The 108785-nt window shown below is 36.4% G+C and overlaps 6 protein-coding genes across 26 annotated transcripts in view; 3 read left to right on the forward strand and 3 right to left on the reverse strand.

The window, feature by feature from the left end:
* The window catches only part of Mhcl (Myosin heavy chain-like), a 186185-nt gene extending 175833 nt beyond the window's left edge, over positions 1-10352 (forward strand). For 16 of the 17 annotated variants that reach the window (XM_017622697.1, XM_017622689.1, XM_017622702.1 and 13 more), the window contains 5 exons: positions 4956-5271; positions 5354-5996; positions 6068-6448; positions 6517-6663; positions 9042-10352. In XM_017622697.1, the coding sequence (XP_017478186.1) occupies positions 4956-5271; positions 5354-5996; positions 6068-6448; positions 6517-6663; positions 9042-9237 (1683 nt within the window). In that variant the 3' untranslated portion in view covers positions 9238-10352. The other variant, XM_017622715.1, reaches the window with a different exon arrangement.
* An 8450-nt stretch (positions 10353-18802) lies between these two features.
* LOC108368060 (NACHT and WD repeat domain-containing protein 2) lies at positions 18803-36171 on the forward strand. The gene is made up of 17 exons (XM_017622817.1): positions 18803-18911; positions 19011-19099; positions 22118-22438; positions 22577-22721; positions 23722-23947; positions 24020-24461; positions 25700-25900; positions 26446-27294; positions 29680-30072; positions 30139-30452; positions 30522-30625; positions 30699-30886; positions 31070-31599; positions 31673-32061; positions 32128-32327; positions 35156-35325; positions 35400-36171. The coding sequence occupies exons 1-17, from the start codon at positions 18809-18811 to the stop codon at positions 35917-35919; spliced, it is 5184 nt and encodes a 1727-aa protein (XP_017478306.1). The 5' UTR covers positions 18803-18808; the 3' UTR covers positions 35920-36171.
* Positions 36172-41055: 4884 nt separating this feature from the next.
* msps (msps cytoskeleton-associated protein 5) lies at positions 41056-77676 on the reverse strand. 3 transcript variants are annotated; one of them, XM_017622856.1, is made up of 18 exons: positions 76992-77676; positions 58279-59110; positions 58096-58206; positions 57945-58018; positions 55228-55544; positions 54221-55099; positions 52480-54152; positions 52053-52290; positions 51416-51978; positions 50669-50752; positions 44212-44640; positions 43728-43917; positions 43385-43638; positions 42969-43299; positions 42720-42896; positions 42411-42573; positions 41725-41993; positions 41056-41640 (listed from the first exon to the last, which is right to left on the reverse strand). In XM_017622856.1, the coding sequence occupies exons 2-18, from the start codon at positions 58854-58856 to the stop codon at positions 41563-41565; spliced, it is 6408 nt and encodes a 2135-aa protein (XP_017478345.1). In that variant the 5' UTR covers positions 58857-59110; positions 76992-77676; the 3' UTR covers positions 41056-41562. The 3 variants fall into 3 exon arrangements, with proteins under 3 accessions (XP_017478345.1, XP_017478336.1, XP_017478352.1); XM_017622847.1 differs by having other exon boundaries at positions 41725-42020; XM_017622863.1 differs by lacking the exon at positions 50669-50752 and having other exon boundaries at positions 41725-42020.
* Positions 77677-82610: 4934 nt separating this feature from the next.
* LOC108368104 (arrestin domain-containing protein 3) lies at positions 82611-92663 on the reverse strand. Its single transcript, XM_017622871.1, has 4 exons — positions 91650-92663; positions 84540-84907; positions 83943-84465; positions 82611-83133 (listed from the first exon to the last, which is right to left on the reverse strand). Exons 1-4 carry the CDS (start codon positions 91762-91764, stop codon positions 82679-82681), a joined length of 1461 nt encoding a protein of 486 aa, XP_017478360.1. The 5' UTR covers positions 91765-92663; the 3' UTR covers positions 82611-82678.
* An 8406-nt stretch (positions 92664-101069) lies between these two features.
* The window catches only part of Leash (leash), a 21828-nt gene continuing 14112 nt past the window's right edge, over positions 101070-108785 (forward strand). The window contains exons 1-2 of one of the 2 annotated variants that reach the window (XM_017622910.1): positions 101070-101198; positions 101270-101912. In XM_017622910.1, coding sequence (XP_017478399.1) covers positions 101798-101912 — 115 coding nt within the window. In that variant the 5' untranslated portion in view covers positions 101070-101198; positions 101270-101797. Of the gene's footprint in view, positions 101913-108785 lie in introns of both variants that reach the window. The other variant, XM_017622905.1, reaches the window with a different exon arrangement.
* Ak3 (Adenylate kinase 3) overlaps positions 105526-108785 on the reverse strand; it is a 6280-nt gene continuing 3020 nt past the window's right edge. For both annotated transcript variants that reach the window (XM_017622929.1, XM_017622920.1), the window contains exon 2: positions 105526-106669. In XM_017622929.1, coding sequence (XP_017478418.1) covers positions 105900-106568 — 669 coding nt within the window. In that variant the 5' untranslated portion in view covers positions 106569-106669 and the 3' untranslated portion in view covers positions 105526-105899. The remainder of the gene's footprint in view (positions 106670-108785) is intronic.

The raw sequence follows: 108785 nt of genomic DNA on the forward strand, positions 1-108785 counted from the left end.
ATAATTTTTTGTATTTCACATGGCACGCTTTGATTTAGAAGAAAAAATTCAGAACAGTTTTTGACACTTTCGATACCAGAAGCAACAACAAAATACACGCAAATGTTGTTTTTGCTCTACTGATACTACCTGTTTAATGTGCCTTGGTTCAGAATGAATTAACTTGAAATACCTTGTCTTCCAAGACGACAAGGCTGGACCACATGCATATGTGCATAAGTACTATAGCTCTAGTCACTCATGACTAGGGCTGGTATTTCTATGACCAGAGAACCAGCAAAAAAATGACCTTAAAAATTAAAAAAGGCTCCTAACTATCCTTAAAAATTACCTAAAAACTGAAAAAAAATGCCCCGAAAAAAGTTTAAATTTCATGATTTCTTTGAAAGAAAGTTTAACTACTTTTGTTCTTTTCCATGTCATCTTCTACAAAAAAATTAAATAAATAGTTACATACGTACGATATGATAAAAACTTAAAAATAAAAAATGGCATAAAATAGCTAAAAATTGCGTAACAACAAAAAAACGTGTTATTCTAAAAATGAAAAATCGAGCTTATCGAACAATTAGGAAACCTACGAATGGAACTTTTTCATATCTAGAAAACGCCTCCGAAGCTTCAAAGATGACATTGCATCAAAATCCGAGCCCTGCTCACAACTTGTCGGACATTTTTTCGTTCCCTAATGAGTTAGCTTTATGGTGTACATAAAGCTCATGAAAGTCACCTGAATTTATTTATTTTTTTCCTGAAATCAAAAATTCTCTAGCAACAAAATTGTGGTCTTACGCCACAACGACAAAGTATTTCTTGGCGTCAATAATGAATTAATTTCTATACAAATGCATACAATTTTTTTTTTTAATTACTACAAAGCTTTTTTACATTTTAAGTAATCTTATCTACGGAAACCACAATCAGCAGTGCGTTTGGTTTCCTGTCTTCAGTTATCAACAATTTATTTTATTCTTGTAAAACGAATTCGCCTTCAACGTTCGTCATCATTGACTGTATAATGACTGCGGGGGAGTTGACTTCCCGTTTAGAGATTTCTCATGGAAATTGAATGCATACATATAACATATACATATGTGTGTATGTTTAACAAGAAAAAACAAATGGCTTATGACATATCGTTTGTTTGTTGTTGTAATCAAAAATTGTGAATATGTTTTTGTTCCAAAAAAGTTTTTTCTGCCGCTTCCTAGAACTGAAGCATGTTTATCAAAATTAATGGCACCCATATTTTCTTGTTTTGAAATCGAGTGTTATTTAACCATGTCGCCGCGGCGTTGAAGTTTTTCATGTATTTTAGGTGGATAAAATACGTTTTTTTTCGAGAATTGCTATAAAATCGTTAAAAATCAATATTTTTTGATCGAATAAGAATATTTCGCTTCCTTTTAATTTAAAAATTTTACCAACTAATTTTTCATAACCAATAATGTTAGCTCTTATATAAAAAATTTTTTAATTTTATTTGTTCCTAACCACATCATGCACGAACAGCTTGACGGATTAAAAAAATTTTTTTAAATATGGTTGCCAGCTATTTGAAAATTTAAAATTATTTAAAGGCTCAATAGAATATTTAAATATATTTCATTAACACTAAAAGCGTTGTAAGAGATTTGAAAAAATATTTTGCAATGGAGTTGCCACCTTTCTAAAAAAATACAATACGGTTATTAACAAATTTAAGCTTATTTAATACCGCAATATGGTTATGAAAAAGAAGGTGTATGCATAAACTTTGGACTTACCTCTTTTAACGTAGGGTTACCACCCATTTATTAACTATGATGAGATAATTAAGTAAACAACTAATTGTTGTTAATATGTATTATTTAAAAAAGTTAACAATTTGCATTTATTCTAACCCTTTCATTAGGCACATAAATAAATGGGTGGCAACCCTACTTAGAAACATATTTGTCCAAATTTTGAATATGCATACACCTTCCGTTTGTTGCCCATATTGCGGTGTTAAATAGGCATAAATTTGTTGATAACATAAGTTGTATTTTTCTTTTAGAAAGGTGCCAACTCCATATCTAAATACTTTTTAAAAGCTCTTGCAGCGCTTTTAGTTTTAATACAAAAATTTAAATATTATGTTGAGTCTTAAAATATTTTTAAATTTTCAAATGGCTGACAACCCAAAATTTCCATTTTTTTTAGCTACATTGGTAAGATATATTATAAGTTGATATTTATTATTTTTTTTATGGAAAACTTCATAGCCCCGGCGACAAGGTTAAATATCAACCGATTTCAAAATTAAAAAAAAAACGCGTTTTTCCTTTTTAATACATATAATTCTGGGAGGTGGCAGCAGTAAAGTTTCAAAAAGTTTATTATCCTTTGTATTTTTGCACCACTCCAATGCACATATTAACATGAGTTTATCTTAATAAAAATTGTAATTATGTGCTTTTGTAACCGAAGCTCATTTGGTGCGGCTCCAGGCTCAGATCGCAGCCCTTTTACTTAAATTGTATTTGGATGTACTTGAATGAATATACGTACATATGTATGTGCGTGTATGGCTCCAATTGCCCAGAGATCACTTCTCTAATTACTCTCTAAAATTCATAATTTATTTAAATACATAATTTTTTCGTTTATTTTCTCGTCTCACATTAAATTAGCTTAACCTTTTTCCATTGAAAATTGCTGCTGTTGCATACTTTCTTCTACACTCGCGCATAGCAAATGGAGGAAGGCGACTATTATTACAGTAATTTTCTTTAAAAGTGTTAAGCGCTATGCGTTAATTCGTTTGTTCCACATTGTCTCTTTTTAAATGGTAAGAGATTCTCTTAATTACTTAAATACTTTGAGCATACGTACGTATGCTTTTAGCTCAACAAGCTAACCAATGACAATTAGGCAAACCGTTAAGCTGCAGTTATGTACATAAATATGTGCTGTGGTAGCGGCCCACTGGCCCACAACTCTAAAGACAAAATACAATTATCGCGTAGCAGAAAGCAGAAAGCGCTACGTTTACAAACCGTAATGTGCAAAATGGAGTTCATGAATGCGCCAGCCAGCCAACCAAGTGGTCAAGGGGACGACCATTGAACTGGAGCGCCAGTAGCAGCAGTAACAGCGGCAGCAGCGGTAGCAGTTATTGCCAACCATGACCATAGTTGGTTGATCGATTACACTATTAGACATGCCGGCAACTGAACGCATGAGTTGTTGCTGCAGCGTAGAGCCACCGAAACCATGACCGAGCGGGGACTGCACGCTTTTCTCTACCTCATCCCACCAAACGTTGATGTTTCGCGTTAGTGGCGTAATGTTGGGCACGTGCGCGCATGCAACTTAAAACCGGTCAACCGGCTCATTTTGTGATGTCTTCTTTTAAGTGGAGTAACGACGTGCCACATGTTTTTTTTTTTGTTAACTCCATTCATTCGTTTATTCTGCTTTGTTTCTTTTATTTACTTGGAAATTTCTTGTTCTAATTATTGCGCAACATTTTCGCAGAATCGTCGCTGTTGACTGATGCGTTTCAACGCCCGTTCCATTTTACGGTTGTTTACGTTTAACGGTGAAATGGAGCTCATTATTAGTGTGTTGTAAAGTTAGTGGCTGATGTGTAAATACTTCTACTGTAATGGTTAGTAAGGCGGAACCGAAGGCCATTAATAATGGCTGGAGTGTCTTAAATGTTGATTTATCAACCGATTAAACCTAAGTATCTCCTGTCATGTCTGCAATAATCTGCTGTTAAAATCTGACGCATTATTTGAGGTTTGATATTTAAGTATTATTGGGAGTTTTTATTTCTACATTATTAGGACGGATCGAAGCTGGACAAAAAAAAGTTGGTGTTAGGGTTTATTCGGAACAGTTAGGCATATCCTTCAGCTTCCGCCTTCCTGATTACTGCAGTGTTTTTCATGCGGTACTGATGGCTATTTCAGAGGCCGCATCACTGGTACAGTCTGATACGATTCTTATTCATGATATCTATATTTTCACTGTGACAGCCAGGCGACAATTAAATTTCTGGGAAAAATGTCGCTAACTTCAAAAGTTAGTGCTCAATGCCGCCGATCTCTCAACGAGATGACTGAGACATTCAGCACCCAAGTTGTCTGGGTGGTACCTGGCCATTGCGACATTCAGAGAAAATGAAAGGCTAACGGACTCGCGCGTCATGGCATCCCTTTCTAACATGCAAATTTCTACTGAATAAAAAATGCATAGCAGTTGTCAATGAAAGCCAGCTACAGATGCCCAACGCGCCAAGTCTCTACTTTATCTAAGGAGGCAGGACATTCTTAGTTTGCAACCATCAGTATACATGTTGATAGCGTTGCGCTTTCGGTGTGGCCTGTTACTCCAGTTCTGTCGAGTTGGTGTGGTAATTTTATTGTTTTTGGTGAATGTATTTGATGGTATGCAGTAGTCAGTGTTTGGAAGTATGGTATGGTATGGGCGCCATCGTCCCTAAGATTTCCGAGTGGCCGGATGTACCATGAGCCCAGGAACCTGCCTCTCTGAGTTTTAATGCTGCAATAGAGGTAGCCACCTCTCGAGCAAAAACGTCAAGCGGGGCAGATGTAGGATCGCATTCAAAGCTTCCGTAGATGAAGACCACAATATTAGCACTAATTTTTGGGGCTTTTGTCCGGAAACTTTTGGTTAATTGAGCCGATGCCAGAGTATTTCAATAGATTTTAAATAATTTAATTAAAACTGGGGACGGCAGTTCGATAAGTTGCAGTCCTTCGTTGCTTTGAGAAATTTCTTTCTGGGAAATAGCTAACATGTCCTAGCTTTCTTTTCCCCAACTACTTATGTGATTGTTTTTCTCCAGGGTAGTAATGAAAGTATTTTTTGTGTTTTATATAATTGTCGTGATCTCTGTCTATAAATCCCACAGTATTCGCTTTTGTGTGTATTAACAAAATTTCCTTCTCTAACTATTTTAGGACACTCGTCTTGAGCTCGAACTCAAGGAAGAGAAGTTGGCGTCGCTACAGCGTGAACTGGAAGAGATGACTTTCGGTGGCAGCACCGAAGAGGAAATCGCACAGCTGCGTCGTTCCAAAAATGAATTGGACCGACGTGTCAAAGAGCAAGAGGAAGAACTGGATGAGATGGCAGGGCAGGTGCAATTGCTTGAACAAGCCAAATTGCGTTTGGAAATGACGCTGGAGACAATGCGAAAGGAAGCACGACGAGAGACGCAACAACGTGACGATGAGTTGGAGGAGGCGCGCAACAGCTCCTATAAGAAGATTAAAGGTGTGCAAGCATTTCTTTTAATCGCAATTTAAAATTTTGTTTTATTCTCCTTTTTTCTCAACTCGGCTACTTTTGCTCACAGCTTTGGAATGCCAACTGGAGACAGAGCATGAAGAACGCACTTTGTTGTTGCGCGAGAAGCACGAACTCGAGCGACGTCTATCTTCGATGGAGGATCAAGATCGCATGGATCGCCAAGCCGAAGAGGCTGCTACACAGAAACTAAAACGCGATCTACGCAAATACAAAGCGCTGTTGAAGGATGCGCAAGCGCAATTGGAACGTTCAAAAGCAGAAACGCCTGGCAAGGCGCTCATACGGCAGTTACGAAATCAACTCGAGGATGCAGAATCGGCGCGCACGCTTGCCATGAAGGCACGTCAAGCAGCCGAAGCGGAACTAGCCGAGGTGCAAGCAATGTTCGAGGAATCACAGCGTGGTCGCAATGATGCCGAAGAACGCGCCAATGCTGCGCATCGTGATCGTGCCGAGTTGCAGGCGCAGATTGAAGAGAATGAAGAGGAATTGGCTGAGTTGATGAAGAAATACAGCGCGGCTGTAAAGCAGTTGAATACCGAACAGATTGCAGCTTCCGAGTATGAGTTCAAACTATCCGAGCTGGAGGCAGAACGCAATAATCTCAAGGAGCAAGTAAGCGAACTGCAGCAGCGGTTGGAGAATCTAGAGAATATGGCTGATCCATCGACAGCAATGCTATCGAAGCGGTAAGTAACGATGTGCGACTGATTACAAGTTTACATTTCATTTGCGTGTATGCATTTATTCCTCCTCCCAGCTTGGAACTCCGCACCAAAGAACTAGAATCCCGCCTCGACCTCGAACAAGCCACACGCACACGTCTCGAGGTGCAAGTGACGCGGCTCAAAGAGACGCTCGATAAGGTACAGAACGATGTGGCGCAGGCGAAGGGGCGTGAAATGCAAGCGCAAGATGCGCTCAAGAAATCACAAAAGAGTTTGCGTGACATGCGCGAAGAGTATCATGTGGTGGCGGGACGTGAACAAGAGTCGGTGACGAAACGCAAAGATCTCGAAAAGAAACTGGAACAAGTGGAATCCGAGTCGTCCGCACTGAAGAATGATTTGCGACTGGCGTTGCAACGAATTGCCGATTTGCAGCAGGCCATGGAGGAAGGCGATGATGATGTGAGCGATAGGTGAGTATTCTATTGGCAGGGAAGAGTGAACTTTTTTTGCACCAACTTCATTTTCATATATTTTGCAGTGAGGATTCACAAAGCACAGATGGTACGTTGAGCGATTTAGAGGAGCGTTTGCGACCCATTAAAGTGAAGCGGACCACGAATGGTGAAATAATGAGTCCGAGCTCGACTAAAACGTTGGTGCATGAAAAGGATGACAATAGTCCGAGGTAAGTGTTTTGTTGTTTTTTTTTTTTTGATAGTGGTGTGTAATATTTTTAGAGTCAAATTATTTTTAAAGGTTAAGGCTAAGGTGAAATGAAAAAAAAATAAGGGCTTAGTTGGTATGACTGTATATTTCTATATTGCACTGTGGAATTTGTACTATAAAATTGAACGCGAAAATTTTGTGCTATCCTTAAATATGTCATATCGAGTCGTAATGTCAAAATGGCTTCAATTTTTAAATCAAAAAAATTTCATTCCGTTTTGGTTTGGTTCGGATATGGTTGGCATTCTTGTTAGACGATCTGTGGCTTGTGTTTAGCTTTATTTGTCTTCAGAATGTATTTGGCCAGGCTCCTTATATGCTTAAGCTTTAGATCAACGTCATCCGCCCTAATGATGCGTGCTATTATGGCTGTATTTAATACATATGGGGAACTTTAATATCGCTTATAACCTTACTTTTCATTCGATCGGCCACAAAAACGTTTCCTAATTTATTACGAATTTCCTCTTTATGATTCCCGATGGAATAATTTCTACTAAGTATTTTGCACTGATTTTTTTATGATATTTAAAAAGTTTTCATGGTAAATTTTATTTCTACAACAAAAACCATGCAAACCAAAAATTTCAAACTTTAGAGAAAATTAAGTAAAATTCAAAAAATTTTTATCAAAATTTCAAACTTTTGAATACGATTTTTTACAAAAAAACGAGTATGCAGTTTTAGAGCATATTTAATTCTAGCATAAAAAGTGTAAGTTTTCAGTGGCTGAAATTTCCGTTTTTGAAAGAAAATGCTTAACACCGTCATCAAAAAAAATTTACAAAATACATATAATTCTAGTATAAAAAGTGCAAGTTTTAAATTGCAAGTTAAAATTTTGTTCAATTTTGAAAGAAAATCCTCAACATCGTCATCAAAAAAAAAAAAGTAATAATTATAAAAAAAATTACCACTTAATAGTTGCATTATTTATACTAAAATTTAATGGGCTATAAAATTGCATTTTGCTAAATTTTCTACAAAGTGTGAAATTTTTATTTGCTTTGTTTTTGTTGTAGAATGATATAAATTATAAAAAGTGTATGAAAAAAGTTTACCATAGATAACCTTTTAAATATCGTAACAAGAAAACCATGTCAAAATAGTCTGAGAGTCACTGTTTGTAATCGTTCACGACTGCCATTCTTTATATGTCCATTTATAACTTCCAAAAATTCTTTTACAGGATCCTTTTTCAGTCATGTTGTTTTTGTTTTAACAGCATTAAAAGTGCCATAAGTAGTTTCAGTATTACAGTTAGAGTGAGTGATATGCTGAGATCGAAATCTGTGTCGTTTTTTTTACGTGTCCTTGATTGTTCGTTACTGTCCAAAAGCTCTGATGTCGTTCCAAAGCCTTTAATACTGCCTGACTATCGGACATATAATTTATTCTTGACACCCGATGAACCATAAAACGCATCAAATTTGTACGCCATCTCAAGGCAGCTATGTTCGATATCGCATGCTGCTTACTTCTTTATGCCCGTCCTATCGCTTATTCTCTGCTGTGACGATTTCAGCTTTATAATTGTATTGGCTTTTTTACTGAGCAGGTCCTAAGTGCATACCACGACCCATGGCTGGGATAGTTTTTTTTTTTAAAGTATGCATTTTAAATAAGCAGCCACTTGCTTCAAAACAAGCTTTCAATTTTTGTACTGAAATTTGTTGTTTGTAATTCGTCGCTGTGACAAAGACATATGGTTTTCATTTGTCTAATTTTTAGCCAATCGCAAATTCAACGTCGGGATTTCGAGACCTCCACTTATCTTAAAGTTAAAAATCGAAAGGAAAGGAGTACAGTTTCGCCAACTAAGTCAACTAATGAAAAAATTCTGTAAAAATTTATATTTTATTAAGCTAAACTTAAGTAAGACAATTTCAAATGTACATATATATTAATTGTACTTATTTTATCTATATTTTTTGATTCTAATCAAGTATTCCACTTATACACCATCACCTCAACACCTAAACAACCCACTCCACTTCACTCCATTCCTGCTACTGTCTTTGCCAATACCACCAACCTCACTACATACTCAATTCGCTTTTTTGCCACATTAACTAAAACATACAAACAATATCATATTGTCAACCGCTCATTCACATCCTGGCACGCTATCTCTCATTCATATTGGCTTTTTTTGCGTTTACGTTATTGGCTTTTTATTGAATGTCATACGTTCGTTTCGTTCAATTTGTTGTTTTCCTTTTTCATTTGACTTTCTTCACAAATCTCACGCTTTCCCCACCCACCACTTTTTTCGTGGTCCACTTTCCGATATACGTTTTGTGTGTATACAAAAACAAAAGCTTTTTCTTATTGTAGAATCACATTGACCTCACCATCATCACCGCATATTCATAAGTTGGCGCGACAGGCGTTGAATGCAGCAGATGCCAAGGCGACAGACAAGGATGCAGCGTCAGGCGATGGCAAGAAGACGACGACCACGGTGAATAGTATTAGCAAGGAGAAGAGCAGTGAAAGCTTGAAGAATGGTGACGCAATGTCGTATGCTTGAGTCGATGGGGGGCATACAAGAGGAAGAGGTAAAGAGAAATAAAACACAGGAAATGTGAGAGAGAGAACACAGGAAGTGAGCGAAAGTGAACGCAAGCAAAGGATGACGACCTGTGCTATGAGCAAAGTTGAGCATTGTGCTGCTGGCAATTAGCAGCTGCTGCTTTTAACATAATTTTAAAACTATTTTAGCTTAAATGAGTGTGAAAGAAAAACTAAAAAAAAAAAAAATAGTAATTGCAATAATTAGCAGAAACGTGTTGGGGGTAAAAGCAAATTGAGTTTTGTGCTCGAAAGTAAGGATTTTAATGCAATGCAGTTTGTGTACTTTTTTTCTACAAAAAGGGGATTAAAGGGAGAAAGGCAATATGGCAATCCATTGACACGCCGAGTCTGAGCAACATTTTGTCACTTTTTTCTAACAACAAGCGTTGGCTAACAGTTTCACTAAAACGAAACGTTAAACATAAAACACCAAAATTTTGCATAAATAAATCACTTACAAAAAAGCGAAATAAGCAAAAACTACAAAAAAAAAAATATTTTAATATTTTGATACATAGAAATTTTGCAAAAAAAAAACAACCACAAAAGCATTACCTACTACTACTATTAATACTACTTAAAAATATTAAAAAATATTTAATGGAAATTTCAATAAACCGCATTAGTCCAACAGAAAATTTAGTCAAAGGAAACACACAAAAACATTTTAAGAAGCATAGCTACACACACAGACATACAAATACTAACGGTTTAGCAATATTGAGTTAGCAAAATGATGGAAGAGAAGGTACGGTACTAGTTTAAACAAAGATTTGATTTCGAGGACTTTGACGGGCAGCTGAAAGAGTTGTAGGAGGGCAATGCAAACAAAAAATTCCCCAATACAAGATCTGTTACTGTGAAAGCTTATACCTGTAAATGGCAATATTCAGAGACTAATTTTAGAAAAATTAAAAATCGCATTTTTGAAAGTTAAATAGGAAGCCGGGAGGTTTTATTTCACATGCTTCCATACTTTCGAGTTATGGAAATTTTATCGGTATTCCTGCACTCATTTGATCTACGCTTTGCACTTTCTTCCTCTTTTCAAACAACAAATTTGAGACTTTAAACTAGAAACGAATATATCATTGCGACATAGGAAAAGTTTCAACGTACAACCGTACAACTTTCCGGTATTCAAAAAATTGACAAACCTTTATTAAAGCCTCTGAAAATTTATTTCCAGTTACTTCCTTTAAAGCAATGTCGTCCACAGAAAGCTTTGATTTTTCTCTTGTCATATAGAAATCATAAACAGAGCTTTTAAAAGCTTGGCACACGTGTCTATGAAGTGGTCAACGGTGTTGTGAAGTCTTACACCTAAAATTCGACGATGCTTACACCATTTCGTATAGAGTCGCAAATAGCTTAACACTTTTTTTCAGTCACCTCAGCAAAGTCCTCTCACTTTGTCTCAATTATTTCGCTTTAAAACAACATATTAAATAAAATAAGAAACAAACAATAAAGCGGAGAAATATTAAAAAAAAAAAAAAAATCTGTAGAAAAAAATTTGCAAATATGTTGTAACAACAACAAAAAACTCTACGTATTTGCATAATTTGTATTTATGTAATAATTTATATTTTAAAACACGCAACGAAATGTTAACTTCATACACATTGTATATTTAAGAAATTAGAAGTGTTGAAGTGGCTGCAGTCTTCGAAAATTGGAAAAAAAAACAAAAACATTTGTGTCCTGCAAACAAAAACTTTATAAATAATTTAAATTCTAACCTCAGCAATGAGCCATTAGTTAATTCAAAGTCGCTTCGACACTTCTTCATGTTAAGTTTTTCTTCTTAATGTTTCACGCTCTTCGCATTATTATTATTCTTTTTTTTCTCTTCATTGTATATGTGTTACATAAATTTTATTTGCTACATATTGTTTATATGAATATATTATTGTATTTAATTATATGCTGTTTTATTAATATTTTTCTATGGTATTTTTTTTATAATTATGTTCAAATATTATTTAAGCATGTTTTAATTATTTAAACGAATACTTTATGTAATTAATTTCTGTACCATTTACATATATTATATAAATTAAATATATGAGAATTATACAATTGAAATATCAAGCTTTTTATTTTTGTTTTTCGACCTGAATTTTTGTTTCTATTTACCTCGAACTCGCCCGAATATTCCATTTGTAATATAACATTAAGACGCACACAAAAAAAATAGGAGATGTTTGGTTTTGTAGCCCATTAAATTTTAGTATAAACAGAGGTGCAAGCTAAAAATTACCGTTGATTTTTGAGATTTTTTTGGCCGCGGGTGTTGCGCATTTTCTTCCATATAAAAATATATTTTGTTCGTTTCTTATATGGAAGAAAATACACCACAGCCTTGACAAAAAAGTTCTCAAAAATTACATACTCAAATTTTTTTAAGAAATCGAGTTGAAAAAATAAAAATTTTCATGCGTTTATTTTTATTTCTTAAATTTTTTCCCCAGTTCCATATGAAATAAAAAATGATTCTTGTGATTATTGCTGTTGAATGAATTATATTTTTATAAAAAAATAAGAAAAATTTGGTATGGAAAATATAAATAAATGAAATCGTCAGTACGTCGGGGTATTCATATTTTTGACGCTGACTGTATTTTGCCTATGGTTATGATGACATATATTTTTAGGCTTATTTTTTTGCAACAAATCCGAGCTCTAATGATGAGGTTCAACTAAAATAATAGAGTTGTACATTTGTCCATTTGAAAATCACAGAGTGGTGTTGTCTAGAAATTTTCATCAAGAATGAGTTCAGACTCAATAAAAAGTTTGTAAACAACACCACTCTGCTACTGTCAAAATGTACAAATCTGTACAAATCTACAAATCTGTACAATTTGTACATTTGTACAAATAGTGTGATCCCTGCCTTAGTAAAACCGAGGAAGAAGTTGAAAGATTCATCAACTCCTTTGGAAGTGGCAGAGCAAATATATGTGAGTGAGCAGATTTTTGTAACATTTCCGTTAACCGAAATCTCGTGTATCTTTCTTACAATTCCAACAATCTTAAAACCAGCAGCGACTTAAAAGCTCTGCGCTCAGTGATCACACCAACCCAGCGGGAAAATGTAATGTATGGTAATCGAAAAAATAATCAGTAAAATTCCGTTTCTTTTCACATTCGAAAATGAATATTTTACCTCACGGCGCACAGTGGTGATATTTGGTCCCCAAATAAACTACCGATTTTGGGGTTTTATTCTTTTGGGTTGGCTAAAATGATGTTTCAGCTATTGAAGTATGTCCAAGATGGGTCCCGATCTTTTGCAACTGTTTGTATGATCAGTGCGAAAGTGATAGTTGACGCAACGCGTTGAGATGTAGAAATATGTTGCAAAAGCTTAAAAGAACGTCAAAATCCATAGGGGCGACCGGTTTTAATTTTGTAAAATAGGGTTCTCTTCTACAGGTGAGTTCCATATAATGTATAATTTTAGAATTTTTTTTATTTGTTCAATTGATTAGTATTTAATGAAATATTCTTGTGAATTTTTACTAAAAGCAGTTTAAAGAAGAATTCGTAAGTCATTTTCTCCATGTTTCTCCAATACAAAATTTATGTTTATGTCAAGAAATTTTTTCTGAAGATGATTTTTTTAATTCATTTTTTTCTCAACAAATTTCGTGTCAGATATGTATATGTAAACATGGTTATATTATAATTAAATAGCATATTTATTATTTACGAATTTTAAATGCAAACATAAAAACCCTAATTAAACATTTAAAAAACAATTTACATACTTCTAATCGACACTCACAAAAGGGGTGAAAATCTTTGTCGAGTTTGGAATATGTCTATGTTTGGGAATATGTCTTACCTGCCATATATGTATGAGGCCATGAGAACAGAAGTGGCCTAGCCCACAATTTTTTATTTTTTTGTATTTAACTTCTTAAAATAGTTTAAAATGTAATAAATTTTGAAGTAAAGGTCGCTTGTTCCTTAATTTAAATACGTTATGCAGCTCTGTACCTTAAAATTAAGAAATAATCGACTTTAATTTTAAAATGGCTCACATTTGAGACTATTTTAAATAGGCAAGTGCAAAAAAAAATACATTTTTGGGTTAGGCCACTTCTGTTCTCAAGGCCTCATATGGCCTGCTGTTTTCACTTAGCACCATAGAAGAATTATTCAAACTTTAAAAAATTTTATGAAATTTCGACAGTCCTCAACCTGACTAAACGTTACATATTTAATACCTTCAATCCTTAAGTTTATTTTTTTTTTGCATTTCGTAGCTAAACCAAAATTTTAAACAAATTGCTTATAGTTAAACGTAATTTGCTAATAAATTGTTAGTTAGTTTAATTTAAATTTAATTGCGCTAACTTCTTAATATAAATAATTCTGTTTTTCTGCGTTATCATTTTATTTACAAGTATGTGTTGCGCAAAATACTAGTTAAAAGAAAAAAGTAAAAAACAACATAAAATAAAACACAAATTATCTGCTTCGTTAGTCCAATTAAAGAAGAAAAAGAACGCAGAAAATACAATTATATTAAATTCCATAAAACAATATTTTAGTAAAATGGTGAATTAAAAAAACACCATTTAAGAACCCATAGAAAATTCACGAAAAAACACAGAAAAATCCATAAATATACATACATACATACATATTTAATAATTCGTTTCACTTGAATAAACCCAAATCTCTCATGTCCAAGCTGAATACTCAAATTTTAATAAAAATGCAAATGTTAATGTAAATCACCTACATACATACCTACTAATAATAAAAAATAGATCCACTGATTAGCCATGAGCAATCTGTGTTTGTAATTTTTGTTTACTTATAAATTAAAAACATTAAAAAAAATTCAAGAAGTTATTAAATGGATGCATAATAATTATAATTATTATAATAAAGAGTTCAACAATTAGTTACATTTAAATACTTTTATATTTATTATAAAAAAAAAATTAAAGAAACTTATTGAATAAAGATCTACTACATTTAGTCTTACATACATAATTATGTATGTATATCCCTATAATTATAAAAATTGAGATGTATAAAAGAGCCAAATAAAAAAATGAATTCAAAATTGCTAAAATAAAATAAAAAATAATGGCTTGTTTACACTAGGCCCTATTTTGATTTATCGACATATTTTAATAAAAATCATAATACAAATTTTTCAATTTTTCCGATCAAATTTAGTAGATATTTTATGATTTTTATTTTATTCAATACATTTTTGATATTTATTTTTTCGATCATATTATAACCATTATTTTCAGTTTTAATTTTTAAGACTTTAAATGTAATAACGGTTAAAAATTATAGAGAAAAATAAAAGTCACAAAATAACTAAATATTAAATTTAACCGAAACAATTAACATCAAAATTTAATGGTTAAATATTCTTGATCGAGAAAATAGAAAAAAAATAAAAAATAAAAAGGCATCTTTTGATTCAGCTAATCGCCTCATGTGAACACCTTTTAAGGGCCAGTTTTTCAGTGCCAGTTTCAACTTAGATTACGTAAACTACGTTTATATTGAACAGCTGGCTGGTATTGGATTGGCTAATCTTAGCCTAAATTAGCCAGCTCGAGCGTTGCAACTAAGTTTAAACCGCGACCGTGCACTGAAAAACTATCCCTAAGATTAAATTTGCGTAACATTATCTACAGTTCGCCCGTTAGGTTTGAAATTATGGTGCAATTATTACATGATACTTAGTTTAAAAAATTTGAAAAAATAGTTCCAAAAATCGCGACAAAATATTTGTTTATATTATTTCCATATAGGCATGCTATGTGATATGAATTCCCGAAGGTAACTTTTTTAATGGTACGTTAATACCATGTTCACACAGTGACAGTTAGTAGTCTTGTTTGAGAACCACATTTTATTTAATTCACTTTAGTTTTGTCCTTCCAGATGATTTCGATAAGTTTAATTCCAAAACGTTTTAGTTCATATTCCGTAATTCGGTTTGAATTGGGTGAGCTATTTAATTATGAGTGCACAGCGGACTATGATGGAACTAAGAAGGCTAGAGATTCTAATCTTTCCATAACAGAGATCTTACAAAAATGCAATCCTAATTAAAATTACGAACAATTTTAAGTAGAAATTTTTTTGTAACTCTTAAGAGCTTAACACTATGTAGTAATGTTTCTCTGCTTGGTTAAAGAAATGCTGCGTTAAAAATATTTTAGAAAAAATAAGGATATATAAATGTGAATTATTTAACCCTCGTATTTTATACGATATATAACACCAAAATATGTTTAAAATTACTACCGCATAATTAATATAATCTAAATTAATATTGATTAAGTACTTTACGGTAATAATTATTATAAAATGTATCTAATGGAAATCATCAAATAAAATATATTGTTATTTAAAGCTGATTCCCGTGTAATTTATTTTTATTACACCGCGCGACAGTAAATTTTAAACACAAAAAAAATCAATATATTCGCAAAACCATGGGTAAAATATAGCAAAACTACGTCCCGATTTTTTTAGGGACTTTGAAATTTCAAAAATATGTTTAATTCAAAAAATTATTTTAAAAAAATTCAGTGCAATGTAGAATAACAACCTGGGTATCAAATAAAAGAGAAAATTCTGTAAAATTAAAGAATATTGAATTTTTTGGTTCATAACGACAAATGGGTATGGAAAATGTCCTTTAAAACTTTTGTCCTTGAATATTCTTGTCAACTTCCGATATTTATTTTTGAAAAGTTATATGTTAAGGACCAATATACACACGACCACATCTCCTAACTTCGTCCTAACTTTATTAGCTTAAAAAAATAAAACTAATTATAAGCGCCTTTTCAATACCTATTCGTCCTTGTAAGTCAAAAGCGGATGGCGCTTACACAATATGTTAGTGTTTGGCCGAAGCTTAAACAGGCGGCAGTGTTGATCCGGACTAACTCGGACTTAATCCGGATCAACTGCAGTTAATTCCCGAGTTAATCCGGATCAACGCTGTCGTCTGTTTATGCTTTAACTGGCATAACTTTTCAAAGCAGAGGCAATTGACAAAGTTTTTCGGTCTCGGCCCAACCAAAGAAGAAGAAGAAGAATTAATTTATTATAATTGCGACGTCAAATATGTCAATCACTTGTCCATTAATAAAGGTAACCAACTATTGAAAAGTGGAGACTTTGTCTGAGTGGGGCCACTTTAGTGCGGTACAGGACGACTATGAGGAAAGCCAGCTTTTAGAGGCAAGGGGTCTAAACATTTCCTATTAAGTATGCGCCAACTTTGTTGTAACTTTCTAATTTCAGGGCATCACAAAAAACACACAGCGAAGCACAGGTGTACTACAACCATGCACTCAGAAAATCCATTAAAGTTGGTGCTTATCTACATACGACTTGAACAAGTGAACATCAAAGCAACACAAACTTTCACTAGCAACAAGCTGACTTTGAAATTTCTGCATCCTTCACTCCTACGACGGTCATCGTGAAGTGATGAATGACGGCACTTTTGTGTAAGGCGTAAAGGATTTGCCAGAAATGGCCAATTTTACTGAATGAATGAATATTTGAAGTGTGTGCGCCAATAAAATGACGCGATGACGTTGAAATAGCAATGAAACTTACAAGCAGCAACAACAAATACAAAAGCATAGCAGTGAAAGGTGCAACGCAGCAAATAATCAGCCACAAACACGCAAGGACAATGAAAGAAAAACGCCCACTAAGGACACGAGCGCGCGCGCGTTGTTAGTGAGTTAGCATAAGGAAATGACTTTCGAAAGTAAACTAAGAGTAAGCAGACAGACAGACAGACAGACAGACGGACGGAAAACCCATAACACACCTGTTGTCTGGCTATGTTAGACATTTAACAATATAAACAAATATTTAATGGGAATATTGACTCGAAGCAACAGGTAGGTCGGTCTGGTGGTGAGGACAAACAAGCGGCAGCGTTAAATTGTCTCGTGACTCGTATTTTGAATTATGAATGCAATAAAATTACATATGTGAGTAGAGGCAAACAAAAAATATGTACATATGTCAACAATGAAGTAACTGCAGGGAAATTTGCATGTACTTAGGTCCCTGCCCCAGCCGATTAAGGTTCATAAATTACTTTGGAAAACTCATAAAATTAATATAGCACGCATTGGCGCAGGCATATTTTACACGAAATGGAGCATAATTATTTATAGAATAATCAGAGCGTTGCAAGTGTCACAACGCTAAGTGATGTTGCATGCCACCAATTACGCGAATTATATGCTGATATGCTAAAATGCTTTATGAATCCCTTAGAAGGAGCTGCCATTTAAAGTTATTTTTATAGCACATGTGTATGTGTGTATATACAGTGGTCCACAAAATAATAGGAGTGCGTTATTTTGGTCAGTTTTTGCTATTTGTCTTTTGTTTATTTAATGTTTATTATTTTTATACAAAAGTCAAGCTGGGTATACAACAAACAACGAAAAAATTCAGATTTCAACCTTTGTACAAAAATTATTAAAATTCTGTAAATTTTCACCAAAATATCAAACTTTTTAATCAGAATCTTCAGAGAAAATTCTGGTATGCAGTTTTATAGCCCATTCAATTCTAGTCTGAAGAAGTGCAAGTTTCAAGCTGCTAAAAAATTCCGTTGATTTTTGAGAATTTTTTCGGTTGAAGGTGTTTCACGTTTTTTCCATACAAAGTATGTTCGACAATTTTCTTTTATATGGGGACAGTGCCAGCAAAAAAAATTGCCAAAAATCAACGGAATTTTTTAGCAGCTTGAAACTTGCACTTCTTCAGACTAGAATTGAATGGGCTACAAAACTGCATACCAACATATTTTTTTTAAAGGTTCTGGTTAAATAGTTTGAAATTTTTGGTGAAAATTTGCAGAATTTTTATAATTTTTGTACAAACTTGAAAATGTAAATTTATATGGTGTTTGTTGTATTACCAGCTAGGCTTTTACAAAAAAATACGAAACATTAAATAAACTAAAGACAAATAGCCAAAACAGGTTAAAATATCCCACTCCTATTATTTTGTGGACAACTGTATGTACATAGGTGTGTATGGACTTATGAACATGCCAACACTTTTATCCTTATTCACACATCAAAACCAGTAGTCGCATGACCTGCACTGCCTTCAGTTTAGTTGCCTCATTCAACGTTCCTTTGCTCTATTAGCCCGCGCCCATATCCCTGCCTGCCTGCACTTATGTACCTAACCTATGTAGCTAGCTGTCTGTCTGCTGCCTTAAAAAATATTATCGATCAAACAAGAAAACTCCATTTCTGATATTTTTGGCCAATTTATGTGGCTGTCAATGCGGATTAAAATGCTTTTCATGAAACAAATTTCACCACAGTCTCGTATCGAATTTCAGCAAAGGCAGTTCGTGAAATATAGTTGTCGCGCTAAAATTGTGTCGCAGGCTTCAAAGCCTAGTTTTTAGTTTTCAATTTTGCAATTGAATTGCTAGAAATATTTGTGCGCGTTAGCATAAGAAATCTGCGAAAATGGATGATCGCACAATTGATTCGATATTTGCGGGCTCCTTGGAGTCTTTGCCGCCAGTCAGCTCGAAAATTGTACGCATTTTCACTAGTTCAACATTCACAGGTGAGCGCCTACTAAGTAACACTCACTGTTTATTTATGTAATGGACATTACGTAAGTTGGCGTATTCGCTTGTTGACCTTGAAATTCAATTACGCTTAGATACGACAATGGAACGCAACACGCTGATGGCTAAATGTTATCCACGCATCAAGGACTATTGTCGAGAGAAACATGGTCTTGAATTTCAGGTAAGTGTGTTGAGTTGAAATGGAAAATAGTAACAATTATTTGAATTTTTTCTCGAGTTGTGCATAGTTTATTTCTATAAATAATATAATTACGTGGATGAAAAAATAATTTCAATAGATCCTATGCAAGCGAAAATATGCACTTGCGAACCAACCAACTGTAAGGAGTAAAATAAAATTTTGAGTATTAAAGTTTTCTATGATATCTACGTACTATTTAAATTTAAAAAAATTAAGAAGTAAAGTTATTGCAGTCTTTTAAGACGCGGTGAATTAATTTTTTTATTGCACTTATTTACCGTTAATTCATTAAAATTTATAGTACTGCCACTGCCTTACATAATTCTTTAGTTAGTTTTTCTCTGTGTCAGGATTTTGTTTAATAAAAGAACTCTGAAATTTAAAAAGATATGATAAATTCAGAAAATTATTTTAAAAATTTAGTGCAATGTAGCATAACAATGGTGTATCAAATGAAAAAGAAAATTATGTAGAACTAAAAATTATTAAATTTTTTGGTGCATAAGGACGAATGGGTATGGAAAATATCCTTTTAAAATTCTTTCCCTAAATATCCTTGGAAATTTGCAATATTTATTTTTGAAAAAAATATTTGTTATCATCGAATTTCGTCCGCATAACTTTATTAGCTTAAAAAATGTATTAAAAGCGCATTACCACTACTACTCGTCCTTGTAAACCAAAAAAAAAAACGTGAATGCTTTTAAATTTCAGAATTTTCTCTTTCATTTGGTACACATCATTATCTATAGGAGTATTCTCTGAGTTTTGCAAAGCCCTTGCACGGTGCACAGATTGCACGGTAAAAACCGGTTTTCGTATGGGACAGCTTTGCAAACCATGCAATCCGTGCACTGTAGAAGGGCTTTGCAAAACTCAGAGAATACCCCTTATATATTAATATGCTAACGAACTCCCATACAAATCTATTCCTCCCTACTGTTCCTATGAATTATAAAATTATTTAACAGAAAATAATAATAATAGCCGTCATCGATTCGCCAACAGTTAGCAAGTGGCGAAACGAACAAACTCAATGAGGTACACCCAAACTCGCTATTGTCCATATTTGCTAGCTAACTTTGTTGTTGCTTTCACATGGAAAATTTTGCATAAAGCGACCGGAACTCAAACATAGCAAACTGGGAATAGGCGAATCGATGACGGCTAATATTAGTGACTTAGACGATTAAGAGGTATTCATAGACCTTAAAAACGTCACAAACCAAATGAAAATGTGCAAAAAAGTGAGGTGATCGAATTTCGACGTAATTCAATGTAATTTCTTAGACGCCTAACGCTGCCGCGCCGATGTTAAAGCTACCATCTTTTGTAAACTACTAACTGCTACGTCACGCTAAAGCTCAACCATTTCGCGAAAGGTTACAAAATCTCTTTCCAGGCACAATTTACCTGAATAACTATCTATTGTTATAAATGTACATGCCTCTATTTGGTTTATATCTTCTTTGAGCCACGTATCATTAAGGAGCCCCATGAGGTTCATTAGCTGAATTCCAATTAGGTCATGTGCTTCTGGTATGATGGTCGTACCTGTGCCTAGTAAGGGCTTTACAGTGGCACAAGATGTGCTCTGCTGTTACCTGTTCCTCATTACACAGCCTGCCGGAGGGAATAACTCCTAAGATTGACAGGCCCTTCATTAGCCTGCACTGGCCAGGAAGAAAGCCTGTAACCGTTCTTCCATCGTGTCTGGTTAATTTAAAAAGGGCTCTAGTTTCCTTTGTTGATATTTCTGTTACACTCTGAATTTTTCTAGGAATGTTGTGCTTCCTTTTCATCCATAAATGGTAGTTCCACCTAACGCAGACAGATAAACTGATAAAGGATCTTGGGCCTATGAATAACTGTCAAGCTCCTTTCCTAGCGAGAATAATTATCGAGCTCTAACCGCCAAAAAGACGTAAGCAACATTTTTTCCCAAAATTTATTTTTGATGCAGAAATGCTTCTGGATGCTCTGGAAAAGCTTCTTCATCAAAAATAAAATTTTGGAAAAAATGTCGTTTACGCCATTTTGGCGGTTATGGATCGATATCTGTCCCTTCATTGCCCATGACTCCACTGTGTCTCAGTACCCATTTCTTATTAAAAGCTAAAGGCTGTCCCATATCAGCTTTGTGGTGCGAGGGGCGCTGCTCTGCTGTCAGAGTGTATATATGTAATGTTCGGCCGCTGTGGCGGACTGGTTAGAGGTGTGTACTACCACACCGTAGGACCTGGGTTCCTTTCTTTGTCCGAGCAACTTCTAAATTTGAAATAGTAGCCATTCATTGACCCAGCTAGACTCATGTTATGTGGGAAGTTAAATCTCCGAAGGCATATCTCGCAAAGCTAATACGCAATCCTTCCTATTGTTCCGGTAGGGAATGCTTCTTATGCTCCACATTGTCTCCTGAGATGAGTCTTGTCTGGAGGATGTAAAGAACACAGGTCTAGAAGTTTCTCGAGAGCAGCGACTGGTGTGGTTTAATCGCGTCAGTGATGTCCACGCAGGATAGTTGTTAAAGTTTGCTGAGCTTGTCCTGCGTGGTACTTCACTTCTATCTTCTTCCACCAGACGCGAGCAGCACATGTTAGGATGGGTTTGGAGATGGTATTGTATATAAATGCTAGCTGTATCTTAGCGCAAATTCCATGTGTGCTTGCCATTAATGATAACTGAGAGATATTTAACTTCTTTAGAAAAGTATATGTATCCTTTCCCTTAGAGGGCAAAACTTCTGATCGCAAAGCCCATCTATGCCATGAGGGGAGAACAAAAACTTCTCGGAAGGATAGACATGAGTTATATTTAATTTCGTATTCCTTCCTCGCCAATCCGCAGTTATTTTGAACTCAGTAAAGCATTCTAGTCTTTAAAGAAAAATCATCCAGCACGATGCGTGTTCAAAATTCATTTCTTTTCACCTTTCATTGAAAATTCCAAATTTTTTAATCTATGCTCTTCTTTGCTATAAATTAAATCTCTTCCCAGGTTGTCGACATGCGTTGGGGTGTTCGCGATGAGGCCACCGATGATCACATGACTACGGAATTGTGTATGCGTGAAATTCAAAATTGTCAACGTCTTTCGATGGGTCCAAACTTCATTGTATTTTTGGGTCAAAAATATGGTTATCGACCGATACCAACATACATTGTCTCATCGGAATTGCAGTTAATTTGTGAGGAGCTCACATCTATGGGTGTGGATCGGGCTTTGCTCGATTTATGGTACAAAAAAGACAGTAATGCTGTGCCGCCAATGTCAGTGTTGCAACCGATTTCTTCCATTCTGATCAATTTCAATAATAAGGTAAGAAGACAATGCCGATAGAGATTTTTAATACTAACCTTAACTGAATAAATTAACTTAAATAATAAACATTGTATGGTACGAATTTCTTCACTTTTCCGCTTTTTATAACTTTCGTTATACAACTCCGATCTTTAGCGCGTTCCCAAATTGCAAGCCGAAGATCAAGCCGTCTGGTGGGATACGCTCAATAAAATGCAGAAGCTATTGCGAAAAGCGGCAGCTTCCTTGGGTGCTAGTGGAAAAATGGACAAGGAGTGCGTGCACAATTATTTTATGTCAGGTAAGTGGCTACACGAGAATCCTTATCACTTATAAAACGAAATCAAATAATTCATATGCCGAGAGGAGCGGGAACTGAAAATGTTTCAATGTTCATGAAGTAGATTAATGAATGATCTGCTAACGAGGAGGCCTTATCGTTGTTCTGCATGCCTTTTAGCAATAACTTTCCTAAGAATCAAAGTAAATAAAAATATTTATTTTTTTTTAATCAATAAAACCTAAAAATTATAAGAAAATAAAATTTTAATAATTTAAGATAAAAAAAAAAAACAATATAAATAAAATTTTATACTAAGAATTAAGTGAAATGAAAAAAAAATATATTTTTATTTTAATAAAATTTAAAATCTAAAAGAAAATTAACAGTAAAAAAATTAATTTAAGGAAAAAGATAAAATACATACAAAATATTTTTTTAATAAGAAAATCTCAAAATCTAAGCAAATATAAATTTAAAAAAAGGAGAAATAGAATATGTTTCTAATAATTGAATTAAATTTAAAAAAATCCTTTTCAAAACTAAAAGGAATCTAAATTTAAATTAAAGAGGAAAAAGAAAAATAATTAACAAAATTAAGTTCAAAAAATTAAATGAAATTAAAAAAAAATTTAAATTTTAAGAAAATTAAATTTAAAAAATTTAATTCAATTAAAAAAGAAAAAAATTTATAAAAAAATGCAGAAATGCATAGATGCTTTAGGAATATTTCTGCATCAAAAAGAAAATTTTGAAAAAACGTCGGTTGCGTTATTTTGGCGGTTAGGGCTCGATTTATAAAATTAGTTTAACGAAATTAGTAAAAACGAAATGAAATTAAAAAACATATGGTTTTCTTTAAAAAAAAAAAATATATCGTGCCTACTGTCTTTCAAATGACTCACGAAACACTTGCACCTGTCCAAGCCAGAATTGCCCTGTAAAGCTCCTAATTTCTGTGCAATTGAAGTCCACTAATCTATAAGCATATGCAACTAATCTCGTCTCTTTTCCTATTCAGTGACCGAACGCGAGGTCATTAACGGCATACTGGATGTGAAGAACACGAAAAACCATTGTCTAGCCTATGTACGTTACATCAACAATATCAATTTGCAAAATCTCAAGAAGGCCTCGCTCTTTGTGGATATAATAAATCGCAGTTTGGATACCGAATCGGCTAAATTGTTGGGTGATTTGCGCGATGTACGTTTACCAAACAAAATTGAATCGAGTAATATGCAGAAGTAGGTCGAAAGTGGAACATAGCTTGGCTTCAAGGTTTTCATACTTTCTTTTCCTTTCCTGTCTCAACAAAGGTACACAGTCGAATGGATTGGCCGCGAGGGTCTGGACATCGAAACGCACGAGGAGTATCTCAATCACTTTATATCGCATTTCTATAAGAATATCGTCAAGTTGGTGGATCGCGCCATGCGCAAAGAAGACTCCAGTGCACAGGGGCAGATAGTGACTGAAATCCTACAGCATTTGCACGCTTGTAATAATTCGGTTAAAGTATTTTATGGACGTGAAGATAATTTAGAACATATCAAGCGCTATATGCTGGGGGATTCAGATAAACCACTTGTCCTTTATGGCGAAGGAGGTTGCGGCAAGACATCGATGCTGGCCAAAAGTGCCTCGCTGGTGGCGAGCGAATGGTTTGCGAGCAAACGACCAATTAATGTGATACGCTTTCTGGGCACAACACCCGATTCTAGTGCGTTAACGCCGACATTGATTTCAATTTGTCAACAGGTGAGTGGGGGCGTGGGGTGATCTACTGAGCTCTACTGCATAGAGCTTGGGAGGTACTGATGCCGCGCCGATTGTTATGTATATTTTAGAGTGATTGGAGTTCAATTTTTAATTCTGGTATAAATATACTATACATACATACATACATATATACATATATATCGTTACCTTAATATAGAGAAGCCCTGAATTTGTACCAGAATTTCATTCGATTAAACATTGTCAAACATTTGTCTCCCCGTCTAATTGACAAGATCTCTCGATCTGGTGGCATTGCCTAAAAATTATTTCGAAATTTTCGTCGTTATCGTTATTTTTTTGTACGTAGAACAAAATAAAGGCGTATCCAATAAAATATTTCGATGTTGATATTTTAAGAACCGCCCTAGTATACATATATCCAAAAAATATGTATATATCGCACAAATGGATCTAAACAGCGATCAACACAAACAAATTTAGGGCAATTTATTTGCTTAAATGAATTCAGAAATCAAATAATTTTTCTTCATGCCTATAAAAATTACAACTTCCTTTTAATAATAATGAAATTTTTCGATAATTTTCAATAGTGTATGAATGGATGTATGTAACTGTGTTTTAATTTATTATACATTTTTATATTCTTGCAATGATATTCTAATTGTAATATATATGTATATACTAGGGTACTCCAAAAATGCATGTGAAAAAGTAAAGTCGGAATTTTTATGCTCCCCCTAGGATTGGTCTATACCGAAAAAAATATATCCCTATTATTTTATTTTGAAATCAAAAAATATTTAGAGGTCGCTCAAAGCGCTCAAAGTTTTCCATGTATTTTATATGGGGAAAAAACAACCTCTCGTAGAAATGGTACAGGAGATTCCCAATAATAATATCCAATTGTTCATTTAACCATTTTTTCATCGCAACTATAATTTATAGGTCCGCCAAAACCCACAAAAACCCCGAAAAAGCAATGGGGGACCGATAAAAAATCGTTGGTATTAAAAATTGGTTAAATAAACAATTGTGTATTATTATTGAAAGTCTCCTGAAGAGAACCAGTTTTCCGATCGAAAAATATTGATTTTCAAGAATTATTTCAAAATAAAAAAATAGGGTTATACCTTTTTAGATATAGAACAATCCTAGGGGGTAAGAGCATTACATTTCCGACTCTACTGTTTTTGCACCACCCTAGTATATACACATGTACATTTACATTTTGACTGACTAATATGCCTCTAATGCAGATCTCCTACAACTATATGCTTCCTTTCGAGAATATACCCGACGATCTTGTACCTTTAACAGCGCATTTTAAGCAATTACTAACTTATGCAAGCGCGAACCAACCGCTGACTTTGTATCTCGATTCGGTCGATCAGCTGACAGGCACACAAGACTCGAACAAAGTGTCCTGGATACCGACGCGTTTGCCACCGCACTGTAAGGTGAGTGGGCGTGACATGTGCAACAACAAAGCAATGGCATGTCACTTCCCGTACTATGAACTTATTCGCTTTCGTTCTAACTGCGTTGCATGCTTTCTTTATATTCGAAAAAAAAATAAAAAATATTGCATGAGACCTTCTGCTTTATAATAAGTATGCTCTTATATACATATGTACATACTTATATGCATGTTTTATAAATACATAGAAATCTAAAGTTATTGTAAGTAGTGGTGCATGATGAGCATGTGAAATTGGTTCTAATTGTATAAGTTCTCCAAATTGCTTGAGCTGGGCTGCTAAAGCAATACCCAAAGAAATTCAAATACCTAAAATTCTTCAAGTTTGTAAATACACAACAAAGGACAATTTTTGTAAATACACAACAAGAAATTTGACCCAGCACTTTTACATAAGCAAATATCCCTTTCCAAATGCATGGTAAGCACGCACCCAATCATGGCTAACTCAAACTAACGCTAGTTTCTAACTTCCGCTCTCTTCCAAAACTCGCCTTTTCCTTTACCCGTCTTCCCGCACATTAGATCATCATTTCGTGCGCCAACGAGGAATCCAATCCAACCGTCTCACAAGAGTATCATGTGCTCCGCAAAATGATCGATATCGAGGAGAATTTCATTGAGGTTACCGCGCTGGGCGAAGATCTCGCCATGAATGTCATTAAAATGTGGATGAAGACTGCGTGTCGCGATCTAAATAACTATCAATGGCGCCTGGTTGCGAATGCCATCAGCAAATGTTCGCTTCCGATATTCGTCAAGCTGGTCTTTGCAGAGATTTGTCGCTGGCGTAGCTATACCAAACCGCAGGAGACACATCTTGCCAACACCGTAATGGATTCGATTATGATGCTCTTCGAGCGCATAGAAAAACAACACGGTCGGATTTTGGTCTTTCATGCGCTCGCCTACATTACTGCCGCCAAGTCGGGTTTATCCGAGAGCGAACTGGAGGATTTGATTTCGTTGGATGACAAAGTATTGGACGATGTGTATCAGTATCATATGCCGCCAGTGCGTCGCATACCGCCGCTTTTGTGGACTCGCATACGCAATGATTTGCCGAATTATCTGAGTGAACGTGAGGCGGATGGTGTGAATGTGATGAATTGGTATCATAGACAATTCAGGGATACCGCCAAGGAACGCTACTTCAAGAATATGAATATGGCGATGTATTTCCATTCGATGATTGCCGATTATTATTTGGGTATTTGGGGTGGTGGTGTGCCGAAACCATTCAGGTATACAGAGATACAACGACATCGTTTCGGTCTGACGGAGAAGGAGGGTTCAGCGGACAGGAAGGTGCCGATACAACCGCTAGTCTTCACTAGCAAGGATGGCAGCTCAAAGCGGTACAATTTGAGGAAGGTGAGTAAACAGCATATAGCTTGAGTTTGTTTATTAAATTAGGGATTGAGGTGAATATACGAATGATCTTTAGGTACAGTCTAGCGAATGGTGGAATTCTGTTTAGGCACTGGATCGAATGAAGTTATTTTTATAGAGTTTTAGAAAGTATCCATATTTAATAGGCTGGAGCTTTCTATGCGTGATCCCTCACCAGACAGAGTGACGGACAGATGGTTGGTTCGGGTTCCCGTCTGATGACATTGTTGTGTACACGGACGGATTTCTAAAGAACTCCAAATTTCCAAAAGCAATTAAAAATGAACTTACTAGAGCTGCTTCGGTGGCGAGCTCCATTGGTCTAGTACCACCTGTGAAGTGCAGTTTAGCCGCGCATAATACTGTATACTGAACCTTTTGTTACAGAAATACGGTTAACTTAGTCTGAACATCTGCCGGCAGTGTAAAAAGCTGTTTCTTGGCACTCCACACAGCGGTTGTTCTACCTTCTGCTGACAAATGTGATCTGCGGACAATTGTTGACCTGAGCAAGAAAATCTTTTCCTTGAAGGCGTATCTCGTAGCTCGGATTTATGTGAAGTGTGTTGAGTCTGCTTTTCATTGCATATCGATGGCTGAGTGGAAGATCGACCTATCTCGGCAGCCAGTTCGAAAATGCTCTATCTCAAAAAACTTTCCAAGAACGCCCTATTTCAGAATTTAATTGAAAAACACTCTATCCCAAAATTCGGTTCAAAAACGCCCTATCTCACTTCAAAATGTATTGAAAATATGCTGATATAGGGCGTTTTTGAATCGGCAGCTGAGATAGGGCGTTTTTGAAACGAATTCTGAAATAGGGCGTTCTTGAAAAGTTTTTTGAGATAGAATGTTTTCGAACTGGCTGCCGAGATAGGTCGATCTTCCACTCAGCCATCGATATGTGTTTGTCCAGTCTTGGATTGGATACCGATCTCATGGTGCTCAAGCTAATGGACCTCCTTCCACGTTTTACAAAACTGACGAGAAATAATGGTTTTGCGGCCGTATCGCAGTAGCGGTAGCAGTCTTCTGAGCTAATTCGCGAAATCGTAACTGGGACAATCTATCAGGTCTAGAACATTTCAAAGCATTTTAAGGAATATATAACCTAAAACTCTTTGAGGAATATAGGAGCTTATCCAACCATAACTTAAAAATTTTGACAGGACACTGCAGACTAAACTGTCACCTGACCAAAATGGGATTTCACTCGCACTAGCGATGCGGATTTTGTAATATGAATATCGAAATTGCGCGGCACATTTGAGAAAGGTCCGATGACGTAGTTAAATACAGAGATTGAGGCTCAATAGTAAAGTTTCTCTAGGATACTGGGTAAATAGACACACTCCAAATCCATAAGGAAGCGCAATATATCTTAAGGTCGCAGTGGTTTATCCTCAACAATAATAACAATCATAGTGCAGCCTGACTGTCCGTCCACTTAAATGTATCTGACAAACACGTATGGCGTAAACTTCCGCCTGAAAAATGCTGGGATATTTCCACATGCGGATCGGAGATCCTAGCCTTAGAACCAAATATTTCTGCCCCTTATACCTTCGTCAATACACGACATTTGGTTGTGTGGCCAGAAGGAGTTTTTTAGGTATGTCTGGTTCTAGACCATTTAGATAGATATTTGACTTCGACGCGCATTTCTATCTCTATCAGTGGTATTTGGTGGAGTTATGAGATGTGGACCAAAAAGAGAGTTTTTGGGCTAAGACCGATTTTTCTTGAGATTGCAAATTCTTTGTAAATACTTGCCATTGAAGGCCTCAATTTGAACCCGAAAAAGATAAACTCGCTTCCCTTTACATGAACGTAAATACCGACCTCGGTGGCAGTATAGCGCTGGCTGACTTGAAAAGTCTCCGGAACTCTCTTTTATAGTCTGAGCGATGCGAGTATTAACCAACTTCATGGCTATCCAAATCCAATACCGTCCCAATGAATTTGAGAGAAGAATATAAATATAAAGGAGTAACGCGTAACATAAATTAACACGCCAAATATATCGATAAATTTCATCTGTAACTAAATATTGCAAAAATGTTAACGATAAATTCATCGACAACAATAACTTAATTTTGATTAAAAAGTATACCGATAAGTACTGATATCGATAACAATTTTTTTTATATATCGATCACGATATCGATAACTACGTTGCCAATAACCTAAACAAAAAATATTTCGATAGTGATATCTACAAATTATCAAGCTTTATATATTTCAATCGATGTCGATAAATAAATCGATAGCATCTATGAATAAATCGATAGCAATATGCATTAAGAAACTACTGTCCCTTAATATGTATTTCCATTTTCTCTCCACTTCACTCCCCACCAACTTCAGTTTGGCGAGCTACCCTTCCATTTCGTGCGCTCACGCCGCTTCAAGGATCTCTTCGAACATGTGCTCTTCAACTACGACTGGCTACATGCCAAACTCTCCAGCTGTCCACTGCAAGCTGTGCTGGCCGACTTCGAAGACGCCTCCTCGAATACGGACAATAAAGAAGCGAGACGTGAGTTGATGTTAGTCGCCGACGCTCTCCGCCTCGGTGGCGCCATACTTGCCGTATATCCGAATATGTTAGCACCGCAACTGATTGGACGCTTACTGCCGGAAATTGGTGGAAATAGTAATATAAAAATGCTCTTACGCGCTTGTGATCGTTCGGGGCCCAAAGATTGTTCGCTGATACCGGTGAATCATTGTTTGCACACACCTGGAGGACCGTTAAAAGTAAGGCATTTGCGATGGTGGATTTTTTGCTTTACTAAAGCTTATCTTTTTTTCAAATTCTTGCAGTACTCGCTCGAAGGTCATCAGTTTGCTGTATTCGCTTTCTGTCTCACTAGCGATCTCCGTTACATGGTTTCCATTTCCACGCACTTTATTACATTTGATCTCTCCACATCGGATCTCACTCGCGACGTTAATCCCGGCATTGAAGGTATTATGCAACAACTGGTGCTGAGTCCAGATAATAAATGGGCGGCCGCATACTCAAACAACAATCAGACGGTGCTGCTGAATATGCTCTCTAGTGAGTTTGTTGTGATCGATAGTCCATTTGAGGAGGACGATGGACCAGTTAGTGGGCTCTATTTGCTTAATCAGAGGTAAGAGACTTTGTGCTTCCGAAACTAGTATGTCAAAAATTTTTTTTTTTGCTTTGCCAATCACTGCAGCCTCTTCTTGACCTGCAAGCTGCGTTGGGCTCAATTCGATATGCGTGGCAATTTGGTGGGTGTGCACGATATTCCTGGCGAAGTTATGAATTGGGAGATATTAAGTAATATCGTCGTTCTTTAATACAATCAAGTATAGTTAGCTTAAAGCTCACAAGTTTGCTCTCTTCCTTATAGACATGGAGTTTCTGCGTCCAAGGGACTACAATGTAATTTTTTGGTCTGGTTCAATTAATGAGACTCGTTTACGTTTGGATTCCTGCCGCAATGAGCTGTACTCGGAACCCTTGATGTTGTATAGCGCACTGGCGATTAATAAGACGCGCACAAAGCTGTATGCCTGTGCGAGTGAGGAGAACTATCAGGTGAGCGAACTACTGAGCGCCAAATCTGAGCAACGCTTTTCAGTTTTGTAAAACTCAGCATCAATAGAGATGATTGGCCTTCTAGTTTCGAAATACGTCTTGAATAGATTGCCAGGACTCTCCTCCTAACTGGCAGCTCTATTTTCCATACATACTCCTATTTTTCCATTCCCCTCTCAACAGGTAAGCGTCTTTCGATTCGAGGAAAGCGAAGACTCCATCAATTGGTTGCTCGAAGAGCAGCTACCACGTTTCGAGAATGACGAAAAGGAGATGTTGCTGCAGCTACGATTGGACCAAGAGGATCGTATGCTACTCGGCACCGCAGGCAAAGGCTTCGTCATTTGGGATTTCGGTAAGGATGGCGAACGGCTGAGTGAGGATGCTATATATTTTGCACTACCGCATGGCGTACGCAACATAACGACGCGCATCATGCAATCCAATTCGATTATGGTCAGCTCTAAAATGGATTATGCTGTAGCAGGTGTGCGTAAGAATCTCTACGTTTGGTGTCTTCACACACGCCAACTAGCAAAAGTACTCGATGCGCATTTCGGACGCATCATTCAGCTGGAAGCGCTTACCATTGGCAATTGGAATAATGTTGTCACATCGTCCATCGATCGTTCGGTAAAAGTATGGAATATTAATAATATTTTCGAAAAGGTACATGTGATTGATCGTCATGAGCTGCAGATTGATAATATTAGGTATGTGTGAGTTAGACATTTGTATGTATATCCTCAATCTACTTCAGCTTTTCTCTCTTCTTCTACTCCTCAGTCTCTCCGAGGTGGACTTGGGGGTTACGGTGACACGTAGCTGTGTGGGCGTTTGGGACACACGCTCGGGTCGTTTGCTTGCCAAGCTTGCCGACAGCCCCTTGGGCGCTATTGTTACACATGCGGAAATTACGCCCGACGGTCGTTATATAATCTCTTCAGAAACTGGTAAATTTTTGATTTGGAATCGCATCTCCGAACAAGTGATCTATCGTGACGATCAACCGGGCATACAACAAATAACGCTTATGGATTATGGTTACAAGGTGTTGACGGTATCATGTCCGAATATCAATAATAAAGCAGCGGCAGCGGCGGCCGAAGCAGCTGCTGCGGCGGGCGAGGAAACAAATCGGCTGACGGCTATTACTACAGTGCGCTCAGTGCCGGGTAGGTGGCATTTGTCGTGTGTGAGTTGTTTTTGTTAAAATTATTATGTTTTGCCTTTTTACACAGAGGGAAACATACTCTTTCGTTTTGAGTATCCCGTACGTATGGTACCCGGTTTACCTTTTAGACAGTCTGTCATTTCGGCTGACTTGGCGTATGTCATTGTGTGTACAGTGGATAAGGTGAACAAGGATTGCTTGGCAGTGTACAGCGCCACTAATGGTGCATTTGTTTCGAAAATTCTACTCAAAGGTTGTGCAATTAAGGTAGGTGAATATTAGCAAATACATTTGTAATAAGATTTTTTATCTATACATTAGCGTGGTCCTTAAAATGTCTACATCTAGATTTTGTATATGGCACCGCTTTTTTTACGTGCCAAATAAAGGCATCTACGAAAATTTAAAAATTTTAAGGGTCGATAACTAGATTTGAAAAATTTTTTTTTTCTTTGATAACCGCAAAAATTCGACAAAACTTTTACTTGCAATCTGATAAATTTAACATATTATTGAGACTATTTCCCATAAATTCATAAACTGGCTGAGTTATAGGAGGTCAAAGTCAAAGGTTTTCGGTTTAAAAAATTTTAATTGGATTTAAAAAAAATTAATTTTTTCAAACTCTGGTAGCGACTATTAATTTTTTTTTTTAGAATAAAATAAAGGGGTGCCCCATGATGTTGATATTTCTACTACACATGCATATAAATGTTTGTTATTGAAAATTGGCTCTAAAACTGCATTGCGAGTTTCAGTCAAAATCTCAGCGCTTATTTCATAGAATCGTTGTCTTGATATAGACAACTTGGGACTTATTTTAGAAATTTCTTTCACACGGAAAAAAATCACTGCTAAGATTGTCTCTCCGTACTGGCGGTCATATCCAAGCTGCCGGAAACCGAAGGCAGAGTGTTATCTTGGCAAACTTCTAGAATCACCTGGAGTAGGGATAGAGTAGTCGAGGAGAGCTCCAATGGTATCTATACCGACGAGTCAAAAATGTATTTTGGTGTAGGTGCGTAGGCATTCTCTAAAATACTAAATGTCTCTCTCCCTCTCCCTCTCTCTCTCTCCGACCCTCCTTCTCTCCCTCTCTCTATTTCTCATTCCGATTACTTAACTTTGCTAGCATCCTCAAGTTGGAAATTTTAGGGGTTGAAAAGGCTTAGATCCCAAACTGCGAAGAACTAAGAAAGCGGGCGTTTTCTATGTTTGCCAAGCAGCACTGTCATCACCAATGCTTAATTCCAAAATATACTGAGATTGCATGTGGATGTTAAGCTCGACGACTGAATCAATAGACATGTCACTCTTATGGTTTCTTGGTTATAGGAACAAAGATAAATTTAACGAGAGGACCGAAGAATTGGATTGGACTGAAGCATCTTTTGATGAATCCGAAAACAAACCAAAAAAATGGGGAGACCAAAAAAGATATCGTCAGTTTAAAAGTCATGATCACCTTCTGTAGCTGCGAACTCGACGAAAGTAGGTAATCATTCCACGATTATCTCAGTGAGTGTTCAGCAGTGACCCCTTGTAAATATATCACACACTAAGTAGAATCTGTATGTAAAACATTACTAAGATGTCTAAATGATTAATTTCCAACATATCGATACCTGAGTGGAAGATCGATCTATCTCGGCAGCCAGTTCGAAAATGCCCTATCTCAGCAAACTTTTCAAGAACACCCTACTTCAAAATTTGATTGAAAAACACAATTTCGCAGAATTTGGTTGAAGAACGGCCTTTCCAGAAAGACCTTTCTGTCACATTTCGTAAATCAGTTTCAGTTCAGTTCAGTTGGAAGATCTGCAATTGGCCTTTCGGAAATAAAAAACCATTTTTGAAAGACACTTTCTAACTTTTCGAAACACTGTCTCATACCATCTCACGAGTTTGAGTTAGAACTGACACCGAATGACTAATATGTGGAATGTTGAGTTATCGGAAGATCGGGACTAAACTACTTTGACTCTGCTTTTTGCGAGAGAGAAAATAATTAAAATTCCTACCTGACTTCCGCTATGGCGCCATGACCTGGGCTTCGTCCGGCATCTTTCCCTGCTCCAGGTATCGGAAATACCACTTGCCTTCCGAGCCACCTAGATAAGCTCGGCGGTGGTCGCCAAGGGTGCAAGGTTGACCCGGCGGTTGTAATGAGTGAGGTCTCCACTTTCGTATCCTCTTACCTTGCTTGTGCTACACTGGCTCATGCTATGCTGATGACGTCCGACTACGAGACCTGCGATTCTGACCCAGTGACCCCTCGCGGTGCCTGCTGCTGGAACGGTGCCTGTTGGTGAAGCGATGTCCCGACTCTGAACGACGCCGGCTCCTAGATCGTTGTCTATTTACGGGGAGGTGCTTGCTCATGGTTGCCTGGAACTAACAGATCGGTTCTGCGCCCAATTTCCAATCCCCTTGCTGTTGCTAGATTTTTTGTTCGTTCCCACAGGCGTGCTCGATAAAGATCCCCACCTCTGCGGTTAGACGTTCACGGAAGCTCCCTCTGCGCCTAGAACCTATCCCGCTACGTAGCTCGAACGTGGCTGTTGCTGTTGTTATTAGTACTACAGATGTTTCTGTTGTCATAGCTGATGCGGGTTTTGCTGAGGTAGTTGATACCCCTGCACTTGAATTAGTTGTTGTTGTTTTTGTTATGTATTGTTGTCTTATTCGTATGACCGCCTGCCCATCGAGGCGAGCTCAACAGTCAGCAACACAACCGCTTCTCCGCCAACTAACGCAACTCTGACCGTCTCTTCGTAAAACCTTCAAACCTTGTTTGAGCCGATGAAACTGCTGATAGGCATCCGCATATTAGGATACTTAGCTTAGCGGGAACCAGCTTGTAAGCTTACAACCAATGCATTGATCTGGAGGTAGTACGCCGTCTTCTTATCATTGACCTCGTTCTACGCCTAGTCCGTAATAAAAAAACCTTATTGCTACTGATGCCACCCTTTTGAGATCCATCCTTAGAACGCTTATATCAGTTTTATTTTTTCATTAAAAAACTTTTACATATGTATTCAATTTACTCAAGTCCGGACATAAATGTTTAAATATTTTATCTCTACTTCCAGGAGGTGATTTCTTTGGTGCCAATGCCGCACAAGGCCAATCAAGTAGCTGTGATTAGCAGTGAGAAGGGTAGTGTAATGGATATCAAAAGCAAGAAACATGTGCGTTCTATACCGAAATGGGGTGGATCGATAACAAGAGATGGAAAATGTGGTCTATATGCGCCAACGAGGTAAAATATTGCAATACATAAACAGGCCTACCATGCAAAGATATCAAAAACAATTCAATTTCGTACCATTCCAGAGGTGGCTTGGAAATGCTGGAGCTACGAAAGGGCACCACTGTCAAGACATTCATCCCAAAAGTGGCCGAGGGTGTATTCTCTGTGATTTGTCTATTCACCGAGAACGATGAATATGTTTGTTACTATCACAGTGGACGCAAGACGATACGCGTATTCCGCTCCTCGGACACTGAAATGATTGCCAACTATCGCTTACAGGCCGAATTGACAGCGATTAAGAGCAGCAAGGATGGTCGTTGCATTGTTTTGGGCACCGTCGACGGCTGCATGTCCGTACTGGCCATTGTCGATCCGCAGAAAGAGGAGATGTTCGAATATTTGAATCAGTTGCCATCGCGCGATGAGAATTGGAAAGCCAAGTTGGCCAAGCAGAAAGCACGTGTCGGTTTCAAAGCAGCCATACGTGTGGCCACGATTTCTTCACGCTTCGATAGAAGTAATAAAACTGCAATGGACAATGAGGAGGCTGCTGGAGTGGATGAAGAAGGAAATGCGGTGGAGAGCGGCGCGGGAGAGTAGATACATATGCAGAGTACAATTGTTGAAACTTCAATTGGAGCAAAATCCATTTTATTGTAGTATTATTAAAGTAGTTTAGTTGTAGCTGCTTTAAGCGCTTTTTGGAGCTATGAATATGAAATGAACGTACAAAGTGGTTTTGTTAAAGGTAACGTTATAGTTAAAAAGCAATTTACAATATTGAATAGCGGAAATAAAAATGCTTGCTATTAAATAGAAAACAAAAGAAAGTGAAATATTGGATGCGAGTCTTGGGTCCTTTTCGTGCAAGGCAAGACGGCTTTAAAATCGACAAATCGCTGAAAGACTCGCGCAATTCAATCTCTCATTTTATTATGGAAAATAAGTCTCGCTTTCCTCTTCACCCTATATAGATGTGGATTTTCTTCTTTCGATTTGAAGACAGCCATGTAGCTTAATTAATCTTCCTATGCTGGCATGTAGGGCTACATACTACCTTATTTCGGGTCCCAGAGAATGCAGTCAGTCTCAGTCCGTTATCGGACGTTTCGTCGTTGAGGCTAAATTTATCGACGGTGGAACCAAAGTACCCTTCCCTGCTCACTAGGAGAATTAAAATCGCCAGGCAAGATTTTTATATCACGAAGGGGCCAACGTTCGTAGGTGTCATCCACGCGCTCAAGAAAGAGGTCTTTGGTCGCTGCGTACTTCTCTTTCGTCGCGGCGTAGACGCAAGTGTGTGAAATGCTGGAGAATATCGCCTTGAAGCGCATTGTGGCGAGTGGCTCATCCAACGGGGTGAACGACTACACTTGGCATGGAGTTCGCTGATCTAAACGCGGGGTTAGGTCGCAGAAATAACAAACCTTGGTCGTGTAAAACCCGAGCCATTCCAAGCCAAATGGCACGCACCGACGAGTGATCAACGGCATTTATAGGGAGTCGGCCACCATCTACCACCACTTTCGACCTATGAATGCCGTGATCGGAGCCCAATCACCACCTGTGCCACACACGGAGCTTCAACTGCCAAGAGACCCGCGTTACTCTGGCCCAATTACGGTCTGGATATTGCAGCCATCTCAACAGCTTGGTACCTGTCCAGACCCGACCCTAATATCTCAAACAAGTGTCTGGCATGTGGAGACCCCAACACAACACCAACCACCTCTTCACATGCCAGCTAAGTCCCAGTCATCTAACACCCCTCTCCCTTTGGTCCGACCACTAAACCCTCTTTCTTGGGCCTGCCGTTAGTTTAGCTTGACGACAACGATTGATGGACAAACCGAACTGAGCGAGGCTTAGTAGTGCCGCTACAATAACAACAACAACAACGACAAATATGCTTGGCAAGAGGGTCTTTCTTTGTCTTACTAAAAGTCTAACGCCGAATTTTTATAATTTCTTTTCAATTCATCAAACCTCAATTTTTTACCTTACCTAATTTCATCAATAAATTAAAAACACCGCAAAATTTTTGTTATTTAAAACATGTGATCGCTTTTATTTTCATATGTTTTGCATAGTTAGGAAATAAAAAATTTATATATATTTTTTTGTAACTAAAATAATGCGCAGGCTAACTTAAAAATAAAAAAAAAATTAGATAAATATCTGTGAAAGAAATGAGAATGAGCGAAAAATCAAAGACGCAATGAAAAAATGAAGTTAGTAACAATTTAACAGAAAAAAATTCAATGCGGTAAAAAAATCGAGGCGCACGAAGCGGCTACTCTCACTTACAACTATTTTGTATAAATGTTAGCTAAGAAGGCTTGCAATTTAAAACTTATATTTACTAAGTAAAGATACTAAATATGTGTTTTAAATTCTTACAAAGCAGCAAGAAATGCGCAAACACAACTTATAGCGCAAATGAAAGTTTAGTAAAATCAAAATATATATTTATTTTTTAGTAACATCAAATGAAGGCAACTACGCGCTTGATTGTATTCAGTTTTTGTTTTTTTTTTTTGCGTGAGTATGCGTGTGTGTATGTATGTATTTATATGTATGCGTATGTATTTATGTTTATGTATATCTTACTAGCATTTTTGCATATCTTTTTTTACTTGAATGAGTTTTAATAAATTTATTAATAAATTAAATGTCAACATAACAGAAAAATATTTTTTAATAGAAACTTAGTGGTTGTTAAGCTTAACAATTAATATATGTATTTTATATAAAATAGGTTTTTAAAGTATTTATGATTTTTTCTTTTCCATTTTTCACTCTCGTATGTGTGGAATAAATACAACGAAATTTGCAAAAACTTTAGGTTAAGAACTAAGTTTCTATAACAAAGTACCACTTGGGTGTGTATGCATGTGTGTATAACTAGTAATGTATGAAAGAGGTACGGCATTTAAGCATAAAGAAAACATAGCAAACATTTTTAATAGCATAACATATTTAGAAACGAAATTGCTTACTAATTTAAGCCAAAGGAGCGCAGGCTTTTTTTTTGCTGATATTTCAAGCGACGGCGAGTTTTGTTAGGATTTGAATTTAGTTACAGCTTAAATATAAAATAATTTTCTATACATAGATTTTCTTTCGACAATAACATAATTTAGTAAATAGAATGCTAGTTTTAACCAAGCTTACATATGTTGTTAAAGAGTATTTGTCCAATTATTTTTGTTTATTTTTTCTTGTTGAAATTGTTGGCCTTTTTGGAGGACTTAGATTTTTTTTGATTTTAATTTAATTTAAAGTGCTAAATAGTAGTTGTCGTTAGTATACATTAAAGATTGCTTACAAATTGCCGTGCAGTGTTTATTTTTATTTTTTGTTTTAATACATATTTGCGTAATTTATAAATAATTTTCGAAAAATAAAAAAAAAATGTCTATTACTGCAGATTTTTTATGTAATTAATTTTAACTATTATTAGCCAACTTATGAGCTCTTTAAGAGATTGCTATTTCCCAGTTTTTTTTTTTTTGTAATTTTCAACACACTCAAATTTTCATGTCTCAAGTCGAAAATAACGAGGAACTAACAGTATGCTTGCGCTTTCCAAACATATTTTCACATTTTTTCACTTTCATTTTGACGCCCTAAAAGTAGAGTTCATTAATAGACAATCGTTTCAATTTAGTTCTTAACATGATAGTATGTCTTCACTATCTTCATTTCAAAATGAAGATTACCAATATGTCGATATTGCCAACGGCGATGTTAAATTCTCGTTTTAATTTCATTTTCAAACGACAACGCCAACGGAAATTAAGTCGAACATATTTTTATGTTTGCATATTTTTGGGCGAAGAGGTTATAACAGTGGGAATATGGCTGCTGATCTCTGGTTGGTATTGATTGAGCGTTCAATTTGATTTGCCTTTAACAAAAAAAAAATATATATGCTGCAGTGAGCTTCTTGAAATACACATAGCTGCTCAAATTATATCTGCTAACGTACTTTTTTGCGCAAAAGTTTACAGTGATGAGATTCCTATACATTCCAATTGGTTTTCCCCAATAATTTTGAACTGACTGTCTTAAAGGAAGTCGGTTTAACTATTTGCAGACGATATTCAACGTTTCATTGAAGTATATAGCTCTACATATTTTTAATCACTCGACTCAACAAGGAACTCACGCTGGTCGAGTCTTCATTACATCAGTACGTCAGATACCACAAACCATCAACTCAATGCATCCTCAGACTTGCCGATTTGGAGACAATAAAAACTAGTAGGCAAGATCTTAAAACCAAGCTTTACTCCTAAAGGAGTCTGTTTGTGGCCAACGTTGCCCCATTGATACGCTGATGGTAGCGCGGTGATGGCTAAAACCGCGCGCATGAGCTTCTACTTTTATTTCGTCGTGATATGTGTATAAGTATGTGATTGGTAACGATTTTAACTTAAAGCGGCGATGGATATTGTAGGCTTGAGTTAGAGTAATCATACACACATACTTTTAAATGTAAATGGAATTTAAACATAATTTTCGCTTTTTGATAAGTAGTTGCGAGTTTGGATGCGTTGGCTAGAATCGTTATTACGAGAAATGTCCACGAAATTGTTTGAATTTATAAAACGGATATAAAGTTTTGCTCTAATACTTGTGTGTAACATAAACTTTAACGTTTTATACTGTTACTCCAGGAATCAAAACATCTTTGGGGACTTTTTATGTCGTTACAACAACAAAAACCTACACGTAGTCCAAAATGCTGCCACTGTTGCAAAACTGTAGTCTCAGACCAATGTATTGACGACAAACGACACTAAAAAATGCTAGCAGTGCTCATATAATTAAGCATTTTTGTCTTTATATGTATTAAACATCAGCGAAGAAATATAAGTCTGCATTTGCTGCTGTAATAGTCGGCTACATAACATTGAATAATTCGAAAACCAAGCGATCCAATTAATAATAAACACATTCACATATACATATGTTGTAACTTTAACAAACAATAACTTAACTATTCAAGTTAGTAAAAACTCTCTCTCGACTCAACTCTGCCTCGCGCAAATGTAGCTACATCCCAGTCAACTATGTACTTACATTTAACCGCCTCCTTGCCGGCTGCTTGCACTACTTCTTTGCTATCTTTTTTCCGAGTATATTTGTGTTTATTTTTCGTTCATGTATTATTTGTAGTATATGGTGTGTTTATTTGTTGCTCAACCATGCACTTGTTGCCTAAAACTAAATAAATTATTGTATTTATGTAATTAATTTATATTCATAAATTTACGTCGCCGTCGCACCTCCGCTTATGGTTAATACAGAATATACTTGCTATACTTCTTTTTTCTTTTCTTTTTTTTAATTCTTGTTTCATCATTAAATTCAATTTATTTTTCAGTATGCAATATTGTTATTAAACTAACATAATTCTCATTGCCGACATGCATCTTTCATTTGGATTTAGATGCGTTTATTACTCGATTTCAATTTCATTTGAATTTTCAGTTTCAACTCTTCTTTTGTTTCCTGTTTTTGTTTTTTCTTTGAGTTTTGGTATGTAATAATTTAAGAATATATAGTAAAATGTATATTTAGCATAAATACCAGTATATGTATGTGTTTGTGTATGTAGTATATGTATATTTATGTATGCATGTTTGGGTGGTGTGTGTGTATGTAATAATATGTAGTAGCAATAAAGTGTAATACATTAGTAGTAGTATGTAATATTAGTTTTTTTTTCTTGCAGCTTGTTTACTCCGCTTTCCCCACCAGTGGTCTATCATCAGCTTTTAACGCAAACCGACGATAAGCTTCTATTAGATTTTAACGCGTGTTTGCATTCGTTCTGTGGCATGTCCTGCTGGTGCTGCTACTTTTTTCCATGCTAATTAAACTTATTTATATTTTCGTATATAGGTTTGCTTATTGTTGTTGTAGTTGCTGCTGTTATGCTAGTTTACATCATTTAAATATGATGTTTCTTCTACTTTTATGTTTTACTTTTTTCGCGCTTTTCTTTTACTACCTTCAGCGTTTGCTGGTAGCGCTTCAAATATTGCAAATTAATTGCCACTCTGCATTTGCCTTTTTGTTTGTTTTCTGCTTTTTGTTTTGATGCCGCTAAACAATGCTTTTTCGCCAACGGAAACACTAGCTACCGCGCTCTATCGCCAACTTGCCGCTTTCATATTCAACCTATGTATGTATGACTGCCTATAAGTAATATCCCCACATGCTTTCTCCCACCTAAGCGTGATTTTCCTTCTTGTAAACCGCTAACTTGGCTTGTAAGTGCTGCAGGCGATTTGGCGACAACTCTGGTTTCTAAAAACAAAAAAAAAAACGGAAAATTAACGCAATTAACAAAACATAATCGCATTTAAAAAAAATAATAACAATTTCCCTTACACTCGCATCTCTTCGTATAAGCGAAGACATCTTCTGTTGCGCGTTCATTGTATTTAAATTCAGATTTTCATCTGCCACTTTATTGTCCATGAGCATTGAGTGCGTGCCACTCATGCCGTCAGCGTTGCGTCCGAGATTTGCCTTCGAAAGGAGATGATTTAAGCGATCCATCCAAAAATCGGGATCCGCTGTCTTGACACCGCCTGCGCTACCGCCACTACTGCAGCCCAAACCGCTAGCAGCGGTGGTTTGATGTTGGAAATTGGCATCTGTTAGATAAGAGAATCGTGATGAGGCTGCACAAGTCAAACACACATAGTATTGGTGGTGTCGAGAGGGTTGTTGATGGTGTGTGTGGGCGTGTGGTGTCGTCGGCAGTGCGTATGATGGTTGAGTGGTGATAACGTTGTTTTTCCGTGAAGTGTGTTTTTTGTATTGATATGTGGCGTATTATTTTTGCAATTGTGTGTGTATAGTATATGAAAGCAAAAGTGTTTGAAAAATAATTAGTAACGAGTATTTGCTGAAAATGTTCCTGTTTATTAAATTTGTTAATATATCGTAAAAAAAAATTACGACTAATTTTTTAAGAAAAATCACTAGCGTTTTTATCGCTACGTGTTTAGATAAAAACATATTAATCAAATCGAATTATTTTTCAGCCAAATAGTAAATAATCCACTCACCTATACGATTATCACCATTTTGCGTGCACTGCAAACCATTGCCCGCATCGCCAGATTGGGCTACAGCACGTTCAATTTCAGCTAAACCATCTTCGATGTATTTCTGAAAACTGGGGCTGGCGCCTTTAAGGAACGTCGTCAAATCAATATCGGGATTTTGTACCTGAAGTTGGCAAAATAACGAAGAGAAAAATAAGTACATATGTGCTAAATGCATTAATGGTAAAAATTGCGTTATGCTCAATCAATTCTATGACTCTAAAAAGCTCTCCCAGACATGCAGAAATCGTTCGCCCACTATGAACTCACCTTAAATTCATAGAGTTTCAGCAGACCCTGCTGCTTTGTTTCCTTATCTGAGATTAATTTGAATATCTGTGACATTGTTTCATGCGTTTGATTAGAGATGCGCTTGCCATGCACGTCCTTAGCCGAGCCAGAACGTTGTGGTGAAGCGCTCGGTATGTGACCCTCTTTGGCCAAATTCTAGACATGACAAGACAAATGGTTAAAAAAAATAAACCAACCAAAGTAAACACGCGCAATTCTATACCCTACCTTCAATATCTTTATCAAGTATGTATGCAACTCTGAATGTGTTGGTATCTGATTGAGATGATTCAGTATGGCATTGCCCTTCACTTTGGCCATATTATGAATAATCGTTTTGACGGTACGTAATGGCGTGTCAGATGGACGCGTTTGCCACCAACTACTCGGTAAAGCCAACATAAATTCGTGCACTTCTAATATGACAGCGTCATAGTTCAGTTCATTGGTGCGTTCAGGCAACATTTTAACATTACGCCAAATGCATTTCATTAGCAGATCGGTGAATTTCGGCAAGCCAGCCTCCGGACAGGTTTCGCGCAAAAGACGTATTAGCGCGCTGTAAAACAAATAAACACGACATGATGTGTTAATTGAATGATCGAAAGCGAACTGCCTTGACATGCTTTATTATATTCACATACCAATTTAAATTCGTAAAATTCGCTTTGTCTAACACCTTTAAGCAAATGCCATTGATGACTTTATTGTATTGACCATCGTCGCCTGTATTCAGCTTTTGATCGGCCATAAGATTCAGCAGCGCAGACATTAAATTTTTGATGTAGGCAACGCTCAACGTTTTACCTAATGTCTTGGAGTGGAAAAATGAGTAGAGTATGGAGAGTAGCGGTTGATAGACGACAAGCGATTCGGTGATGGGCACCTGTGATAGATTCTGCCAACAAGCAAGAGCGAGGGCAAATGAAAATGAAATGATAACATAGATTTTTTATAAAAAAATTTTTGTAAATATTTTAAATCTACCTTGAACTGTGCGAGCACATTTTGTATGAAAATCTCCTCATAGTCGCGTAGTACAGCCTGCTTCTCGGGTGAATCAATTATTTCGGCAAGTTCACTAATCGCAGCACGTGCTTTTAAGGTGTCAGCGCTGCTGATTGCTTTGATCATTTTAATAAGTTGAGGATCATGTTTGGGTAGAACATCAACAATGCTGGAAAGATAATAATAATTGTGCGGAACATGAGAAAACATAGATTTGAGCATGGCACAAGAACAGTAAGTAAACAAATAAAATAAAATAAAATAAGACACTACATAAAATATTATAAAAAATTTACTGAAATATAACAAAAATTTTAATAAAATATCACAAAAAAATTAAATAGAACTTAACAAAAAATTATATTACGATAAAATAAGTAAAATAAAACAAATATAATATAAACTAAAAAAAAAAGTTGATATTTATCTTTTCATCCTATCCCACTTTCTTCACCGGACTTACTTCGTGCCACTGCTGCCACAACTGACACCGCCACCACCGCCACCACCACTACCATAAACGGCCGCATTCAACTGCTGCTGATGATGCAAATGCTGTTGTGGACTCATGTAAGGCGATCCAATACCGCCGCTCGACGCAGCCGATGGTGGTGGCGGTGTATTGTGCACTGCCTGTTGCATATAGTGCGAACGCGAAATAAGTTGCTCGAATTTCTCCTGCGGATATTGTACACCGTCGCGTGTCGGTATGATCTTGATGGGTTCGAAGAGCAATGACACATCGACACGCGGCACTTCCACCGATTGCATTTGATCGACACGCACCCAACCCTTTTCTATTTCGGATATAACATCGGGGTCAAGGCCGAAGGGGCCGCTCGGTTTCGACGGTTGATATAGGTATTGTGTAGTTGCAGGCTGATCGAAAGTTCTGTATGTGTCGTTGCGATTGGAGCGAAGGAAAAAAGAAATAAGACACGAGAAAGGAAAGTCAATTAAAATTGTTTGTATTTATTTGTTTGTAGAAACAATTAAGTGCGATTAACTACAGCAAATGCAATTTTTCATTTTTGTTGGGTGTAATGCATTGATTGGACGGACAAAAGAGCGGGGAGAACGGGGTTGAATCGACGCGAGTTGATTGTTTATGAGAATAAATGAAATGTATACATATTTACATGTGACATGGGTCGGCTGAAATGCATTTCAAATATAACGACGGATGTTTATGCAACTATGAAACTCCAAATGTTAGTCATGTATAGCAAAATAAAGGAAATATTTTGTATTTTTGTGCAAAATTTCTAGAAAAATAAATCGCTTTAGTCGAAAAACGAAATTTTCGATACTTATTAGTAATGAAGGTATATTTTATTAGCGAGAATATATTCGATCGAAATATACAGTGGGGGGAAAATAAATAAGGACACGACATTTTAACAAATTTTTCCTATTTTTCTTTTGTTTATTTAATATTCATTATTTTTTTTATGAACAACAAAAACCATATAAATTTACATTTAACACTTTGTGCAAAAATTATAAAAGTTCCGCAAAAATTGCATCTAAATTTTGAACTTTTTAATCAGATTTCTTAGAATTTTTTTTGAGTATGCAGTTTTATAGCCCATTAAATTATAGTAGCAAACAAAAAAAGTTCGCCGCACACTTCTGAGTCTAAGGTATTTTTGCAAAGCAATTTCGACCGCCAAACACTAACTTATTTGTAAGCGCCGATCTATTATTATTTTTTTCGAAATAAATATAAACAGTGGTGGAAAAATAAATAGGGGCACGACATTTTAACAACAGACTTCCAAAAAAGGAGGAGGTTATCAATTCCTCGGAATATTTTTTTATTTTATTTTTTTTTTTTATGTATGTTACCGTATAACTTTTGGCCACGTTAACCGATTTCTATAATAATTTTTTCTTAAGGAAAAGTGGTACCTCCGAAGTTGCCACATTTTCCAAAAATTAAAAAAAAAAATATAAAAATTCTGCGAAATGCATTTAAATTTTCAAATTTTTTATCAAATTTTTTTAATTTTTTTGAATACGCAGTTTTATAGCCCTTTAAATTTTAGTACAGTGACGTCGAACCTTTAGCTGCTCATTTGCCAGATAAACGATTTTCAAGTCAAGTCATGTCTTAGTCTTGCATAACTGAGCTTTAAGTTCGGGCGAAACCGACCTTTATATACCCGGTGCAGGTCGTTTCAACATTCTCTAAACTGCATTTGCATGTTAAGCAGGGGTGTTTTCCCCTATTGCAAACGTTTTCGAAAATATGCTATGTTAGACTTAATGATTTAATTGAACATAGTTTGGTAGAAATCGATAAAGTGGTTACCGAGATACACCTTTGTAGTCATTAAGTTGTGCACAAGTGCGCTCGGTTATAAAAAAATGTTTTTGTTTTGCTTTATAATTTTTGGAAATATAACAAACAAACACATGGAATTGGCGATAAGGCCAATTGATAAAAATCGATTATTTACTCCCCAACAGTATACATATAAATGTTCTAGGCAACTTTTGAAATAAATTTCAATTTTTGCTTTTGAAATATTTATTTAGATTTTTTGTCAAACTTTTAATGTTATGATTTGATTTTCGCAGTGATTTGTGCAGTGTTTTTAAAACAAGACAAGCGAAAATAGTGTTGGCGCCAAACAAACACAAGCAGTAATCTCGACAGTTAAAAAGAAATTTTACACAAAAACGAATTGGATAAAGCAAAAAATAATACATACATATGTACATATATGTAAGTATATTAAAATACGAAATGAAATGGTGAACAGCAAATAAAATAAAAATAAAGCCGAAGCGAAATAAAGCAAAAACTAGTAAGCTAAAATAGTTGAAAAATAATTTCCAAACCGCTAACAAAGGTAAACACCAAATAAAAAATGTAATATTTAAGCATAAATAAAATTATTCAGAAGTAACATACAATAAGTTAAAATATCTGCATAAGCATGTACATATATGTATTCATATGTACATATGTAAGTATAAGTTCACGAAGTTTTATTTACAATGAGAAAAAGTTGGCTAAGTTATATTAATGTAAAATTTGTGACTAAAAAAAAAATTTCGAAATTGCAGACAGCGGTGCAACGACCAATATACCGAATTACAAAGAATTGTGCAAGGACTTAAACCAACGAAAGAAACTCATAAGAGAAACCAAGATCCAAAAAACTCTGTAGAGGTCAAAGTTGTAGAGAAAAGAATGGCAAATGAAATAACTGAGTCTGGACCAGCATGAAAATTACACAAAAAAATTTGCCGAATACTACTGAGTTGACGTCCAAAAGTATACAAAAAAAATAATAATACAACATTCTTTATAGAAGAGCTTGCCCCTCGACTAGCAATTTTTATAAGTAAATTTTTGTAATTAAAAACCTTCTTGAAAATATTGTTCGGCGTTCGTATCCTGCTTAAAACTGTAGTTGTATACCTGCATTTGAGCGGCAACCAGACGTACAACACGAATTCGAAAGTCTCGACTTAGCAAAACTGTGAGACCTGCCAATACTTATTTTTCGCAAGGACCATTACGGTTATGATCTTTAGAACAAAAATCAAAATTTAACCACTAAAATGGATATTTATTTTTCCCATCAAATTTAATCTTTTATTTTTTTATGATTTTCTTTCGATCATTCCATAACCGTTATTTTCCGATTTAATTTTTTAGATTATAAAGGATTTAAAAAGGTCACAAAAATGCAGTCTTCATTACAACGGTTAAAATTAAAAAAAAAAAAAAACCTTACTTTTTTACCCAAAAAAAAAATTATAACTTAACGATTTTTCTTGATTCAAAAAATAAAAATCAAGCAAGAAATTTCAAAGTATATATAAAACTTTAGGTGTACCGTTACATTCTTCAATATCAACCCCTTTCCAATAAAAAAGAATCATCGAAAACGGATCACGTTACGCAAAGTTATCCGATAACATACATAAAAAAGATTCCGATGAATTCATAACCTTCGACTTTTTTTGAAGTCGGTTAAAAATAGCGATTTTGCAATGATCTAAAAATGAAACTTATGGTATTTAATGGTTATTTTCCCCTATTTTCCCGCGATAACAATACTGTGATATCAATAAATGCATTCCGATAACTATGGTATCGATAAATGTAGTCCGTTAACAACGATATCGACAAATGTATTTCGATAACGATTATGAAGACGCATTTTTTGATTAAAATAGCGATAATTACATGAAGAAACATATCGATAAAAAATAATTTTATAAAAAATACGACCTAATATTTTCAGAAAACTAATGCAATTTTCGCAATTCATCAACTTTTATGTATGTATGCAGCAGTTGCCAGATTTTATTTTCTAACAACTGTAAATTTCCAGAAAAAACTGTATTTTCAACATAAAAACTGTAAATTTAAAAACGAATAGATTCTTTGAATGTTAAAATAATAAATTCGTCGCAATATTTGTTTTTCATGTATGCTACCTTATAACGTGGAACTTCGTCAACCCTTTTTACCGGGAAGATGGTACCTCAAAGGAGGTCTCATACTAATTGGGTTTGAATCCGATCTTTGGATCATGAAGAAATTAACGGTACTCCTAGATTTTTATACGAGAATTGAAGTCGGTTTTGTTTTTTGCTTAAAAATTACTTGCTAACCCTATGATTGGAATACATCTGACCTATTTTTATTCAAAGTGGAGTTACTGCATCTCCATCGCATCTTCTCCTCTTAAAACTTTACATCCAAAAGAGATATTTTAATTTATTCTTTCAACACGAGAAGATAATTTACCGTAAGCTTGTCTAAAAATTGTTATTTATAGTTGAAACTGTGATGTCCGGTTGTACCCACCACTTTTAAATTTATCAGCCTGTTAAAGTTTAAAACGACACAATTTTGTTCGGAAAATTTGTCATTTTACATTTTAACAGCCTGATAAATTTTAAATTTGATTGGATAAACTGGGGATGAATATGGCAAATTTCCTCTTTAACCGATTTTTTTAAATGAATCTTTTTACCTCCCTTTATTAGCTCGGGATGTAACTATGTAATATTGATGCGCTTAAAAGATGCAGCGATTCATATTCTCAAGTTACATACCTGATGACAGTAGGAATGGAAATTATAATAGCGCGGTTTTAGTTTTTTAAACTATAATTTTATTAATTTAATGTAATTAGACATACTTTTTTTAGCCTTTCTACATTTTGAACGCCGTTTTCTTGTTATTTTTTGTCCAATTTTCATCAAAATTTATATCAAGTCCTCTTCTAGTAATACTGTTCGAGAAATGAAGATATCCGAAGAAGCGATCGAAACATTTACATATCATATGTACATACATATGTATGTATATCATATTGGCAAGATTTTATACCAGATGCCATATATTTTGTTAAAGTATGCAACATTTTTTAATGATATGATTTAGCATCACAAATAATCACAAATAGGTCTTTTTTAACACGGTCTTATTTGCAAATTGAAAAGAAAAAACAAAGAAATTTTTATTCCAGAATGTGGAAATTTTTTCAATTCCTTGACTCATCTACGACTACAATTTTACAAAGGAATTCGAATTAGAAACGCACCTGCTTTGTGAAAACCTGAAAAGTCGGTCAAATTCAGTTGAGAAAGTTTATTGGAAATCAAAAACAAGAACAGGTCCGATGGTATCAAAAAAGATCGTTCTTATTAGTGTATACGGCTAAAATCCGGATATCCGGTTATTATACAAATGGTTAACCGGATAACCGGATATTCTAAACACCAAGTCTGTTCTTTTGCTCGCCCGCGGGTGCCCGAAAGTGCCCAATTTGTGTTTCTATGGTTGGTTCTCGGGCCGTTGAGAGCCAATTTGAGAGAATAATTTTTGCTTCTCATTACCCCGACGTCGCCCGGACTGCTTTTGCGGGAAAGATGGTTATAACTGTAAAACTGCCAGAAAAGGAGGAAGAATTTTAAACATTCAAATTTCAGCTATTTTTCATTGATTATTAATGAGATTGTTCTCAAAATTTCTGAAAGTATTGAGTTGCAAATAAATAACAGAACACTTCATTAAAACACGACACTTGTCATTTTATTTCATTTTTAGATATGAAAATCCGGATATTCGGGTTTATTTATCAGCTATTCGAATATCGAGGTTATCCGGATACTAAAAAATTTCGGATAGAACTCGCAGACCTACTATAAACAGACGATTTTCGTTGAAGAGAGAGTTTCAAAATACGTAGGCTGTCTGTCATTGAAAATATTTGAATATTGAATATTTATTGAAAAGCATTGCTTTCTGGATATGTGTTCGTTATATTAATGCCGGATTTTTACTGGATATTAAAGGGACAAACTCGATAAGATATAGTTATTAAATTCGTTTCAATGTACCATTTGTTAAATCGTAAATAATTCTCGTACTTTAAATGCCCAGTGGAAATGAGGCATGTATTTTTACATCCCAGTAGAAAATAACAAATCGAAATTCAGCATAAACACGAAAACCGGCCGCGAAAATTTTGGTGGAAAAATAGGATACGAAACTCAACTACCCAAAAAACTTGTTTGGTATATGACTCATAAATCTTCTTGCACTTATGCTATTAAGAAATTAAAAATAGTCATTGAGTTTATTTCCATATGGCACTTTTGCCATTTGCATGCCAAGTTTAAACTCGGCATTAAGCAAGATTGCACTAAAATTTCAGCAAATTGTCAGTACATACAAAGATGATTAGTGTGATGTGCGACTGTTAGTTCCAGTTAAATATATTGCGTGTTAATACCAAGTACCATAATTTAAGATTATTGAAATATGTGTATAATAACGAAAAAATTACAAGCTGTATAATAATACAAAAATAAAAAGCAACTTAAAATAAAAAATAGTTAAAAAATAAATAATAAAAAGTAGAAAATGTTAAAAAGGGAATTACGCTTGTCTTATGAGCGAAGAGGCGCGCTTGTCTTTTGCTTCCGTACTGGCATTTGCTTCATTCGCATTCGATTGCAATTGCACACTATGGAGGTGAAAATTAAAACATTAATTGTTTTGGATGTTTTTTTTAGTTATTATATTCTCATCAGTTACGTTAGAGATCAGCAGAGCAATAAAATGTGAATTTTAAAAAATTATAATAATGGAGTTTAGCAAAACGAGGAAGAAGAGCAGCACTACAATTATTAAGAAAAGAATTGTTAAAAATTTAGTAATAATTTTTCTTTAGTTTTTTTTTTTTTGCTTTGGTTTAGTTATTATACATACTTATAAGCATTTATTATGCCAAATACAATAAAAATGTAAACGATTATTAGGGACTGTCGAAAGGTTAAGGAAATTGTAGTTGGAAAAGTGAGCGAATAAAAACAACAATCAATATAGCGATGGCGATGGCGCTGGCAGCTGGCAGCTGTCAGCTCAATGCTGAGACGTTGTGAAGGGGCTCTGCATTCTGGTTTTTTATTATGTCATTGCAAGTAATATAACTAATTAAAAATATTTTATATACATATGTACATATGTACAAAAAAAGCACACAGCCTTCACAACGCCTTAGCAGCGCACTCGTCAATTGCCATTTTTTTAGGCACTTGTTTTCATCTCACTCTCTTCTACCTGAAATTTTTTTAAACACGCACACGTATTTGGCCATTAATTGTACTTTCACTGCCACAGCACTCACCTTGCTGCCGGCGTTGGCTGCTCGTCTGGCGGTGGCAGCTCATCGCATGCGCCATTCGTTGCCGGCTCATCGATTTCTATGCTATCCTGTTGCACCACCTGCGCACTTGTTTTAGCGCCGCCACCAACACCAACAAGCGCTGTTGTAGTGTCTGCCGCAGCTGGTGCTGGTTTACGCGTTTTCTTAGCGCGCTTTATACGCTCATCCAACATGGACAGATCTTTCTCATTCAATTGACCAATTAGCTTATAGACCTTTTCGCCAGCCAAGAAATATGCCTGCACTACACAATTCAATGCCGCATTGCGCACAGAGTTGTCACGATCGGAAATGTGACGCGCAATCTCCTTCAATGCTACCTGTTGTGACGGCTGACATACCGTTAAGCCATAGTTTTCAATCAAATAGCCAAGCTCATCTAAGCATTCGGTACGTTGACGGGCGTTCTTTGATTTAAGTCCATCCATAACGTACACAAATACTTTGGTATAGGGGTAGACGAGTAGTATTTGACGTAGAAGCGACCGCACACCAACGCGCACAGCATCTTTGGGATCACCGAGCTGCAGAAATGCGAATATGTATAAGTTAAATAAATTAATTTGCTAATAGAAAAGTAGTTTTGGCGTATTCTGACCTTCAGTAGCAGATGTGGTATGAATGCGCTACCTTCGTTTTCAGCGAGTATGTACTCCGTTTCGACCAATGTCTGGAAAACCAGATTGAGATACTCGAGACCCTTCAGCAAAACCGAAGGATTCGTATCGTAAAAACGCAGCGAGAGCCATTTTAATATTAAATCCAGATTGCAGACCAATGCCTTGTTGTTGTTGGGCAAATCTTCGTTCAAAGCCTCGATAACTTTCAAATGGTACCTGTTTCAGAAATAGCCGAATAGTAGAAATGTTTGTAACGAAACAAAGAAGAATGAAAATTTGTTCATTAGATCGGAACAGGCTTTAAACAAAGGAATACAGTTTTTTATTACCCTTCTTGGTTTGAAAGGAAATTAAAGGTACTTTATAGTTAGGTTGCTAATATTCAGCATTTTCCGGATCACTCACCTAAAGTCATCGTGAAACATGTTGGCCATTAGTCCTTTGTTTACATTGGCCGTGGTCATTTGCTCGCGTAAAAGCTCGATGAACTCCTCGCGTGGCGTTGTGAATGTCCACTTGAGTACGCGCATTTTCTGTTCATCAATCAACCGTTGATTTTTAGAATTATTGACTGCCAGCAACGGCGATGTGTCAACATCTTCCTCCTTTTTGCGTGACGAAGCGGCGCCGGTTTTATCACCAGCACCAGCAGCGCCGCCCTTGGCTGCAGCATTCTTTTGCGCGCCACCGCCGCCGCCACGCACTACTTTCTTTGTCGGCTCTTCAATTGGCGCTTGCTGCTTGCCTTTAGGCAACGGTTTCATTGGAAGATTCGGACGTGCCTTATCCAATGCTGCCTGTATATCCTTCTTTGAGGCGGGTTTCTGTTTATCGAGCGCTTTGACCATACTCTCGAAACCGAGGTGTATCATTATGCCTAAAACGGCTTCGTTTGCATTTTTGCGCACGTCTACATTGCGATCACAGATGTGCGCATACAAGTGTGGTACCATCGAGGTTAACTCCTCTTTGGATATCGATTTTGGTGGCATTTGAGGCATACGCTCGGCCAGCCAACCCCATAGCTCCGATTTGAGCGCGGGCGAACCAGTCTTCAGTGCATCAGCAATCATTTCGCTCTCAAAGAACTCTTTGTAGCCACCCTTCTCGCCGAAACTGTTAATGCAACTCAGGGCAGCGGCGCGCACAGCAGGCTTGTTGTCGCCCAGCGCGTGCAGGAAACCGGGAAATAATGTTCGAACATGATTCTTACAGCTCGAGCCCATGGCATTGGCTAGCTGCTCGCAAATAGACATGGCGGTTTGCGCGATTTTTGCATTCGAATCGAGCAGGCGATGCGCAAGTGCCGGCGCTAAATCGCCAATTGTGGGCTTAATCAATTTAGCTTCAAGAATAATGGTTTGCAGTTTATTTAGGCCTTCATTGCGTGTCTTCCAGTCTTTGTCGGACATCTCCTTCAAGAGCGTCTCGGTAATTTGCGGTGCAATGTCAATGCGCGGCAACATATCAGCCAAATTCATTTGCTCCTGCGCCTCATCCTCATCACAGGCGTCGTCCTCGGCATCAACTGCGGCACCGCCTGCGTTGCCAGCTGACTTCTTAACGCCACGCACTGGTTTTGGTGGCTTTTCGCCAGCACTCTTATCCAACTCAGTTTGAATTTGTGACTTTAAGGCGGGCTTCTCATTTTCAAAGAACATCATTAGTGTGCTGCCCATATACAAGGACATGGTACCGAGCAGGCAAATAGCAGCACCACGCACAGTAGGATTTGTGCTTTGCACTGCTTTGCGCACGTCTTCGAGCAGCAGCTTGGGTTGTAATTGAAAACCGAATTCCAGTATAGCCTTGCTTACCCAATTCAAAGCTTCGGACTGCACTTTCGGCGACTTCTGATCAAAGGCGAAGGTAAGTACGCGTCCTACAATGTGCTCCAGCTTGGTGGCTTCAGCAAAGGCGGTGAGTACATCAGCGGCTGTGGCGCCATTTTTAATGTCGGCCAACTTTTCGGTCACTTCATTGACAACAAGATCAGTTGTGGTTGTTGTAAGCGGGTAAGTTTCAGCAACAATGCGAATGATGTCAAGTTTATGCTTCAGCACTTGGAAATTCATCTCCTGCCAAGTGCGTAGCAGAGATTAATAAATAAGCAAAAACATTTCGAAAAAGTCGAATCAAAACATACCTTTAAGCCCGGCTTGCGTGCACTAACCGTACGGACAAGTGTCTGCGACAATCCAGTTTGCTTGGCGTCAAAGTCACCTATAGTTTGCAAGAGATTCTCACAAGCTGCTAAACGATTCTTCCAATTCGTATCTATCAAACCGGAGAGCACATCTGGCGGCAGCAATTCCTCAGCCTTGGCCTGCACTTCTTCCAAAGGCAGCTCGCGCTCAGTGGCCAACACTTTGGCGCTGCTAGCGGATTTGGAAAGTGGTGCTGCACTGCCACCGCCTGCTACGCGTTTAACACCCGACTTTTTGCCGCCAGCCGTAGCAGGACGCGACACGGATTTCGGTTCAGTGGAGCCGCTGCGAGACGATGCACCTGAACCAACATTACCAGCTGATGAGGCGGCTGCCACAGATGTTTTTGACGCCGGCGCAGTAGCAGGGCGTTCCTTCTTCACGCCTACCACTTTTATCTTAATCTCAGCCTTCTCCTGGCATTCCTTAATTTTTGCCATTTTAAGAGCATCGACTTCAATTAGGAAAGGTCCAACAGATTTTTCTCCCATTAGTTTGAGTAGAGTGCCTAAAGCTTCTGCTGAGGCGTCACGTACAGTAGGATCGGGTTCATTTAACGTCTTTATTAGTGTGGTCACATAGAGTTTGAGCAGTTTCTTATTTAGCGCAGTAGGCTGAGTGCGCGCAAATGCACGCGCAAGGAAGAAAGCTGTCTCAGATTTGACGTTAGGATTTTTGTTGCCCAACGACTCGACGATGCACTCCTGCATGGCTTCCAAATTCGTGGATGGATAGATAGCGTCCATGGACTCGCGCAGCGCAGCAACAACATTTGCCTTCTTCTCTTTGAATTTCTCCAGTAGAGAGGGAACGCAGGCCTGATGGGAGAAATTGGTTAATTGGAGATTTGCAAAGGTAAAGGGAAGTTAATAGAAATTTGCTGAAGGATTTCATATTTTTGTGCAAGAGGTTTCATTGGAAAACATTGTAACTATATCACACATACCATTGCATAGGTGCCAAAACGCTTGCCCAATCCATTGGCCAACATCGCCAGACACTTTCCGGCCATTGCAACCAACACCACATTGGTGTCTTTTGTGATGACTTTCTTTAGTGTACTGACCAACACGCCATATTCGCCATTCTCCAATTTTGGATTCTCTGTCAAAAGCTTCTCGAGTGCTTCCAAGGATTCCTTGCGCAACGTCCACTTCTTCTCCTCCAATTTATCATAGAAATCTTTAGGCATCTTTGAGAGTATATCAACTGGATCGATGAGATCCATAGGATCAATGGCCTCTTCACCCTCGCCATCTTCATCTACAAAGCAAAAGCAAAGCAAAGATTATAAAAAAAACAATATAATAAAAGGTGCGAAAACTTGTGATTTTTGGGGTGTGGCTACGTATGAGGAAAATTAATTTCACTGTAGCATAGACGAATTGCCAATGCGCCCAATGTTGCGTGACAAAGTGGCAATTAAGCTGAGCGAAGAAGGCATTTCCGCGCATATTTATCGTATTGCTAATATCAGGAAAATAATTGATATATGTAGGTATGTATGTTTGTATATGTGCATTAGTAGAAAGATGTGCATAGCTGCGATAATGATGAATATCAAATTTCCTAAATCACTTTAGCTAATTTTATTTATTTTTTTTTTAAATGTTGAGCTCATTTAGGTGGGTGCGCGCATATTGCGGAAGCGCAATTCTTTCAAGAAATAGTAAACGGAAATTTTTTAGGGTTGCAAATGCTGCAAAAGTAACGGCTAATGAACCAGAAAATAAAAGATTTCTGATTAATTGTTTTATTTTGAAAAATATACACTAAAAATCTTTTATAGGTAAAAAAATTATCAAAAAGATGATCAAATATTTGCCGGTATTGCGCAGGCTACATAAGAAGTGACTTAGAGGAAATCTCTTTGGTTTGAGTATCTGAATTTTGACGCTATAGCTGTAAGCTTTCAATATTATAGAAATATGTATGCAAGCAAACGATAAACGATGTGAATAGTCAGTCACAATATCAATAAATATCGATAACAACGTCGAATAATGTACCGACAACATATTTAAGAGATTAATATCAACATTCGTAATCAATTAATAGATCGATAACAACACCATCAAAAATTTAATTGATAAAATATCGATTAATAGATCGATAACAATATATCGATAACCATACATCGACAACCTAAAGCGGTTCATACACTGATATATTGTAATATAGATTTTTTAATAACAACTAATGCAATGAATGATCTCAGTGTTAAGAGACATTTAAAGAGAAACGTGCTGGCCAATTTGGAAAATATTACTGGCGGAAATTAACCTTTAGCGTAAGTGTAGTTATTGCACTACAAATCAAGATCACTTCAATGACATACATACATTTAGTAAGAGCCGTCCCACTTAAAAAGACAAATGAACTTTTATTTGATACTTTTAACATCTGTTTAATGGGAACAACTTTTGATAAGTTTGGTAGTTTCCTCCATTTCTCCAAATTTCCATTACAGCCAATTTTTCAGCAAATTCCTGAGGCAAATACGACCATATCTTTTTTAAAATCTAACATTCCGAAATAGGAGCCTAAAACAACTGCTTTTCTTAAATTTTAATACCCATTACTCGAGTTCTTCAAATAAATTTAAGTAGAAGGTCTGAAATTTTAGGAAAAAGCAATTGGTAAGTTTTTATTGATAAGACCCAATGACTCATTTATGTTTATGCCTCTAAAAGTTTACTAGTTTCTGCAGTCTACGCATCAATCTTAGGGGCAATGATCCAACGTATCATAGATCACTCAACCATTGGTGCCATAAATGTCTTGATTGTGGTAGATGAACTTTTAATCATTCTACAGGAGATTGCCTGCTGTATATACAGACTTAACTGGTGTGTATCACTCTTGAAAATTGGATTAGAACTTCTACCTTGATAAGACTTTTAGTAAAGCTTGACGGATCAATGATGGCCTGTAGAAGAATTTATAGTCGGATGAGGGATCTCAAGTCATTAAAAATTATGCTCGTGGCTTATGCCTTCGCATTTTCCAAATACACTGCGAAAACTGTCATACCACGTTTTAACAAATTTCGAATGATCCTACGTTGAGGCAAAGGAGAATATTCTGTTTGAGGGTCTGGTCTCTAATACATTTCAAATTCATCATACTTGAATTTCAGAAATAAAATTATTTTTACCAAGACCGATTTAGCTTTTAATATGAATACTGGCAGTATCTTTGATATTATATTTGATCAACTTCCGCATAACGGCGATACTTGCTATACAACTCTACGTTCTTTACTAGGTAGACGAGTTTTTAATTTAAAATTTAACTGAAGAAATAATCGAGCCTATGATATCAATTAAGAGACAATAACTAAATAGGCAGAGAATACCTCAAAGCTAAACCAACCGACGATTTCATAAACTTATATAAATATATAAATAACTTAGATAGAGGACTTAAAATCACGTAGTCGATTTTGAATTTGTAGGAATCGCCGTAGAGCACGCCGGGTTTACAATGATGTATCAACGCTGGTTGATATCAGATAAAGCTACATAACTCACATATACATATACAGTAGGTAGTTTACTTTGTTGGAGCAATAACTTTAATCGAATTCGATAGTCAAAGAGCCAAGTCCGGGGTACATAATTTAAAAAAAAATTAAATTGAGTAAAAATAACTAATAGTTACCGTCGCCTGCTTCATCGTGCTCGGCAGCAGCAGCAGAAATCTGTTGTTGTTTTTCCTGCTGCGATTTTAAATATCTGAAGAAGTAAAGCAAATACAAACAATTTATTAATTTAAACACCTCAAAAGCTAGCTAGTTATTCTTCAAATTCACCTTATTGGTTCAGCCTTCTCTCCTTTGAGTTTGTCAAATTCATCCTCTAGCTCTTTGAGTGTGACCTGCGGCAATGAGGTGATTTGTGGTTTCATGGCGGCGCCAATCCAGCTGCAAGAAGAGAAGCGGAATAATTAATTTTTACATTAATTTCCACACCAACTTGTCACCGCTCACACTCACCGATAAATCTCAATTGCCAACTGTTTGCCTTCATCGCGCACTGTCTTATCACGATCGCTCATCAACGGTGCCAATTTCTTAATCATCGGTTTAACGCTCACAACTTTATTGCCAAAATCACGTAGTGCCAATGTTGTGGCCGACACGCAGGCAGCAACAATTTTCGGATTCTTATGCTCCATACCCTTCACAAGCTCCTCTATGACGGCCTCTTGCTTCTCTATTTCAATATACATGAGCGTTATCTGCACTGCCAAATCTTTAGTTTTGGCTTTGGGCGCAGCAATGCATTTCTGCACAATGCCAGCCATAACATCGCCCACTGTCTTGCCGGCTTGACCGCAATTCTCAACAAATATCAATGCCGCCTCAAGACCCTTTTCCTGTGCAACAACATTCGAGTCGACGACCATCTTTTTTATGAGGCCTAAGAATTTCATCCATTCTGGTGATTTTTCATCGTCAATTTCACGAAAAATTTTGGCTGCTTCCTCATAGCCATCGACGCGTGCCTTCCACAATTTGTGCACGCAACGCTCGTCTACCGGTAATTTCTTGTATTCTGTATCCTCAGTCATGATGTTGGCAATTAAAGGATTTTATTGATTTGCCAAAAATTAAATGAGATGAATGTTGAAAGCTGGAGATGCGGTTGGTGGTGGTGATAATGTTGACGTGCAATGTTTGACAGTATTTTTATTTTTGTGTTGTTTTGCTGCAGAAGGGTTAAATAAATCTTTTCCTAATGCTTTCTTGTTGTTAGCTTTTTCTGTGTTTGTGATGTCACTTGCTTCACTTGCGATGTCGCTGTTGGTTGCTTCAGTTGCAACGTCTGAAATACGAATGAGAGCAGCGAATTAGTATCTATGAAAAAGTGCAAAATGGAAAATCAAAAATCAATTGAAATACTACATTGAAAATTGTATATTGGAAAAACGTTGAAAATGTACTAGCAGTTTTTTGTTTACTAGTTGAATTTCGGTCGAACGAATCGTTGAGGCAGAGTACATAAGTTTCAATAAGAAACCCAATCGGGCAAATGAAATGCAGAAACAATCCGAAATAGAGACTTAAAACTCATTGAAGCATACAAGTTTGTCTTGCCGTGCTGCTGCTGCGGCTGATGAACGTTGTGGATTGTAGTGTGGTGCTGCTATCTTGGCACGAATCAACGTCGTATTTCCTACTCAATTTGGCTGTATAACGAAATTGGGTGTTTCTTGTGGCCGGCCGGTTGGCCGCTCGGTGGGAAATTGATTACCTTCATGGTTCAGTGCAGTTTTACGAGCACGAAAATTACTTTTAGTGAATATTGCAAAGGTTGGAACGAGGAAAATGAATTTATACAAAACCAAAAAATTAATAAATAAACACTGTTGCTGTAGTTTATGGATATTATACTACATACTTCGTACATACACTCACGGCAAAACGTATTGGCACAGAGAATTTTTCACAATACGAACATATGTATATTCAATTTTTATAAATTATTTTTTCGCTAATTTTTTATAAAAATATGGTTCATAATACAACAAAAATATAAAAATATAATTTCCAAAGTCTCAGCAAAATTCAGGAAAATTCAAAAAAATTTCATGCAAAATTACAGTTTTGTAGGCCATTAAATTTTATTATAATAGAGACCAAGTTTGAATAAGCATTGATTTTTGGCAATTTTTTCACGCATTTTCATCCATACAAAACAGATTTCGAAAAAAAAAATGCAAAACGGCTCAAAAAAATCTCAAAAACCAACACCAAATTTATCAACTTCAAACTTGCTTTTTATAATACTGAATTTTGATTAGAAATTCTAAAAAATCTTATTTAAAAGTTGAAAATTTGCATGAAAATGTTTTGAGTTTTTATTTTCAGTTTCGCACAAAGTTTAGAAATTATATTTTTATGTTTTTTGTTGTAGTACCACCTTTTTATAGAAAATTACCGGAAAAAAATTAAAATAAAAATTGTTCCATATATTGTGAAAAATTCTCCGTACCAAAACTTTTTGCTGTGAGTGTAAGTAAATACAATGCATGTAAACGTGCCATAAAAAGTGACTGCTTATTTATTTGTATAGAAGTCAGTGTTGCCATATTCACAGTTAGCATAAATTAGTTTTTCAAAATTTCAAATTTGAAGGAATAAATTAAAATATCTCAGTTTTTTTTTTTAAGTAAACTTGTAAGATAGAAAAAAAGTGGTGCTCCATTTGAAAATAAAAATGCTTTCAGCTGCTCTTTGCAAATGTTGAAAGAACATTTTCCTCCAATCAATTTGAATAAAACCCAAATGAAGAATCAATTAGAAATTCCAGCACTTTGTGGTATTCATTTAAAACTTAAAGAGCCCTTACAAGCTGCTTAATATTGTTTGTACTGAATTTCAGGTCGAATTGTATACAAAGAATTTACAAATCAAATTACGAAAAATAATGAAATTTAAATGTTCCATTTTATAGGCTTTTTTGTGAAGTTACGTAACTATTATGTAAAATTAACAGTTATTTAATTTTAAATTATTATTTTTTAACCGACTTCCATAAAAAGGAGCAGGTTATCAATTCGTCAGACAATGTATGTATGTTGCCGGATAACTTTGGACCACAAGAACCGTTTTCGATAATTCTTTTTTTTTTTTTAGCAGAAGGTGGTACCTCAAGTATGGTCCAATACCAATTTGGTTTAGTTCCGATCATTGGATCATAAATAAACTAACGGTATTCCGAAATTTGTATTTGAGCACAGAAGTCGGTGGTGTTTCTTTTGCTTAAAAATTACTTGTTGTTATTTATGCTTAACCCTTTCAGTACAAAAATTCAACCGCTGAAGCTAAAAGTCTGAAAATTTGTATATCGGCTAACTTTGCGTCGTGGATTTTAAAAACACAATAAATATATTTATAAACCTCTATTTTTACCGTTATTCAGCGTACATTATATGAGAGAGAAAGTTGACTAGGTGTTTAAAAAAGCAAGTGATCTCAATTATTTTTATATTTTTCTTTCGCGAAATATATTCAAAAACCATGAACAATATTAAAAACTTTTATCGAATCTCAATTCCACAAAAAATAAACGTGAATTTTTTTCAATAGGTTACATGCTCACTATCGACTTTTGTGAGACTTTTCAAATTTTGTGAATAAAAAACGGTCAACAGCATCCAGAAGATTCAATTAAAACAGCGCGATAAAGAAGAATGATAGATAGCTATAATTTACCCAAAATATTTGTTCTCTCGACATTTAAAAGCGGTTAAAGCACCACAATAGCTTGTACAATATTATGTACGCTGGTACCGAAAGGGTTAAAGCAATTAAAATCCTTGATTTTCCAAGAATCCCTTCGTTTTTTGAAGTGTACAGTTTTTTTTATTGAAAATTCAGTTTTTTCTTGGAAATTTTGTTAAAACAAAAAAAAAATCAGGCAACATTGGTAAAAGTGCAACGCTTAACTCGTTGCATTGCAAATGTCCTTTTACAGCAAGCACTAAACATCATTCTTTTGGGCTGTCAGCGCATAAATTACATTAAATTATTTGATTTCTTACGTTGCATAGCATTTAATTCCATTAAAAGAACAGAGCGATGTATTTGGACTGAAAAAATGTACGAGTTTCATATACATACATATGCTCTACATTGTAAAAAAAAACTGCTTATCATAAAGACTCTCCTAAGTCCATTAAATTAGTTTTAGAAGTGTGTCAAAACCCCCAATTATGCCAACATTATTGGGTTTGTTTTTCTTTGTAAATTACCTCTTTGAAGCAAAATATACATCTCTGAACATCCCTTCCAAAAGTCGTTCTCTTTTAAGCTTCAGGGATTAAACTAGGTTTAGGTAACGGGTGCCCTCCAAAGCAACTAATGGTTATCAAGATATACCGCATTAGAAAAAGGAGCCGTAGAGTTGATTCGGAATAATTCAGAAAGTCTGACAAACAGTGACCGCATATGTCTTGGTAATATTTAAGAATAATTTCCAAAAAAAAAAGTAGATAAAATGACGAACATATGAGTCATCCTGGAGCCTCTTTTCAGTTAAAAAAAAAGTTGTTTCGAGAAAAATGCAAAAAAAGAAAAAAGTACCGAGTTTCAGCGGCAAGCCAGGCCGCGACCACCTGACTCTACTCCCTTGTCAGCATGCATACAGAGCTGGAAGGTCCACTCACACAGTCCTGTATCAACTGACAACCGAAAATCGGGATGCCCTCGAATGTGGCGAAACAGCGCTTTGTGCTTTTATTGATATAGAGAGAGCGTTTGACAATACGTCACACTTTGGCATGAGCAGGACACTGGCGAGGACAAATGTGCAGCCTGTGATCTTCTGGTTCTATGGGGAAATATCCGCAATCTATATTCGTGCGGAGACAAACATTAACCAAAAGTTGAACATCAAATCGGCGCAGATTATTGACGTAGTACAGCGCAAGTCCAAATGTTAATAAGAACTCTTTCACACCAGTGAGGGTTTCTAAAATGCCCTTAGACGACGGGAACTGCTAAGTTAGGTGCTATTTTTAAGGTGCATTAAACGTTTTTTTTTGTTGTGGCTTTATGTCTAATCAACTAATTTAGATATCTTTAGCAACGAAAAGTAATTGGATCTGGTCTTTTAAAAAGCACAGTCAAAACAATAAAGTTTTTTTCGCACGTCAGCTGTGAAGATTCCAGTTCTATATTTATTAAATGCAAGCAGAGTACGACGCGGCTACATTAAATTCAAATATCTGGGGATAACAGAAATGCAGCAGCATTTAAAACAACATAAAAAAGGATGCAGTTTATTCAGCGCAAGAAAAAAAATTTAAATCAAAACAAAATGCGAAGAATAGGCACACAAGTTGGGCTGCATTTAAAAAGCGTATTGAGCGCAAATGCAAAAATTTTCAAACACTTTTAAACACGTGTACTTACACGCAAACATACAAACATATGTATGTATGTGCGAATGTTCAAATATGTACAGTAGGCGACAAATGAAAGTGTACACCTTGTTCTAATAAAATATTCACAATTATTTCAATGAAAATTTTTTTGCATTATTCATTCTATAACCATATAAGCAAAGTTTCACACTTTATTTAAAATTCACAAAAATTCAAAAAAATTTCATCAAAATTTACAACTTTTTATTCAGAATTTCAAGAAAATTTTCGAGTGTGCAGTTTTGTAGCCCGTTAAATTTTTAGTGCAAGTTTCAACCGGCTACAAAATCGCGTTGATTTTTGAGGGTTTTTTTTTTGGAGACTGCTTTTGCGTTTTTTTTTTTGTTTATATAACAAGTGCGTTGATTTCTTGAAATTTTGTTGCTAACGGTCTTCCGCATTTTATTTCATAGGCAATTCATGCTTATATGGTAAAAACGGCAAAAATCCGCCACCAAAAAAAAAAAACAATTCTCAAAAATCAACGTTTTGGAACTTGAACTTCATTAGACTAAAATTGAATGGGCTACAAAACTGCATACTCGAAAATTTGTATAACTTCTGAATCAAAAGTTGAATATTTTGATGAATTTTTATGAACTTTATATAAAGTGTGTAACTTTGATTTATATTATAGAATGAACTATAATTAATGCAAAACATTTCTCATGAAAATAATTGTGAATATTTTATTAGAACAAGGTGTACACTTTCATTTGTCGCATAGTGTATGTATGCATGTTGGTAAGCGCATAAACTTTTGTATAACTTTAGAAGTTGCGACTGCCAAGAATCCAAATTTAATTCATTTTAAATACACTAACAAAAATACGTATGTACAGTCAGCAAAAAAAAATATGCGTACCCTGACGTTTTAACTATTTTATTTATTTATATTTTCCGTACCAAATTTTTCTATTTTTTTTTTTAAGAAAATATAGTTCATTCAACAGCAAAAGCCACAATAATCAATTTTTTTTTTAAATTTCATGAAATTTTCTTGATCTTGATTCTTCTGGTTTTTGCTATTAAATGGACAATATTTCAAAACGTCGGAGTATGTATATTTTCGATGCTGACTGTTTTTGTACGAAAATGAGAAATGAAAACTTAAGGCGCTACAAAAGCGCTAAATAAAAACTTTGCCGGCACAACAATTCACCGAAATAGTTTTTCATGCATATGCACAAATGTGTGTGTGTGTGTGTGGAAATGTGTCGTATTTTATGGAGCGGAATTTTTGTGTTGCAAGCGACTTTGCGTGTTGCAATAAACAAGTGGCAAGCGCCAAATAGGCAGCTATAGGAATAAAATAACACATCTCATTGTGAATTCGAATTTATAGGTATACGAAAGAAAAATCGTATTTAACCCCTTCAAAACCTTTAGAGTCAAATTTTGCAGTTGCAAAGGAATTTTGGTAGATGTGAGAATACGTGCATTCACTGGTCTTTGAGTGAACTGGAATGAACAGATTCGTGCGATACATTCGAACGAATATGCGTTATCAATAAGCATACGAATTTATCGATATGACTATTAATGCATTTATCGATATAGGCTTCTATAACATCGATATTTATCGACTTTGTTATCAAAATATTTATCGATATTGCTCTCGATATATTTATTGATTTTTTATTAGATATTTTATCAATAATAATGTCTTACAACAAAAAAAAATCGGATCCGTTTTAAATGAGCTTAAAGAATTCCAGTTAACATTCGGTCTGTCTTGTTTGAATCGAATTAGCCTCTGGCTCTGGTCTCAGATATGTGCGGAAAACAAAACATTCCAAAACATTATATGGACCCTAGGTTTACTCAACTCCATACGCGAGCGACCTTGCAGCAAATCATACTGGTTCATGTACTTGAGATCTTTCGCAACGCAGCGGCGAAATGTATAGTGCGGGCCTAATGTTTTGCAGTATGTTGTTGCGGCGAGTGTTCATGAATAACACATATAAGTATGATTACTATCGTAAAAATTAGTATTAGAGCTTAGGTATCTGTACGATAGTTTCATTCAATCATTGAGCTGACAGAACTTACTGATTTACCCCGATACAACATAGTGCACGACCGACCGCAAGATGTGTCCCGATGATTCCTTTCCCAATTAGCTAATAGATAGCGATTTGAGGAATTTGTTGTTTCTTTTATGAAGCTTTTTGTCAATCTCAGCAGCATATGCCATAAAATGTTAAGAGTCTTGTAATTTTTGACACTGACTATCTTTGAGTGGGTTGACAACTTTTTGTTGATGCTAGGAGTCTGTAAGTCTACATGTCCAGGCTAGTGGTACGAAAAAAAACTTAAATACTTAAAGGTTAATAGACATTTTTATTTTTGTCTGAGTGTATGTTTCTTGATGGACATATTTTTAAGGATGCACATCCATAGATACTTTATAGTGCCTGTAAATGTATGTAGCTACACTTTTTCATACAATTAAAAGTAAAAATTGCGAATCGCGGCACGTCGCCTATTCAAATCTGCGCAGTGAAAGCACGCGCCTCTCCGAATGACCAGCGGCAATGCGACAGCTGTAAAATGTCGGCGCCGTAATGCAGCAAAAAAACTGTGAAATTGTATTTTTGTAATCTTATAGGTGCTTTTCCATTTTCGTTTTTCGTGTAGGGCTATAAAATGTATTTACATATCGGTACCTGAAATGCAAAAAGACGTAACCAATAAAAAATTCCAAATTCACTTTTTGATTGATATGTGCATCACATTTCATCGAATTACAACTCCCACATCATTTTATGAAAAAAAAAAAATGATTAGTCACGACTTTTTAAATTTCAGGTGACGATAGGTATATTCGTATGAAATCTTATATTCCACTACATTTATGGCTCTTTGGGAAGTTAACAATAAGAAGAAGAAGAAACTTTAAGATGCGGAGCTGATTTTTTTCGGCCAAGGCAATGCACCAGATTCAGCCGGTGTGTTTTGCCGAATATCTTATTTCCATTTTTTAAGCAAACAACAGAATCTGTGTGCATCCATCGGTAAATCTGGAAACATATTGAACTCAGGAAATATGAATGTATAATGAATGAATAGCAAAGGCTATTGACTTTAAGAACTAGTAAATGAAAAATATACTGAATCAAAAATAATAAAAAAAACCAAATAAACCAAGTAATATACATATATGTATGTATTTATGTAACATGATATGGAATAATAAGGAAGTTACACAAAAATGAGTCGCATGCCAAGGCTAGCTACCTGAGGTGACATAATTTACAGAGTTTAATTACTTACTTATTTTTTGCGAGTAGATAGTAATTACTTCATTTGTACATTCATATTTATGTATAATGCGCACTATATATAATATTGTGTTAAAAGCGAAAGATTGAAAAAAGTATTTTACAATATTGCAAAAAGCTAGGAAATGTAGTAATAGGATTGCAAGTACATTCTGTCAAATAAGCTTCGATCGGTTAAATGACGCATAGAACAAATTTTATGGAAATTTTTCGAGTTTCCTTTTAGAACTATAATTTGTTACTTCTTTTCTAGCAAAACCTGCTTTTTCATTTTACTTTACACTTAAAACTTTTAGGCTAAAAGTGAAAAACCGGTCATGAACTTTGGGTAATTAAAAAACTGGACATAATTTCTTGTAAATTTGAAAACTGGACTATTTTTGGTGATTTAAAAACTGGTTAATTGTCTGAAAATTTTAAAACTGGCCATACATTTTTGTATTAAAAAACAGTACATATTTTTTTTTTTGATAATTTAAAATTGGGCATATATTTTTGGTAATTTGAAACTTGATATAAATTTTTGATAATTTTAAAACTGGACATAATTTTTTGGAATTTGAACACGTGACAACAATTTTTTCTAATTTAGAACATTTTAGGTTATTTCAAACCCGGACATAAATTTTCGATAAACTAAAATCTAGCATAAAACTTTTGGTAATTTTAAAACTGGACATCTTTTTTTGGAATTGGAAGACGTGACACAAATTTTTGGTAATTTAGAACATTTTAGGTTATTTAAAAACCGGACATAAATTTTCAATAAACTAAAAGCTAGCATTAAATTTTTGGACATAAAATTTTGGTAATTTAAACTTTATATCAATTTTTAGTAGGTTAAAAGTAGACATAAGTGCATACATTTTTGGAAAAAAAACACAATTTTTTGGGCATCGAAAACTGCACATAAATTTTTTATAATCGAAAAATGGACTTACATAAATTTTTTGTAATTAAAAAATTGGACGTTTTTTCATTTTTGGTAGTTTAAAAACTGAACATAATCTTTGTAACTTAAAATCTGTACATATTTTGTTCGGTAATTTAAAACTAGACATACATTTTGGTAGTTTAAGACTTGACATAACTTTTTAAAAATTTGACATAATTTTTTGGTAATAGAAGACTGGACATAATATAAACTGGACTAAACTACGATGCCTCTAGCCTTAAATTTTTGGGCATAAAATTTAGGCAATTTAAGAACTTGATATAAATTTTTAGTAAATACATTTTACTTTAAAAATTGACAGCAGAAGCATTTTTTGGTAAATTAAAATATGCACCAAAATTCTTAGTACTTTAAAACTGGACGTAAATTTTTTAAATTTGAAAACTTGAAATATTTTTTTTGAAAATCAAAAACTGGACAAAAATTTTTTGGTAATTTCAAAATTGGACGATTGTAAATTTTTGGTAGTTAAAAAACTGGACATAATTTTTTGTTGAATTAAAAACTTAGCGATAATATTTGACGGTGACAAATAGAGACTGAATAAGGAAGACAAAGTTAGCAAGGCGTTATCTGCGCTTTATTCTTGCAATAGATGAGAAAGTGGCCAATGCGGCTTATGTGCTGATGTTATTATGTCAAAGGGTTATTGTTTCAATTTCCTCTACTATTGCGAGTACTTAGTCAGTCAGATTACCATTTACTGTGTTTGGCGTTAAAGCTGAATTGAGATCCGTCATTCTTGCCTTGAGATCACTAAAATAGAAAGTACTTTGCCATTGAGCGTTTATTAGGAGATTGACTGGTAAATACTGTACTTCTTAAATGGCTTACTTTTAAAATGGAAAATTTTGGTTACATTTGTCCAAAAATTTTGTTCCATAACGAAATTTTTCGGCCCACAGCTAACACTCCTCTATATTTGGTTCAATCACGTTTATACCGCGTCGGCCTATACGTACATACATACATGCATGCATATATGATGATGCAAATTCAGAATCGCTTCAAGGTTAAAAGCAAAACCAACGATATTGATTTGGTGCACTCAAATCAGTAACTATTTTGACGGAGTGTACAAAAATGCGCACCTTTTCATTTGAGTTATTATCTGGCAAATGAAATGCACGAAAAAAAAGGCGGCTTCTATGACAACCTTAAAAGCTCATAACATTTATGGACTGACGCTGACCGACTGTCTGCCTCACTCTGCAGTGATTTGAATATTGTTGGCTTCATTATCGTCATCGGTTGTCGCATGAAAACATTGTATGACCTTTTGTGGTTTTGGCAGCAGAACCAAACAACGAACTGTAGCAGAAGAGGGTGGGTGTGTACCGGGCTGTGGGGGAAATACCAATGTTTTTAATTACCAGTAAGCAAAGCAAAGCACAAGAGAGGTGAAAGAGAAGAGGACGGGAATGGAAAAGCAAAGCCAGGAATTGATTGTTAATGTATGCCAAAGACCCCATTCCAAACCATAGGCGACCCACACAAAACCACAAGCGACACGCAAGCAGACAAACAGAGAAACGACAGACTGTGAAACGGCTCTAAGGGCACGTGCACACCGAGGTGCTTCAGGTGTTCACATTGAATGAGACGGAGCGGAGCGCATGAAATCGGCTGCAAAAGACACAACAAAAAACTTTCATTATTTTACCTCTCGAAACTGAATACGGCATATTCATAGTCGAAATAAAATCGACTCTAACGTTAGTTTTAGCTTTTTTCAACGGAAAATCTACCAAAAAAGCTGCTTAGAGTAGAGTTCATCTTTCATCTATGAATTTGCCCCATTATTTTTTTTTATAAATTGTTAATGGAGATCATCATTTTCTGTCGAAAATAGTTTTTTCTCTTAAAATAATAACCTATTGGTGAGGGATATATTAAAAATACGCAATATGTATATTTTGCATTTAGTATGAAAACACAATTGCAGTTAAAAAAAGTACTTACATCATTAAATAAATAATAAATTTAACATAAATAAATTGGAGGAAATGCTAAGCTACAAAAACGGTGCATTAATTCAGGCTACTTCTGGACATTTATTCGGAAAATCTTTGACATAATAATAAAAAGGTTGAAATCAGCCAAAATCTGGCTAGAGGTGTAATTTTTAAGTGCCTTTGAAAAGTAAATACTAAAAGCATTTTTAAACACGTCAGAAAAATATAATTTATGAAGGAATTGTATTTAAAATCAAAGAAAAGGTGTAAAAGTCGCATGATTTTTTGAAAAAGTGTCAAAATAAGCCTATTTTTAAAAAGTCGGTGTCAAGGGGCATCGATCTGCAAAAGGTGTCAATTTGACACTTTAGTCGCACAACGGCAACACTGCTGCCATGAAAAACAACTTCTCATAAAAAATACAATCGCCGCTCGGAGTCGGCGTAAAACTGTAGATCTCCCCTTTGTGTGGCAAAATCAAGACGCAGGCCACAAATCGGAGGAGAAGCTCGGCCAAACACTAACATATGTGTAAGCGCCGATCTATGATTAAATGGTGTGAGCGAATATTTTCGTTTTTTTTTTCGAAGCCAACGCATGCGTGGACTGAATGACTGAGCCCAGTTGGAATGAGCAACGGCCATTTGAGCGAAGTTGGTACGGATGGCGTGGGTTTATTGGCATTGCCGTTTGGTCATCGCATGACAAGTCGGCGCGCTACCTGTCAGCCTAGGGTAAATGCATGGCTAGCAACATTTTTTTTTTTAAATCATCGATGGATTTCCGCTTTGTCACGAGCGCCAAAAACGCACGCTTGCCACATAAATCAAATTGATTTTCTGCTACCGTTTACAACCACTTTTGAATTATGTTTTGATTTTTTGTTTTGTACATATTTTTTACAGTGATAATGCAAAACCTGGTATGTTAGGTTGCCAAAATTTAACAGGGGAGAGTAAAACCTGTATAATTTCAACACGATTTTATCCCTACTTATCTCTATATATCGATATTTGGTTATAAATGGATAGGGCTTGATGGCAGAAGTTTCCGGTGAGCAAATCTAATTTTTGCACAAATGTCATTTACAAGGTTTTGCAGAACCACGATATGCGGTTTTGTACTTTTAAACGGCGATATGTATGTACGTATGTATGTAGTTTTATTTATTTTTAATAAAAGCCAGAAACCGCTTTCATAGCTATTGCAACAAGCATGGCTGCCTAACCCATGGCGCCAACAATTCAATTAAGTGTTTAGCAGTAAATCTTAAATAAAAACAAAAATTGCTATGAATGTATGTAATTATAGACTTGTCTCTGCTGCAGCAGAATAGGCGGTTCTAGTCTGGTCATTTACCTTTCGCTCGCTTTGTGGCGATCTTGCGCGCTCATTCTCTTGCTATTTATCTCTACTTTACTTTCTGCAAACTTATCGTCTGTCAATGGTGAAAGATGTAGAATTAAATAATAAGCCATTTTTAAATGCAAAAGTTAAGCTAGTGCTTGCTGTTTATACATACATTTTCATATCCAGCGATAAATATAAATTTATAAATAATAACTGCAAGAGACAAACTTTCAAAATCAATAGACTTTCATTCTAATACATTTTTTTTTTTTAAATAATCCTTTAAAAATGCTGACGACACACATTGTAAGATTTGGCCCATCTAGCTGCTTTTAATTTTGTAATTCGAAAACTGTTGAAATTAGATTATGACGTTTTTGATTGAGAGTACATATTTTTGGTGTATATGTGTGTATGTTCACTGAAATTAATAATATAAACATTTGTATTACAAAAAAAAAAAAAAAAACGTGGCAACCCTGATGGAAAATTTTTCTGGATTGAAAGCTCAAAAATACCTTCAATTTAATATCCATATTAAATTATTTTATTTAAATTTTGCAAAATTTAATATAAGTGGCAACCTTGCACTGATATCCTAAGGGATACCACTTACTAGATAGGCAAATAGTGTTTAAAAGCTTTTTTTTTAGTACCCATAAATAGTAATATAGTATCTTAATTTTCTAAACAAAAAATTTAATAAGTATGGGATGGAAAATAGGCGAAAACCTATCCAAAAATATTTCTGAATTGGGCTCTTTAGATACTTTCATTTCATACCAATATTGTGATATTTTATTTGTAACTAATTGAAAATAGGTGGCAACTCTATACAAATATTCTAGGAGATAACACCAACACCACTGGCGTTGATTTTTTGAAATTTTGTTGCTAACGGTCTCCCGCATTTTATTTCATAAGAAATTCATGGTTACATGGAAAAAGGTGCATTACGAACATTAAAAAAAAAAAACAACACATGGTGATTTGTTTGAGTCACTGTATATACAAGAATAGCTCGTTTAAAATAGTAACAATAAGGGGAAAAATTTCGCGCAATTTTTTTGTAGAGGGTGTTGCGGATCTTTCTTCATATAAAAATAGATTTTGATCACTGCGTTATATGGAAAAAATGCACAATACCCTCCACAAAAAAATTCTAAAAAATCAACAGTAACTTTATTAGACAAAACTGCATACCCGAAAATTTTCTAAATATTCTGATTAAAAATTTTTAAGTTTTAATGAACATTTTTTAAGTTTGATTATTTTTCGACTTAGAAATTTGTACTAGTTTTCAAATATTTTATTTATGTGGTTTCTGTTGTAGATTGAATTGCATTTCAAATGAAAATTATTAAAGATAAATAAATAAACATATGTTGCAAACAATATCATTTTAAATTTCGGGCCTTATTTAGTAGTTGAACGCAGGTGTAGGTATTTATTTCTACAATTGAAATGAAGTACCGCACCTTAAGAGTTATCATTGGATTGCTAATGGAAATTTGAATCACACCTTTAGTAATATTCCCCCCCCTTACGTGAGTCATATTTTGCAGTTAAATATCCACCCTTAACGAACCGTTAAGTTTGAAATCGGTAATAATCAAACTTATGCAGTAAAGGCTTCTTCTCGATTTCTGAACGATTACACCACCTTAATTAAGTATACCAAGCACGTCCAGAATGAAACAAGCGTTGAGCAACCGCTGCTCTCAGCTATTAAATGACTATACAATGCGCCCACCAACAATGATAACGCAAAGTAAATGTTGAAGAAACCAATTGTAAGTAAATAAAACGCCGATCAGACACAAGAAACTAAATAAAAAGTATACAACTCATAAAGAGATGACGTATTTGACAATATTATATAGGTAAGTTTCCTCTGCCTTTGAGTCATTTTGAGGTAATCCAATGCATGTATGTGTGGGCATGCATATGTACATATTTCTATTTTGCCGAATGAAATCATGCAGTACCCATATAAAATAATGGCACAACTGCGGGTAATGGGATGGTTACATACGCGCAGCAAATATAAATACATAAGTAAGTGGAAATAGAAAGCGGAAGGATTTGCCACCTACCCTGCGAGGGACACAAAATGCTTGCGAGCAGTGTTGCGACATCGGCATATAAACTATCAAAAATGTATATAAATTGGTATAAATTAAAACACATATAAAAAAATAAGGTATTGTATAAAATCTATTTGTAAAAAATGTAAAGTTGGAAAGGTACAAATCCAGTTTTTTTTTTTTAAATTTAGTTGTTAATGCAGATTGACCGATAATGCAAAACTACATCTATTTTTCGTCTCTCCTGCACAATTTCCTAAAGTGGACTTGTTAACTTTTTACACTTTGCAAAGTGCCGTCCAGGTTGAAAGCAATTTTTCTTTTAAGACGATAGGTAATTTTTCGTTCAATTTCAAAAACTGAACGATCAAAGCTTTGGGAAGTGCGTTTTTATTTGCAGAAAATTTGTAGGAAAAAAAAACAAGCAAAAACCATAAGAGCGTCTCAGACGTGGCAATATTTCCAAGTTTTTCATGCGATTCGCTGCCAAATTGAGAAAGAAAAATTTTATTTCGATATGTGAACAGCCAGAAGGACCGTTCTGTCACATTTCGGTAATCAGTTTCAGAAATAAAAGTTGCAATAAGTGTCTGCAATTGAGAGAGCGCAAAACGATTTTGGAAATATATTTCAACTTGCTCGTGCTGCACTAGCAATCTGCAATTCGCCTTTCGGAAGACACTTTATATGCAAGGTATGACCGCTTTCTGAAACTTCCTAATTTGACAGCCTTTTAGAAGTATATTGCATTGCTATACGTGTAAGCAAATTTAAAGCAATTTCTTGAACGTATATCGCAAAGTAAGCAAAACAAATTTTAATGCTCAATTTAATTGTGCCTTCAAAACATTTTTGATTAACAAAATTACAATTTTGGCCCGATTGGCTCTAAACGGCAACGCTGAATACGAGAACAATTTCAAAGCCCCCCTTTAAAGGCCCTGCACACGCATTGATTTATCGGCCAACCTGTTGACCAACTTACTTAATGAAATTGCCTACAAAAGCACCAACCGGTTGGACAATTTCATTTGAGAAAAGGCGTTTTCGTTTCTACAAAAAAAGTTCTTTTCCATTGCCCGGTTATTAATATTTGTGCTTAGAGGGCAATTAGGAAGGTAACATTTTTCGGTAGAAACGAAAACGTCATAAGAGTTTTTGAACTGTGAACAACACAACAGCAAATGCTTCTAATTTTTATGTATTTGTTATTGCTTATGCTCAATAAACATTTGGGTTGGAGATCAAGTGGAGATCCAACAAATATTTCAAGGTCTAATGTTGATTTTCAAGTGTACCTCAATTGGAGAACCAACACATTCTCCAAAAACGGCACATTTTTTATATGGAAAAAAATCTGAGTTCTCCACTTGAGAAATGTTGGGATATCAACTTGAATTCAAACTTTATTCAACCTTTGGAAAAATTTTGGATTTCCACTTGAGAATCAAGAATTTTTCAAAGGTTGGAAAAAAAGTTTTAAAAATGTTTGCTTTGTGCACATTGGGTGCCCCTATTTTCGAAACGAAACGAACCAAAAAAAAACATATTAACGTTAATGCGCCTTGAAAAAAGAGTGAAAATAGCATTTTGGGTTGCCAAATTGTCTACACACAGAGCAACAAGTTGACCAATCTTCCTTAAAAATCAAAAATTTTGGATTTTTCTCCAACCTGACGAAGGTTTGCCAACTTGCCTACACGCGGCATATTTACCTCCGACTTCTCGGTTGAAACACAATGCCGGCGAATGGCGATTTTTTCGCAGCGAATGTTCGCGTGGAACCAAAGCAAACGGCGAAGTTCGCTGGACGACTGTTCGCGACGACAGATTGATTTCTATTGCCGCGGTCAGCGGCAACGATAAAAAAGACCATGGTGGTCATTATTGTAATTTTTGTTAAAAAGTAAAATAATATACATTATATTTTTCTTTCAGAGACTAATACTAGTAGATATGTAGTTATATTTAACGACTGTTTCTATATTTTGAGCTTATTCTTACTGTTCCCTATTCGTTGTATAAGCTTCCTTCTTGAAATATGGTCACATTATCATTTCACAACTTTCTGAATTAAACAACACTCTGTATGGGCTTCAGTATAAAGCTTTGGTTTCCTCGAAAATCGATGCCGTAATATTACGACCGTATCATACCAAACGCTATTCTCAACGCTAATAGCGGTACCGATTTTATGTAAAGCTTAATGAACGTAACGTAGCTTTGTGCTTTTATGTTGTATAGGCATTCATTGCATTTTACAAAGTTTATAAGGACTCCATCCTCTTCGACCGTCCATGCATTTACCACTTTATTATTCAAAATTGATAGAAATTTGTATTAAATACTACAACTATGACGATGCCAAAAAACGTTGATAAATATTTCTACACGGTCTCTGTTGCCGTCAGAAATATTACGGTGCCGTCATGTTGTTGTTGTTGTAGCGGCTACAACAACCCCGCCCAGACTGGTTGATATCTCAGTCGATGTCGTCGAGTTCCACTAACGGCAGCCCCAAGAAGCGTGCAGCCTATATGGGGTCGGTACACAGGGACGACGCCGTTAGGGTTGTGGGGTTTTCCGTGCCGTCATATTACATTACGGTGTGTATAGCCGTCATCTTAGTTGGCATCTGGTAATTTTTACATGGCAACGTTTTTGGCAACGCAGTTACGACCGTTACTTGACGTTACCGCTTTCGAGGAAACCAAAGCTTAGACGAATTAGCTGGGCGAAAGTTGGACGTCGGCATCACCGGCTTGTTGTCAGCGGTCTAGCTGTTGGCCAACTGGTTGGTCGATACATCAATGCGTGTGCAGGGCTTTTTAAAAAATTTAATACGAATAATATGCAAATACAAATAGTGAAGGCAGTGATGGAAAAGTAGGGACATGCAGTTGCAGACGTATCCATCTAGGATTTTTTTGAGTGCACTCGAACACATTTCTTCTCCATCAGACATCGTCTACGTTGCTATGTTATATGAGCACACAAGAATGACAAGAGGTTTCTTAAGGTTGATTTCTATTCGTTTAGAAGCCCCCTGCTATGCCTAAATAAGCACCAGCGGACAAGAGTTAAGCTTCCTTCGATCCCTGACTGACAGTAGGTTGGCTCCTAAGTAAACAAAGTCCTTTAAGGCGTATTCATCGTTCTAGGTCAGAACTTGTCTTCCATGAGTTTGTTGTTGTGTTCCTCTATCTTGGAGAGCAACTGAGAAAATTTCTGAACGCTTTTGAGTTGTGAACCCAACTTTAACTTTAGTTCAGAACTAGAACGATGAATCCGCATTTGATTCTATCTTAAGGTTGAGTAAATGCTCGAAAGGTTCAATGTTAATTGCATTTAATGTGAAATAGGCATTAACACATTTTTGAACATCGACCGATTTACATAAATTATATATATAGTAGACCTCTGAGAAGCTTAATCAACATTTTGGCGACGTACGAAAACACCGAGCGAATGCGAAGGCCAACAAAGGAATCTGCGTGGCAACAAAAACCGCGTGTCAAACAAACTCACCACCGCATGACCGTGACGTAGACGTTGCTCTCTCTCCCTTTCTATCAAGAGTGCACTTGATATCTTTGTACGTACTTCTACGCTACGCTACGTACACATCCGTGGGTAACCGCGCTCTTGTTGTATCTATATACATACAAATTTTTAGGTACATTCGTACCGTAATTAAATACAAATTGATTTTCCATCCCTGATGCAGATTAAAAATTATCAGACTTGGCAGCACTTTATTCCTTCAAAGACAGGCAACCCCAATTATCTTTTTGCATTTTTCTGTGTATCCTTCTCGTTCCATCATTCCAGAGATCTCATTTCGAATTAACGGAATGCAGCTCATTGTTTTTGTTTCCTCGTTTTCTATTTCATGCCTAGCAGAAAGGGCTATTCAGGGGAATTCGTGGATTCTGCTATCTGCACAAACAATAACAAAAAAATAAACATCTGCGGCTTTCGAATTGACCAATCTCACGAAAAATTATATGAAAAGAAATTGTGTAGATGCATTTGCACATATAGTGAGAATTGGAGAAAAGTGTGAAGGAAAAAACGAAAAATCATATTGCGGAAAATCATAGGAAAGCAAAATACAGAGGAAAATCAAGATGTCGGCTTACCGTTTCTTTTAACTCCACCCTTTCACGTTTTTGTTGTTAATTTTCCGCTAGACGTAAAAACCAAACGGACTGCTTTGCTATGTATATGCTTGCGATGAACAGCTGCTTTTGCTCAACCGTCCTTGTAATTTGACTGGACCAATTTTGTTTCACTTCTATGAGCCCTTTGCAAATTATATCTTGGCACAGCGTGGGTTTATGCAGATTATGCTTTTAAGTTCACTAATATTTTGCACAATATTCAAAACGACACCAAATGCACTTTATTGGACGCACATACTTTTCCAATTTCTTGGTGCAATTGCCACAAATTTTCACACATACAAACAATCCGACGGTGAAACACTGCAGCGGCGTAACAAACTTCGATTTTTCACCAAACAAAAAACTGCCGTTTTCAACGGCACACACACGCGCGCACAAATGTACACACGATTGGAAAAATCCGCAGAGGCGTAGCAATGCAAATGTAAAAATTTGTATAAAAATCGAACGATTCACGCGACGCCTTCCAAATATTTGTATTTTTCGCTTTTTACAAAGAAATTTTCAACGCAGATTTTTTACCAGAACTTTAGCTTGTTGTTTTGCCTTTTAGTGTTATTTTCAAAACGTTTTCACATACTAAAAATAATGAAAAAGTTGTAATTGTACGACGACAAAAAAACCACGTCCATCTTGTATTACTCAGTTTTATTCAATAAAAGATTTTCTCATACTGTAATCAAAAGGAATTGGCAGCACTGCGGTGGCATGGTTGCTTTAAAAAGTACTCAAAGGTTGGTTTCTGTGAAATAGATCAAGGACGACTAATTTTTTGAAAGTTTTAAGGAGATAAACTATTGGAGATAGTAAGGAAAGGACAAATATGAAAACATATTAATTCAGAGGTGGCGTAAAATAGGTTTTGTAATGTAATTTTAAATGTGTAAGCAAGTATGTTATAAACTCTGGCCACTCTAGTGCAATTAGTGTGAAACTTGGCAGTACTCCTGAAGTTGAAATTGTGCTGCCAGATTTCTGTTAAGAATTTAAATATTTGGGATAAAAAGTATTTCCGGCGATATATATTGCTGATGCATTTTTTTAAATTTTCCATTCCTTTTTATAAAAAACATTGCGTAGCTATAGATAAAGGAGATCTAGTGTTGAAATTGTATTGAAAATGGCATATATCTATTGCTGCCGCAAAGAAAATTAGATATTGAATAATATAGCAATATGGATGAGAATACTTTAATAAATTTTTCGGAATTTCTTAAAGCTCAGTTAGTCTAGACTTAACTTCATTTAACGTACCATAAGAAATCATCAATGATTACTAAACTCGTCAACTTAAGCCAAGAGCGGAAATATTTTGTTTTTGTATTTCTTATTCAACTGTTTAACAGTTCGCCGCCTAAAATGTCACAGCAAACAAAATGGCAAGCCTGACTCTCTCACCGCTCCCAATTTCCGTAAGGCCGTAACTTAAGAGCGCGGTTACCCACGAACGTGTACGTAGCGTAGCGTAGAAGTACGTACAAAGGTATCAAGTGTGCTGTTGATAGAAAGAGAGAGGAGCAACGTGTACGTCACGGTCCTGCGGTGGTGAGTTTTTGTTAACAGATGTAAGCAGATTCCATAAGATTGATCGCGTCAGCTGACACGTTCTCCGTTTTTACGTCCGTGGGTAACTGCGCTTTAAAGCTGAGTTAAACCTACCGGTACGTATACCCGAGTCAGCTGACACGATCTGTCTTACCAGAGCGCCATGTAAATGAAAACTCAACAGCGCAGAATTTTTCTGTAGTTGTAGCCCGTTGCGCAGAAATCTGCGGAATTTAGGTTTTTCCGTCTCAGAATATTTTTCCCTTCTATAGATGGTTGCTACTTCGTCAGTTTTGCAGATGGTAAAAAAGTTATAATTTCCTATTCAAAATACGTTTAAAATATTTGAAATTTACTATTGAATAAGGTTTTTTGTTGAAAACTAAGTAGTTTATATTTAGCTACGATCTATTATAGCACAAATTGTAGTTGAAAAGGTAAGTTTATGAAAAGGCATTGATAAGTGGCAACACTGTAGTAAGCAACACTGAGGGCTCCAGTAATCGACAAAATTCTGCGTATACAGACTGCGTTTAAGTATAAGTTCTGCGTTCTTGACTAATTTCAGCTTAAGAATCTAAAATCTACAGGTTCTTAAGTTGCTTACGGTAAGTTAAGTTTTAACTAACCGCCAACACAATTTCTCATATAACAAGTTGGCCAGGATATTAAGTTAAGTTACTGAAATTATGTCTAGGCTAACTGAGCTTTTAATGCTCCCTACAAATGAATTACTTGTTCCTTTTTCAAAGCAGGATCTGATCAAATCAGGTATAGTAGCTGCGGTTCACTTACACATCCGGCGATAACAAAGAGGAAATTAACCTTTTCATAATAATTCATCTAACACGGGGGGTCTAAAGAAGCGAGCTATATCGGTTCAAGGTACTGACACTACAGTCGCCTAAACTCGTACCGAGCATATGACCCCCTTGTGAACCTTCCCAATTAAATCTACTCAACTAACACCCCTCTCCGTTTGGTCCGACAAAATAACACATTGCCTGGGCCTTCCGTTCATTGAGCTTTACGACAACGATTGATATGAACCTACATCATCGGAATAAATGGGAAGAGCATATGAAGGCTTGTCACTTCACCTCTGGTGTAAGCAAGCTTTGGTCAAACGAGAGGCCGCTGTCCAACCCGACGAAGCGTGCCTCCAGAGTCGAAATCTCGTTCGCCGTCCGCACCTCGTCGGACCCGGAACAACTTTAGCCGGCAATTTACGCTGCTTCCTCCGACGTACAAAGCCAAACGTCTAGTGACCAGAAGGCTACACAAACTGCAAACACTTAGTGGGCCTTTGTTTTCACCAGCGGCCATAGGGAAGGCGAAATCCTCCAAAACCACATGACCCAATGGAATATGCATGCTGATGCCGAAAAATTTGCGTCCTGTGGGAGTATACTACCTTACCAAGGTCATCAACCTGTCCTATGGCTACTCTCATCATTCCGGACATCTGGAAAATGGGGAGAGTGGCCCACTGCTTAGACCGGGGAGTCTAACCCTCCTTTTCCGGGTAGCGAAGATACTTGAGGCCTTGCTACTCCGACGCTATACGAACCACCTGTGCCCAGCGAGGCATCAACATGGGTTCCGTAGAATTAACAGAACAACCAAAGCACTAAACGCCATAAACACTCAGATAACTCGTGTCCTAAGTAAACCGAAACCGCTACCGTGAGAGAACAGTTCTAGTAGCGTTGGATCTGTCAAAGCGTTTGATACCCTTACCCACTCCACGCTACTAGAAGACATTGAAGCTTCCTTTCTCCCACAAGGACCCAAACGGTGGTCAGCGAATTATTTGAATGGTCAACATTCGACAAAACTAGCAAGTCAATAAAAATTAAGCAGAGGGTCCCGAAGGGTGGTCGCCTTTCGGAATACTGTTTAACTATTATATTTCAAAGCTCCCTCAACCATCAGAGGGAGTCTCGATTGTGTTTTGTGCTGACGACTGCTCGATAATAGTGTCTGGAAATGGAATTGATCAACAATAAACGGTTACCTCTCCGAACCCTCTCCCCTACAAAATCCTCGGTAACCCTTCTTACCACCTCGAGTACAGAGCCACACAAAAGGCCCTCAAGTCGCTAGATGGCAGCACCATGGGCGAATAAAAAGAAACGTTGCTGGTTGCACCAGGGGCAAATAGAAAGAAACGTTGCTGGAAACATACAAGGCAACTGGCCGTCCGCTTCCAAACTACGCAGCGTCTATATGAGCGCCGGGGACTATTAGGGCGCAGTGGACGAAGCTACATACCTTACAAAACGCGGCCACCGGATGGGTGTCACCGACGTGGGCACCAGAACAGACATCTGCTTGCGGTGGAGCCCTCGCCAGTGCACGTCGAACTGACGGACGAAGTTCAGACGTTCATAAAGCAAAATCTGGTCCTGACAGCATATCAAAAGTCATTTAGAACACAACCACCTGACGTGGATGAGACAGAGCTTCGCCTAACTCGGGAGACTCGAACCACAATAGCTCAACTTCGCTCTGGCTACTGCAGTAGGTTGAACTCATACCTGAGCATATTAGATGAAGATGTGCCAAACGAGTGACCGGCATGCGGGGGGACACTCCACCACTCGAGACATCGATTCGCATGCCCTGTAAACCCCCTCTCACCAGACACCTCTGTCCCTACGAAAAAGCCAATTGAAGTTGCACGCTTTATAGGCCTCCCGCTAGTTGAGCTTGACGCCAAGATGGAGGGACAAGCCGATTTAGACAGGGTTGAGTAGCTGCTAAAATAACAACAACAACAACGATTGATAGACAGGGCTTAGTAGCGTCGCTTCAACTAAAACATCGCGGAGATAAATGATTACTTTCAAACGTAGCTCATCATCAATGTCCTTGTCGAGGACAACACTCTGTGAAATCTCCTGTTTAATTTTCCTTAATTTTGGTGTTTGCTCTCAAAAATTACCTACGATTTCAGACCATTTAGATAATGTGCCGCCCATCCTTTGACCGTCTGTTAGAGATAGGAGGCCTACATGAGCTTCCTCTTTGTTGGGTGGTTCCTCTGGCTTCAGTAGAGGGATTTCATGAACCCTGCAAGAAATGTTATCTTAATTCGTAAGGTTGTACAACTAAGTTTATCAAAACTCATTCACTTAGGAAGCCTTCAGGACCCCTTGAATTGGTCCTGCTCCTTCGTCGGAAAAGTTGCAATCTTACCAAGCGTACGAAAGGGACGAAGCGAACTGATGCAGAAGTGACCACCATTTAGAATTTATGTCCAATAACATGGACGCCAATTGATGCGCAAAGAGCGACGAAGATGCTCTCGGTAACTTCGGCTGAGTCTTTGCTATCAGCTTTTGTTGAATATAATGTGGGAGCAGGAATTTAGGGAAGCAAAGTCGACGGGTTTATCAATCGAGATGATTATGTGTAGGTTGTCTGATGCTAACGATATACTAAGTTGCCACATTATGCCATTTATCAGACTAGCGCAAGATATTACTGAGGGAGCAAAACGTCGAAGCATCTCTCTGCTCAACCAATAAAGTTCCGCTACTATTGCTTGACTAATTTGGTCACCTTGTGTCATGGTTTTCACTTCTGAGGCTCGAATTGCAGTTTGGATGGAGTCTACACATCTGAAATACGTTTCCGGTCTGGTGTTGAACTCGACTCCAGCACGAGTCGTAAGAGTACGGAGCAACCCTACTGCGTCGTATTGCGACTGGATGGGTTCGCCGGTCTAATCTAGTTAGATGGCCAAAAGGTGTCAATCGTTTTCCACATTCAGCAAGAACTGCCGTTCTGTGGAACATTTTCGAAAGTTCAAGGCAAATACTGGATTTGCGGCTATGTAAAAATTAATCCAAAAGCGAATTGACTTAAAGATATTTGTCAAAAAAGGATTTTAATTGAATTAAAACACAATTTATATGAAATATAAAAATACACATATGAGTGTACATATGTATGTAGTATGTATTGTAAAATGCAACTTCCCTAATTGAGAGTTTTTAAATCTGTATTTAATATATACTTCTATATTCGAATTTCCGATTACAGGATACCAAAAAAAAAACATTTCCATGTTTGAAAAAGTCCCTCGAAGTTCACTTCCAACCAATACCAGGTTGGGAACCAGGCGCTGGTGGCGGTGTCGGTTCATAATCTGGCGGCAAGCTGAAACCGAGCACTTCTGCATTACCGCCAGCGGTGTTGGAAGAACTTGGCTTAGGACTTGCGGCAGCGTTATGTAAAGCCGGAGCAGATGGTGTAGGCGAGGCTGGGTATGCAGATGGACCTGGTGAAAGCGTATAATTGTGTGCTGGTAGTGAATTATTATGTTGAGGTGTTGATGGCATTGGTGCCGGTGCTGGCGTCGAAGGACCCGGTGCCGGCGCAATATTTGAAGGATAAACGCCATTTGATGGTGGTAGAGGCTGATTGTTGAGGCCATTACCAGTCGATGGCAAACCGGCATCACTGAGAAAAACAGGATAACGCGGACGGAATGTGTTATCTTCAAATTGTTCGCTACGGACATCCTCCTCGAACATTGGTGGTGCTGCGAATAGGGATTTAAAAGAGCAGTTTATACATATATGTATGTATGTAAATATATTACGGTGTATCACCAAAAAAAATTAGTGGCCTTTCCACCGGAATTATAAAATGTATTAAATTTTATTGGCCTTATGCGCCAGTTATCCCCCGACGGAGCCGCCTTTCCGTACTTGCCGTCCGTATCAAATTAATTAAAATTTCTGTTTATAGGGAGAGAGAAGCAATGACGATGTCACCGCCATTCCGTGGCGAGCTTACGTTACTACGCCAATCCCATTACATAAATGAGTCGTGTCAGCTGACGTCGACACCTTTCTTCATAGAAAATAATGTAGCATTTTCATACGAATTATCCATATGTAAGCCATTTACAGTCTTCTTTATTTTTTATGACTTCCGTCAAAATACATATTTCGGAAAAATATTAAAAATTACGTGAGCTAAGCTAAGACCATTGGAAAATATCCCCAAAAATCTTATTATTTTGCTTTTGTTGATACAAATTTTAAATATTATAAGCAAACTTTTCAAGCCTAAAATATTCTGTTGTGTGAGATAATTTTTTAGAAAAAATATTCAAAAAATGTACTTATATAAAACTTGATTTTTGGTGGTATTTTCAAATAGATCCAGCTCACGCAAATCTTAATATTTTTTCCGAAGTATTTTATTAGAAGTCTTAACATATAATAAATTTTGTATTTCCGCTGGAAAAACAGTGCCGATTTTTTTTTTTTTATATAAATGGTGATGCACCCTAATGTACATGTAGGCGTATGTATAATAAAGCCTTGTCAGACTGAAACTTACGCAATCGCTTGTAGACTGGTCCAGCGCCAGGTTGTGTTGTTACCGGACCCGCATCATTGGCGCTTGCATATAACGGTACAGTGCCGATGGTCAATGGAAATTCAATTACCAGATCGCCATGAATACGCGAAACTTTGGCTATAAATTTGAGCGTATAACTAACTTTGATAAGACTACAGTTCTCCAATGAAGTCGGTGTGGTGGAGGGAATTTGCAAATACTCATTGAATTCCGCTTTATTATGCTTAATAACTTCACCGCAGTGATTATCGGCAACTTTGATCTCTACAACTTGGCGTTTAGCTTCCGGATTGCGGCTGCTGAAGTTCACTTTCTTCATTAAGCGCACTTTTACATCGGAACAATGCACATCCGATTGATTATCCAATAAAGCGTGGAAACGTATCTTCTGCCCAGGTGCATAAGCCGAGAAGGGCACTTTAACCTGCAACACCATAGGGCCATTACCGCCGCAACACAAGCCCCAACAAAATGTTTTCTCCTCAATCTTTTGTAGTGGTTTCTAAAGGAAAATGATTAAAAAATATTTGTGATCCAATGAAGATCAATGCTTTTACATTAATTCCACCACCTTACCATATGCTCTGGATTGAGATTCAAATCGAATGGCGATATCACCGTATAACCCTGCTTGAATTTGTTATCATATCGCATCACACGATCTATCACCAACGCCACTTCATGTTGCACTTGTCCCCAGGAACCGTTAAACGATGTTGGCGAATTTGGTGGTATGGTCGTTTGAAATGGAAAAGCATACTTTCCAGGTGGCAACTCGATTTGTGAACCGCCACTTTGACCATAAACATGATTTTCCGTACTGTAGTACAACTCGGAGCCGGAAAAGGTTTCAATGGTCTTTTGCGGTTTACCCTCAGTGTCTTGCTTCGTTACATTTTCCGTCCAGCGGGTTTCAGCATGGCCACAGACGCTAATGTAAATGGCTGCAAAATCAAATGAAAAGTTCCCAAAAGCGTTTAGTAATGCAACTTATCGTACTTAAGAACAAGTGCAATGCATAGACACAGTTAATCCTCAAATTAATCTTAATTGCCTGAATTGAATTGACTTTGGTGTTGTCAATTAATCTAATAGAATTGTTCTCAATTAATTTCTACAAAAATATCTATTAAGTCATAAAAGTATATAGTAGGTGAGTATTATTTTTATATCTATGCAATCGTAGCACTCGTACTTCTATTGTGCTAAATTGCTCAGCTTCTTCCTTCCCTATTAGATCATTTATCATTCTTCAGTAGGTGGAGATGATTGTAGAATTCTATTAAATATTTTTCATGAATTGTTTGCTACTTAGGTCAAATGCCAGTAATTGATGGTTCTTATGTCTAGTTCGCGGTGCATGAAAGAACGCCGGTGAACGCTCACATGTTACTACATATTTATATGTGCATACATACATACACATTGTAAATATGTATTTATGTACTTGGGTGAATACTTTTCTTAAATGCAGCACCTGTGATGATTCATCACTAACCTTTATCCTCAATCCTGAAACTCATTGCAGCTAAGGTCAGTCAACATTACGCCCGGATTATAACTAATTGAATAATCATATTGATTACACTATTTTATTTTTCTTGTTGGTCTTGTCAAGTAAAACAAGTATCGAAATATGAAATTTGCCAAACACCCCCAAACTCTGGGCTTGCGGTTTAAAAACCGGTTTTTTGTACCTTTGCACATTTAAAGGACCCCTCCCTTCGTCTCAACCTCTTCAAGGCAGGACGGGCAAATGAAGTTGTCATCTAGGTCTATCACAGTTGGGGGCCTATTTCATAAAAGTAACGGCAGGCATTTCCGTACTGACAGTGTAGTAAATGCAGCTTTCCAAAAGTTGCCACTGCTGCCTATAGCCGTCCAAGAAGCAACGAAGATTTCGCCGACAATTCTGGTTCTGAAATTTTGGGGAAAAAGCAACAATAGTGGCACCTGTCACTTGTAGTAAATAGGCCCCAGGTGTCAGTGCTACGTGAAGTGATCAGTCAGCTGTCTAATAAGTTGTCTATAGTCCCATCTGCTCAATTAGAGAAAATAAATAGATAGGCCTTCTAAAATTTAAAGCAACATGAGTTTTTCCCATCTCCTTGCAATCGTCTCGTACTCGCGAAGCAGGTGTAAAGGAGTCTCCCCAATCGATTCACAGAAAATACATAGGTCGCTTGATCTGATCCCCAGCTTGTGCAGGTGACCTCTTAGTCTACAGTGCCGCACCAGAAAAACGTTTATTATCCTTAACTTCCTCCGCGTGTAGAGTTTTGGAGCCGTCTGTATACCATAGCAGCATGCCAGGTTGTATATGTCTCTCCACAGAGCAGGTGCCCCAAGTTGCCTTGGTGCAAAACTCTACCTTGAATTTTCTCTCAAAGTCTACTGATTTAGGCTCAAAGTGATTAAACAAGGTGTAATTGAGAACTCAGTTGCGCTCTCTTTTACGGATCTATAATTTCAAAAAAATAAACCAAATTTCTTCTCTTTTCTACACAATAATTTTGAGTATAGGAACCAACATTTAATTATTAGACCACGTCTAAGTATTTCTATACATGTAGATTAGTGACGCCCAGACAGATCTCTTAAAAGTTAAACCCTCGCGATATCAATGTTAAGTCGAAAAAATATGGTATTCTTCACAAGAAAGTAAATGATCCGGACGTGGATAGCACAGAAGATTTGTAATGCCGATTGGCCTTAAAAGACTACACAAAGTAACGGATAATTATTTTTGAATAAAGTCAAAGAAGGCCGGTAACGCCCTGTCCTTATGTCAATGTATGCTCTAATTGCATGGGATCTATATTGTTGCATATAAATCTGGGTCGTTTCGGTTACGAAGACCCGACTGCCTTGGGAACACTCAAGGTACTTCGCTCACTCAGGGCCGTTTGCACCATGTCTAGTTAACGCTAACTGGAGGTACATCCTTCAGTTAAGCACGTTAACTGCTTTATCGATCACATGTTATATGATGGGTGTCGATAACGTCGATAAAGATGTTTAACTGGGAGTTAGAATTAACTAGACATGGTGCAAACGGCCCTTAGACGACTTGATGCTATGCAGAAATAAACAGATCTAATTTACTTTGCTGATCCTTTGCTGTAGTGGAATGTAATGAAGACGAGGTTACAGAAGGAAGGTATCACTTAATTAGAGAGGACTAAGAAGCTTTTCTACTGGAAAGAGAATATCAGCGCGGTAGGAGTATCCAGACTTTGAAGGTAAAAGAAAAAGTAGAAATGCCTATATATCAGATTGTGGATCGAGACCGTCAATCGAGTGCTCTATATCCTTACAGTACATTCGAGTTAGAGTCACTCACTTTCGAAGGGATGATATCCTGGCGCGCACTAGGTGACATATATATATATGTATGTATGTATGTACGTTTAATATTTTGAGCTCGAAAAGTGGTCAGGGGGATAAATGAGATTGTCTACCCTGGTATTGCTGCTCATAGCGATGTGTAGAGGCGACCCGGCAGTTGTAGTGAGTTAAAGGTGGGGAAGGTGCGGGAGTTCATTTGTTGCTCATGCTCATGTTCTTTGGTGGCTAAATATGTTTCAGAAGTTGTGACTAATCGAAATATAGCAGAAGGGTGCGGAGACGAACCAAGGTTGATAGGTTCTCAGATTTAAGTGGGGTTAAGTCGCCGAAAGAATAACTCTTGTTCGAGTAAAGACCTAGTCACTCCAGTATGTAGAACTAGATGACGTGGAAGTTCCCCCTTCTTGTTAAAAACACATTCGTTGAATATCCATACTTCTATGCACAAATTAAGTAAATCGGCTATTTTGGTATGTTTAAACATTTATGAAATTAGATTTGTTTAGATAAGCTCTCTAATTAGTGCAAGACATTTCCTTTCATGAGATAGTTGAAGCAAGTTTCTCAACTGGCCGCCAAGTATGCAATTTAATGTCATGATATTTGTAAATATGTATGTATACTAGGGTTGGGACTATCCGAATCCGTCCGGAAATACATGTTTACGCATATCCGGATATCAGATTGGTTATTAATATTTTTATCCGGATATACGATTCAAATCCGTTTAACATCCGTTAACTTTGCATTACGGTTAATATTCGGTCATATGCGGCTATTTAAATCAGAAATCCGGATAGAATTCCCATCGGTAATGTATATATATGAGGCCCCTCTCAAAAAATGGTTGGGTTAGAAAAAATTTTTGAAATCCAATATGGCGGACCCAAAATAGCGGACAAAAACGATTGGATTCACTTAAAATTTGTTTTGTAGGTTTTTTGGGGTGACTGATTACGAATACGATGAGGAACTTGTAAAATTCAAAATTCCGGTTCCAATATGGCGTATAATTTTTTAATAAGTCATTCATCCTCTCTTCAAAATTGTTTCAAGTTAAAAAATCGGTTACATTTTTGCATATTCGGTAATTTTTTTTTAATTTTAATTAGTGACAAGCGTTTTTTGAAATTCAATATGGCGGACCTAATATGGCTGATAAAGTTTTGAAAAATTATTGGATTCACTTGAAATATGTTATTGGCGGCTTTTGGGGTCACTAAATAGAATATGATTATGAATTTTTAAAATTTTAAATTCAAAATGGCGAATCCAATATGGTGGATAAATTTGTGATAATTCATTCATACACTCTTCAAAATTGGGTCAGGTAAAGCAATCGGTTATATTTTTGAAAATTCGGTAAAAAAGTTTACTTTTAAATGATGACTGGCGTTTTCTGAGATCCAATATGGCGGGCAAAATAAATTTTACAAATGTTTGTACACACTTGAAATTAGTTACTGGCGGCTTTTTGGAGTGGCGGATTACAAATACGATCAGGAATTTCAAACATTCAAAATGTGGGATCCAACATGGTGAATTCAATAAATTAGTAAAAAATTTGCCCTATTGTGGATCCGCCATATTGGGCTTCAGAAAACTCTCCTCATCATTTAAAAGTAAAAATTTTTACCAAATTTTAAGAATTTTAATTTAAGAATTTTTTTACCTGAACCAATTTTGTAGAGAGGAGCTTCATTTGACGAAGAATGCCTCATATGCATATTTTAAATGTGAATATTGCAAATATGTAGGCAAGTACATATTTAATTGCTGTGCTTTAAAAAACGTAGTGCAATTATCAGCAATTGCATAGTAGTTTATAAACCTATTTACATACATACATAAGTGCTTATAGACATGTTTTACATTCATATATGTACGTATGTACATATGTACAATTATCAATCGGCTGGCATGCAACAAATAATAACAATTACTAGCTAAGAGTGTTTTATTTATTACAGGCATAGACTTATCGTAATAATATATGTAAAATTGAAATTGCAAAAAAGTGTAATAAAGCAGCTCCGGCATTAAATTTGATTTAATTTTTTATTGTTGTCTCCTGTTGTTTAGAATATTTTTTTTTTGCAAAAATCCTACATATGTATATACATATGTGTACATAAATAATAGTGGCTTAGTTGTCTTTTAATTCATAATTAATGAAGCAGATATGTATGTACATATTCAAATTTTTTGTACCAACACGTGTAGGTATCTATTCGCTTGTGTCGAAATGCTTCTGCGAATTTCCGGTGACGTAATCATTTCGGAGTATAACAAATTTCATAGACTTGAATACATATTTAATAGGAATGACTTCACTACGCATATTTTTTTTATTCTTATGAGGAGTTTTATTGCATGGTGCGAGAGGTGACTAGAGAATGGCTGGTAAATATCTTTTAAGGAGTTATAAAAATGCGTCAGAGGTTTACATACATATTTACATGAATAGCTTCAAATAATTCTGGCAAATACTTCTGTGCTATGAGTTTGAAAATAAGTACGATGTACAATCAAAAATCACTTTTGCTGAGTTATGTATATATGTATGTATGTATAGTAAACTACAAACAATAGCGTAAACTCCTATCATAGTGGGATGGTAAGCGGCGTCGGGCGAACACCTAAATAATGATGCTACTCCATTAAATTTATTTTGGACAGCAGTACATATACAGTGACTCAAACAAATGACCAAGCGTTGTTTTTTTTTATATTCTTAATATTTTTCCAGCAAATTTTTTTTTTGTTGTTTTTATATAAAAAATTCGTCTAAGCTTTAACCAAAACCGTATAAATGACAGTTTCAAACTTTATACAAAATTTAGGAAAATTCACGAAATTTTCATCAAAACTTCAACTGTTTATTCTGAGTTTGTAGAAAATTTTTGGGTATGCAGTTTAACAGCCTATACAATTTTACTCTAATGAAGTGGAAGTTCCAAATGGCTAAAAAATCGCCTTGATTTTTGAGAATTTTTTTTGGAGGCTACTTTTTCGGGTTTTTTGATAATAAAAAGCGCAATTTACAAAAACTTGCGTTGATATTTTGAAATTTTGTTGCTGACGGTCTCTCGCGTTTTATTTCATAAGAAATTCATACTTATATGAAAAACTGCTAACCCAAAAATTTTCTAAAAATTCTGAATAAAAAGTTGAAATTTTGATGCAAATTTTTTGAATTTTCCTAGATTTTGTATAAAGTTTGAAACGATATAAAAATAACAAAAAAAAAATTTAGCTTGAAAAAAAAAATCCGAATATTTGAAGAAAATCAACACGTGGTCATTTGTTTGAGTCACTGTAAATGTACAGCAGGGTAGTTGACGAGTTCGAAACAATACACTTGCAATAAGAAGCCGAACGTATGTATGTATAAATATGTATTCATTACCCTGCAAAAATCTTTGGACCATGTAATCCAATTGTGCCATATTGGAGTAGGTACTTACAAAATACTCGTATTTAATGGAGTAGCGGACCAACTCGAGCCTCTACACCAGCTTATTGTTATCTGATCATTGCTCGTGGTTTAACGATCGTAATCCCTACACGATGTTTATGTGTTGCCAAGAGGGAGGGATTCCATGACATGACATAACATATCCTTATCTTCAATTTTATCTCTATCTCAATCTCTATCTTTTTCTCTATTTCTATACTTTCCTCTATCTTTGTCATTAGATACCTCTATCATTTTCTTTATTTCCCTAAATTTTTCTTAATATGTATTTTTTTCTTAATCTATGTACATATAGGCCTTTTATTTATTTTATTTTACTTTATTTTGTTTTATTTTTAACCGACTTCAAAAAAAGGAGGAATATTTTTTTATGTATACATATACGTTACCGGATAACTTTATACCCGTGGACCGATTTCGATAATTCTTTTTTATCGGAAAGGTGGTACCGCAAGGCATATTAATTTGGTTTATTTCCGAACACTGGATGCTAAATTTTTTTATGGGCATATAGGTCGGTTGTATCTTTTGTTTAAAAATTACTTATTATTTTTAATATTTTATTCTATTCGCTTTTATTTTATTTTATTACGTTTTACTTTTATTTTGTTATGTTTTATTTTAATTTATTTTGGTTTTATTTTATCTTTATTTATTATGGTGTTTTATTTTACTTTACTTGAAATTATTTCACTTTTATTTAATCTTATTTTATTTTATTTTTTCCAAAAGTTTGAATATTATTCTATGTTAACTTTATTTTATTTTATTTGATTTCTTTTGAATTACATAATTTTAATTATTTTAGTTACTAATGAAATCAATAATAAAATACTGTAGTTAATTTTGGCAATACGCACATCTAATCGTTTTTGGCCTTGTTGTGATTAGCTCCGCCACGCCGGAAACCGTCTGACCGGCATAATAAACCCCCAACGGATTGTTGTCAAATGTAATAGTACACTTGCTGGCCATATTGTTGCTTTTGTTATTAATTTTCACACAGCTGCTTTGTTTATTACTGAACTTCGGCTTTTGTAGTAAGTATGTATGTACATAAATATGTATACTTAATATTCCACAGTTGTGCTCTTTCGGGCGTTTCCTCAAAAGGCAGTGAGGTGTGTTAAAAGTAATGCAAATGTCGCCAAATGTCTTTTGTCGCTCTTGTTGCTCCAGCTGTCTTTAATAGTGTGAGCAATGAGTATCTTAAAGGCAATGGAACGAACTTTTAATCCAACGCCCTCGAATGGAAAGCTGTTTAGCGGCTTTGATAGTTGATGCAAGTTTCAAGGTTGAACGCCGGTGTTAACCGGTGTCTATCTGCTTGACTTAATTGTTTGTTTTGCTATTTACACGCCAACAAGCATTATTTGTTTATACAGGTAGGTACATGCATAGGTGCCTATATAAAGTTGTTACTTTTGCGAGCAGCGAGCAGGTAAAAATCATTTCACCAAACACTCAGTTCCTGTTGGCGTACCACTGCACACTATTCAGTTAATGTATTTGTTTATATGTAATTTTTTTGTTTTATTAGATATTTATAGCCACTATAGTGAGTATGACATAATTTCACACGCACGCGACCGACCGACTTAGCAAAACTACTCCCGCATATTTATTAGACACTGTGCGAAAACGTAGGAAATTCCGCTTTAAATATTTAGTTGATATGGAACTAGTATTTCCTCTGCTCTATTGACACTGACACACACTCTAGCATCTGAGATTGTGCTCCACAAACGCGTCTATTTACCAGCAACTCCAATTCGAAACTGAATTAAATAAATAAATTTAACAAAGTGAAAACGCACACAAACGGGTCGCCGTAGTGAGCAACAGCCGTCAGTAGAAAGATTTAACCTGCAATAATGCTTTACCCCGGAGCCCTGCGCATAAGAATCGAACAAAGAAGTACATTTTTATGTACATAAATATGTATGTTTGTGTGTGTATATACGTACTCTAGCCTACAAACCCTACAGGAAATTTCATTTACTATTACAAACTACTGTGCCTCTTGTAATACATAGAAGGGGTATTCTCTGAGTCTTGCAAAGCCCTTGCATGGTGCACAGATTGCACGGATTGCACGGTTAAAACCGGTTTTCGTATGGGACAGCTTTGCAAACGGTGCACCGTGCAAGGGCTTTGCAAGACTCAGAGAATAGCCCTAGAGAATTTTTGACTAGCTTTGTGGTATTCTTAACATAAAATAGGAAAATAGTCAGTACATTGTAACAATATTTGGCGGGTCATACTTCTGAAGAGGATTTATTAATATCCAAACGTGTACTGTGACCTGGTAAAACAATTTTTCTTTTTGGTTTGTTGCTTGTAGTGCTTCCTAGTAGCTGTCCCACTTCTCGGGGGAATATGTTTGGGACATGTTACTTGGTCATCTTGATTCTCTAAAGAATCTGTCCATTTCGCTTATGCTAGCTCCTGATATGTCGGTTAGTTGTGTTATTAGGTATCTGTTTAACATTTCTTATCTAATATTCAAAAGACCTGAACATTCTCAACGCGTAATACCGGGCACTCTCTTTGCTATCTTCTAGCTGACAGCTTCTCTTTTTGCTGCATATTTGCCTAAAGGCCAGTGCCAAGTGATGGTTGGTACAGTTCTGAACACTTCTGTTCTTGATCTATTGCCAGGTCCAAGGCGAGCGTCCTGTTATAGTCAGCCAAGAGTTCTTTTGATATGCTACAATTCTGTATATCTGATCATCTGTTTAGTATAGCCAGTCCTAGGAAATGCAGACTAATTTCTCTTTAGATTATTCCAAGATGACAGCCGAGCGCTACCGTTTCGGATTCATACAAACAAGCTCCTTCCTTTGCCAATTTATAAACTTTCTCATTGCCTTCGATGTTCCTATGTCCAGGAACCCAGAAAGGGACGTTAACCGAGACACGGAGCCTAATTCCATTTTGCGTTCCTTGTCTAGCTTAGATTTGCTAATCGATTAGTAAACAGCCGTCTGGATGTGATTATATTATTGCTTTGCTTTTGTAACCTACTCCGGTGCGTAAGACTTTAAAGACTTCTAACATATTTAGAACTTGGAATTCTTATCATAGAATTAGAGCAAAACCAAGGTCTTCAGAGTAGACTTCCGCTCCCACAGCAAAAGTCTAGATTGTCTACCATATAGTCTGTCATCCTTCCTAAATGCATTTCATTAACGATCAATCCATGTCCTAAACACCTACATACAAAATACATAAATAAATGTTTAGTCCTAAGTGTTTGGTCGGTCAAATTTGAGATGTGTGTCTTGATGTTGTCACACAAATGGAAGGGATCTACCCTTTTCCGCCACCGCCGAACGGCAAATGAATTTTAAGAGAAGTTTTTCAAAATATAAATACACTCGCAGGTTTGCCTTTACCAGCCGAGGGGCGACCGCTCTTAGAAAAACTTTCTTCTATTTTTAGATGTTACTCGGAGCAGGGATCGAACATTGGCTCTACAGAGTGGTAACCAGTACGCACTTCTAACAACTCGTCTATATAGCGACCGCCTTTCTTTCAGATGTGTAAACATCTCTCAGTATGGGAAAAATTTGTGTTAACCCGGTAACTGTTGTTGTTCGGTAACTGTTCAGGACCATTTCGCGACTAGTTCGGGTTCATTTCAGATCTGGTTCTGGGCTTATTTTGGAATTAGTTCTGAAATTCTTTCAGGACAAGCTCGCGACTTTTTCATAACCACTTGAGGACTACTTCAGGACAACCCCGAAGTGGGTATGAAAAGTCGTGTACTGGTCCCAACAAAATGTATGAAATGAAATGAAATCGATGTTTAATGTTTTAATATGTAACTGAATCGCTTAATACTTTGCCAACCATACACAGATGTTTACACATCAAATTTTTGAGTACCTATTTAGTAGATACTCACGCCTATTTTATCTATCAAAAGTCTTTACCTTAAATTAAGACGAATCTGTTTCATATTTTGCTCCTGCCGAACAAATCGGACGTTTTAAACAAATTTAAGCAATTGGGAATATATTCCCTACAGGGATGATATTTTTGTAGACCCTATATATATGTATGTATGTACGTATGTACATATATATGTATATGGCAATGTGGAAGCGATGTTTTAAAAGAGTTTTGAGACAAGTTTTCTTAAAATAACTTTCCGACCAAGCTTTAGATATGTATGTACGTTGTTTTGAGTTTACTGTATGTACCATGAATTCAGCTTGCCGGTGATACCCATATGGATATATGTATATAGATATATTGTTCTCACGTATTAAATCCAGTTGCGTAAAAAAACATAAAAATCTGAATATAATTGTGATTAATAAAACTTGTGCGTACTTATATTGAATAAGTGGAAATCGTTAGTTTACTAAGAGACTCGCATAACTCAAAAACTTAGTTTTTGAACGAATAATGCGGAATTTCTCAAGCTGTACATAGTGTAAAAATTTCATGCTATGCATTTCGTGTGTAGTTTTCGCGTGAAAATACAATGTGCGGCTCTATTTTCCGCATTTTGAGAGTTAATAGAAAAATTTTAAGCACGTCTTCAAAAAATCCTGTCTTTTTTAGTTATGGCAGTCTGTGAGTGAATGAGCGGACTTACTCGTACTTTTGTACTACACCAGTTATGTACTACATATATACATACATACATAAGTGTGGTTTTATGGATCAACATTAATGAATCTAGCAGTACGAGCTTTACTTAGAAAAAATTTTATAAAATGTGTGTACATAGATATGCACTTGTGTATATACGTATTAATTTTTTCTTAAGCTTTTATTGATTATCAGACATGCATAATAGGAGTCACCACTTGACTTGGTGTCCTACATCCATCAATATTACTTCAGAAATTATGAAATAAAAGAAGAAGCAGAGTGGACTCATCAAACTTTCCGGAACAGGGTTTTTATTGAGAGGACAAAGAAGAATCCTATTAAGCTGGCATTTCGGGGTACTATTTTATATAAGGAAAATTTGAAAGTTAGGGGGGCGCTCGGGGGGGGGGGGCGCCCCCCTGCCCCTACCTGGCTACGCCCATGGACTCAGATATGAGATTCAGTCTCAGCGCATGAATTCCTAACAGACAGTGCCTTACAGTGTTGGCAACCATGGGCTTTTCCTACCAAAACTGGTAGGTTTTTTTCCATTTGGTAGGTTGGTAGGCTAGATTGGATTTTGGTAGGTTTAGCGACAATAATAGTTAGTTGAGAAAAATATAAAATATGTATCTCCAAACATTTTAACAACCTTGTTTACATGACTATTTCACCGGTGGAGTCCACCATTCTCCATCTGTTAGAAACTTCATTGTGAGACTTGAGGAATATCACCAAAACTAACCTATTGGTATTTGAATATGGTAGTAGGACCCATTATCACACATGCAGCACTGGCCTGGTGACCAAAAGCTACGCACGTAAAAGCGTGTGCCACCTTTAGCAAGCTGCACCGACTGGTCCGCGTGGCCATTACAGGAGCTATGGGCACTAGTCCAACGGATGCCCTTGGTGTCATTACAGGCATTCCTCCTTTGTATATTCTGTTTGAAAAAGAGGCCTGCTAGAGCGCCCTACGACTGCCCAATATGGTCAGCAAGAAAGTTTAGGATCTTCGGGATCATTTGGAGGTTGTAAAGACATTCCTTGATAATCCCGAGTTATCCTTCTACAAACCCTACAAGGTCAGAATTCCTGAAAGGGACTGCTGTAAAGTGATAATAACTATGATTTACGAAAGGTCCCAAGTATGATATTCAGACGGATCAGACGACGAGACTACTGGGGCAGGCGTATTTGGACCAAAATTTCAGAAAGTCTGCGAATTACACACACACAACTATATTCCAGGGAAAGTATTCGCAATCGAAGTTTGTGTAGAAGGACAAATGGGGCCAAATTAAATATTATGTCGGATAGTCAGGCAGGTTAAAGGCCTTAAACTGTTATAAAACGGCAGCAGGTTTTTGGAATGCTGTAAAACTTTTTTGAAGCACTTGGAAGCTCACAGAATTGTAACGCTGTGGTGGTTATAATAATAATAATATGTATTTGTAAAGAGACAAACATTTGTGTACGTCTGTATAGTAAAATTAATTGCTATACGTAGTTATTTTTTTTTTATTTAACTAGCTGTGTTTTAATTTTTCTACATGCTATGTTGTCTACATTTTTAATAAGCTTGACATTAAAAAAATGTTGGTAGGTTTTGATTGATTCTTTTTTTTNTTGGATTTTGGTAGGTTTAGCGACAATAATAGTTAGTTGAGAAAAATATAAAATATGTATCTCCAAACATTTTAACAACCTTGTTTACATGACTATTTCACCGGTGGAGTCCACCATTCTCCATCTGTTAGAAACTTCATTGTGAGACTTGAGGAATATCACCAAAACTAACCTATTGGTATTTGAATATGGTAGTAGGACCCATTATCACACATGCAGCACTGGCCTGGTGACCAAAAGCTACGCACGTAAAAGCGTGTGCCACCTTTAGCAAGCTGCACCGACTGGTCCGCGTGGCCATTACAGGAGCTATGGGCACTAGTCCAACGGATGCCCTTGGTGTCATTACAGGCATTCCTCCTTTGTATATTCTGTTTGAAAAAGAGGCCTGCTAGAGCGCCCTACGACTGCCCAATATGGTCAGCAAGAAAGTTTAGGATCTTCGGGATCATTTGGAGGTTGTAAAGACATTCCTTGATAATCCCGAGTTATCCTTCTACAAACCCTACAAGGTCAGAATTCCTGAAAGGGACTGCTGTAAAGTGATAATAACTATGATTTACGAAAGGTCCCAAGTATGATATTCAGACGGATCAGACGACGAGACTACTGGGGCAGGCGTATTTGGACCAAAATTTCAGAAAGTCTGCGAATTACACACACACAACTATATTCCAGGGAAAGTATTCGCAATCGAAGTTTGTGTAGAAGGACAAATGGGGCCAAATTAAATATTATGTCGGATAGTCAGGCAGGTTAAAGGCCTTAAACTGTTATAAAACGGCAGCAGGTTTTTGGAATGCTGTAAAACTTTTTTGAAGCACTTGGAAGCTCACAGAATTGTAACGCTGTGGTGGTTATAATAATAATAATATGTATTTGTAAAGAGACAAACATTTGTGTACGTCTGTATAGTAAAATTAATTGCTATACGTAGTTATTTTTTTTTTATTTAACTAGCTGTGTTTTAATTTTTCTACATGCTATGTTGTCTACATTTTTAATAAGCTTGACATTAAAAAAATGTTGGTAGGTTTTGATTGATTCTTTTTTTTTGGTAGGAAGTTTTGGTAGGAAAAAAAATGTGTCCCTGGCAACACTGGTGCCTTATCAAAATACGCACCAAGTTGTGGCAACCAAGTCGACTGATCCCTTAATTTTATCTACATCTGTCCGAAATAAACGCTATAGTGGTCCCGAAGAGTATGTAAACAGGAGGTCTTTAATTTTACCACTCCCCCAATAATTCCTTCATTGTTTTTCACTACCATTAGCTGACTAACTTTCATAGTGTTGTCCATGTTGTATGAGTAACCTAAGAGAACTCCTCACTTAATTTCTGAAGTGAAACCTCTTTGCGCTTCTTTGGCTCTACAACCATTCATCGGTTTGGGCCGAGTCCAAAAGACTTCGCCAATCATGGCTCTCCTTATCGGGGTTGCGCCCGTTGTATATCCCGCGTGCAGACAGGTCCTTCGATTGTGTTCGTGGGCGCCCTTTCTTTCTTTGTCCATTCATGAGTGCCGAGTCGAAGGATCTATTCACCGGATCCTCGTCATCCATGCATACAATATACGTAGCGCTGAATTTTAATTCGCTTAACTATGACCATCTCTATAAAAATCTCGTACAGTTCGTCCTTCCATCTTCTTCGGTACTCGTCGCCTACGCGAACAGAATAGATCTCTCTAAAACCACCAAAACCTTCTCATCTTTATTCGTCCACGTTTCCGCGGCATATAAAATAGCGGGCATGATGAGAAATTTGTAGAGGGCAAATTTTGTTTGTCGAGAAAGGGCTCTACTAATCAATTGCCTACCGAGCTCAAAGTAGTACATTTCGGAGCACAAGAGCTACTTTCGCTAGATCTTCAGGATGACAGAGTTGATGTTGTTTATGCTGGTAGACAAACTTCTTCATTGCTTCAAAATTATAACTGTCAACATGGAAGTGTGTCACAAAACCTGAGGACTTTTTGTGTGTTGCCAGGAGGTACTTTGTCTTGTCCATGTTCACCGCATAACCAACCCTATTAGTTTCCTTTTCTAAGCTGGAATATGCTGATCTTATGTCCCTCAGTTTCTGGCCGACGATATCGATATCATTAGCATACGCCAGTATCATCGTGCTGCTGTCATACGGGTGGTGGGTATGGTGGCGACGCGATTCAGATTAGCGGCTCTTATGATGCTTTCCAGCGTCAATTTGGAAAAGGCCCACGAGAGTGAACCTCCTTGTCTAAACCTTGATTGGTCTCAAACGGCGCGGAGAGGTCCTTCCCAATTTGAACGGAGCTGAAGGTTGTATTCAACGTTACTCCCCATAACCGTTTCAGTTTCGCGGGGATACAAAATTTAGATATGGCGTCGTACAGCCAGCGTCACTTCATGCTATAAAAAGCGGCTTTAAATCGACAAAAAGACGGTTTGTGTCGATTTGTTTAACTAGTGTCTTTTCCAGGATTAAATGAACTGTGAAAATCTTGTCCATAGTGGACTTACCAGGTCTGAAGCCCACAGTTGGTTCGGGAAGATCTTTCAGTATCGTCGACAGGAACGCAATATTAAAAAGGCTTATTCCGCGATAACTTCTTATAGACAAACTTGCTTAGGAGCTGGTAGATGGGCAGCTATATGGCCGACATCTTTTCAGGCTTCCCTGCTCTTTTGGATTAACGAAATCAGGTTCTCTGGTGTTACGCACAAACCAAGCTTGCGGTTAACTGCGTACCTCATGGAGCTAAAACGGGGCACTTGAAGAATACGTGCTCTGGGTCTGCGGTAACTGCTGGTCTGCATTGCTCGCAGTAAGGGTTTGGTGTGAGTCCAAGGCGTTGTAGGTATGCTTCAAAACAGCCACGCCCACTGATGATTTGAGTCAGGTAGTAATCTACCTCTCCATGCTGCCTATTAAGCCTGGTTTCAATTTTAGGTCTTAAACCCATTTGATTTCTGCTTTGTTTTCCGATAGAATTTTCGAGCCTCATTAGAGCCTGTTAGCATCTCGAGCTCTTCACACTCACGCCTTTCTGCCGCCCTTTCTTCCTCTTGAGGAGTCGTCTCTCTTCCCCAGTTTTTTCCCGGTGTCGCTCATTTGTCTCGCTTATCGCCATTGGCTGCAGGATAGCTTTGTATGCTGCATATTTTTCAACCGTAGCAGCGCGGCACTCTTCGACTACAACTCCACAACAAGCACGTTCTTGATTGCACAGATTCCCATGCGGGTCGTGGATGCGAGTCGATGTTAGCTCATGGCGATGTTGGATAGTGCGCACGCCTAGAACGCTCGAAGAATACATATCTTCTGTCTATCACAACATGATCAATTTGGTTCTTCGTTCTTTGATCAGGGAACACCCACCAAGTGGCTTTATGGATGCTTCGATGCTGGTGTCTGGTACTACTAACTACTATGTTTCGTGCCGCGGCGAAGTCGATAAGGCGGTCTCTGTTATCAGAGGTATTGTCATGATGCCTATATTTTTCTACTGTTGGATCAAATATGCCTTTTTTTCTCACCTTGGCGTAGAAGTCACCAAGCAAGATTTTTAAAATCGCGGCAGGAGCAGAGTTCATAGCTGGTTATATAAACTCTTTAGTCTCATCGTCCTTCGCTTCGGTCAGGGCGTGCACCCACATAAATTAGGCTGATGTTGTTAAATTTTTCCTTTATGCGAATTGTGGCAGTTCGTTCACGGGTATCTATGAGTTATGCCTCAGGTGAAAGAAAGCTAGTTTCGACCTGGATAGAAGAGGAATGATCGTACCCGTTTTCCAGATATTTTTTGAAACAACTTTGTTTAGCGATCATTGATCTTTAGATAAGGCGGTTTTAAAATTCAAACAAGGAAAAAAATCCAACTCCACACTACAAGTACCCAAACATTAATTAGCAGTTTTTGCCAAGGTGGCAGCACCAGAAAATACAGCTGTTCCGATTGCCAACATGCACATCTATTGATCTCTTTCGCGCACACACATTGCAGAGGGCAATAAATATCTGAAGAATGGTACTCTTTTACCTTTGTGGAGAAAACTGTGAATGAAGAAGTTTTCCACTTTTTCGATGAGTTCTTGAGCGGGCGGCGCCACCATCGCCACCATTGATGCAAAATGGAAATAGGAAAAATAGAAAGTGCAATTGTAGCGGTAAATAGGTGTGGAGCCGAATCGTGAGTGGAGCACAGAATAGAAAAGAACAAAGATTCGGGAATTTCGGTATTTATTGTTTATTTGGCGTTAGTGCTGGAGAAGAGAAAACTGCACAAAGTGGATTTGGATGTTTGCGCATGGAAGAAAAAGTGCTGAACAGTGGCTAGGAATTGTGTGCACAAATAAATGCCACTGGCAAAATGTATTGAAGGAGTAGACATGGACCAGCAGAGGAACCCAATAGCAAGAAACTTTTAGCGGAGCGTAGGGTGACAAAACTCAAGCAAGTGTGTGCGAAAAGAAAGTTGAGGAGAAGCGCGGCGTGCATGCTTTTGCTTTGCATAGCATTAGTGTTTTATTTTTGGATAATATAAAAATATAAAAAGAAAAGTCACAAAATACCAAATATCGAGAGCATTATTAGGCTAAATAGCACATTTACTTGGTCGTTTGCGATGTTGCTGGCAAAAGAAGATTAGGGCTAGGCAACGAACTTATAGAAAAATGAACTGAACTAACCAATGCCACGGTTTTAAATTAGTAAGTTTGATAAATGATTTGCTGGTAGATATTGAAAGAAAAGCTCATTGAAAAAGTGAAAAAAAGCAGTGAATACGAAATGGAAAACGAGAAGTTACGCATCACACTAAGCAACCCGGAAAAGGTGTATTCTGCGGGTGAAACAATAAAAGGCGAAATTTGGTTAAATCTAGCCAAGCGCACAAAAATACGGGGTGAGTACAATTTTGGGAAATTATTTTTGCATCAAAATAGTAGAACTTTTAACTGAAAGTATATACATAACTATTATTTTTATATGCATTCATATACAGTATAGAAATACATTTTTACTTCTATAAACATATATGTATGTATGTACATGTGTATGTATGTAGATATGTGCATACATATGCACTCGCTTTGTAATCGAGTAAGAAATCTCCACTGGTCCAAGTTTCGTAGAAATCTTGAATCATTTACACTTTAGTAATGTATTAATGTGTGCTCGTTTTACTCAGTCGCTTCAACTCTTTCTTTTAAAGCTTCTTTTGTGGTGCATATTTGCATTGGTTCGCTTCTGTTTTGTGAGTTTCACAGCCAATTCATTATGATGAGTGGAGAACAAAGAACTGCCATGGATCCAATTAAAGCAATGACGGTTTTGTAGCTTCCACTTTCATTTCACATTTCGTTGGAATAAGATACTCAAATCGAGTTGAATGTCAAAATATTTGCAGACAATTGTTAAGATTATTTTAGTTGAATAAATTTGATTAAAATTTTTTTAAGTTTTGCTTTCTTCATTGTTTTTGTACGTTGCAATTGCTCTTTTGTTTTGTTTATTTTGTTGCCCTCGATAACGTCATTTATAACTCTTCAGCTACGTCAATTTGTATTTTTTCTTGTTTTGATTTTACTGTGAATGATCGCTACCGGCAAGAAGCAGCGGCTGACAGGTGTATTTTTTGTTGTTTTGTGAAGCAATGTACCCTACACATTTTCGGTTTGTTGTATGGGTTCTTTCATGGTGGGATTATTGTGCCAGGGAGTCTTTTAGCCAAAGTATTTTGGTCGTTTTTTTTTTTTGAGTTTTTAAATTTTATCCTGTTTACAGTTTAAAGAGGAAATGAAATTCCCTTTTACCTTTTTTGGCGTCAAATATGAGAATGTTCGTTAAACCCCCAACTTACAAACTGGGAAGCTTTTGGAAGATAATTTTAAGCAGTATTAGGCAATTGTTTCTGGCTCTGTTCAGTTTCTCTTTACAAAAGATAATTGACAACTTCTGGCAATTTTATCCGGCCTAAAGGTATGCCGAATTTCCACTAGGCATTGAAATGACAAAAAATGTATGCCATTTAAAAAAATGCCATGTGGAAATAAACTTAAACACTTTTTCTTAACGTAATGAGACAATTATTTTTTAATGCCCAACTTTGCCATTTGTAATTTTTGCCACTTAATGCCTAGGTGAAATCCAGCATTATATTATCTGTCGAAGGAACCGCATAGATCTAGAATTTATTTCGTAGATTGTTTGCACCGCCTGTGTTAAATATATCTACCAAGTGCTCTCACAATCCGCGACTTCGTTTACTGAATATCTAGTCGTCTGTAGTTTTACAAAAGTACAGTAGGAAAAAAGTTCCCTGTCGGTTCGGGGTATACATACATACATATTTGAATACGCCGATTCTGATCAATTTTTATACCCGAGCGCACTTGTGCACAAGGGTATTACAATTTTGTTCACATAACGGTTGTTTGTAACAGCCAAAACGAATCGAGATAGATATAAATGATCAGAATGAAAATAGAAATCGATTAAGCGGTGACTGTCCGTCCGTCCGTCTGTCCGTGAACACGGTAACTCGAGAAAAAATTGAGATATGTCAACAAAATTTGGTAAGTATGTTTTCCTTCATCCAAGGTAGGTTGGGATTGAAAATGGGCAGACTCGGACAATAACCACGCCCACCTCCCATATAACGGTATTTTCGAAATATGCAAAAACTACGATATTTCCGCAAATACTGGATCCAAATTGTTGAAAGTTGGTATGCGAAGTAGAAATTTAGCATAAAATAAGACAGTTATGAAATTTACTCAAAATCGATATATGCAATAACCTCTTAGCAGAAAATTATAATTAGGGAAATTTTTGGAAAATGGGTGTGGCACCGCCCACTTATGCCTACATATGTGTATTTCGGTAACCGGTTTATCAATTTCTAGCAAACTCGGCACATTTATCAACCTTGGCGTGAAAAAGCAATATGCTGGTTTTTTTGAAATCGGACTAAAATTACAGCCACTTACCATATAACGGTACATTTCGGAAATACGAAAACTCCGATTTTTAATAAGCTCAGACGCCAACGTACAACAATCACTTAACAAGACACAAGATGATTGATTACCTACTACGTAAGTGTATATTGAAAACCGCCTTACCGATTTCCACCAAACTTGGTCCAATTATTTCAATAAATCATAAAAACGATATTTAATAATGTGCGCCGGGTATATAATGATCGGTTTCGCCGATCTTTTTTATACATAGAACTCAACTAAAGAACAGGCGCAAGTATACGTTACGTTCATCCCAGGTAAGGCGTTTGGCCAAGCTTTTGTTGCAATACCTAAAGCCTTTTTATGTGAAATACTATTTATATAGTTTTAATTAAAAAAAAAAAAAATCCGTCAAAAAGCGTGCGTGAACGTGATTGAAAAAAATATAACAGAACGTGAGGGCGCGTGATTTACAAAACCATCAACGTAGGCGTGCGTGAACATGAGCCAGAATCACTCACGTTAAATATGAGAACAGATGCAAAATTATATATTTACTTATTTCTAGTTCTGTAATTATTCTAAGGTTGAGTAACCTACGAATAATACTTATTAATAAATAGATATATTTTATGTGACCTTTGTTATGAAAACAAAAAACAACCAGCTGCAGCTATAACCAAGCTAAGTAAGCAACAACAACAACAACAATATAAACAAATGTATTGTTATCATGTACGAAAACACATCTGCTGATAAGCTTTTCCAATCCCGTCGTTGTTCAAAAGCTGCTATTGAAGGTGAATGCGTACATGTATGTATGTACATATGTACAAAATGTACATACGTCAATGTGACTCGCACTTTGAACTTGCAATTCCCCAACATGTTGTGTGTATATTGTTTCCACTTACCTTTTAATTGGTAATTGATTTCAACATCGCTTTCACGCATTCAATCAATGTATCATGGAAAAGAACTTTAAAAAAAGAAGAGATGTTATCAATCAGATAAAGCACCAGAGTGCCAGATATATAACAAACGCGTTACGGCTCATTTAAAAATGTTATCTCCACTAAGCAAATTTAACAATCGTCAGGTATTAACTATGCTTGACTTATCAAAAAATCCACACCAATTATTTATGATTAATTTAATTTAGTTTATGCCTGCATGCGTGCTACTTTGTGGAGTGAGTGCTGCATACGGTTACAATTTCACTTTCTAAATAGCCTCATAATAGAGCTACCACTTTATTAGGCTTTAAAGGACTTAACCAATTCGCTGGGTAGAAATGGATAGATGAATGCATGGTGGCTGTTCGTAGCAGCTGTCGTGATTGGCTGGCGCTAATATGGTGAAACCTTATCAGCGCTTAATTAAAATTAGGCACATACTTTTTTCCTTACATTCATGCATCGCATATGACTTTATTTACGAAAGGGCTTAAAGTGAGACGAATGCATACATATGGAGTAGTAATGTTAATTAGTTTTATTAGCATCAATTGCTGCCGGCGTGAGCAAAACCTAAATTACAATTAAAACCAGTTAATTCAATTATAAGCAGCAGTCTATTAAGCAATCGAAGGCGTTATTTTTCTCTACTTTATTGTTTTTATGTAAATCTACATACATATGTATATACATGGTGTAAACTTTTTATACATAGTTATTGTTCAATTTCAACAACACGTCTATTTATGGCTTACAATAAACATACACTCTTACAATTAAAAAAAAAATGATATTTTGCGCTAAATCTACATACATATTTATCGCTGTTTAAATGACAATAAAAATACATTTTTTTTCAGCAAAAATGTTACAATTATTGTTCTTGATTTCACTTTTTTTTTTTTAAGTAAGTAAACGGGCTTTGTGCAAACACTCAAGCTACATACATAATTACGCTTTTCTTCAGCTGTTCTACAACCTTTTCGCCACCGCTGCCCTGGTTTTTTCCAACAAAAATTTCTCTACCTGTGGCCATATTTCCGCTGTGGTGCGTCCCTTGAAATTGGTGATCAAATCTTGTTTCTGATAGTAGTCCATAACTGGGCGTAACATCTCTTCGTACACTTGCAGGCGTTGTGCGACCACTTCTGGCTTATCATCATCGCGCTGCACCAAATCCTCGCCCGTCACATCATCCTTACCCGGCACCTTGGGATCGTTGAAGCCCACATTGTACACACGTCCCGATGGCAAGTGTATCCAACGTCCTTTCACTCGTTCTATAATCACATCGTTTGGCACATCCAAATTTATTACCGCATGCAGCGGTTCGCTGGCCGCCAATCGTTCAGCCTGTGCGAGTGTGCGTGGAAATCCATCCAACATCCATGATTTGTTACCCACCTCGGTTATGCGACTCAGCACACATTTCATGACTATTTCATCCGGTACCAATTTGCCCTCATCCATGTACTTTTTCGCCTTTTTGCCGATATCGGTGGCATGTAGTACATTTAATCGTAGCATATCACCTGGAGAAATGTGCACGAAACCGAATTTTTTCACTATGCGTTTGGAGATTGTACCTTTGCCTGAGGCGGGTGCACCTAGGATTACCATACGGAAGACCTTAGAGAGCATTTTGATATGACTGCGCTAATTGTCTGCCGGTTTAATTTTATATGTCCTCTCTGTTTGACTCGCCTCAAATCACTGAGCGTTCAATGGCTTGCCGGCAGCAACTGAAAGTAGCGAGAATGCAAAATAATATGCTAATTGATAAGCAGTTGGCAAAAACATGTATATAGATTATGTACACATATGTATATTTAGATATTTATTGATAGTGAAATAGTATTTGTTATTGTTTTTATGGTATCATATGTTGGCTGCAGTACGCTTGAGCTTAATCGTATGATACTGCGTGTGTGTGTGAGGGGACTCAAAATAACTTATATTTATTGGGCCGTATGAATTAAAACTAAGCAATTGCTTTTTCTTAAAATTTCATACCTTTTACTTGAATTTTGTTTGAATAAATTGAGTAAAAGATCTGGAATTTTAAGAAAAAGCAATTGCTTATTTTTATTCATACGGCCCATTATTTATGTATGCACAGATATATATACATATGTACGTACATCAATATTTCTAAGTTCTTTCCATATGGAGCTAAACTGAATTTTATTTATTTTAAAATGTGATTGTTTAAGCAGCTAAAATAAATATCAATTTAAGTTTCTTTTTATTATATTTTCATTGTTAATTAACTATTGTTTTAAGTAGTGTTTGTTTATATTGACGATTATCATGGAATGGAAAACACTTAAAAATTTAATACGTACAATTAATATTTGTGTAAAAATTCGTTTACCCAAAATGTTCACAAACCCGTAGAATCAATAGTGGAACACTGTAAAATTGCATGACCTTGTAAAGCCCGCTTAAACGCTGTATAAGTCCTTTATCATACACCACCACAATCCATGTTAAACGGAATATAACCTGCATTAAGTTTTATTCGTATTAGAACACTCTGCTATAAAAAATATTTTTTGGACTTAATGTTTTGTTCAAAAAATAGAATTAATTGTTTTCCTATAGCCACATTGAGCGGATAGAAAAAAATGTAATCCGCCATTTTGTGGTGGCGGCCATCTTGGACTTTGAATTTTTTCATAGTGTACTGCATTCTATTTTCTATTTGTCAAGTCCATTAATTTGATGCCCATTTTTAGAGGGTTGTGGAAAAATATTAAATCCGCTATTTTGCAGCGGCGGCCATCTTTGCATTTACATAATTAGTCTGTTCCAATAGCAGTCCGGTTTACAGGATTTAGTCAGAACTTACAGGAAGTCGTTCCTATTGACATAAAACCTGTAAGTGGGAACACATTTGAGAGAGTAACTGAGCAACTGTTCCTAGTCAGAAGTTACAGGATTTAGTCCGGTGTTTTTTTCCTGTAAGTGTCAAACGATCAGCTGATTTGCATGTGCAAACAAAAACAGAAAGCGGTGAAAGCAAAGAACCTTATATTTGAAAAAAAATGGAAGTAAACAACGAAATATTTAAATATGTATAGATTTTAATAATTATTTAATGATATTTCAGCCAAATTCAAAGGAACAGACTAAATATTTCAGTTCGATAGCTCCACAGCAAGAATGATAGAATACAAAATTGCGCCGATCAGAGAGAATTTTTTAGAATAACTCTTGTGTGACGTCACACTGGTGCAATTGCGAGAGAGAAATGCCAAAACGTGAGCAAGAATGGAAGAAGAAGAAAAAATGTTGCAAGGAAAACGTAAACAAGTTGCACAAGTGTGACGTCATGCAACCAACGATTCTGTCAAATTCGTTAAGAGAGGAATAGCGGTCCGAGATCGGCGCAACCTTTGTATTCTCTCAATCGTGAGTCCACAGGAAGGCGGAGATTTAAATTTCTACTAGATTTGACCTAAACTAGGATCATCAAAACGACCCACAAGCGAAATCAAAGGTAAATGTAGTTTTATACGAGGTTTTTCAAATAATTTAGATCATAGCTGGGCAAAACGCTACTCGCGAGTAGCGTCTGCGTCGCAGCGCTTATACGTATACAGCATAGCTGGGCACACCAACACAGTCTCATTTTGTCATGGTATTAGTGCGTCGCGCTCAGTTATGGTTGCCGCATTTTTTATAAATGTACTAAAAGTGGTATTTTTCGTGCATGGGTATTTTGGCCTATTTTGCTTATACCTATAGTGTAATAATGAACCTTGGAAGTTTTTAGTAACTAATACTATTAGTTTATACAACCTTTTGCATAAGAAAAATTTAGTACTTGTATAATTTAAAAAAACTTAAATTAGG

This window comes from Rhagoletis zephyria, unplaced genomic scaffold (genome assembly GCF_001687245.7).
Source record: "Rhagoletis zephyria isolate East Lansing unplaced genomic scaffold, Rhagoletis_zephyria_1.1 Rzeph_scaffold_00049, whole genome shotgun sequence".
Classification (NCBI taxonomy): domain Eukaryota; kingdom Metazoa; phylum Arthropoda; class Insecta; order Diptera; family Tephritidae; genus Rhagoletis; species Rhagoletis zephyria.

Excerpts from the sequence above, each read along its gene's own strand:
- LOC108368060 (XM_017622817.1), top strand. The coding sequence starts at position 18,809 with ATGGATGATCGCACAATTGATTCGATATTTGCGGGCTCCTTGGAGTCT. Across the intron at positions 30,626-30,698 it reads TATGAATTGGGAGATATTAA|ACATGGAGTTTCTGCGTCCA; the intron begins GTAATATCGTCG and ends TCTTCCTTATAG. Across the intron at positions 35,326-35,399 it reads GGTCTATATGCGCCAACGAG|AGGTGGCTTGGAAATGCTGG; the intron begins GTAAAATATTGC and ends GTACCATTCCAG.
- msps (XM_017622847.1), bottom strand. The coding sequence starts at position 58,856 with ATGACTGAGGATACAGAATACAAGAAATTACCGGTAGACGAGCGTTGC. Across the intron at positions 55,100-55,227 it reads GTTTTGGCACCTATGCAATG|GCCTGCGTTCCCTCTCTACT; the intron begins GTATGTGTGATA and ends TTCTCCCATCAG. Across the intron at positions 42,897-42,968 it reads ACTTGATAAAGATATTGAAG|AATTTGGCCAAAGAGGGTCA; the intron begins GTAGGGTATAGA and ends TGTCATGTCTAG.
- LOC108368104 (XM_017622871.1), bottom strand. The coding sequence starts at position 91,764 with ATGGCCAGCAAGTGTACTATTACATTTGACAACAATCCGTTGGGGGTT. Across the intron at positions 84,908-91,649 it reads AAGGCCAAAAACGATTAGAT|CCATTTACATTAGCGTCTGT; the intron begins GTGCGTATTGCC and ends TTGATTTTGCAG. Across the intron at positions 83,134-83,942 it reads ACCAGTCTACAAGCGATTGC|CACCACCAATGTTCGAGGAG; the intron begins GTAAGTTTCAGT and ends CCCTATTCGCAG.